General features: G+C 44.4%; 1 protein-coding gene and 1 long non-coding RNA gene across 2 annotated transcripts; one reads left to right on the top strand and one right to left on the bottom strand.

Moving 5' to 3' along the window:
* Positions 1 to 36,801: 36,801 nt before the first annotated feature.
* Positions 36,802 to 42,080, bottom strand: LOC140916197 (uncharacterized). The gene is made up of 3 exons (XR_012160454.2): positions 41,912 to 42,080; positions 41,040 to 41,242; positions 36,802 to 40,169 (listed from the first exon to the last, which is right to left on the bottom strand). It is a non-coding gene; the product is annotated as an uncharacterized LOC140916197 (long non-coding RNA).
* Positions 42,081 to 52,606: 10,526 nt separating this feature from the next.
* Positions 52,607 to 98,288, top strand: AK4 (adenylate kinase 4). Its single transcript, XM_073357432.2, has 6 exons — positions 52,607 to 52,806; positions 53,303 to 53,484; positions 80,802 to 80,921; positions 92,460 to 92,632; positions 93,331 to 93,449; positions 96,194 to 98,288. Exons 2-6 carry the CDS (start codon positions 53,340 to 53,342, stop codon positions 96,306 to 96,308), a joined length of 672 nt encoding a protein of 223 aa, XP_073213533.1. The 5' UTR covers positions 52,607 to 52,806; positions 53,303 to 53,339; the 3' UTR covers positions 96,309 to 98,288.
* Positions 98,289 to 101,047: the final 2,759 nt, after the last annotated feature.

Genomic DNA, 101,047 nt, shown 5'->3' with positions numbered 1-101,047 from the left:
GGTGCTCGGCGCTGAGCACAGCACGGGAAGCGATATGGGAGCTGCCCTGGTGGGCTTTGCAATGGAAGGCTGGCCCCCCAGAGACCAAAGAGCCTTGCATAGCAGCGCACACGAGGAGCAGGGAGATTTCTGAGCTCTAGGGTTGCGTATTTCCGGCACAGGAGGTTGGTTTATCAGGTGCACCAATTGAGTCACTAATGCCCAAGAAGTCACTCCATACAATTCAGCCTGAAATGCTCTGATAGGGGAGCCTTCCAGCGACATCCTACTTCAAGAAGGAAAGGTGGGAGATGGGGGAAATGGGGGTTGGTAAAGATCGGAAGGTAACAGGACAGAAAGATCTGACAAAGAGAGGTTGCTAAAGATAGCTTATTACAAAATAGCCTTAACTAATAACAATTATGGAAGCAGGGCTGGAAGGAACCTGGAGGGGTCATCTAGTCCAGCCACCTGCAGTTAGGCAGGACCAAATAAACCAGACCATCCCTGGCAGTTGTTTGTCCAACCTGTTCCTAAAAACCTTTAGCGATGGGGATTCCACACCCTTTCTTAGAAGCCTATTCCAGTGCTTAACTATCCTTTTAGTTAGATAGTTTTCCCCTAATATTTAACCTAAATCTCCCTTGCTGGCGCTGCAGAGTCAACTCCATTGCTTTCCCTTCAGTGGACATGGAGAGCCAGTGACCACAATCCTCTTTATAACAGCCCTAAACTTATTTTTATCATTTTTTTTTTTGCTTTCCTCTGGCCTCTTTCGAATTTATCCACATCTTTCCTAAAGTGTGGTGCCCAAAACTGGACACAATAATCCATCTGAGGCCTCACCAGTGCCAAGTAGAACACAGGAATATTACCTTCCAAATACAATACTCCTGTTAATACACCCCAAAGTACAATGAAAAGGTGCTCAATTGAATCGGTTTATAAGTTGCTCAGATTCCAGAGGGGTGGGTTTGATGTAAAGACCTAGATTGATAAGCTAAGATCCTACAAGTCATTCCATGCGGACAGATTCCCCACCAAAGTAATCAGGGCTCTCTGCAGACAAATGGGTCCACCCACCTGGAGCACCTTGCATGATCTGGGCCATAGCAAGAATTTGTTCAAGACAAAGTGTCATTTTTAAAATGGAAAATACAGCCAAAGTGGTGTTAATAAACTCAAACTCTGGCAAGTAAGATGGAAGATAAAGTGACATTTAAAAAATCAATATGCAAAGATACAAAGCAAAAAAGTAAATAAAAAAACAAGAAGCTCATAAGCAAGTCTGTGCATTTGCTAGACCACCAGGTGACACAGAGGACAACTGAGTATAAAGAGATTTTTCAGACAGTTGCATAAATCTTTACTACAGCCAATGATGAGGAAATGTTGCTGTTTTCACAATTACAGAAGTGTAGATACTAGTAGAGATAGATTTATCAAGGAGATCAAAGAGCATATTGAGAAATTAAATGGCCTAAAGCACCCAGGTTAGATGGAGTGATCCAAAAATTCTTGAAGGAACTGAAAAATGTAATATCTGAACTTCTGAAAAAAGCTCTTGAAGGAACTGAAGAATACAACATCTGAGCTTTTGAAAAAAACACACCCTATCATTAGGACCAGGACTGGGAAGGACCAACACACTGTACTCCTAACAATCCCCAAATCCTGAAAACTAAGCTGTTAAAGAAAATCAGAACAAATTAAACAAGCACAGAATTGTGTGTGACTTATTTTACAGTAGGGATTTGAACCAGCAGCAGAGAATTCTGTAGACCCAGCTCACTTTTGGAGCCCCATTTAAGTTAGTGGATACCCCCACAAGACTTTGCTACTGTGTGTGTGTGGGGGGGGGCTTATAGGAGAGATGGGCTGATCTTAAAAGACCACCCTCTTGCTTTTCATCTTGAAGGGAGAGGCTGAGACTAGGTGAGGTTCACACATCCCTTTTACTCTCACTTCACAGAAACTGGGGTAATTACTATACCCTCCATCTTCATTGAGGTAGGGACTGGGATCCCAAAGATCAGCTAGTGAGAAGTCCCTAGTTAGATTAGGGAGAGAGGATGAGACTAGGCTACAAGAAAACACACGTTTTGCTCCCTCCTTTGGAGATGGGGCAAAAGATGCCTCTCAGAACCATGGAGGGAGTAGGGCAGATGGCAACGCTTAGGAAGAATGCATAGGATTGGGAACTATACTGATGGGTGAAGTGAACATCTCAGAAATGGGCACAGCAAACTTTTGCATGGAGAGGGTAGTTTTGGATGAGGAGAAGGTGTCTATATTTTGGGGGAAAGCTCATGGAGGTGGAATACTAGGATTTCTAAGTAGAAGATAGGGCCACCATTATCTTCTGCTCTCCAGAGAGGAATATAGGAAATGGCCATTAGTAGTCCCCTCTTATGTATCCCCCCAAAGTAGAGCTGGATGGTCCATGCTTCTTTTGATGTACCTTATAAATAAGTAGCTGTAAGCAGTTCTTCAGTTCTCACCTTACTGACAGTGAGAGATTTCAGAGTAACAGCCATGTTAGTCTGTATTTGCAAAAAGAAAAGGAGTACTTGTGGCACCTTAGAGACTAACCAATTTATTTGAGCATGTGCTTTCGTGAGCTACAGCTCACTTCATCGGAGTGAGAGAGTCACTCAATTAATATAATCTTTACAACTCCATATTTAACATATTTTTAGCGCACACAGAATGATAGTTTTGCATCCTCTTTTAGGAGTATTATTTCATCTCTCATTACACAAGAGTTAGGCAAGTAGGTTTCATTAACATTAGTGGGAGTTGTGTGTTCATTTGTGTCCCAAAGAGAGAATTTAGTATACCTCTTAATCTTAATTTAGTTAATCTCTTCATTGGAGGTTCAAACTATCTCATACTCAGGTGAAACGCATGAATGGAAGTAATACATTTAAATTAGGAAAAACTTGAAGCCCCAGTTTAATCAAATGGGGTTTTTGTTGGTTTTTGTTTTTTGCTTTTGCTAGTCTTGCATAAAGCCACAAATTGCTGTTTATTTTTGTGTTGGTTTCTTTGGTTCATACACCTGACATTTTGAAATATCTGCCCAAAGCAGATGCCATGATAAAACTGATTTCTTTGAAATGTGATGAATCTCCACAGCAGGAGACTAAAACTCCCAGCACTCCACTGTACATCCCCTTTCTCTTGGCTAAACAGGAACTACATTTCCCCTTAGCCATGTCCCTTGCCAGGAAAGGGGAAAGGTCCTGATTCTGAACCAAGAAGTAGCTGGGCTCTATTTGGAAGTGGGAGCAGTATGCAGCAGGGAGCTGGAGAGAAGCCCCGGGAACTGTGGACAGAGCTGCATGTGGAATGGGCTGTGACTGCTGGACATCACAGCTGGGTGCAGATCTGTGTGAGATTTATGGGGGAACAACAGTGTATGGACAGGAAACCAGTACTCCAGGGTCCCAATGAGAACCACTAACTGAGCCTGGATTGGAAACCTGCAAATGCTTATTTGCTGGAATAGAGACTGTACTGAAGAGGAAATCCCGGGCACTAGGACTGAAGAGCCTTGGCTCTCAATTAGACTGCCCCAGAGACCCAAACAGAACCACTATTGCTCTCTTGAACTGTAACTGTTTAAGCCTCTCTACCTAGGGCATTTGCAACTTTTCCTCTTTCCTACCAGCCCTAGTAAAAACCTTTTCCTTAGCCATGTATCTGAGTGGGTATTGAGACCCACCAATATCCTGCTGAAACATCTATTGGGCATGCTACTGGCACCTAGGGGTTTGGGCTACAGTAACAATTTATTTTACTTTAACCAGACTAGTGATAAAATATCTTTGTCAAGGTCTTCTCATGTTAAAGAGAGCAGTTTTATGTACTAGTATTTCAACAGAGCATGCTTTAGTGGCAAAGATTCACTACTCTAAACTGGATGCCAAATATATCTGACTGATAATAAATGTAACTTATCTTTCTCATGCCTCAGCTTTCTCTCCTTGATTCTGATCTGTTACTTTTGTAAATGACCCAAAGTCCTTAATCTACCAAAGGGTATACTCTGTAGAATAGTCTTCTTTTATATAACTGTATTGCAGAAGAATTACTGGAAGATTACTCAGTATAAGGGAAACATCACTGCACTGTCATTGGAGCAGTCATATTTTATATTCCAGTAATTAATTTTTTTTCCATTGGAACCATACTATTCATGAACTAAGAAGCACTTAATTCTGACATTCCTAGTTGTCTTTTATTGCAATCTTAAAAAAACCCCAGACAAACTAATTGTGACTGCATGTTTTAAATGCCCAAATTAGGGGGAAATTTGTATTGGTATCTGTATCAGGGGTCTAATTCTGTTTGTCCTCTCTTTTTAATCAGTTATGCTAAATAAATTTAATATCAAGTCTTCTCATAACATCCTTGTTTATTTCGCAACAAAAGGAGGAAAAGGTTTTAACATCTGACTGACATCAGCTTAAGGTGGATTCAAAATCTACCCTGCGTATTGTTTTTTTCCGATCTCAGACATTACCGATTGACTTGCATGTATTTTTTCTTCTCCACAAAGATTCTGAATCTCGGGTGCATTGAAGTATGGCGATAACTTTGAAAATGTAAGTCTACATTTCCACATATTGTAGATCACACCTTAACTTCTGTAAAGAAAATTGTGATGTGTAATAAGTTTGGCCTTTGCTGTACAAGACAAACACTTCTATCTTTCAGTAAACCAAGTCACCCTTTCAGATATCCCTAATTCTGATGGATGTTTCTACACAAATTTGGTGAAATAAACAATTATGAAGGTGACTTTCCAGAAGAGTTGTTCACAGGACAATACATTCTCCAGCAGTTGAAGTTCCCTGCAGGAATTTTATTTCATTTTTATTTTTATTTTTTTGCCCTAGCACGGTGAGAGGAAGCAACCTCCAGCGCCCACCGCCCGACTTCTGTTGTGTTGGATCCAGAATTGTAGACGTGCCCCCCTCTCTGGGCTAACCAGCCAATACTATTCTGGTGGTATAAAAATCCCAGCTCCAGGAGTGAACCCTTTGAACAATAGGACCCAGCGGCTGCAGCAGTCCCATCACCAGGCGGTTCCCGGCTGTCGTGAGCAGTAGTCTGTGTTAAAAGGCTACGTAACTGCCAGAAAGTGTGCGTGGGGGCAGCTGCAGGGAAGGACGGGGCTTTACCGAAAGTGGAATCCTGCTCGCTGCGTTCTGACCTAAGAGCTTGGAGTTCCCATCAAGTATCGATTTGGTTCAGACGAATAGATCAGGTTTCATACGTGCCGCGGACTTCGCTCTTTGCTCGGCGCTTTGCGGGGTGACAGAAGTTCAAACAAGAACTATAAAGAACGGGAGGGCTGGTGGCACCGCAGAGAGGAGCACGTTTATTTGAGCGTAAGCTTTCGTGAGCTAGAGCGCACTTCATCGGGTGCTGTAGCTCGCGAAAGCTCACGCTCAAATAAACGTGCTCCTCTCTGCGGTGCCACCAGCCCTCCTGTTCTTTCGGCGAATACAGACTAACAGGGCTGCTACTCTGACCCCTGGAACTAAATGTCACACGGAGAAGTGAACGCCTGACCCCCCTTCCCCGCGAAGTCCCAGCAACATTTACCCGTCTCTGCCACCGCTCGGGGGCTTAAAGACGAACGCCTCAAAACTAACTGTGAAGAAGTCTGTAGGTGAAGCTGTTTACATCCCCTAACGTGCTAATTCATCCCCCCTGAACTCTGTGCTCCCTGGGCTCACCAGCTGTGTAGCGCCCTGCTATCCCACGTCCGAGCTGAGTGACCGGCGGGGCGTTGCATGCCCACTGTTTGCAGAGCCGCAGTTTCGGGGACGAACCCTGTGACTAGTAGTCTCAGCAGCAGTAGCAGGTTCTTTGCCTGGTAGTAAGGGTTTGCAGCACAGGAATGGATCTTCAATTAGTAATCACGGTGTGATTCTTCATGGTAAATGGCACCGGGGGATGTAAGAATAATTTAAATTAACTCTTTATATTGTGGGTTATCCAGTGGCACCTTAAAGCCTAACAGATTTATTTGGGCAGAAGCTTCTGCCCAAATATACCTGTTAGGCTTTAAGGTGCCACCGGACTCCTCGTTGTTTTTGTGCGTACAGATTAACATAGCTACCCCTCTGATTCTTTATATTGTGCCTCAGATGGCTTATCTCATTTTTAGGATTGCTAATTTTCTACATGATGATTAATTTGACCTGGATGGGGGGAAAAATAGTAGTTTTGCGGGAGAGAATCTGGAAATTTCAACAAATCTGAAAGTGCTTTTCATCCTGTTGTGTTTTGCAGTGGCCTGGTTTTAATTTTCTGCATTTCTGAACATGGAATTTTGTTCATCTAAAAATACTTATTTTAAATGAATGAACCATTTAAAAAAATAAATAAACCTACCATGTGGCTAAGCTGACCAGTCAGGTGTTTTATGGGGGCAATATAGTGAAACACAAATGGAAGACAACATTTCTTAGAAATACCAATGGGTTACTTTTTTTCTTTTTTCATTAAACAAATTTCTAATGGAAAAATTTAGCAACTGAAAAATTTGAAAGATTTTTCCAAAAAATTTGCTTTTGAAAAAAGGCCAAATTTTGATTTGAAAAAATGTATTTAAAAAATTCTGACCAGGTCTGGGAATAATAATGAATCCAATTATAGAAAATGTATATTTTAAAATAAATTATTCCCACTCTGACTTCCTGGATCTTTGTTCCATACTTGATCCACTAAGAACTTCATGTATTTGCCACTGTAAAATACCAAATAGAAACTGAATCTAATACTCCAATTACGCACATCACTTCTCTATTGGCTTTACTACTTGTATGTCTCCTGCTGCAAACAATGGCAGTCACCTCTCCATATCTATCACAAAGTAAGGTTTCAATTCAGTGTTCCTTTTTCAGTCAAAATGCCAATTGGTTTCAATATAAGCTTGCATGTGCAAGACCAGGCATGGAAGAATTGGCCCAAAAACTCACTTCCATAGTAAAAAACCAGAAATATGTATGCTCTTATCCAGTGCTCATTTATTCTTATGAAAATAATGAATACTTATTAAAAACTACCCTTCCTCTCACCTCTGAGAATGAGCCAGAAAATGTCACTTTGTGCCTTTTAAAAGTATTATTGATATTTTTCTTAGCTATATAGCAATATTGTAGTTTGATCACTTTTCTTTATTGCTGTGTTGGAACTGTACAATTGATAAATTTAAAGGGCCAGAGTCTCCACCCATTTAAATGGGCATGACAGTATTGACTTCAATCACTGATGTGTTTGAGGGGACTCCTGATCCTCCAGTTCAAGAGGAGATTGAATAATGTCACTGCCCTGATGGAGTTTATCCCTTCTTTGATACTGATTGCTCGTTACTGCCAGAAATGAATTATGAAAACATTTTTGATAACTTGTTTTTAACCTTCAGAATAATCTAGATTGCACAAAGCAGGCATTTTCAAAAAGTTCCCCCTCTCTCCTGGGATCTTCTCCAGCCTCCATCTTCAGGTTATACCAGCTGAACGACATTCTGTGCTATGCTATTAATATGTTGTTGATGGAATAATTTTCAGGTACAAAGTATAAATACTGCTAGCGTCATCGGAGCATGTTTCCTCATTTCCTGATTTATGGCCATTAGAAATAGGTTTTGTTTTCAACAAGAGATGCCCCACATTAATCCCTTGTGTGTGGAGTTTAATCACTGGCAAAGAGGGAAATCTTTTGCTTGGTACACATGTTAAATATCAGCCTGACATCACTGGGGCTGAAACTTTTAAATCAGTGATACTCAGCCTGTGCTCTTTAAAAAATGTGTGATTCCTCAAGGCCTTGCTTGTAGCTCTTATGGTGACCTTTGATCCAACTAGGGTTTCTATATCTTTGTTACATGTGAGAGGAAAATTGTTGAGCTCCTGGGATTAATCCCCATCTCTCCCAGAAGCTAGGAAGGGATAGGGAAAAGGGGGGAGTGGAACATTTTCAACACAGGCACACCTTACTAAACACAATCTTACAGGGTTTGCAGCCCAAGGATTGCTACCTCATGAAAAAGGCCCAGATAGTAAAACTGACTAGTCTACCTCCATTTTCTAAGATGAGTAAAATACAAAGTATAGAAAATAGTATAAATAATAATAGTATTTGTATAGTGCTTTTCATGTTGAAAGCACTTTCCAAATATTATGTAATTAATGCTCACAGCACCACTGTGGAGCAGGTCAGAAATATTATTCCAATTTTATTAGTAGCGAAACTGAGGTAGAGATATTATGACACACAAATCCACAGATGTTCTGTAAGGTTTAGGATTAGAACTCAGTTCCTGTGTCCAGTTAAGGCCATGACACCACATCTCTTTAGCTCTCTTCCTGTATTCAGACTCCCCCTTGCATTATCTGACTGCACTGCTTTCACTGCTCATCCTTTTGTTCCTGCCAATCTTACCCACTACTTTTCATGTTGGTGATGAGACCAGTCTTCCAAGGTTGCCTTCTGTGCTCACTAACATTTGGACTTATTATTCACGCTTTGCAATCAGTGGTTGTTTCCAGTACACAACAAATGAAGCTGGAAATATTTCTATCTGCCCATGAACTCTGAAGGTACAAAGAAAGGAGCTTTGAATGCCAAATGGAAGGTGAACAGCTGACAAAAACAGAATATTATTCCAGGGGAAAGAATGCATAATGTGCTTCGGCTAGAATTTATTTGTATAGCTAGTGCCCGAGAGACCAGGTGTAACAATACCTAGAGGTCTAGGGTAAAATTATCAAAAGCATCTAAGAGATGTAGGATCCTAAATCTATTTTAAAAAGTGACTTAGGAGCCCAAGTCTTTCAATTAAACTTAGGCCCAGATCCTCAAAGCCCTTTAAGAGTGATTTCAATGGGAGTTAGGCCCAGATTACAAGGGCCTAAGTGCCTAAATCATCTTTGAAAATAGGACTCGTGCTTCTAAATTACTTAGGTGCTTTTGAAAACATTATCCATAGGCTCTCTCTTTGGCCTTGTATGTGGTGAGAAATTCTTTTGTTCAGGTATTTGGTGCCTTCTGGATTTGTATCTTACTCTATGGAATACAATTGGATTGAAACCAATTGGATTTTATAGAAGTTATTCTAAAAACCTACAGAATTTAATAGAAAATGTTATTCTTTCTATATGTTTATAATCATGTATAGAATTCAGGGATATTACAATCTTACAGGATTTTCTGTAAGAGTATCACAACATATAATTGCAGTGAAGCATACTTTTGTGTTTATAGTGTAGAATGGCCTATAAACAGCTGGAAGAAAAGCTCCTTTGTTTAGAACACATTCTCCTTCCCCAATCCTCCAGGAAGACCTCTGACAAAATAGGGAAAACCAGATTTGACATTCCTGATATTTCTAAGTTAAAAATCAAGCAGGAATTTTAAAGGAGGCAAATTATTTCTCCCAGGCTTCCTTAAAGGAGGAAAAGCAATACAAAATCCATGCTCCCTGCCTCCTTTGCAAGTCATCTTTAAGGTTGTCAGAAGCCAAATTGTACCACCTTCATCACTGTTCATCTCAAAATAAGGCTGTCTTCAGGCTGTTCAGAGCAATATACATGTTTAGAATGTTTCCTTTTATAGCACTGCAAATTAGGGTAGGGTGAGTGGTCCTGTATGCCCTAAGTGCTTTAAATCACTGATACCATCAGTTTAGAATTGGTTGGGCTTTTACATAAATATAATTGAAGACTAGTTAAATGGTTGACATTTGTAATTGATTTGTAACCAACTAGATTTCTGGACCCTGATTCTGATCTCTGGTGTAAATCAGGAGTGTCTCTGAAAGTCAGTGAAGTTGCATCCGAATAAAAATTAAAATAAATCTCTGTGCTCTTATTACCTTTTCATCTCATGAAGAAGTAGATAAGTGGAAGGTTATTAGAGCGCTGTCAGCATGTGTTCAGTGCTGATCAAATCAGAGATGGTAGAAAATTTTTGTACAATTTTGTGAACATTTTTATTCTGCTCAAAAACCCATTTTTCATTCAAAAAACATTTTTGGTCAACTTGTTTAGTTTTAATAAGAAAAACCCTTTTCTTCCTACTTTCCCCCTTTTGTTCCCCTGCAATAAAAGGATGGGAGTTAAAAAGTGAGAGAAAATGTGTGTACGAGGGGTGGTGGCTCTCACTGGAATTTCTTGAAAAATTCATTTTGAATGTTTTTTGCCAGAAAGTGAAATATTTAACACCCCACCCCCCTTGTAGTTAGTTTAATTAATTAAATACATTTTATTTCGCAAAATACACTGTTTTTGACCATGCCTGTTTGCCTATGATCAGAGCTTTCCAGCTCATAGGCAAACAGGTGTATAATGGGCCAAACCCATCTGTGATGTAATACCATTAATTTCAGTGGTGTTACACCAGAGTGAATTTGGCCCAGTGAGTTTTTAACTGTGTCCCTGTTCATCCAGCCCTGTCTCTCCTCCTAAAAAAAATTATAATGCAAAAAGCAAGAGGGGGGTATCCTGGGGTAATCTGCCCCTTGAGGGTGGTGGTGCCTAGGGTCAGCCCACCTCCATCACGTGGCATAGCCCTTTAAGATTTTGGGAGGTTTAATGTATGCAAAGACCTAGAAAATAAGATATATGGGAGGGTAAAAGCAGTCCTGGCAATATGCACTGTTTGGGAGAAAGTCAGTTACTATTTCTTTAAGAGTCTGGGACCAGGAGTGTTGCAGAGTGGGTGGGACAAGGATCCCCTCTCGCCCAGCCAATTGGTGATGAGCTGGGAGAAGGGGAACTAGCATATGTGCTGCCTCCTCCCTCATATCAGGGAAACCTCTGGCAGGAGAAGATTTACTTGCTAAATTTGAGAGTGATTGTGGAAAAGGGACCAGCTGAGGAAGAATCTGGTTAAACCCCTGCAGCTGGTTTAAGTTACATCCCAGTTCAGGGAGGAGAGCTGGGGACTGCTGACTTAAGAGATACAAAGTTATGCCTTGCAGTATTGAGGAGAACTAGGAACTCCAGGAACACTTAAAAAAGAGCAGCTGTATAAAATATAACCCTAGCTCTAGAAATGGGGCTCTGAGGGCCTCCTGAATAGGGTAAAGGAAGCTGTCCAGGACTCTCATATGGACCCAGAGTGGGGTGAACTGGGGTAACTAATGAAGTTAGTTGCATTCCATAGAAAGTATTTAAATTAGACTCTAGGAAAGGTTTGTGTGTGTTTTTAAACCAGTCTGGTTGGGGTAATTGATTGAAACAACCCAACGGGGATGCTAAGGGTAGGGCCCCTGCTGGGCTACCAAGAAGGGCCCCAAGTGGGTATGCTGGAAGGCAGTGCCCCATTAAGGGATGGAAGATAGGATCACCAGTAAACTTACTGGGACAAATTAATCTCTGGTGTAACTCCACTGAAGGAGAGGAAAGACCATACAACGGTTAGGGCGCTAGCATAGGAAGGAGACTTAGTTTCAAGTCCTTCCTCTGCCATGGGTTTCCTGGATGACTTTGGGCAAGTCACCTAGCCTCTCTGTGCTTCAGTTCCCCATCTGTGGAATTGGGATGTGAGGGTAAAGACACTAAAAATAGCCAGGTGCTCAAGTATTATGGAGCCATGTGAGTAGCATATGTAGAAAAGTCAGTGTGTAACTGCTTCAATAACGTGTTGATACATTTATTTTAGGGCTCCTGTGTATGTTTATGTGGGAATATGAGAGATTATAGTTACAAATATATTATCTTAGCCGCATTTGGGTCTTACTGAGGATAAAGAAACTCAAAAGTCCTGTGTCTGGAAGATCCATTGAGAACTTTGAGAAGTTGTAGAATAACTTTATATATATATATATATATATATATTAGAACTTTGAAACTTCTGGAATTTACAAATCTCTTCAGAGCTGAAAGTTTCTAAGTATTGCTTTTTGGAATCTAACAAATATAACAAGATAGCAAAGATAACAAAAGTTTCTCCAAATCCAGGTTCAACAGGGAGAAAGAAAACTGACTCTGCACTTTATTATTATTTAAACTAGACTAAACTTTTTTTTTGTTTAAAGGCTGTTTCACAGTGCCATATGGGGCTATTGCTTTGTTATGAAAATTGTTGAAGATAAAGGCCAAGATGGTGGATTAGCTCCCTGATCCAGAGAGGTGTATTATAGAACTGCATGTGAGGGAAGTAAGTCAAGGGGTTACATTTCTTTCCCCTAAATTCCTTTGTGTCCTGAGCATGAAAGTTCACCTATTTCACTCAGGTTTAGGAGCCCAGAGATGCTGTTGCATTGTATCAGATCTGATCTGAAAGCATTACTCTGCGTTGCTGCTTCAGTGCCACGATTGATTTACACAAGTCAGGGTTCCCACCAGGGGGGAAAGCAATGCATATTTTTCAGTGGAGAAAGTCAGAAATTGCTCATTCTCCTTTCTGGGTGTGCAAAGAGGACAGTAAAAAGGCAGACAGCAATAAAGCAATTTGGCACCACTGAAATGACCAGTTTGCATGGGCTGAGGATCTGACTCCCATATCTTTGTATTTACAATAAGGCTACATATGTCCCATTTCTCTTCTCCAGCATCTGCTATTCTGAATATTCTTTTAGGGTTTTAGCTTAGTAGTATGGTATTTTCAGTAGCTATCTTTATGTCCCACTCAAAGGATATCCACAGACTATTTCTGTCATTGTTGTTTTCTTGGGTGTCTGCATCAAGTGGCCTAACAAAATATGTTGCAGTATGTCACATTCTCCCGTACTTTCAGAGGTGTTCTTCCAACAGACCTGCCTTTCAGCTGCTAGCATACCCCAGGTGATGTGTTAGAAATTAGGGGGACTATTTCTGCCTTATAGCTATTCTGCAGACCATCTGTATCTGTAGAACTCAACAATATGTTGAAGATCAACTTTCTCTGCTGAGTGGGGGAAAATATATTGGTGTCTGTGTCAACTGGTGTATACCATAAGCTCAGCCAGCTAGTAAGTACAGAGCAAACAGGTGAAGTTGGTATTTCCTATTCAGTACAGTTTCACTTACCATTGGGTACTTTCCAGTCTTAGCAGCTCCGTCGTGATGTAGTGAAAACTTGTCCTACCTCTGCACAGATCTGTTTGCAGAGTGAGCACAGGGCTCTCTTTCTGAATGCATCCTAGAGGGGTATGTACTGATGCTCCCTGGTGCACTGTCTAGTGTGGTGCAAGGGTGATGAGGAATTTAATGCTTGTGTGGTCTTGGGGTGTGTGTGTGTTACTTCTCGGATCCGTCACCCCCAAAACACTGAAACAGCAGCTCAACCCCTAGTAAGTAGAGATAGTAAGCACTGAACAATTGTTCACTGATTTAAAAATAAAACCAAGAAGATCACATGGGAGTAAATCCTGCTTGCCTCCAGTTAGGCAATGGAACCAAGAAAGAGAGGATGTGGCTAATTTGCATTCTGAGCCACAGACCACTATGGGGATGAATTGTAAATGAGGATGCCCTCGGCTTAAAATCAGGCCAGTTGAATCATCTCGTTCCTTTTTTTTTTCTTTTTCTTCCCTCACTTCCTCTGCAGTCCGACTTTTATTTGCTGGTATCATCACGAAGCCCCAGCGTTATAGTACTGCTTTAGATTAATGGTTGAAAATTCAGATGAGTGCTCTGAGATGGTGCAGAATGTTGGTTCTAGCTCTAACAGCTCTTCCAATCAAGTGGGAACTGAAGGGTGCATTGTGTGGAAAGGCAGAATAATGATCCAAATAATAAGCCATCAGGACTAGGAATATCTGAGGTAATTGCTAATGCTAACCCTTGTTTTGGACAAATTCCAAAGCAGGTAGGTTCTGCTTACTGATGTTATGCCTGCAGTTTAAACTACAAGATGTTTTCTATCCTTAGTCACAAATTATAACGTAACATTAACAGTTTAATCATGCACAGCACCAGGGCTGGATTTACACCTTGCGTGCCCCTAGGCACCCCCGGTGGCTGGACAGCTGCGGGGACCCTGGCTCCAAGCTTGCCCCCCCACCCATGCCCACAGGGGTTCTGTGCTCCAGGATCCCCTGACACCTGTGGCGGCTTGGAGCCCCAGGGGGCCCTGCTGCCCAGGAGCTGCAGGGTCTGCCTGCGGTGGCTCAGAGCCCCCGAGATGGCCGTAACCTGTGGGGTACCCCCAATACCTGTGGCAGCTCAGATCTCCAAACCACAGTGGGCAGCAGGGGTAACCCACCACTTTTTTTTTTTTTTTTAACTTTTAGGTGCCCCGCCACACAGTCCCAGCACCACAACTGCCCCCTGCCCTGTCTGGACCTTCCCCATTGCCCAGAGCCCCCACCACCACCTCCTCAGAGACCCCCTCTCCCACACCCTGTCCCCCGGCTGCACTCACTGGCCCCACTGGGGATGTGACTGTGTCTGCCAAGCAGCACATGGGATCTTTATAGGGGAGAAGGCAGCACGCTGCATTTATTGAGAATACAACAGTTAGCATATGCTTTTCAATCTCTCTCTCTCTCACACACACACACACCCTGCCAGTCAATGTTTATAGTTACCAGTTCAGAGTCTGGATCAATGTAGTGGCCAGCCAGATTGGCTGCAGAGGGGAGCAGGGCTCCATCAGTCGCGATTTGATGCTCCTGGAGTGTGGCAAGACGAAAGTCCCATGGCCAAGCACCCTGTTCTTATAGTCGTTTTTTTTCCTCTGTTAAGTTCTATGGATTTGGCTGTGTCAGTTTGTGACTGGTTACTTCTTAATTTGTGCATCTTTTGATGTAAACATTCCAATACACCTCCGAGAGGGTCATCCTGTCCTGGTTCTGATGTAATCAATTGTGCTGTCTTTAGGGGTGCCAGCCTTCACCTCAGGTTGTCAATCTGCCCTTCCTTCGTTATGGATGCACGTTGATGGTTCTTTGATGATGTTTAGTATCTTCACTTCTTCCTTGGCCATGTGGCTATAACAATTGCCTTCACACCTTATCTTTTCCTGATGCATACATTCCTCATTCACACAAACAGTCTTTTACAGAGACCTTTGAGAATACAAATAGTGTCAGTTTATTTTGAATCTCCTTACATAGACACAAGACAAGATCCTGTCTCTTACTTACTAAACTTAAAACAAATAAATTTATATTTAACTAGAGTGCCTAATTTGTGAAACATATAGAAAACTATAGTAGATATTATAACTTATCCTAAAACAAAAGGGTGACCATAATCAATCATAAGGATTGTTCTGGTCTGTCCCTGCCTTAACATCAGTACAGACACTGGCAGTCTGTCAGGATGAAATCAAATAATCCATTAATTCTCATAGTACAATTATAAAATCCTGCTCCTACACCTGTCGGCGATTGCTCTGGCCCCTTGGGAATAGCATGATCAGCCAGGCTGGAGCAGGAGTGGGGCTTGCCTAGGCCAGGCTCCCTCACGACCCACTTGCCTGGCAGAGCCCCCTGCATTGGACTGCTGAGCTCTTTCCCTGCCACAGGGGGCTGCCTCACCTTCCCTGGTGGTAGGAGTGCTCCAGCAGGGCTGCATGGCACTGTCCTCTGCTGGGAGCTGCAAACTTTGAATTTTTAGGTGCCCCTAGTGTAGGATTCATACAAGGTTTATGCGTTTGGCAACATTCAGGGCACACCCGGAGTGTTGTGCTGGACCTGTGCACACACAGCTCCTTTCAAGGGCATCAACCTTGGAATCTCGCCCAGATGACATGAACCGTGGGAAGCCTCCCAGGACTGGGTTCAAGGCCCGAGAGCAAGGAATGTGGTAGATAGAAACTGGTAAATAAGAATGTTAAACAAAGCCAGTGTATTCCTTTTATCTGTTGGAGAATGTAATGCGCGGGGGGAGAGAAAGAATAAAGGGGAAGGTGGAAAGCTGACAGGCAGAAGCCCGTTAGCAGACCAGCCGCTTGCTTGCTAAAAGCTCTGTGCTGTCTTGTCATTGAACCGCCACAACTGGCACCCAAACGTGGGGCCCTCAGCACTCACCTCGCCCGGCAAGGGTTTCAGACGCGTCACTCATCCGCTTCGTGGATCCCGGTGAGTATTTTTCATTGTGGTAAGTATGGGAAGCTCCCTCTCTGCTTTGCAAGTGCAACACCGCAATGAGCTACAGTATTTGCTGCGTAAGGCTCAGCATGACTGCCCGGCTCGAGAACTCACTCTCCTGCTACAGGAGGTGAGTGCCCAATGCCCGTGGTACCCTGAAGCCGGAACCCTTAAGCTAGTGGACTGGGAGCGGTTGGGCCAGACATTGCACGAGGAGCCTCGGGCGCCCGTGCAGGCTTTACATGCCTGGCACCTCTGCCGCGACGCGATACAGCGTGTCGCCTCGGACAGGCCCTCCCTCGCGAGGCTGGTGATCTCGCCACGCCCGTCCACTCCTGCAGCCATCCCTCCCCCTGCTTTGCCCCCAGTGCCTCTATTACCACCGCCTCCCTGGCCTTCCCCACCGGAGCCGGTGTGTTATCACCATCCCACCGTGGTGCCCCATGTTCCGGGGCCCCCCGGAGGGTCGTCCGCGTCTGCTCAGCGGCTTTCGCTGGTGCAACAAATGGTTCACGCAGCGAAGACTCGCTCAGATCTTACAGCAGAGGAGCTTGCTGATCTGGTCTCAGTTTGTCCGGTGACCTGGCAGGATGATGGCCAGGGCAACCAGGTTGCAAACTGGATCAGTTTGCCTTACTCGGTGATCAGAGAGGTAAAGAAAGCGATTCGCGAGTTCGGCCTCAGTAGCACGTATGTAAGTGGTCTCATTGAAGGGCTAGGTACTGGGTACACCCTAATCCCTGAAGATTGGAAGGCACTGTTGCGCATGATGCTGACGCCCAGTCAGTATGTTATTTGGCTTAGTGAGTATCGGCAGATGGCGGAATGTCAAGCCCAGGTATATAGAGAGCAAGGTGTCATTTATGAGCATTTGGCAGGGGAGGGCCTGTTTGCTACTGTTCAGATGCAGTCTCAACTCCCTCAGGCCGTCTTCCCCATTATTTCCACCTGTGCCCAGCATGCTTTCCGGAAGGTCCCGGATTCAGGCAAGCCTACCAAAAGCTTTGCCAGTATCCGTCAGGGTGCATCAGAGTCCTTTATGGATTTTACCAACAGATTGTAGGAGGCTATCCTCCGACAGGTGGATAACCCTGCGGCAGCTCAGGAGATTCTGTTAAAAATGGCGGTTGAAAATGCGAATGAGGATTGCCGCTGTGCTCTCCAGGCGGCACAAGCTGCTGGCGTTCTAGAGCTGTCGGACATGCTGTGGGCGTGCCAAAACATCGGCACACAAGCACATAAAGCTGGGGTTCTGGCCGCCGCCCTGCGGAAAAGCGGGAAGCAGGGGAAGCGTTGTTATCGCTGTGGTAAGGAGGGTCACTTTCAGCGGGAGTGCCGCTCATCGACGGCGCCTGCCCGCCCCTCAAAGAAGTGCCCCAAGTGTCGGAAGGGCTATCACTGGGCTAATCAGTGTCGTAGCGGGTCGGGAAACCGCACGATGGGTTCCCCCCTAACCCAGGGCCAAACAGGGGTGTTTCCCACTCAGACAACTGTTCCTCTGCATTAAAACCCATAGACTCCATGAAGGCAGCGACTGCCAGAAGTGCAGGGCTTGATTTGATTATGCAGGAGGACGCTGATTTTCAGTTGCCGGGGGGAGGTTTGCGCCATACCTACCCAGGTGACGGGACCTCTCCCTGCCGGATTTGTGGGTCTGGTTCTCCCTTGCTCACATGCTGGGAAACAGGGCTTTTTTGTCATCCCAGGGGTCATTGACGCCGATTACAACGGCGTTATTAAGGTTCAGGTGTGGACCCATCTTCCGCAGTCGCTCCCGCGTGGACGGTCAATTGTGCAATTGATTTTAGTCCCCTATCAGGTGCCAGCTGCAGAGGATCGAGCCCGGGGCGGAGGCGGCTTTGGATTGACTCTGGCTCAGTCGCCATCTCACAACACGTCCTCTCCACTTGTTGCTCTAACAATGTCGGTCCGCCCCTCGAAACCTCAGTTAACACTTCTCTTAAATAATGTTCCTTTTACAGGGCTGGTGGACACTGGAGCTGACATTACAGTGATTCGTGATTCGGAGTGGCGGGTCGGTTGGCCAACAGTTCCTTCTAAAGAGTTGTGGGGGATCGGGGGTAGCAAACCCGGGCGCCAAAGTTTGTCTTGGGTCACGGTCTCCAAACCAGGAGGCCATGCCCTTGCTACAATCCGCCTTTTTGTACTCCCTGTCCACCTCAATATTTGGGGCCGTGACTTACTTACAAAGCTGGACACCACCCTCGATATTAATATATAATGGCCCGAAATCCTCCCTCACCCACCTTGCCATCCACATTACCATTAGTATGGCAATCCTTAGAGCCTGTATGGATTGACCAGTGGCCCCTCCCCCTAGAAAAGCTGAAAGCGCTTCATTCACTTGTACAATAATATTTGCATGCACAGCGCTTGGAGAGCTTTACTAGTCCTTGGAATTAGCTGCTGTTATTTTGGCCTTTTAACCTTTTGCTGATTGTCCCTTTAATTTGATCGTGGACACGCATTATGTTTATCAGGTAATTGATCATTTACCCCTTGCCCTTATTACCCCTCAGGTTGATGCGGACCTCCTCCGCCTGTTTTTGTCCTTACAGTATCTCCTCACCACTCGTAATTTCCCTTATTTTGTTGCTCATATTCGCAGTCATACCCCTCTGCCTGGGCTTACTTACTGAAGGCAATGTGCACACCAATCGCGCGTTACGTGGTCAGGTAAATTCCCTTTTTTCTGACCCCATCGAAAGCCATTCCTTTTTTCATCAGTCTGCCTCTGTTTTGGCCCGACAGTTTCATATTCCTGCTGATCATGCACATTCTATTGTTCGTTCTTGCCCCCACCGTGCCGCTGCTGCCCCTACCTTTTTTTATGCCGTTAACCCCAGAGGTACCGCAGCGAATCAGCTGTGGCAAATGGATGTCACCCCCGTGCCACAATTCTGCCCCTATTCGTTTTTACATGTTTCCATTGATACCTATTCAGGATTCCTCTGGGCAACCCCACAGTATGGGGAAGCCACTCCCAAAGTTGTTCACCATTTGCTAGCCTGTTTTGCTGTTATGGGTCGCCCGAGCCAGATAAAAATAGATAATGCCCCAGCCTACTGCTCCACAGCCCTTTCCACCTTTTGTGTCCAATGGGATGTCCGTCTCACACACAGGATCCCTTATAATTCCATGGGCCAAGCCATTGTTGAACGTGCAAATCGCATGCTAAAAACCTTGCTCGACAAACAATTAAAACAAGGGGAGCTGCGTCTCCGAACCTTAGGAGACATTCAGCAACAATTGCATGTCCTTTTGTTCACTTTAAATAATTTAACGCTGAACGCAGATCAGCAGACCCCCACGGATCAGCATTTTCACAAATCCGAGGTACTGGAAAGACCGCGTGTCTATTACCATCAGCTGCCTGATCCGCAATGGTTGGGCCCAGTGCCTCTAATTACTTGGGGTTGGGGATATGCTGCTGTGTCTCTCCCTACAGGACCGTTGTGGGTTCCTGGCACTGAAACAGCATGGCGTGGCACCAGGGGCTGTCAAACCCCATACCGGAGTTTCAGCTGACCTTGGAAGAGAACGCGGTGCCTCCCGGGTCGACAACGGCAGGATGGAAACGGAGGAGGCGTAGCGTCCCAAGCCAGCCCGTGACATGGGGAGCAGTAAAAGCATTGGTCGCCGCGGCTCAACGAAGACTGGCAGCAAACCAACAGCCAGAGACTTCTGAGACTTTGTGGCAATTCTTGCCCAAATTACTGCTAATTCTGTATTGATTGTATGCCTTTTGTGCCTGCTATTTCCTGTAGGGGTTGGCTCAGGAGCGCTTCCCCCGTTACGAGCCCGAATGACATATAACCTATGGGAAAGATTGGCTTCAATAGCAAATGTTACCCACTTTTGTTTGTTTGATTTTGTAACAGCTGAAGAATTGTTAGGTACGTGCCTTATTCCAGTATGTCATCACCCTGAGGAAATCGGAAATGAGATGATGCTCGCTGCTTACGCGAACCTCTCTTCCCAGTACTCTAGCATGGCTAATTGGGGCCTGGCCAATGACACTTTACCTTCTTGAGCTTATTTTTTGCTGTTGCTGTGTGCAATGTATTTCCTTTTTGTTAAGGCTTTGTCGAGACCCGCCCTGGCAGGCTCCACGAGTTATGACCTTGTCTGTCCGGGAGTTAATTGGCTTGCAAAAGCAAATTGGTGGCTACCATGAGATGGCCGAGCACAAATAAACAAAAAAGGAGGGGATGTAGGATTCATACAAGGTTTATGCGCTTGGCAACATTCAGGGCACACCCGGAGTGTTGTGCTGGACCTGTGCACGCACAACTCCTTTCAAGGGCATCAACCTTGGAATCTCGCCCAGATGACATGAACCGTGGGAAGCCTCCCAGGACTGGGTTCAAGGCCCGAGAGCAAGGAATGTGGTAGATAGAAACTGGTAAATAAGAATGTTAAACAAAGCCAGTGTATTTCTTTTATCTGTTGGAGAATGTAATGCACGGGGGGAGAGAAAGAATAAAGGGGAAGGTGGAAAGCTGACAGGCAGAAGCCTGTTAGCAGACCAGCTGCTTGCTTGCTAAAAGCTCTGTGCTGTCTTGTCATTGAACCGCCACACCCTAGAATGCTGATGCCCCTAGGCACATGTCTACTGTGCCCAATTAGAAAGCCGAACCTGCACAGCACTATATTCCACCCCAGTGCAGTATGGAAGTGGGAAGAGACCAGGTTTCAGGAAGGCTTTGTGGATAATGCAGAGTGCAAGTTGGGCCCAGGTTGCCAGTACATGAGACTTTAGCATGTACTGGTCACCCAGCATACCCAATAAAGATCTCTTGCCTGCGACTCTACCTGCCTGCTGAATCCCTTATTGCTCATGAAACATCCTGAAGCTGTGGGATGGTAGTAGTAGACAAAAGGGATCTCTGTTTATTTTAGTTTAAGGGGTTGATCCAGCATGGTTCTGAAGCACTGTCTATTTCTCCAAGCCCGCTGAAGTAAGTTGGAAGTCCTATTTGGGTCTTCCCATTGATTTCAGAGTGGGAGCTGTGTTAGTCTGTATCAGCAAAAAGAGCGAGGAGTACTTGTGGCACCTTAGAGTAACATTTATTTGAGCATAAGCTTTTGTGGGCTAAAGCCCACTTCATCAGATGCATGCAGTGGGAAGAGAGAGATATAACAGTAGGGGGAAAATTAGCATGAGGAAATAATTTTTAGTTTGTGTAATGACTCATCCACTCCCAGTCTTTATTCAAGCCTAATTTAATGGTGTCCAGTTTGCAAATTAATTCCAGTTCTACAGTTTCTCGTTGGAGTCAGTTTTTGGTTTTTGAAGGTTTTTTTTTTTTTTTTTTTAAGAATTGCCACTTTTAGGTCTGTAATTGAGTGTCCAGGGAGGTTGAAGTGTTCTCTGACTGGTTTTTGAAAGTCCATACCAGACAGTCTCTACGCGAAAGAATAAATGGACACAAATCAGACATCAAGAATTATAACATTCAGAAACCAGTCCTCATGCTAATTTTTCCCTACTGTTCCTCACACCTTCTTGTCAGCTGTTTGAAATGGGCCATCCTGATTATCACTACAAAAGTTTTTTTTCTCCTGCTGATAAGAGCCCACCTTAATCAATTAGTCTTGTTAGAGTTGGTACGGCAACACCCATTTTTTTCATGTTCTCTGTATGTATATATTCTTCCTACTGTATTTTCCACGATATGCATCTAATGAAGTGGGCTTTAGCCCACAAAAGCTTATGCTCAAATAAATTTTAGTCTCTAAGGTACCACAAGTACTCCTCTTTCTTTTTTCCATTGATTTCAGTGAGCCTTGTATTACTACTTATGGGAGTAGAAGAAACTCCCAAACTTTATGGGTTTAGACACTGAGGCCCGGATCCTGCAAGTACTTACAGGCTTGCTTAACTTTACTGATGTGAGTAGTTGTAATGAAATCAATGGGAGTACTCACTTGTTAAAACTAAGTAGGTGCATGTATATTTCCACGATCAGGGTGGTAAGACTAGAGGATACTCTGGAGTATAAGGTGCTGTGTAAATGTAAGATCACTTCTTATGCTATGACTTATCAAGTATTAATTAGTATTACTAGCACTTGCAAGAGAATCAAATTTTTAACCTTCCAAAGCATTTTGTGAAGGCCTTCTAGAGATCTGATTATAGTATGAGATACTGTAGTTGAGGATTATTTACTAATGAAGGAGCTGGGCAGTCTGTACACAAAGGAAAAACAAAAAAAACCAAAACCCCAAACCTGTCTCCAAGTTTGCATTGAGAGTGAGGATTAAAATTAAACTTGACAAAGTTCATAGAGAACTCAGTCAAAGTTCAGAGCATCTGCACCTGTATTTCCCTTTAGTGATTGAGTGAAGACGCTAGCTTTCAGGCTTCTAGCTCCCTAGTCTTTGTCTTTCTTGGGTGGAGACCTATGTCACGCACTCTCCTGACTGGAATATTCCCAAGATGAACAGTTCCCTGTCTTCATTGCAGTGTTCTCACCAAAAGATAGTCTGCCTAAGCAGACCTGCTTGCTTTGTCTCTTCAGAGACTGATAACTGCAACAACCACAGCTATCCGTTAGCACACAGCACTTTCTATGCAAGCCTTTTTATTCTTAGGGTATGAGCATTACAGAGAAAACATTTTAAAAACAACAAAAGAACCTACACATATGCTAACGATCTTACCAGAGATTGCCCCCTTTCCCTAACTGTCTCCAACATGGGTTCTGGCAGGGGGTCCGTCAGACCCTCCCCCCTCCAAGGGCATCTCTCTTGTCACAAGTTCATAAAAGCATCAGCTCAGAACTAGCATCCTCATGAACATTTAGCCCAGCCTTTGTACGGTGGGAGTCTTCAATCTGAAGTTTTCAGGAGCTGGTAATTAGGAGACAGTGGGTCTCTTCCCAGGGCGTAGCTTCAAAAGGTTGGCTTTGGAGGAGAGAATTACTAGGAAATCCATTTCAGACATGTTGTCCGCAAAAGTTCTTTGATGTTCTTAATGTTCTCTTGGAGACTAACTAATGCAGTCTCTGGAGGAAGTTACATACACTTCCACAAAAAACACATACACAACTGCTTTCAGAGTAACAGCTGTGTTAGTCTGTATTCGCAAAAAGAAAAGGAGTACTTGTGGCACCTTAGAGATTAACCAATTTATTTGAGCATAAGCTTTCGTGAGCTACAGCTCACTTCATCGGATACATGTCTTCTGCAGTTTCCACAGTATGCATCCGATGAAGTGAGCTGTAGCTCACGAAAGCTTATGCTCAAATAAATTGGTTAGTCTCTAAGGTGCCACAAGTACTCCTTTTCTTTATACACAACTGCATTTTTATACAATCGACCCCAAAGATATTAAACTTAATTCAGTAACTTTAATTCTGTAAGGTTTGTACAGGATATTGTCAATCTGGCACACACTCTGTTCTGATAACCTAGGCAAAAGTCCAGAACCATCCCAAAGAATAATGCCATGACTTCTAAGGTTTAATGGTGTAGAGAAGGAAAAGTGAATAGAGTCCAGTTTATATAATATGTATTGACCCACTTTTATATGTGGCTTTGTCATAAATATAAAGGGAAGGGTAAACCCCTTTAAAATCCCTCCTAGCCAGAGGAAAAACATCCTCTCACCTAGATAAAAGGTTAGAAGCATTCTCCTTCCCTTTGCCACACACAAGTTCAGGTTTCAGAGTAACAGCCGTGTTAGTCTGTATTCGCAAAAAGAAAAGGAGTACTTGTGGCACCTTAGAGACTAACCAATTTATTAGAGCATAAGCTTTCGTGAGCTACAGCTGAAGTGAGCTGTAGCTCACGAAAGCTTATGCTCTAATAAATTGGTTAGTCTCTAAGGTGCCACAAGTACTCCTTTTCTTTTTACACAAGTTCAGGAATCTTTTCCTTCTTGCTACAGGTTTCCACATCCTCAGTCAGTAACACAATCAAATCACTTTCATGCTCTCCTTGTGCCCTGGCTAGTGAGCTGTAGCTCACGAAAGCTCATGCTCTAATAAATTGGTTAGTCTCTAAGGTGCCACAAGTACTCCTTTTCTTTTTACACAAGTTCAGGAATCTTTTCCTTCTTGCTACAGGTTTCCACATCCTCAGTCAGTAACACAATCAAATCACTTTCATGCTCTCCTTGTGCCCTGGCTAGTGAGCTGTAGCTCACGAAAGCTTATGCTCAAATAAATTGGTTAGTCTCTAAGGTGCCACAAGTACTCCTTTTCTTTTTGCGAATACAGACTAACACGGCTGTTACTCTGAAACCTGATTAGACAGAGTTGCTACACCCTTTCCCAGCCACACACTAGCAACAGGCAAAATACAAGCACCAGAATTGTCTGGGATTTTACATGGTCGCCTCCAGTTAGTGTCTTAGTTACAGGGCCATTCTCCCTAGCAGACACAAACTTAGGACCATTCCCTTCCTGGGCTTTAGCTGAATCTAGAACCAACTCTGAGACAACTGCACTATTCTCAACCATCACAGGCTCAAAGGCCCCTTCTGTCTGCTCCACAGACAAAGACGAGCTGGAGACACTTTCTCCTTTCCCAGACACAAAGCTTGGGATCTCATTCCCCTGGTCCCAGCACACAGGGCTGTTCACAGACAACAGCTTGGAGACCGAGGTAGCTCCCTCCATAGGCAAGTTAATACCCCTGACAGACACAGGCACATTTCCTTCACTGTCACAATTCTCCACCCAGCTAACAGGTAAGGTATAGGGACACTCATCTTCCACTATCCTTGCCTTCCCACACTGCTGACTAGACAAAGCCATCAGCTCACAAGGCTGCCTAGGCTCCTCCAGAGGAGACTTCCCCAGAGTCCTGCCTGGCTTCATAGGGAGCAGTTCCAGAGCATCGCCCAGGGACTCCGTGACAACTGGTGGCAGTGGTGGGATGTACTGCATCCTGCGGATGGCGCTTCCTGCAGTAAGTGACTGTGGAGCTGTAAAACGAAGGGGGATTGACGAGGACCAGGCATGCTGAAGGCTCAGAGAGGAGTGGTTTCAGGGGACGGTTAACCCCTGGGAGTGTGTGACCAGCGAGAAGGACTGTGCAGTAATGGGGTCCCCGTGGGGACTGCGGTGAGCAGTCTCAGGGGCGGAGGAGCCTGCGGCTTGACCCTGGCAAAGAGGTGGTGACCTCGAGAAGGGCTGGCACACTAGGGGTTCTCCCTGGAAACCGTAGGGAGCTGAGAGCACACAGGCCTGTGAGTCCACAACAACTTGGGAACAGTGGAGTGATGGCCTGTCACCATCTCCTTAAGAAGGACACTGTAACCCTGTGCAAAAAGAGAGGGTTGCACATTGGAAAGTTCACCAAAGCACAGTTAATCGTGCAGCTGGAGGAGGATGACTGCCCTAAGGAACAGATTCCTGACCCAAATAGGGCTACAGCAGGATCTGGGAGCAGCTGGAGTGGTAGCCAGACATCCCCAAGACTCCTGTCCCCGACCAGACGGGGATCTTCACGATCGGATTCCCCATCGGGGGATCGGAAATGGACTGGATTGGAGCTGAGTCCGAGAGAGCAAGAGGACTGTGAGAGACAGCGAGAGTCCAAGAAAGAGCTGCAGAAACAGCAGCAGCATGAACTGGCGATGATGGAGCAGAGAGGCATAGGGGACCTCCCAGGGGTGAGTGGGGATAGACCCGGGGTGCCAGTTCCTCAGGGAACCTGGAGAGTAAATTGCTGCCCCTCGTTAAGGAGGGGTGGGATGTGGATGCCCACCTCACTGCCTTTGAGCAAGCTGGCGATTTGAACCAGGGGAACCCTGCGGAAAAGCCCCGGTGTCTAGCTCCCTTGCTGGGTCCCAAGGCCATAGACTCCATCAGCCAGATGGGTGGGGAGGTGGACAGGCTCCCACTCCTGACCCCAACCTATATGTCTGTGTGGAGTTTCCTGGGGCCAGGCCCCTTGGACCTCCAGTGGGAGCGGAAGGTGATGATCAGTGGGGAGACATTCCTGGGGTGGCGAGATCCTGGGACAGAGAGAACTGTTGTCAGGCCCTGGGTGGTGCAGCCTCAGATGCTGAGGGGCTGTGTGAGGGTCCCAAAGATGAAGCCCCTCACCCTCCCTATGGCCCAGATCCCTGTGCAGACCCAGGAGGGGTGGGGCTGGCTGGTCATTGGGGTTCTCCAGGATACCAGCTGCAAGACCCTGCTGTGGGGTGACTGTGTCTCTTTGGGACAGGATCCAGGCCCTGCTCCTGTAACTGCCGTGGGTTTGAATTTGAATCCAGGGAACCAATCGGTGGAGAGGGAAATGGTCAGTGAAAATGCATATGACCTGGCTGGCAGTAGGGAGGAGCTACTAGGCTCAGGATACCTGCCTGCCTGTAACTAGACCCCTTGGGCTGGGTGGGACAGAGAGATGCACCCTGCCCCCTTGCACACCGGAGGGGGGCTCATGCTGGCTCTGATGCAGTGAAGAAAGCAGCGAGCTCGCTGACTACCCCCACGGGGACAGCAAGGGCAGTGCTGAGCACAGTGGGAGCTGAGACCCCAGCTGAGGGGGGGGAGACACAGGCAAAGCAGGGGATCTGTTGGGAGTGGCAAGGTGCTTGGTAAGGAAAGTCTGGATGAGCCTAGGCAGCTTGTAAGCTGATGGCTTTGTCTAGTCAGCAGTGTGGGAAGGCGAGGAGAGTGGAAGATGAGTGTCCCTATACCTTACCTGTTAGCTGGGTGGAGAATTGTGACAGTGAAGGAAATGTGCCCGTGTCTGTCAGGGGTATTAACTTGCCTATGGAGGGAGCTACCCCGGTCTTCAAGCAGTTGTCTGTGAACAGCCCTATGTGTTGGGACCAGGGGAATGAGATCCCAAGCTGTGTGTCTGGGAAAGGAGAAAGTGTCTCCAGCTCGTCTTTGTCTGTGGAGCAGACAGAAGGGGCCTTTGAGCCTGTGATGGTTGGTGCAGTTGTCTCAGAGTTGGTTCTGGATTCAGCTAAAGCCCAGGAAGGGAATGGTCCTAAGTTTGTGTCTGCTAGGGAGAATGGCCCTGTAACTAAGACACTTACTGGAGGCGACCATGTAAAATCCCAGTGCCCAGACAATTCTGGTGCTTGTATTTTGCCTGTTGCTAGTGTGTGGCTGGGAAAGGGTGTAGCAACTCTGTCTAATCAGGGTGAGATCCTAGCCAGGGCACAAGGAGAGCATGAAGGTGATTTGATTGTGTTACCGACTGAGGGTGTGGAAACCTGTAGCAAGAAGGAAAAGATTCCTGACCTTGTGTGTGGCAAAGGGAAGAAGAATGCTTCTAACCTTTTATCTAGGTGAGAGGATTTTTTTCCTCAGGCCAGGAGGGATTTTAAAGGGGTTTACCTTTCCCTTTATATTTATTACAGGCTTAAATTGGGTTAATGACACTCGGGTAATAGTCTAAATTCCTATGGAAATAGGTAACCTTGCTGGTTTTGTTCCACAGAATTTATAAAGAGCAAAACAAACTATTGGGTTCTTCAGTTAATGAAAACTACAAAAAAATCTCTGTTTGCAGAGGGGAGGTGGAATGAGGAGCCAATTGTATTCTACATGCTTATTTTAAAAGACGGCGGCACATCGCACTTGCTTTCACCCAGATCAAGGAGTGAAAGAGATCCTGAAAGTTCCCTTATACTAAGGAAGAAACCATGTAGAAAATGTGCTCCTGTAATCTTTATCTTGAGTAGAATGTCAGTTGTGGACTGTAATTAAGCTGGGATTTCATCCTCTTAATGAAGGATGTAAATGGCTCAGCAGCAGTATGTCAATTTTCCATCAAAAAGTGAATTTGGTAAAATGAGATTTCCTTAACAATTGGCCTGTGGATAGTTTTAATTTCTAAATCAAGTTCCCCAGAGCATTGTACTTCCTAATAGAACTCAGCAAGTTGGCAAGGATTGGAGTGCAGGAAAAGTATGGTATCTCCAGAGTAAATCTTGCACATCATGTAAATTCTGCCAACAAATGTGTTCTGCGTTACTTTCGGGAAAGCGAAGTCATTAAGGCTAAGGGAAGTCGCTACATAAAGAAATAATTATACTTAATATCTGAAGGCACTGGGGTGTGGCCAGGGACCTGAGTGGATAACAAATAGTAATATGGAGCCTTTCACATCTTGCTTACTAGTCCATATCCAGTCTAGATCAGTACAGCCTCTACTCTGCGGTACATGTGAAGTACCCTCCCAGTGGTAGTTGGCAAGGCCACTAACCTCTTTGTTCAAATCTCTCCTTACGGACCACTTCTGTTGTCATTTTTTGTAAGCATCAACCCAAAATGGTACTTGCATTTATCTTATTGATATTTAATTTTAATTTTAAAAATGTTCACCATTATCCCTTGCTAAGTAGCTGCATAGGGCCAGATTCTCAAATGATGATATGACTTCAACTGAGCTTTGCTGACTTATGCGCCGTGATTTTCCAGCCCCTTACTTGATTGATCTTGTCCCATTATTCCTCCACCAACCCTCCTCCCATTTGTTGTGTGAAATTGAATAGTAAATTCCTTAGGACAAGGGGCACTGTTGTATCCTCTATGATAAAGTGACTAACGTGGTTGGGTGCAGAAAGCTAAATGATGATAAAATAGAGAGGAATGTTGTTGGCATCTGACAGCTGTTTGATGGCTTAAATGAAACAAGTTGGTGACTCAGTCCAGTTCCTACTGAACATGTGTTGTCACTGTCCTATTAAAAACCACCTCAGTTGTTACTTGGCCAAGAACTAAATACGTAGTACATGTGGGCCTTGGCTTGTTTCTCTAAAACTTCCCCGTTGTTGCCACCAGCTCAGCCCTGCTGTTGGTAGTAGTGATGGGAATGCTAGGGTAGATAAGATCTGAGCCTGATCATCTCAGCACTGTCATGCTGGCATACAGGGTTAGACATGGTGCTTATAATGATAAGGAAGGGGGTCAGCAGGCACCTTGTCCATAGGAGCATACCCCCACCAGTGGTAGTGACAGCAGGGAAACCTTTGGGATAAAAAGTCTAACGTAGACACCAAGGCTGAACTCCTCCCAGAGGTGGTGCCTTCTGGGTCAGGGCTGAAGTCAGTGGTGGATTTAGAGTTAGTGGGGCCCTGTGCACAGCTTCATTTTTATGCCCCCCGTTCCTCTTGGGACCCAGCCAAGAAAAAGAACATGCTTTCATTTCTTCCCTGCTCCCCTCCCGTTTTTCACTCTTTTTTTCTTCCTCCACCTCCTATATTATAAGTAATAGGAAGTAAATGAAAATAAAGTGAAGTACCTTGATTGGGGCAGGGGGTTGGGGTGGGGGGGGTGCAGAGGTTGCGCTCTGGGAGGGAGTTTCGGTGCGGGCTCTGGGCTGGGGCAGTGGGGTGGGGTATGGGAGGGATCAGGGGGACGATGCTTACCTTGGGTGGTGCGGCTCCCAATGCAAACAGCACACCCCTCTGGCACCGGCTCCTAGGCACGGGAGGGGAGAAGGGGGGGGGTCTCTGCATGCTGCTGCCCACAGGCTCTGCCCTGCAGCTCCCATTGGCTGCAGTTCCTAGCCAATGGGAGCTGCAGAGTCGGCGCTTGGGGTGGGGGGCAACGTGCGGAGACACTCCCCCCGGCCTGCCCCAGGGGCCACAGGGACATGCTGGCTGCTTCTGGAAGTGGCTTGGAGGGAGGGAGGCAACGTTGGCAGGGAGCCGCCTTAGCTCTGCTGTGCTGCTGCTGGTATGTCTCTGCGCGCCCCTTGGGGGGCAGCAGGTCTCTGTGCACTGCCTGGGGTGGGGGCAGTGCATGGAGCTGCCTCCCCCACACTAGGGGCACGCAGAGATGTGCCAGCAGCTGGCCGCTTCTGGGAGCGGCGTGGGGCCACCAGCCATGGCAAGCAGGCAACCTGCCTGCCTGAGCCCTGCTGCACCACTGGCCAGGACTTGGGGGCAGGTTATCTGAGATTTGTCCTGCATTTTGCGGCGGGGGGCCTGTCATTGGTTTGTTTCGTGGTAAATCTGCCTCTGGGTGAAGCACATGCAAGGGATGAGCTAGTGGTCCCTGCCAGTGCTGTACCTCTTATGGATAAACTGGGGACTTGAGTTTCTCTTGCTGCTGTTGTGGCATTCTTCTTAAGCACTAGACTCACTTTAAGCAGGTGGTCTGAATGAATACAAATTCTTCAAGCTCCCCCTGTTTCTGAAGGCCATGATATATGCAAGGTAAGCTGCCGTGAATCATTTACTTTTGTGCTGACTTGTTTTAAATAGGAGGATCTGAAGTGTGTGTAAATGTTTGAACATACATTCTTTTTGAATTATTCAGTATATTCTGCCTGCTTCTATACTTAGTTAAAACAGAGGGCATGAGCTTTCATCCTAGGGAAGGGATGAGTTCTAGCAAGGGAGACAACTGAAAACCACCTGACCGTTTTTGTTCTTCTAGAAATGCTGTAAGTTTGATGGATTGTAATTGATGGGCTTCCTTAGTGGTGCTGACAAGCAGCTACAAAATAGAGGGATCATAACAAGCTTGTCTTAATGCAAGGAGACTGCTGTGTGTACACGGTGAAGAACTGACACATCCCAAGCTAATTTTCCTCAAGAGGGTACATTTTGTAGACTAAAAGATGCAGCCAGTCATCACAAATACAAAATGTATTTCCCTGCTAAGAATATCAGCAGGCAGGGTAGCTACCTAATAAAGAAGTCCACAATCTTTGGAGACTGGGTGTTGAAAAAGTATGGGGACTCTACAAATCAAACTGAGCACTAAAGTGTGGCCTTGTGGAATAAGCCTGGGCCTAGAAGCACAGCACTTCTGAGTGCTAACCTTACTCTGACCCTCTGTCATAAATATAAAGGGAAGGGTAGACACCTTTTAAATCCCTCCTGGCCAGAGGAAAAAGCCTTTCACCTGTAAAGGGTTAAGAAGCTAGGATAACCTTGCTGTCACCTGACCAAAATGACCAATGAGGAGACAAGATACTTTAAAAAGCTGGAGGGGGTGAGAAACAAAGCCCCTCTCTCTCTGTCTGTGTGATGCTTTTGCTGGGGACAGAACAGGAACGGAGTCTTAGAACTTAGTAAGTAATCTAGCTAGAGATGCATTAGATTCTGTTTTCTTTAAATGGCTGAGAAAATAAGCTGTGCTGAATGGAATGTAGATTTTTGTTTTTGTGTCTTTTGTAACTTAAGGTTTTGCCTAGAGGGATTCTCTATGTTTTGAATCTGATTACCCTGTAAGGTATTTACCATCCTGATTTTACAGAGGTGATTCTTTTACTGAGGTTAAAATTCTTCTTTTAAGAATCTGATTGCTTTTTCATTGTTCTTAAGATCCAAGGGTTTGGGTCTGTGTTCACCCATGCAAATTGGTGAGGATTTTTTTCAAACTTTCCCCAGGAAAAGGGGGTGTAAGGTTTGGGAGGATTTTGGAGGGAAAGATGTTTCCAAATGGACTCTTTCCCAGTTATATATCTGTTAGACATTTGGTGGTGGCAGCGATAAAGTCTAAGGGCAAAAGGTAAAATAGTTTGTACCTTGTGGAAGTTTTAACCTAAGCTGGTAAAAGTAAGCTTAGGAGGTTTGCATGCAGGTCCGCATATCTGTACCCTAAAGTTCAGAGTGGGGAAGGAACCTTGACACTCTCACTCTAGGTATCCTCTTCAGCAAGTCACTTAGGATTCTGTGCTTACATATATCTTATTTTTTACAATCTGTTGGGTGGGGGGGAGCAGGAGAGCTGGATTCTAGTCCCAGCTCTGTCTGTGACTCTGTCTGTGGGTCAAGCTGCTTAACATTTCTGTCTCCATTTTCCCATCTGTCAAATGGGGATAGTGATACCTTAATTAACTTGTAAGTACTTAAATATCTGTGGATGAAATGTGCTATGTAAGTGCATGTTAATGTTTCGAACAGAATTTAAAAATTGGGGAGACACAATGAAAGGGTGAGACGTGGCACATGCAGAGCGCGGTAGACATATTGTGGCGTGACTTCTAATAGCATTGACAGTGCTCCCCGTTTTGCCAAGGATACCACATAAAGTTCATTCTTCTGTCAATAGAGTGTTTCCTCATTCTTTTTTATAGTTGCAGGAAGGGAGTGGCTTAGCTTTTTACAAACACAAGCTTGGCAGTGTTTATAATATGCTGCTTTAGAGCTTTGAGTCTAAAAACCAAAACACAATTCAAAGAGATTTAAAAATAGATCTTTGAACAAAATCCTGAGTGGTGCATATAGCTTGGGTAAGTGCAAAATGCAGGGATCAATGCTGGGTAGCTGAGCTTGGGTGCGGCAGGAGTTTAGGGGGAAAATCCTACCTCTTAGGCTGTGGCATGCTCCATGGATGCTTTGCTAGCTCAAAGGCTGAAATAGGACTCTGCACCCCTAATGTACCTTCCCCACATGTGGAGGAGGGCCAGGGCATTGAGGCAATGGCACATCCTCTAGCCCAGTGGTCTCCAACCATTTTATGCACAAGATCACTTTGAATTTAAGATCAACCCAGGATCTACCCTGCCTCTTCCCTGAGGACTCCCCCACTCACTCCATTCTCCCCTCCCTCTGTCGCTCACTCTTCCCAACCCGCACTCACTCTCTCCAGGCTGGGGCAGGCGGTTGGGATGTGGGGTGGTGGTGTAGAGTCTGGGGTGGGGCTGAGGGGTTTGGAGTGTGAGAGGGGGCTCTGGGCTGAGCCTGGGGCAGGGGATTGGGGTGCAGGAGTGTGGGGTGCAGGCTCTGAGATGGAGTTTGGTGCAGGAGGGGGCTCCAGGCTGGGGCAGGGGGTTGAGAGCTGCGGGGATGGGGTGGGGGCAGCATGCAGAGCTGCCTCCCCCAAGGGCCACAAAGACTTGCCAGCCACTTCTGCGAGTAGCATGGGGCAGTAGCAGGCAACCTGTCTGAGTCCCGCAGCGCCACTGGACTTGTAGCGGCCCAGAGATTGCGATTAACTAGCAGAGGCTCCAGGATCAACCAGTCAATCATGATTGATGGGTTGGTGACCACTGTTCTATCCCTTTCTACCCCCTATGCACTGTCCTAATGACAGCCACATTCAGCAATAATACCATTAACTCCTCCCAGCTTTCCTTAGTTCCTTGTATACTGGAACTGGACCTTTATCAATACCAAAAGGACCCTGGACCAACTTTATGCATCTGAAAATATTAGGTGAAATCCTGGTCCCATTGAAGTCAATGGGAGTTTTGCCACTGAATTAAATGGACTAGAATTCTACCCCGCTCATAGTATGAAAAGGAGAGTAAGAGTCCGATCCAAAGCCCATTCAAGTCAATAAGAATCTTTTTATTGGCTTCAATGGTGTTTGGAGCAGGCCTAGTATCAATAATTCCTCTTCTATCATGTATTGAGAGCATAATGTTATTGATTTGTAAATTTAACAATCTTTTGGTAACATTAAACCCCCACCAGGGACCAGGATTTCACCTAATAATGTAAAATCTATTTCTGAATTTTAAAGGTCAGTGCTAACAAACAGTAAATGTTCTATCACAATAACCAGAAATGGGCCAGGTGGCACATGATAGAAATGGCTCCTTCTGAAAGGGTAATTATGCAAATTAACCAATTGGAAGAGGAGTTCTCAACCTGGGCCTCATGGTTCTGAGCAGGTATAATGGGGAGGCGTGGCCCCGCTGTGGGGTGAGGGTAGAGGGGTGTCTTGGTTGGGAAAAAGGAGGCCCTAGTGGGGAAAGGGCTGAGAATCACTGGAGTAGAGCAACATGGAAAATGCGTCTGGACCTACAGCCAAACTGTGTGTCAGAAAGGCATGATTTTAACTTTAGATCAGGATCACAATGAGGTAAATAACCAGAATATTGGAGGTGCTGGAGGGCTTGTTTCTACATGGAAAATAAAGCGACATATCAGTGTGCATGTGGTGGTTTTTTGTTTCTTTTGCTGTGGCACATAGGAGGAAGGAAGTGTTTCTCTCCCTCTCCCCCCAAAAAACTTTTTTCTTGTGGTGTTTGTGTTTGGCAATATATACAGCAGTATAGATTTATTAAAATACTATCATCTGGTATGGGATCAATATTAAGATATGGGAGGAGGAGAATTTCTGAAGGCTAGTCCTTTCGAGCTAGAAGGAATACAACTGATCTGTTCGTTCTGACATTGCAAAGGGTTTTCAGGCCCATATAACGCTCTCAGTTCCTGCCCTGCCTTGGTAGCCTCCGCTCTGTCTAAACAGGAAATGAGAACCTGTGTCTGTGGAGGAGCCCCCACAGCCTCTGAGTTTAAACAGGCAGTTTTGCTGTGTCTTCATCCATACGTGAAATATGCAACACAACGTATCCTGAAGCTTTGATGACTAATTGTAGTTAGCTGGGTGTGATTACATAGTCTGGTAGATTGTAATAAAATGGATGCTTAAGCAGTGGTAGGGAAGTCCTTATCGGAGGCCTGATCTGAAGCTCATTGAAGTCTATGGGAGTCTTGTTCCACCCCCCGGAGCTTACTAACTTGGCTGGGGTGAGGGGGAAGGCGCTGGGAGGTAGGCGGAGGAGCGGGGATGTGGGGCGCTCGGGGGAGGTGGGGAGGTGTGAGGGGAGCTTGGCTGCTGGTGGGTGCAAAGCATCCACTAATTTTTTTACCTGTATGTGCTCCAGCCCCGGAGCACCCACAGAGTCGGCGCCTGTGGTAACAGGCTATGGGCATTCAGCCTATTTACCCTCCTGGGGAAGGTAATCTTTTTAGAAGTCCCCTTCAGTGTTTAGTGTGATTGTCTAAAATAACTCTCTGGACAGCAAAACTCTTCCTCATTGCAGAGACTTAAAATGCATGGCTGCATTTCCAACCTCAAAGGCCCTGCACGATCATGAGCGTTCCTTTGACCAAGGAACCTGGATGCATCTTCCACAAATATCTGTCAGCTCCCAAAATGGCCTCAGAAATAGCTGAAGAGATGCTCCCATCTCACAGGGGCTAAAGAGGCTGTTTTCTCAGCACCCCATCTTGTGCTAGCCTAATCTGGTAACAAAGGACTAATCCCATCTATGGTGACCCATTGATTGTTGGACTTGGAGGACTGTAATACAATATTTCTTTAAATAACACTTTGTATTATTTTTACATAGGATACTTACACACACAAATATCAAATCACTTCTACATCTACACTCACCTAGAAAAGGAAAGTTGACAGTTAATCTACTTACTTATTTATCTCTACTTAGAATGTAAACTCTTTGGGGGAGCAATGGTCTCTTTATTCTATGCCTGTACAACACCTAGCATGATGGGGTCCCAGTGCCTGAGGGGTGCTCCTAAGGTGTTACTTTAACAGTACTACACCACCACAACCTCCTTTAAGCAACGAAAACCAGCTAGCTGTTCAATAATAGCGATGTAGCATTAAGGTAAAGACAGACTCAAGTATGTCCAGCACCAGAGCTGTGGTGGTGCCTGTCTATATTAAAGGATTAGAGAAGTAAAACAAAGCAGGAAATGCCATACTGGGTAATAGCAGGGGTCCATCTAACCCACTGTCCTGTCTCAAACAATGGACAGTATCCAGTGCTTTGGAGGAAGGTGCAGGACACTTTACCTATATGGAAATATCATCTTACCCCCTGTCTGAGGTAGCAATAGCAGTACAGAGAACAAAGGGAGCTCACTGCTGATTGATCACCTGTCCAATGAAACCTTCACCGGTAACAAGAAGGGTGCTGCGTCACATGTGTATACTTCCTTAGGAAGTATGCAGAGCTGGGAATGGACACCATGTTGACACCACGGAGGGAGGGATAGCTCAGTGGTTTGAGCATTGGCCTGCTAAACCCAGGGTTGTGAGTTCAATCCTTGAGGGGGACCATTTAGGGATTGGGGCAAAAATTGGGGATTGGTCCTGCTTTGAGCAGGGGGTTAGACTAGATGACCTCCTGAGGTCCCTTCCAACCCTGAAATTCTATGATTCTATGATATGCAGGTGTCTGTTCCGGTTACTTTGAAACTTCGCCACTTCCAAAAGAGAACTGATCCAATGGTCCCCTCTGGTGTTAATTTTCCAGTACTGCAGCTTCATATCTAGAACAACCTTTGGACAGGACAGAGGCTCCACACAATAGTCTTTGCTGGGTAAACCACCAAAAGATGGAGTATTGAAAATCTCCGCTTTAAAAAAGGCCCAAACATATTTTAAAGTTAATGCTCATAAAAATACTCTGACTCTGGCTTCAATCAGGAACAGATACTCTACCACCTTCTCTCCAGTTCCTTTATAGTCCTTTTATCAAATCACCTAGTTGGGTGGAGTCTTTCAGTCTTAATCTCATTACATTTTGGAGAGGCAAGTATGAAATAGTGGATTGAGCATGAGCTGGGGGCCAGGAGCTCCTGAATCCTAACCCTAGCTTTGCCACCAGTTTGACAGGGGGCTTAGTGCACCCTCCTGAAGCTCTATGGTCTAGCTCCCAATCTGTGAAATGAGGATACTGGCCCACCACCACTTTACCTGAAAGGAAAGATGTTGAGTCTTTTCAACATAGGTAAATATCCGTAAGGGCGAAGCTACTGATGTTTCTTTTTAAACAGGAGGGATTAGATAGATCCACGAAGAAAGGAAGGTATGAATGTCTTAACTACTACTTGCATTAAGAACTTGCCTTGTTTCCTATTGATCCATCCGGGTACCTATGTGGTCCTCATCGCCACAGTACACAAACACTTTCCTTTACTTAAAATGTCTGTGTTTCTCTCTCCCTTCCCCGCCACCAAGAGGTGGGGTGGGGAAGGGGGTGGTCTTTAATTTGAGAGAGAGCCAGGGCGAAGAGGTGGGTTTTACATTTGGCTCTGAATCCATTCTTAATTCTTGTGGCAATGAGTTCCATAATGGAGAAAGACCTCCGTCTATTCTTACTTTATGAATAATCATCCTTCAAACTCTATAGCGTGCATCTTCAAGACCTAGAGTACTCTTTCAAAGCCTATGATTTTTGAAAGAACTTCCAAGTAGAAAAGGTCAGTCAATTAATAGGCAAACTCAACAGATACAAAGTGACTTTTTTTTATTCCAGTAGAACTGAAGGTTCTTTTTTTTTTTTTTTTTAAGCCGTTTATTTTTTTTCTTCAAGTGAGTCAAGATGTACCCTTACAACAAGCATCTTTCTGCTCTAGCATCTGGTCATTTTCATAAACAAAGCATGTCAGGTATCCAGAAAATAAGGACATCATCTTTGATTTCTGCTCGTTGGGTTCTTGTGAAGCTAAGATGGCTGCCATCCTTCAGTTATCACAGTACTGTACCTTTAGAATAGACAGCATCAGCACTGTGATAACTGAGCCAGGGCAGCCTGTCAGTCATTATGTCTGTTAGTATCTCATAGAGAATAGTGCTTGCTTTATTGTGTGCTTACATAGTGTTTCCTCTTGTGCATGTTTCAAAAATAAAGATCACATAAAATACTAATGTTCGTTCTTCGAGGACATGGATGATGGACTTAATGCATGTTTAATAAATACACGTGGAAATGAACGAAGTGTTCTGAAACTTCAGTTAATTTATCCACTCTTTGAAAATTACCTGGTTAACTGGTATCACTGCACTTAAATTCAAAGCAGCTTTAAAGTATTTTTCAGAGTTGCACAATCCAAGTCTACAGAACACCGTATTTAACTGGGGAAGGGGAGAAATAATTTACTCGTTCCATGGAGATAATCACTGATGGAATGAGGGTATTTTCCCTCTCATTATTTTTTTTCGGTTTCAATCAGCATTTGAAGTAGAGTGCTGTTCCCTCACATAAACTACATAGGCAAGATCCTCAACTGGTATAATTGGCATAGTTCCACTTAAGACAATGAAGCTGCACAAATTTAACCTGGACCCATTATCAATTAGTTTTGTTAATTATGTGGATATAATATCTTTGAAACTTAAGTATTATGTTCCACACTGAAAGTGCTAGGACCTTGACGCACAAAAAAACCCAAGGTTTCTGTCTTGTGGGATTCACAGTACCACCTCAGGCCTCCATTCAGCAAACACTTACAGATGTGCTAAAGTTCCTACAGGTATGTTTGCAGCACTGGGGTCCTTTGAGGCCCAATCCTACTCCCTTTGAAGTTTTGCCATTGATTTCAGTGGGAGCAGGATCAAATCCAAAATAGTAACAAGCTCTGGATGTGGAAATGATCCTGGAGTTTGAAGAAAAGAGTTGCTGTCTGATGGACTTGTTTGTTCAGGCTGTGTGATGGTTGATTTGGGCCATACACTGAGGTCTAAATGAAAACTGCTGAAATCAAGAATTACACTGCAAACAATGACAGAAGTTTATCAAAATATTTTCTCTGGTTCATGTTTGAAGTACTGCTTAAAAAGTCATGGTAGTTTTTCTCTTTGAATAAAGGCATCTAATCTAGTGAATCAGTTCTGTAATGATCAGCATATTAAAATAAATGTTTCATCAGGTTTCACAATGTAAAGAAATAGATAAATATATTTTACATTTCACATAATGTTCCATTTAAGAATTTGATGGACTTAATTGGTGTAAGTGGTACTTAAATATTTCTGATAGGGTAGAGCAAGAACTTTATGGATAACATAATAAATAACCAACTAAACTGATATGTATTTCCTTAAGTTAAATAAAATGCTTTTAAAATTCTGAAATGCTTAACATTCAACTGGGCCCAAGTACTACCAAAATGGTCTCTTACATATTTTTAACACAAGAGGGCAATACAGAGACAAATGTGAAAAACAGCTTCCTGGGAAAAATATTTGTGCATTTTTAAAACAAATTACAAAAATGTTACATAAACAAGGGACCAGTCAATATGTTATACAATATTGTTCCAGGAGGTAAATATGAATGGGCAAATATGTACAGAAATGTTAAGATATATATTTGCCATCAACTGCAAATTTATCAGCATCCTTAGAATAATCTGCCATTTTCTGAAAATAGTAACTGTAAGGTAACCTAGGAGCACACATTTATTAAAGATTTATATTAAAAAATAAGTATTTCCTGGCTTTCAAATATCTTAAAAATAAGATCAATATAAAGGTACAAAAACATCATTAGATCATTCTATTAGCATCACAAGGGCTGGACACTCTGGATGTATTTACAGTTTGCTGACGATAAGGTGATATATTTACTCTGCTGTCTCACTTTTTAACACTCACCTTCTTTTCTAGAATAAAAAGAGAGCTTTCCTCAGTAGTCGGGTAACATAGATCCTGATCCTGAAAACATTCAGGAGTAGTCCCTCTGATCTCAATGTGGTACACATGAATTTACTCAAGTGCATTTTTTGGTGTGTATTTTTGTTCAGTTTATTTCTAAAGCATTGCAAGTACTTTAACTTGATTTTAAATTTTTCAATTCCATGTTCTATTTTTTGCTGTCAGATTTTGCTTTTGAAAAAAATTCTATTCACATTTGTTTTTATTTTGCTTGTCCGGCCCGTCCCCCCCCCCCCCATTTCCACTACTCTCTTCTTTTGGGGTCAGTAACTTACCACGTTTCTTGCGCGTTCTGAATTAAACAACACTCCTTTTGATTAGAGTCTAAAAACTAAATTGGCTATTTACCCTCTCCTGATTAATTCAACTTTTCTTTCTTTTCTCCTACCACGTAGCTTGGAATTATAGCTCTGATTTTTACAGGCCAACTCTGACACTGAATATGAAGAGGTGTGTGTCTTATCCAAAGCTAGGAAAAATGGGGGGGGAAAACCACCTTTATTACAAATATTTTACTGTGTGTGTGTGTGTGATCTTAAGAACAGAAAACTGCAGTTACAGGGATATAATTGATCTTTTGGCTACTGGGTAGGTGACTTTCCTCCTTACGGAAGTTACTGGAATTTTAATATGGCAGGAGGTCCTGCCTACAGTGCAGTTTACAGCACCTAGAAGTGAAAGACTCTAGTGTGCCAGGACAGTTATTAAAGCAATATTTTCTATGGCTTTAAATTCTTCTTTATTAGTTTTTAAAGATTTGCTTCTTCACTTGTAAGTGAGGTAGGAGACAGGTACGTTCAACAATATGAGACTCTCCCGTCAATGAAACTTCAGTAATGGGGAATTGTTTATAAAATCGTCTCCATTCTTTTTCTACATTCTGCTTGATTCCTTCCACCAATACTTACCTTTTAGTCTTTTCAACTCCTTTCCCCTCTTAAACTTCTATTAGCGGCTGAGTTAACAGTCTGATAGATGAATTCTAACTGCTGCTGTTGGTGCACAAAATGTATGAATAATTAAATAAAAAAATCTCAAACATTATTAATCATTCATCAGCTACAGTCTATGGGAAAGTATTCAGTCACTTTTCTGGAAACAAGAGCTCCTAGAGGCCCCTTCCTGAAAAATACATGAAAATATTCAAACAAATTTAACACCAGCAACCTGCCTGGGTCCCCCAGCATTCTCTTTCTCATAACCCCACCAGCACAGCTCTAGATGGACCAACATCTCCCACGGAAGGGGAGCTCAATATCGGGGGGGGGGGCACAGGAGAAGGGATGCTCTTTGTTTTCAGCTCAGGCTGCACTGAAAACATCTGCTAATAATCACAGAAGCTGACATGGCTGGAACTAGGGCTATGGACTTGGCCCTTGTCACTTATTAGCCAACAGGGGAAAAATGTCCCAATGCTTTGTTAAAAAATAACTTCCTAGGTCAGGAAACAAGGTGGTGATCTAGGATCTGGCCCTGTACCCGCCCCAGTTGTCCAGCTGAACTTGCCCTGCCAAGCCCTCTCTTTGCAATAAATAAGTAAATACCCTGCTATGTAAGTGAAAGGTAGAGGGAACTGGAGGTGTGGCTCCACAGGGGGGGAGGTGGGTGGGCAGGAGCAGAGAGAATAGGAAAAGCCCCTCTGGCGTTCTCCCTTGCTGATCTCAGCCAGCGAGGAAGTGCCAATGCCCGCGGCTGTGGGAACAAAAGCACCATCAGACAAGTTTTTGCGGCGTGTCTGGGAGGGGAGGGAGCACCGCCGTCCTGCAGCCATAGCTTGGTACCCAGCTCCCCAGGGCTGCTGATGGGAAGCTCTGCCCGGCCAGGGCCGGGGGAGTGAGTCTGAAAGTGACACGCGCACGTACCAGGCACCTTCCAGGCTGCTTGAGCGAGACTCCAGCCCCGCCTTGGCTCCTCCTTCCCCTTTGGGAAGCTCACCCCAGCGAGCCGTGGAGACTCCTCCATCTTCCTCCTCCTCCTCCCAGGCTCCTCCTGCTGGATGCTTCATGTAAACAAGATCCAGGCTATATTTACAATCGCTGGACGGAAAGGAACCAGTGCCAGGATCCTGAAGGAAAATAACAGTGCGCAACATTAAAAACCGCGCGCGCACACACACACACACACACACACACACACACAGATAGCCCGAAAGGCCAGGGGCTGGGAGACCCACAGGGCTTCAACCCTGCTCCCCATCAGCGCGCAAAACAACCCCGCAAAGGCAATCGGACAGCGGTGCGCCGGCACCCCACCCTGCCTCCATAACCGTCCCCACCGAAATGAGCCCCCCGGGCCGCGGAGCGGCTGCCAGCCGGCGAGGCAGAGCCGGAGACAACGCACCCAGCTGTTGGGAGCAGCACAACGCGTGCGAGGAAAAACGAGCCTGGCTCGAGGCAGCTGCCTGCGATCCAGGGAGAGCGCTGTGAAGAAAACACACATTCCCAACCCAGACTCCTCTTCCCCTCTCACCCGCCCGCAGCAAGATAACGCCTGCCTTTCCCCCATCCCGATCGCACCCGCAAAAAACAGGCCCCCTCCCCCCGGACATAAACAAACCTCTGGCTTGCGTTTCCAGCGCTGCCTAAAGGTGAATTATGAGAGGACAGCACAGGACGTGTGATGCCAAGATTGCAACGCCCTGCAATACACTCCCCCACCCATCCCTGAACTGCAAAAGGGTGCGCTTGCTCCCGATCGCAGCCCGTGCACCCCCTATTCCCTGCCCTCTGCTCACCCAGCTTTGCGGCCGGGGCTCCTTTCCCCTCTTCTCTTTGTTCTAAGCGATCTTTGCATGAAGATTATCTAATGACGCAGCACAGACTCGCCACAACGTGACTGTCGCCATTTTTCTGTTTTTATTATATCTCTCTGCCATGTGATTTAAAAAAAAAAAAAAAACTTCCGGGTCTCATGACCAGAAAAGAGCAAAACAAAAACGGAGACAAGACACAACTTCACACACACACACACACATATGCAAGTGTCTCGTCTCTCCGTGTATCCAGCGATGCGTCCCAACTGTCAGAGTGACAAGCAACCAGAGGGCACCCCTTCTTGCATTGTGGGATTTAACCGTCTCGTAGAGAAAGTCACCCCTCACTCACATTCTGCCCCAGATTTACAATCAGGAGACCAGAAGCAGTTAAGATGAGACCAGACCCTGTTCTGCTTGATCAAATGCCTCCAATGTCCACGCCGCTTTCTGCTGAGCTATACCAACTTTGAGCTCTGTTCATTCGTCATAATAATAAAAAAAAGTTGAGATGTTAAAGCATTTTTAATCATTCTTAAAATGACTTGTCTGCTCCATGTTGATATGAAAGATTTGGACCTGTGAAACTGAAATCTGTTTTCTCCCTGAATTGATCCTCTTCACACAAACACCCACGGGTTTGTTATGTTGGGTTATTTATAAGTTGCTGGCAGAAGTTGATATGACTGGAAAAAAGGTTAAAGCATTTAAAAAAAATAGTTTCACATGTGAAGCATTATGCAGACTGCAAATGGCTGTAAGAGCAAAGGTAGATAAAACTGTAGGTCTACCAACCAGCCATGACAGTATCCCAGGCGGACATTTACAAAATAGAAACAATGGGCAACACCATGTTGTCTTTTGTCTGGCAAATCTCCCATTGAAGTCAAGAAACCACATTACTAAAAAACCTGTTAGGTCTTTTACTAACACCACCTTAGATTAGTAAAACCAGGAGTTTTAAGAGTGGGGAGGAGCAGGACCAGCCCTCAAGCAAACGGCACCCCCCATTTGTTAAACTTTTGAACACTTTATTTTTATTGCATTTGTAGCTCATTTCACGACTTTGATGCATGATCTGCATGCATGATTTATCCCTGTCATATAAGATGATACATTTGCACGCTAGAACCTGTATTTATTCATGCATATATAAGCAAATAAGAATAATTTCCTCTAAGCATATAGAAACTTTTTAATTTTAAGAATAACTGAAATGTACTAACATCAAGAAATTGAACTGTGCACCAACACTGCGTGGACCAGTATTACCTAGTGTTACAGTAAGTGACAACCTTAGAATGTTAACCTTAAGTCCTTTAGTTCAAAAGGTCACTTTTCTTGCCTTTGCCCTCCTGAATTGAAGCACAGCATCAGAGAGATCCAAAGACTGGCCAATGGCATTTTCAAGCAATAAAATAGCAAGCGATGTCAGTCTCTTGTCGGCCATCGTCGATCAAAGATATGTTTTAATGAGCCTGAGCTTCGAAAAACTGCGCTCACCACTTGCGACTGTGATTGGCAGCATCAATTCTTCAAAGCTTTCCAGGAATTAGGAAAAGTGTCCTTCAGCTCTGCATCATGAAATAATTGGAGAACTTGGAGTGGAAAGTGTTTCCTGTGTTGCAAAATGTGCTGGATGTTGTCCATTTTGACATAGAGGTCTTTATCATTGACGTCTGAATGTTCCCCTTGAGACAGCGTCAGGTGAAGGTCTGTACAATTGTTCTAGAGTGTTTTCCTGTCAGCTGGCAGCTTACTAAGGTCATACAAAACCCCCAGGTCTTTTTGTGGTGCTTCATTTGTCCTAATATTTCTTTGATGGACACTCAAACAGTGTCAACCAGCGAGCAAAAAAGTTCCCCCTTGAATTTTTCTTCAAAGCTTCCCATCACCTCATCTCTGCCCTCATAACCAAACTGTTGCTTCTTCCAATGAATACGAGTTTTCTTGAAGACAGGCTCAACTCCTAAGTTTTTTCCACCATTTCTTTGGCAGCATCTTCAAATCCGTTGTCTCTGTAGGCCACAACAAAATCAAGCAGCTTCTCATCAAAGCAGTAGCAACCGCAATGTCCATTGACTGAGTTTGTAATGCCTTACTTACAATATTTACATGGAACAGGATATCATGCCAAACCATAACTGAGACCAGACATTTGAAGTCAGTGATCTGGTTTGCCAGGCTTTGCAGTCGGATTCCAGCCTCGGCTTTACTCAGCCGTACCAGTTCCATCAGGGTGTCATAAACCTCAGTCACTTGGTACCTCACTGGCCTTACGCTGTCAATGCGGCTCTCCCAGCTAGTGTCCCTTAATGGCTTCACTGTCAGATGTGTAACATTGTCTGTGAGGATCTTCCATGTTCTACCTGATAGTTGATGCTGAAAACAGGATATACATCCTTTGCAGTACTCCAAAGAGAGATACTGAATCTAAAGAAGATGACACGGCATCTGACACAACCACATTGAGGGAACGGCAGCACGAAGAAAGCACTTGGATTCAGCGCAAGAATCCTTGCCTGGACATCACTGTTGTCGTAGCCTTGGCCATGGCAGTCCCAAAGGTTTATTTTATTCTCATTCAAAACATTCATAAACAGTTCTGTTAGGCTTTTTCCAGTAGAGTCACCCACAGATCGGAAACAGATGAAGTGTTCCTTTACTTGGATACAGCCATCCTTGTTGTCAACAAATCTTACTGTCAATGACATCTTTTCACTGGGACTTATGTCGGTTAGTGCAGTCCATTATTATGGCATAGTACTTCACTTTGTGAAGCTGCGTCAATATGTTATCAAGCACCTTCCTTGACATAAGGTCAATCAATTTGTTTTGAATTGTTCTGCTACAGTAATGGTCCATTTAGCTTCTTTACAAACTACTCAGCATAGGTGCTCACGCAAGACACTGTCGTATTTCCCAAGGAACTCTACCAAACCAAGGAAATGACTGTTCTGTTCAGTGAACAACTTATCCGTCAAACCCTGGAAAGCCAAATTATTCTTTGCAAGGAAGAGGGTAATTCAGATCAGATGCTCGTGCACATCCTCCAATGCTAGGTTTCTACATTAATAATGCCCTGGTTTTCTGCGTCTATGCATTTATTCATCTTGAGTCTGGACTCAAGATCCATCCATTCAGAGTAGGACATAAAATGGCCACGTAACTTTTCATGTTGCTTCAGAGCATCAGCTAAGTTATGCCAGTGTAACCCTTCTGCCAGGCCAAGTTGATAGCAGCAAGGGCCGGGTTCAGTACACAGGGGTTCCTTCTCATCAAAGCAAATGCAAAACTGGCTCGAGCCCCCACCCAGTGACCTGGGAAAATCTTACACACCCCCGGGCGCCTCAAAGAGGCAATACTTCCCCTCTGGCAAGCACAGAGTCTCGGTGTAGTAGAGAATCTTTAATAACATGAGGTAAACAACATCAGCATTAAATTGGGGAAACACCACAACTAGTGTTCATTAACCAAACCATGAGCAAAGACCCACCCCAGAAAATTGAGCCACATCCTTTCCCTCCGGTTCTTGAGTCCCAGAACCCAAACGTCTCTTGAGTCCAGCAATCCACAAATCACCCAAAGTCCAAAAAGTCCAGCCCCAGAGTTCAAAAGTTCATCGGCAGAGTGTTACTCCCCAGTCTGGCTAAAATGTGCCTGTGTGGGGGGGAAAGAGGTAAGGGGCACCTCACGTGTCCTGAAGCTGACTGCCCCACAGGGCTCTGCTCCACCATGACTGGCTCCACTCTGCACAGCTCACCATCTCATGGACACACCGCTGTCTCTCGAACGGCTCCGCTCTACCACGACTGGCTCCGCTCAGCTCAGCTCGCTGTCTCACGAACAGCTCCGCTCCACCACGACCAGCTCCGCTCTGCACAGCTCGCCGTCTCACGAACAGCTCTGCTCAGCTCGCCGTCTCACGAACACTCCGACAGCCTATCCACGAACAGCACCGCTGCATTCTAGATCTTCCGGCTCCCCACGACTTGACACAGTGCTCAGTGATTTCAGCTCTCGGTGATTTCAGCTCATAGTAGTGGGAGCCTTAGTGCTGGTGCACCATAAGGCCAAAGTGAATGCAGCACAGTACCTGTAGCAAGACTCTTAATGGACCCAAAATTAGCTCTGACATTCCACAGTGGAGAGAGACAGAGGTGCAATTGGTGCTTCAGGCCCTCACAAAGGGGCCCACACCACCAGGTACTAATACCTGTCTCAAGTCTCTCTCAATTCACGGTTTTGGAACCCATGTCCCTTGCCTAGCGAGTGCTACTTAGTTGATGGCGAGTCCCTCCATCGTAACAAAAGGCCAAGTACAGTTCCAAGCACAGTTCCCATAATCAGGGTAATAACAATTTATTCTTCCCGCCCCAATAACAGAGACACTGGGGATCTCACAACAGCCAAAGTGACCATTTGGGCAGTTATGGCCTCATTCTAGGCAGGGTGGGTGTGCCTATGCAAATGAGATCAGCCCCTGAAGTTCTTTTCCACAACTTGCGACACCTCACCACCAGATGTCAGGGTGGAGCCCATCCTGACTCTGCTTACACCAGTAATTGTACTCAGAAAGCGCAAGCAACAATTTGGCATTCTTGTGAAATATTTTACAACAAAACCCGAACACTTTGTCAGTTGATTTTGAGTAAACTAGCCAATGCCAATTTAGTTTCTCACTATTCTTGCATACTCTTTTGCAGTATGACCTTGAGAAGAGTCAAGGGAAACATCTGCTCATTTACGTGAAACATCATATCCTTGATTTTGCCTGGCCCATTCAAAATTGATCAATATCAGCAGAGTTTAGGATCGCTGGCCATAAAGTGGGATCTGATGTATAGATCTGTGGTGTGCAATTTTTGTCACTGCTGTTTCTGTCATCATGCGAGACTGATTCTTCTTGCTCATTTCTCTTCCCTTCACATAAACCAGATTTTTTTGTCATCACTCTCCTTTTCATGGGAGCCACATTCTTCTCTATTATCACTCTCCTTCACACCACCAGGAAAACTGGACGATTCTCCATCACTTTTTCCTCACATTTCCATTCCTTATCTTCAGGTAAATCTGCTAATTCCTTAGTAATAGGACTTCCATCATTTATGCTTTGCTCCTCTATTTCTTCTGCACTGGGATGATTGCTACTGCCCTAAAGCCCAGTCTGTGTTGTTCTGTTCCAGATATTTCCCCATCAAATGTGCCCTTTGCTGCAAACTAGACTGCAACTGAGCTTTTTGCTTCCTATACTGGGCTCCTGAAAGCTTCTTCAGAGGCATCTTTTATTTTCTACGGGGGAAAACAGACAGTATTAGGGAAAAGTGTATGTTCCACAGTCTTAGAAAGTCATCAAACATTACGTGTTAAGCATGGCAAAAGAAATAACAGTATTTCTTTTATATTGTTGAGTAGACAGGGATTTGATAGATATCTCTGGCATCTCATTAAGTATGTCCTTTATTAGTTGCTACTTACACTCTTCAAGGCTTAAAACACAAATACACTTTCACAGTTACACAATTAAAACAAGGTTCACAATACTGCAGCTGTGCTCTCACTTCTTCTGATACCTTGCTGGCGATGCCCCGCTACTTATATACCTACAAGGGCATGGCTGACAATATTCTAAGAGGTTCAAGGAAAATGTAGTTCTCAGAAAGTCGGGAAGGTTCTACGAGATTCTGCGAAGGTCCAGAACATTCTAGGAGGTAAGTGGAAAAATGAATCCATATATGGAATACCTGAAACATTTTTACTTCAAACATTCTATCAACAACAAAAACACCACTCCAAGGCTGGCACCCCAGGTGGTCTCCTGCCCCTAGATTCGGCCCTGGGGAGGAGGCAGGGAGAACACAGCTCCCCCTTTTCTGCTAAAAGCCAAGAGCTCCCCCTCCTTTCTTTCTAGTCAGTGAGAGATCACTCCTCCCTTTCAATTTACTTTAACCACTGATTCAAAATTGAAAATGTTAAATATCTGATTGACTTCTCACCTTTTATGTTATTTATTAGCTTGGATAGACACCTTTTTGGCTCTCATGTACAAGCACAATGTTCTTTGAGTTTCCATCCATTGAATGAAAGGTTAAACTTTAATAAACCTGTTTTGCAGTTATTAATTTGCTAAAAATCATGCAATATTAAATTCATTGGAGGATTTCCAAAACTTTAGACAAAATCAAGTAATTTTGGTCACAATTTTAAGATTGAGTCGGTTAACATTTGAGACTTACCCTCCTACAGCAGATGCTAATTCATGACAGCAAAGCCATTATTACTCATCCGAAGGCATCAGATGCACTAAGAAACACGGTTAGTAGCCAGTGGAGGAAAGCATAAACCAGCAGTCAGAGTGGCAAGGGGATTGAACTAGCTATGTAAAACCCTCATGGCAAAGTCATGTTTCCAATTCCATGGAAACCTGTTCATCCCAACATAATAGGGGGCTAAGTGATGGGGGGAATATAAAGCTGTTAACCATGGGCATGTCTGCATTCCTTTCTCATTCCATTAGGGGACCTGCTACCACCAACATTTTCATGACACCATTTGAAAAACCGGTAGTTTCCCCAGTATACGCTGTATTTATTGTTCTTGGGGACAGCCACTTTTATAAGGCAAATAAACAAACAAAACACCCTACTAGGATCCCTACCAGATTTTATCTGTGCTGTTCAACCCAAACTATTGTTAGACATTGTGTACTGGCAAAAAAAGGACCTGCAGGAAATGCTTTATCATAATATACATACGTAATCATTTCACAACAGCATGCCACCTGGAATCTACCTTTCCCACTGTGAAAGGCATGAGTTTAGCGCTCCTGTGTGGTCAGACAGAATTCTGGGTAAGGCAGAATTCTATGCTCACATAGGAATACAAAGGAGACAGGAATGAACCTTTTCCTATGTATAACTATGATGACATCCCTTACTTAAACTTCCTAGAAGCCTGCTTGAGTTACCCCCTAAAGCCAGCCTTGCTTTAGTTGGCTGCCCCTGGGTGTGAAGGAAGAGATGCTTCTTGTTTTCTTTAGTAAAAGAGGAAAGCAATGCAGTGCACTCTCTTGATAAAGCCAAGCATTTTTATTCCTATGCATGCTGGGAATTGACAACAGAATTAAATAGAGCTGAAGCCAGAATGCAGGAGCTCTGTACTATTGTGTTTCCTTGTGTGATGAACTTTATATATACTTTCTTGCTTTGGACTCTAGTCACAAGTAGCTGAAAGAAGAAAATGAGACTCCTTTCTGAGGAGTAGGCACCAGCTAAGGACAATTAATCCTTTACTGCTTCTGCTTCATTTAGTCTGGATTCTTGGTTTGTCCCACAGACCAGAACATCTCCTTTTCCTAATCTTTGCCATGAAATCTCACACTGGACCTTGTCAGCTATGGGTGAATAGCTTTTATTATTCCGCATCTTGTTAGCATTCAGTGCTATTGTAGTGCTTTCTGTATCTCTCATCACCTAGCAATAGAGGGGAGCTTTTAAATAAAGAGACCACACAGGTCAAGGATTCAGCAGTTTGTAGATTTCAATACTTTCTGCTCCCTCTGGAGATGGGCTCTTGGTGGGTAGATAGGAGCTTTAGGCTGGGCATCTCACCGGCTCCAACTATGTGCCCTGGGAGATGGGCTCATTGCAAGCATGGGGATTTCAGGCCCATATCACTTTTCCATTTGTAGGCCTCCAAGCACTTTACAAAGGTGAGTAAGTATTAATTTCCCATTTACAAATGGGAAAACTAAGGTCCCAGGTCACAGAGCAAGTCCATGACAAAGCTAGGGATAGAAGCCAGATCCCATGATTCCCAGAAAGGAGGGGACACTGGGAGAGCTAGGGAGATATAAACATTTTCACTCTCGTGTTAGGATTTATCCACACTTTGAACAATAGTAGTAGTTAATTCATTAGAACTCAGACACTATTTCCCTGATTCATTGAGCCTGCAAAATAAATCCCCATTAATACATATTAAAATCAAAAGCTGCATGTGCAGCATTATTTGTACAGGTAAGTGGCTTGTCCTCCATGCAGAAAGTAGACCAGACATGCCACCTAAGCATTGACCAGTGCACTATGGGACAGTAGTGGGAAGACTATTTGTGCTCTTGGGATTATTACACTAATGATTCCTGTCTTCAGTGGCACTGTAATGGTGGAGATTGGCAGAGTGAAGAACCACATGATGGTTAGCCTGGCTTGAAGGAAATCTACTACCGATATTTATAACACTTGCACAATGTTGGGATCGCTTCTGTGTGTGAACATGAAGCATGTTACCAGATATTGCAGCATTATGCTAGTGCATCTGTCATAAATATAAAGGGAAGGGTAACCACCTTTCTGTATACAGTGCTATAAAATCCCTCCTGGCCAGAGGCAACATCCTGTTACCTGTAAAGGGTTAAGAAGCTCAGCTAACCTGGCTGGCACCTGACCCAAAGGAGCAAAAAGGGGACAAGATACTTTCAAATCTTGGGGGTGGGGGGTGGGTAAAGGCTTTTGTTGGTGCTCTTTGTTTACGTGGTTATTCTCTCTTGGGACTGAGAGAGGCCAGACAGAAATCCGTCTTCTCCAACGCATCCTAATCCAAGTCTCCAGTATTGCAACCAGTATAGGTAAGCCAAGCAAGGCGGATTAGTTTATCTTTTGCTTTATGTGAATTTTCCCTGTGTTAAGAGGGAGGTTTATTCCTGTTTTCTGTAACTTTAAGGTTTTGTCCTGAGTTTGTGTTTTGAATCTGAATACCCTGTAAAGTATTTTCCATCCTGATTTTACAGAGATTATTTTTACCTTTCTTTTTTCTTTTTAATAAAATCCTTCTTTAAAGAACCTGACTGATTTTTCCATTGTTCCAAGATCCAGGGGTTTGGGTCTTTGATGATTTTGTAACAAATTGTTTAGGATATTATTCTCAAGCCTCCCCAGGAAAGGGGGTGTATAGGGCTTGGGGGGATATTTTTGGGGAAGATGTCTCCAAGTGGTCTCTTTCCCTGTTCTTTGTTTAAAATGCTTGGTGGTGGCAGCATACTGTTTAAGGACAAGGCAAAGTTTGTACCTTGGGGAAGTTTTTAACCTAAACTGGTAAGAATAAGCTTAGGGAGTCTTTCATGCGGATCCCCACATCTGTACCCGAGAGCTCAGACTGGGGAAAGAACCCTGACAGCATCAAACCAGAAAGTCACCTGACTAGTCGGTTTTCATTGTCCAGGCAGAAGGAGGAATCAACAAGCAGCAAAGGTGGGAAAGGTGATATTTAAAAATATCCTTCCATTTTAATTATACAGTTATTAGTAACACTAGTAAGATATTTGCTTTTAAAAAAGTGTAATTTTGGATCTTGTCAGTTTCCTTTTATAAACAATTCAAAACAAGGGAGGCTCCCAACTGAATGAGACTTGGCAAGTCTGCTACATTATAAATATTTTGTGTGTGCACACATTCTACACACACAATAACCGTAGTCTGAAAAATCATTTTTATAACAGCTATTTTCATAATAACCCATACGGTAACACGCTGTTCCAGTGCAACATATCTACTAGCTTTCAGTGATGAAGTATGTGAATGAATCCTCTCTTTCGAGTTTTGTACTTTAAGAGACATCCCCTAATTCGGTGCCTAATGTCTCATGCCCTGGAGTTGCTAAAAAGCATTTCATTGAGAAAAAAATTATGTTTTGAAAGACTAACCATGAAAATTACACATTGTAAGGCAAATGAATGATTTTGGGCCACTTACACAACATTATGGGAGTAGTACCCTTTAAAAATTGCTTTTAAATGTAGGTTCCCCCCACCCCAGACTCCTCCTCTGAGTTTCTATGGGTTAATGACTACCCCAGGGGTACCCAATTAAGAGTTATTAAATAGCCAGCAGGTTTAAAACAAAGGTAAGAAAATATTTCTTCACACAACACATAATCAACCTGTGCAACTCATTGCCAGGAGATGGTGTGAAGGGCAAAAGTGAGTTAAAAAAAGAAATAGGTAAATTTGTGGAGGGCAGGTCCATCAGTGGTTATTAGCCAAGATGGTCAAGATGCAAACCTCATGCTCCGGTATCCCAAAGCCTCTGAGGGTCAGAAGCTGGGATTGGACATCAGGGGATGGGGGTTAGTCAGTAAATTGCCCTGTTTTCTTCATTCCCTTTGAAGCATCTGGCACTGGCCACTGTCAGAAGACAGGACAGATGGACCATTATTGGTCTGATCCAGCATGGCTGTTCTTATGGTCTTAAGTGTTGCCCCTAGACCAGTGGTTCTCAAACTTTTGTACTGGTGACCCCTTTCACAGAGCAAGCCTCTGAGTGTGACACCCGCCCCCCAATTAAAAACACTTTTAAATATATTTAGCACCATTATAAATGCCAAAGGCAAAGTGGGGTTTATGGGGGAGGCTCACAGCTCCTGACCCTCCCCTCCCCATGTAATAACCTCAGGACCCCCTGAGGGGTCCCAACCCCCCGCTGGAGAGCCCCTGCCCTGGACCCAAGACATTCCTCGAGGGAGCTGGGAGGGAAGCCGGCTGGCTGGTGTGGTCGGCTGGGATTTGTAGTCCTTGTGGGCGGTTCAGTTTGCTGGTGGGCGTGGGAGAGACGCACCAATAGGACTACAGATCCCATTGCGCCGGGCCCTCCGGGGGCGGGGCTGGGTTTGTGACAGCTCGCCACTGGCCGTCTTCTTCCCTGCCGCTGTGCGGGCCGGGGCCGGCGAGTGCGAGCGCTCGGAGCTAGCTAGCGCGCGCGGCTGCTCCCGCTCCCGCGGCTGGGGCTTGCCTTTGCAAAGGGGCGCCGCCGCCACGCTCTCCCTTAAAGGCACAGGCGGGGGCGAGGCGAGGCGGAGCGGCAGCCTGCTGTGTGCTGTGCTGGGTCAGTAGTAGCGTGTCAACCCCTCGCACATTTTTTAAACGCCATATTGCAGGAGTTTCCCCCCCTTTCCTCCCCCGCCCCCAATCCCTTTAAAAATTAGCGAGTTGAGCTTCCCTCCCGGAGAAGGTGGCTCTTTGGAAGTGCCGTGGGTACAATCCGGGTAGGGGGTGGGTGGGAAGGAGGACGCCCCCCCCCCTCCCCTTGCAAGTGGCACCGACGTCGGTGGGGGTCCCTAAGGAGCCCCAGGAACTCAGTTACTCGGCGGCTTGGAGGCTACAGCCCGCAGGGGAGAATTGCCCACGTGTAAAGAACCCCCCCCCCCCGCGCGATTTGCAGGCGCCTCCGCTGTAACTTCGGGGCCGCTGGGTGGAGATGTAGCAGGGCCTGGCGCTGGCGGGGTCCGGCGGGCTCTGCCCCAGCCCGCTCTGATCGGGAGGGGCTGCTCCTGCCCAGGCCACTGCTCTGTAACTTTGCTGGGGTCGCTGTCGCTCCGCAGGGATCAGCGGGGAGCTCTGAGCGCGTGAGCGGCGGCGATGGCTTCCAAGCTCCTGCGGGCCGTCGTGCTGGGCCCCCCCGGCTCTGGCAAAGGGACCGTGTGCCAGAGAATTGCCGAGAGCTTCGGGCTCCAGCACCTTTCCAGCGGGCACTTCTTGCGGGAGAACATCAGGGCAAAGAGCGGTAAGTGGGGGGGGGGGGGAGTGCCCAGCTGTGGAGGATCTGCTCACCCAGAAGCGCCTACATGTTTCCTTGCATGCAGGAGGCGCCCTGTGTTGTAGACCAACCGGGCTGGCGAAGCGGCTCGGGGATCCATCGGGGCAGATGATCCTAAACGCTGTTTGTCCCGAGAGGGGAATTGTGCCATGAAATCGGGCCCTTTGCAAAATGATCTCGCCGCTGGCTAGCAACCGTCGCTCAAGGAGCCAGTCGACAGGCTTGTGTGTGTTGCTCAGTGTATTGCACAACCCGCTTTTACAGTGTAATCGGGGGCGAAGAGAAGCAGCACCTTCCAACAGATTCTTTACATTTTTGTTATGTTGTAATTCAGTCTTTGTCCACTGATGTGGTGCGTAATGAGGCTGACCAGTCTTTAGAGAGGTTGGCGTCCTAACCAGATTAACCTTATGGATCTCGTTTTTAGAAAAAACAAAACAAAACAAAAAACCCTACAGAAGCAATAGAGTTCTTGGTTAATGAAAACGGCAACAAGTTATCCGAAACAGGAGACAATTGTGCCTCTCTGCACGATTTGCAATACACAGGGGTTAAGTTCACTCACTGTTTTCTGCTGCTGTAGTAGGTTTTTTCCTGTGTGCAGTTTAAAGGGATGGTTTTCTTATCAGAGTTATTAATATCAATGAATACAATTACAACTTTTTAAATGTACTATTCACCTTGTATGCTGCTTGTTTGTTTTTTTCATTGTGTGAAAAATTGTAACTCCCTGGTTTTCTTGTCTAAATCCACACAGTTAATTTTTTTTAAATAGTTTTCTCTGAAAAGTTTACAGTGATTCTTTCATACATAGTAATTGAGGTTCAGAAGAAGCCTGTATAAATAATTAGTGTGTGCCCATTCATCCACTGGTAGCTGTGGTTTTGGGGAAATATAGCACACTTAACTTTGAGTAAAAATATTACAAAATGGTAAATGGCTTCTGGTGTAAATATGTGTACATGCTGTGAATTTGTGATACCCTAACTATTGTGTATCCTCAATTCATAATTCATTGTGAAAAATAGCTCCCTACTTATATAGTGTTACAAATATCTCAGTGGGGTTGTCTGCTTAGTTTTAAATGCTAAAGCTTTAAATCTCATCCCCTCTACAGGCACATATGGCTCGAAAGGCAGTGGAACCAGTTTCAGAGTAACAGCCGTGTTAGTCTGTATTCACAAAAAGAAAAGGAGGACTTGTGGCACCTTAGAGACTAACCAATTTATTTGAGCATGAGCTTTCGTGAGCTACAGCTCACTTCGAAGTTATTCTAATTCTGGGTAAGGCAGAATTCTATGCTCTATTCTATGAAGTGAGCTGTAGCTCACGAAAGCTCATGCTCAAATAAATTGGTTAGTTTCTAAGGTGCCACAAGTCCTCCTTTTCTTTTAGTGGAACCAGTGCAGTTCTGCTGCATGTGGGCAGGTTATGGCACATCTGTGCCGTGAAGTGTACTGTACTGTGGAGCTGTGCTGTAGGGGGGCTCCATCTGTGGCAGCAGAGACTTCTCTCTGGTTCTTTTTTCAGGGTGGAGGGTGGTGCCGGGGCACGGCCATGGGCCTGTCCGCTTATCTCCTGTGTAGTGTAGTGAGTTAGGTCATACTAACAGAAAAGTCTGCAGTGACACATGGGCTGCAGGGCAACTAGAGGCATGGGAAAAGATCTTGACAGTCCCATGCCCCTCATAGTTCTCCCAGCTCTGGGTAGGGGAAATAATTTGGGCTTCTTAGAGCTAGGCGTTATGAAACTGGCTCAAACTTGGTTGCTTCTGGAAATATTTTTATTTTTTCTAAAATAAAAACTTGTGCCATTTCTTCCTCTAACATATAAATGGTAAATTGGCATTGTAACTTAGAAACGAAAATATTCACTTTAGGAATTTAAGCCTTTTATACGCCAAGTTTCATCTCGGAGCCAGTGTTTATGGCCAAGTTATAAACTCGTCAGAAACAGGCTTCGTAATGAAAAGACTAACAGAGCCAGCGGTTGAATTTCAGTGGTATCTGTTTGGGGGAGTTCATTCCCCCTCATTAACAGAGCATTGGCGTGTGCTCCATATGCAAGCTAGGGTCTAGCCTTGTCTACTTATCACCCTGGTATAGAATTTCAGTGAGGATCCCAGAATCTATTTCCTTTGTGTATTAATATTAGCTATTCACTTTCAGGTGTGAAGGTGGGTAGTTATGTAAATACCACCTGAATTAGCAAATAGCAGTCTCTTATTCCCTCTGTTTTCTTTCTCTTGTCTCTCTTCTCTAGGGCTAGACCTACACTAGAAGAAGTTTTCTGGTACCTGTGCAAGCAAACCCTCCTAGCATTAACACTGCTTATACTGGCAAAAATACTTTTACTGATTATAGCTTAGTTGTACCGGTTTCCTGAGCATAATTATCTATACTGGCACAAGCATCTTTATGCCGCTATAATTTGCCTCTGCACCAGGGCTTCGGTGGTATAGAAATGTTACAGAAAACACAGCAGACCTAACCAACATTGATATACTAGCAAAAGTTGCTACTGTAGGCCTTGCCTAGATCTCAGTATTTTTCCTCTTATGGTAGACTGTTCACATCCCTTTTCCACGTCTCCTTATTTTTGCCTATCTTTCCCTCTACCACCTTATTCTTCCCCACTTCCCATTTTGAGTTTCTGTTCCTTCTTCAGTCCAGTCTCGTTTCCTTCTTCCTTTGTCGCACTCCTTCCCTTTCAATGTGAGTTTCTTCTCCTCCCTCAAGAGGTTCACACTGGAGTTCCTGCACAACAGCACAGACCATGTGGTGCCCAGGAACAGTTTGGAATGGATAAGTGTGCAGCAGTTCTTGTTGGGTTTCAACCTGGAACTGCTGGCCTCACTGGAGATGTAATTCTGTGCAGGAGCAGAGGTGTGAGTTTCCTCTGAAGTATTCTTACTGAGGTAACTAAAAATTAGAGGGACAGGAAGATGTGGAATGCCTGCAGTTTCCATGTCCAGTTTACATTCCTGAGAGCTTTGACTTTATTGGCATTAGAAGAGGTCTTGTGCTAGTTGTAATTTAAATGGATGCAGTCAACTTAGGCATTTTATATGCTAAGACTGCTGCCTGTTACACTAATTTGTATTGTCTTACTGTTTCCTTGTACTTCCCTGGCCCGTTGCATCCATGTGTTGTGTTATAAGTAGACCGAGTCTAATCTCTTTGGAGCATGGCCAGCGTTTTGGTTCTGTGTTTTGTACAGCCCCTAGCACAGTGGGGCCCTGGTCCATAGCTGGTGCTGTGACAATACAACTAACTTTAAGAAGTGAATTGAAAAATATCTTACACTGGCCCCCAAATTCTCTGTTGACTTTTATGGTTAGGCAATCAGTTCTCTTTTTCCCCAAAATGCTGTTTTCTCCTCTGTTACACTGAAAGTCCTACACAGAGAGGAAACTGACTCACTGTACGGGGGAACAGTGAAACCGAATATACACAACCATTAATTGCACAAAATAAACTGAAACAGAGAAATGTTTTGCCCCTCATCTTTCAATTCTTTTGTAACAAAAGTAGATATAACATTCAGACAGCAGTGTGAACTTTTTTCAGTTGAGTATTTTTTTTAATATGTGACCTACAGGCAGTGCTGTAGTCGTTAGATAATATGTGCTGTCCCTTACATTGATGGCGGGATTAATTCCTTAAGTTGGAGAAATACTCACATAGTTGGATTGTCATCAAAGTATTATTTTAAAGATGGCTAGATTTCAAAACCAGGAAAATCCAGGTCAGATAAACCTATTGTTGCAACACTAAGGGAGGGTGTGTGTGAGGGGAACTCCAAGTGCGTGAGGGTAGGGAGGAAAGAGTAAAGGGGGAGATTTTAAAAATTATGAATCACTAATGGCTTGTCCACTTGACGGGGTGAGTGTTCAGCAAGCCAGGATGTGACTCAGTGTGCCATCTTGCTGTGTGCTAACTGGCCATGTGGACCCTGCTGCCACATACTAAAAGTTCCATAACTCAAAAGTTCTGTGGAACTCTTAGTGCGCATAGCAGGGTCTGCGTGGTCTGTTAGTGTGCGGAATTCTGGCGTGCTGTAGGTTCACAGTCTAGCTTGCTGTGCAGATAAACCCTAATTGTCATAAATATAAAGGGAAGGGTAAACCCCTTTGAAATCCCTCCTGGCCAGGGGAAAGCTCCTCTCACCTGTAAAGGGTTAAGAAGCTAAAGGTAACCTCGCTGGCACCTGACCAAAATGACCAATGAGGAGACAAGATACTTTCAAAAGCTGGGAGGAGGGAGAGAAACAAAGGGTCTGTGTCTGTCTGTATGCTGCGCTTGCCAGGGACAGAACAGGAATGGAGTCTTAGAACTTTTAGTAAGTAATCTAGCTAGGTATGTGTTAGATTATGATTTCTTTAAATGGCTGAGAAAAGAATTGTGCTGAATAGAATAACTATTTCTGTCTGTGTATCTTTTTTGTAACTTAAGGTTTTGCCTAGAGGGGTTCTCTATGTTTTTGAATCTAATTACCCTGTAAGATATATACCATCCTGATTTTACAGGGGGAATTTCTTTATTTCTATTTACTTCTATTTTTTATTAAAAGTCTTCTTGTAAAACACTGAATGCTTTTTCATTGTTCTCAGATCCAAGGGTTTGGGTTTGTGGTCACCTATGCAAATTGGTGAGGCTTTTTATCCAACATTTCCCAGGAAAGGGGGGGTGCAAGTGTTGGGAGGATTGTTCATTGTTCTTAAGATCCAAGGGTCTGGGTCTGTAGTCACCTAGACAAATTGGTGAGGCTTTTTACCAAACCTTGTCCAGGAAGTGGGGTGCAAGGTTTTGGGAAGTATTTTGGGGGGAAGGACGCGTCCAAACAGCTCTTCCCCAGTAACCAGTATTAGTTTGGTGGTGGTAGCGGCCTGTCCAAGGTGTAATATTTTGTACCTTGGGGAAGTTTTGACCTAAGCTTGTAAAGATAAGCTTAGGAGGTTTTTCATGCAGGTCCCCACATCTGTACCCTAGAGTTCAGAGTGGGGGAGGAACCTTGACACTAATGCACAAGAAGTCGTGGCCTGTGATAAACAAGAGGCCTGCCTACATGATCTAATTGTTCATTCTAGTCTTAAACTCTATGAAGAAATACAATTTGCCTGTAGTTGGGCCTTTTAAGGCCACATTCTTAATCACTTTAGTCCAGCAAAGCCAAATTGTCTATTTTTAAAGTTTAATTGCATTTTTTTTAAAAAGGATGCGTGCAAACAAACCCCTTCTGTGGAGGCTTACAAAAAGGGGTGGGACAATACTACAGCAAACAAAAAGCACTGCTGCTCTGTGCATTACTAGTTCAATGGGACTACTCATTTGCATAAATCTTGGCAGGATTGGGGCCTAAATTATTAGCCTTTCTTGAATTCTATTTCAGTTCTCACCTTTTCCTTTACAAGTATACCATGTGCTAGCTAAAGCTAGCCCTACAGTAAACTAGTCCAAACTTGGCCCTGTGTATTCCCATTCTGAATCTATATTATGCACTACTTGGTTAACGTTTTAGATGGTGACAATCTTTCTTGCTTCAAAGAAACCTTTCAATGTTATGCTCCAATAGGAATTTTAATCCAAGGATCTCCTACAAATACTATGCAGTGCAGGTAAGGTGCATATAAAATTGATTGTTCCACCTACTGTTGAAATGCAGCCACTTCTGGGTGTCAAGCAGCAGCTGTTGAAAAGTTCATGACAGTATACAGTTCAGGAAATGAAGACTAATACAACAGCCAGGGGCAGCTTGACCAGCACACGGGAGATGGCACTCCTGTTTTTACCCAAAGTACCGTGATTATATTTTACTTCTCCACAAGAGGAGCTAGGTCTTGTGTCTCAATCAAAAGGCTGAGTACACTGTTGCATCAGAACTCCATGGTGTTGAATTTGAGCTATAACATCTCTGATCGTACCTGCTTACTAAATGGCTGTGCTATTGAAAGAAAACTCAGCTTTAAGAGTAAACAGACTCTTAAATTTGTTCTGTCCTATATGTTGAGAGGACTGACGGGCAACGCAGCACCCTATCTTGTTGTGTATTACCTTATTCTTGCTTGATCTGGATGAAAACTCTTTCCAAACAGCAACATGATTGTACATTTTTAGTCTTGCTTTTAAAACTGGAGGGGATGGTTATACCCATGCTAATAATCTGATACCATCTGGACTTCTAACTGTTCAAATATATGTCCAATAAAGAAGCTGCAGTGCAAGGAGATGAAGCTCAGCTGGAACCATCCTGTGTTCTGAAGTAGCTATAGAAGAAAGCCAGAATATTTTTTATATCTGTAATGTTTACTGGCCACTCTGTTAGTCATCTTTAAGGCCTTCATATCTTCAATTAGTCAATAAAGATCAGATCCTGCAAAGTGCTGAACATAATGAATGTTGAGAGTGAAAATGCATCTGTATTGAAGAGGACATCCTTACAACAGCAAGGAGCTGGGTGAGTAGAGACATGGTTACAAGTGGTTCCATCTGTGGTGCTGATCACCCTCCATTCCTCTTGACTTCAGATGGTACTTAATAATGCAGGATTAAGCCCAATCAATCAACTTTCCATCCAGTGAAAGTTTTGAACATTGTAATAGACAACCGTCTGTGGAAGAATGCAGAATCATGAGTCCTTAAAAGGATTCACAGGTTATTTGTAGTAATGGGATCATTAAAACTCAAGTTTAACTTTCTGCCAAAAGGCTGTGTGTTTCTGAATTTTTCTGGCTTGTGTGAGTCAAATATCCTCCAAGTGAGTGGCTTGTCTCTGCCTCTTGCTTTAATTGCATCATTCAACTCACTGCTTCTGCTTTCTATGTCTAGCTATGCATGATCTCTTTAAAATGTTATTTGTCTTAAAAGGTAACAAGCTTAATGAAAATAGACAGTATTAATGAACATGCTTCTGTCAGCTATTGCTGTTCAGGTGCTTGGTTAAACAGGGTAGAGCCCAGGTTCTGTCATAAAGATACATTACAAAGCTGCTGGGATTGTTTCTTTAAACAGTACTGAACTAACAGTCAAGTTAGCAACAGTACAACATGAGAAGTTGGAGTATATTGTCTGAGTATGTTGGAGAACAATAAATCTTGACATTAAAAGAGGAGCCTGAGTCATCCAGTTTGGGTTTGAGGCAGTTTAGTCAGAATCCGTTCCAGAGTTCACAGGGTGAGGTTTATACCTGCTCTTCAGGTTTGGGGCCCATCTCCAATTAGGGATGGGAAAAATATACTCAAATAGTTACTAGTGACCTGAGCCACACTCGGGAGTACGGGCTGCTGATTCTTTCATCAGTCACTGGTTTTGAATGTGGCTCAAATTATTTAGCTCTTCTCATTCTCAAAGCTCTCCATGATCCTTAATCCTTTCTACCCTCCTGTGAGGTAGATAGTGACTTGCCATGGAACAGGTGTGCTTAGAGTAGGAGTCCTTTACTCCCAATTCTGTCCACTGGCTGCATGGCCCCTCTGAAGGGGAAGAAAAGATCGGGCCTCAGCCAAAACACCTGGTCCAGATCTTTATTTCATCTTGGTATGACTGGGTAAACCAATGTAGAGATTCAAAATCCAAATTTCAGGCAGTTAGGAATCAGTGTCTGACTTTCTCCCATTTAGGGTGGGAGATTTGAGCTGCAAGCTCTCTGAGCCTGGAGCTTTGCCTTGTCTTAGACTTTCCTCTTGAAGGGACTGAAAGTAGTAAGCTGACAGTGGTGTTTTGGCCTGTGTGACATAAATTGGTTTCAGCCCAATGCCTAATATGTGGATGGCTACTTTGCAAGCCCCTCGTATGTGGTCTCATCAGGGAAGTTAAGGTTTTAATGAGCATGGATCCCAAATTACTGTCTTGCATCTAGAGGTGATCATAACCCCAGTGCTGAGCCACACTGGCATGGCAGTTCAGGAGAAATGTTTCACTATTACTGCCCACGCTTTGCTTGTTTCGTGGAATTAATCTTCCAGGGCAGTCAAGCTGGTACCTCTCACCACTGTAAATTCAACTGTTTTGCCCTTTACAAACAACCCTTGTGTAGGTGTAAATAACCAGCTGCTAATACTTCTCTGGCTCTTTTGAACTCTTTCGAACTCTTTCAGTCTCCTCATAATTAACTTTACCTGTTGGTGCTTGGATCCTGATGGACTCTTGAAACTTCAGATAAGTTCGCCAGTTAAGTGAAATAATGTGACTTGCCATATCCATTCCATTATTTAGGTAGCTAACAGCTTGATAATAAGGGCTGCCACGCAAAGGAGCGACTGGCTCACATCCCTTCAAAAGAGCATTTCTCTAACGATCTATTGTAATGACTATTTTGTCATAGAGTGGGCAGAAATCTGTTTATACTCATGTAAATCAGGAGTGGGGAGGGTGGTCAGAGGCCACTTGTTAAAACCTACCACCATACTGAGGGGAAGTTTGGGATGATCTTTCCTGTCTCTGATGGAGCTTGTGTTCTGCTCCAGATGTTTATGGATTATCTCTGCAAGTCATGAGTTATTCTTTTTACATAGAAAAGATTGTGCCAAGTGTAGGTGAAACTGGCTGTATAAGGAAGCCACCCTGAGAGCCACAAGTTTGAGGTCAGAGAATGTAATCTGGTAATTTTGTTCTCTTAAAGATAGCAAGTATTATAGACTCATAGACTTTAAGGCCAAAAGGAGCCATTATGATAATCTAATCTGACCACCTGCACATCGCAGGCCACAGAACCTTGCCCACCCGCTCCTGAAAATAGACCTACAATCTCTGGCTGTGTTACTGAAGTCTTTAAATCATGATTTGAGAGTAAACGGTTTTATATAAACCTTATTGGTCTGACTGTTGTACTAGATAGCACTTATTAACCCAGAAAATGTGTAACTACTTGTTCTCTGGCTTGTAAACTTGTTTATAAAGTCCACTTACGAGTTTAGAAAATGTCCTCTGTATGAAAGAGGATATGCTTCCTGCATCATGAATCTGGTTAACTGTCTTTAGGCTGTGAATCTGCAATAGTTCATAAACCTCAGTTAAGTTGGTAATACTTTGCTTGTGGTATTTTCTGGAGAAATTAATGACCATAGAGCCAAGATTTTTAAAAATACAAACTGACAGTTTGGCTCCTAAAATAAGTGGCCCGACTTTTTGGAAGTGCTGAGCACTCATCCGCTTCAGGGGGACTGTTCATGTGTTTAAAGTTAAGCACGTGTTTTGCTAGACTACAGCGGTCATCTGTCTCCTCAAATCTGGGGTGCTGTTGAATGACTTTCCCACTGTCTTGATGAGAACAAGTAGGCTGAGGATTAATCTAGATAAAGCTGAAATGACTATGGTGAGATGAGGGCGGTAGCTAGGGCATTTAATTGAGATATTTGCCACTACCAAGGCTTTCAATTTGGGCAGTAGAAGAAGGGGTTGCTTGGTTTGGTTCTGAGTTCACGCAGCTATGTCAATAAACCCACATCTGATGTTGCTGCAGGAGAGATCAGCAGAGGCACCTGTGTCCCGCTCCCTACAGAAGAGGGACCTGGTGACAGGACATGCTCTGTGAGGGCCCCTCAAATACAGAATTCACTTCCCTGGTCTGAAATAGCTGGAACTTGTTGACCTTCACGTGTGGTCCAAAGTCTCCTCTAGTTGACCAGGCTTTGGGTGGAGGGCTGAGAGGGCTGGGGGTGGGATTTGCTTTAGGAATCGGAGAGGGGAGATCTTGAGTTGCTCAGGTAACTCCAGGCAGCAAAACCTGTCCTAGAGGTGGGAATGTGCTACAAATGTAACTTTAACTTGTGGCAAGGACACCTGAAAGGGCACAGGCATTACTTGATCTGTGTCATTTTAAATCTGAAGAGATACAATGTTGTACAACCGAAGTCCTCATCACCTCCTGGGAAGATGGTAAATAAATACTTTCATTCTACTAATCTCTGACTCAGGGATGAAGATGTTGTGGATTTCGTAACTTGACATTGGTTTAGTCAGTTCCCATCTCCATGTTTTTTTGTTTTACTGGTATTAAAAAAAACAAACAAGCAGTATCCAAACTGTGTGAAGTGCCCGACTCTGTATCTCAATATCAAAGTTAGAAACTCTGGGCTAGAGTCTCGGCTCAGGCTGAGCTGTATTTGGCACAGGAGCTGGAGGGGGTGGGTGGCTCTATACCACCTTTGTGTTTTCTTAATCCCTGGGGGTCATAGACCTCTTACTTAGGGAGCTGGAGACTACAGCAGGTAGGAGCAGAGCAGCCAAAGCAGAGACATTTGGAGAACTTTCTACAGCCTTGACTGGACTTGGACTTTCTCTGCCCTGTACTGATTGGCTGTCTGCCCAGCCCTCGACCATCTTCCCTTACAGTTTCTTCACTTTGACTGCACTCCACACCTGCCCCTCTTACCCTCTTCTATCCTGTCCCCATAAACCCTTCCCTTTAATGTCCCCACTCCCTTCGCTTTTCTTTCCATTTAGCTTATCCCCCCTCCACACTAAACCCATGACTGAGACTACTTAGTGGATCATCTGTGTGGAGCTTTCTGGGGGTTTAGAACAATCTAGTAGCCTGCTATGGCAGTGATTCCAGAACACACAAGTCTGTGACTTTCTCCATGCCCATAAGAGGTGGGGAGCATAGGCCCTTGGGGTAGATGACTTCAGGTGTCTTTAAAATCCTAAGCACGACTTCTGGCCTCAGAAAGTTGGCCATCATTGTTATAACTTAACCGTCTTAGTACACAGTTAACTGTTGCTAGTGTTGAATTAACTCTTTTCTTCATTAACGTTAGATAATTTAGATGAAGTATAAACAAGAAATCATGTAAAAGGTTACTTTGTGCAGGGGAAAGTATGAGCTTATCTTGAGAAATCTGGCCATGGGAAGATAACTGGAGGGCCGTTGAAAAATTAAAACCCTTCCCATTTTGGCTTTTCCTTGAGGACTTCTGTGCTGCATTTTTTTTTCATCCATGCCAGTTTCCTAGCAGCTGGGCACTCCAGAACTTTGCAGCAGCTGTGCCGTGAAGATCACACTTTCTCAGAGTCTGTGTGTTTGGAAATATATTCTCCATGAGCCAATACAGCAGTGACTTTCTCACTCTCTTGTCTTGTTTTCATTTCAATACCAGCAGCCTTGGCTGGAAACCCAAGATCTATTGGCAAGAAATGTTGCAGGTTTGCTACCACAGCCCTGGTTTTGACAAATGTGTGATCTGGTTGGGGGAGGGGGAAGAGGGTGCCTTGTGACTGGAGGAGGGAGATGGGGCAATGACATTGAGGATGTTGTGAGGGAATAATCTTAATTTGTATGCACTGCTTAGGTTTTGTTAATCCTCTTAATGATGGGCTGTTCCTCTGGAAGGTTAGTGTGGTCAGGGACGCCAGCAGCATGCTACTGCTCCCGTCGCCTTCCCTTTTAAGGCCGTCTGACCAATGACTGCAAACCGGGTTGCATGAGTCACTTCTGAACATATGAATGTAAATGTTGCACATTATTACAGGCCACAGCTTCTCTATCAAGGGCAAATCCCAAATTGTCACATTGGAGGTTCGGTTATTGAGCCTGGACTCTTTTTTTCAGTGCATGCCAACTGACAGGTGCTGGGGAAGGGATTCTCTTCCATTGTTTAAAACATCCCTGAAGGTGAGCCTCGCTGCCAGGCAGCTAAGGAGCTGTACTGAGGGTTACCGCTTTCAAGGCCAAAGATTACTTTAACATGCTGCCATTACTTGAAAGCATCACGGGAGTCTCTGGCTACATCTACAGTGCAAGTTAAGGTGTAATTGCAGTGTAGGAAGGTATACCCATGGTAGCTTTAATGTGGTTAGTGCGGGTAACAGTAGTAAGTGAAGATCCCAGCCTTATTAATCTCTGCTCATGGGCTACCAACCTGAGTATGTACCTAGGGTCCCTGGCTGGCTTGTATTGGGGTGGCTTGCCTGGCAAAGCCAACATAGTCCTTGCTGCTACTGTTACCCATGCTAGCTAGAGTGCTAAAGTTAGCACAGGTGTGCCTACCTGCATTACAATTCGATCTTAATTTATGATATAGATGTACCCTGTAGCAACCAAATGAATGGAGAGAAAAACATAGGAGAATGGTATTTTCTATTTCCTCCTTTTGGAACATGAAATCTGCATTTCTGTGTACTTGCTAAGGATGAGTTGTTTATGTGGGCAGTGTGACACTTACAATGTCCTTCACTATTCATTTCAAGAGCTTGGGTTTTGTAAATCCGATATTGGGTAATTACATTGTTCTCATGCTGCCTTAAGCTTTTGAAACACTTTTTTGGTTTTGGATTAGTACTGAACCATTAGATCAGTATTCGCAGCAGCTGTATAGTCCAGAGTCAAATGATAAGAACATAAGAACGGCCATACTGGGTCAGACCAAAGGTCCATCTAGCCCAGTATTCTGTCTTAGACGGTGGCCAATGCCAGGTGCCCCAGAGGGAATGAACAGAACAGGTAATCATCAAGTGATCCTTTCCCTGTTGCTCGTTCCCAGCTTCTGGCAAACAGAGGCTAGGGACACCATCCCTGCCCATCCTGGCTAATACCCATTGATGGACCTATCCTCCATGAATTTATCCGGTTCTTTTTTTAACCTGTTTTGGTCTTCGCAACAGCCTCTGGCAAGGAGTTCCAGAGGTTGACTGCGTTGTGTGAAGAAATACTTCCTTTTGTGTTAAACCTGCTGCCTATTAATTTCATTTGGTGACCCCTAGTTCTTGTGTTATGAGAAGGAGTAAATAACACTTCCTTATTTACTTTCTCCACACCAGTCATGATTTGTTAGACCTCAATCATATCCCCTCTTAGTCATCTCTTTTCCAAGATGGAAAAATCCCAGCCTTATTAATCTCTCCTCATATAGAAGCTGTTCCCTGCCTCTAATTTAGTTGCCCTTTTCTGAACCTTTTCCAATTCCAATATATCTTTTTTGAGATGGGGTGACCACATCTGCACGCGGTATTCAAGATGTGGGCATAGCATGGATTTATATAGAGGCAATATGATATTTTCTGTCTTCTTATCTATCCCTTTCTTAATGATGCCCAACATTCTGTTTGCTTTTTTGACAGCCACTGCACATTAAGTGGATGTTTTCAGAGAACTATCCACAATGACTCCAAGATCTTTCTTGAGTGGTAACAGATAATTTAGAGCCCATCATTTTATATGGATAGTTGGGATTATGTTTTCCAGTGTGCATTACTTTGCATTTATCAACATTGAATTTCATCTGCCATTTTGTTGCTCAGTCACCCAGTTTTGAGAGATCTTTTTGTAGCTCTTCACAGTCTGCCTTGGACTTAGCTATCTTGAGTAGTTTTGTATCATCTGAAAGTTTTGCCACCTCACTGTTTACCCCTTTTTCCAGATCATTTATTAATATGTTGAGTAGGACTGGTCCCAGTACAGACCCATGGGGAACACCACTATTTACCTCTCTCCATTCTGAAAACTGACCATTTATTCCTACCTTTTAACCAGTTACCTGTCCATGAGAGGACCTTTCCTCTTATCCCATGACAGCTTACTTTGCAGAAGAGCCTTCGGTGAGGGACCTTATCAAAGGCTTTCTGAAAATCTAAGTACACTATATCCACTGGAATCCCCTTGTCCACATGCTTGTTGACCCCCTTCAGTGAATTCTAGTAGATTGGTGAGGCATGATTTCCCTTAACAAAAAACATGTTGACTCTTCCCCAACAATTATGTTCATCTATGTGCCTGACAATTTTGTTCTTAACTATAGTTTCAACCAGTTTGCCCGGTACTGAAGTCAGGCTTATTGGCCTGTAATTGCTGGGATCACCTCTTGAGCCCTTTTTAAAAATTGGTGTCACATTAGCTATCTTCCAGTCATTTGGTACAGAGGCAATTTTAAATGATAGGTTACAGACTACAGTTAATTGTTCTGCAGTTTCACATTTGAGTTCCTTCAGAAGTCTGGGGAGAATACCATCTGGTCCTGGTAACTTATTGCTGTTTAGTTTATCAATTTGTTCCAAAACCTTTTCTAATAACACCTCAATCTGGGACAGTTCCTCAGATTTGTCACCTGAAAAGAATGGCTCAGGTTTGGGAATCTCCCTTACATCCTCAGCAATGAAGACTGATGTGAAGAATTCATTTAGTTTCTCTGCAATGGCTTTCTCGTCCATGAGTACTCCTTTAGCATCTCAATTGTCCAGTGGCCCTATTGCTAATTTAGCAGGCTTCAAGTTTCTGATGTACTTATTTTTTTGCTATTACTTTTTGAATCTTTGGCTAGCTGTTCTTCAAATTCTTTTTTGGCCTTCCTAGTTATATTTTTATACTTCATTTGCTAGTTTGTTCCTTTTTATTTTCCTCACTAGGATTTAACTTCCACTTTTTTAAGGATGTCTTTTTGCCTCTCCGTGCTTTTTACTTTGTTTAGCCATGGTGGCACTTTTTTTAGATCTCTTATTATGTTTTTTAATTTGGGGTATACATTTAAATTGAGCCTCTATTATGGTGTCTTTAAAAAGATTCCATGAAGCTTTCAGGGATTTCACTCTTTGCTCTGTACCTTTTTAATTTCTGTTTAACTAACTTCCTCATTTTTGTGTGTAGTCCCCCTTTCTGAAATTAAATGCTACAGCGGTGGGCTGCTGTGATGGTTTCCCCACCACAGGGATGTTAAATTTAATTATATTGTAGTCACTATTACCAAGTGGTCCAGCTATATTCACCTCTTGGACCAGATCCTGTGCTCCACTTTGGACTAAATCAAGAATTGCCTCTCCTCTTGTGGGTTCCAGGACTAGTTGCTCCAAGAAGCAGTCATTTAAGGTGTCAAGAAACTTTATCTCTGCATCCCGTTCTGAGGTGACATGTACCCAGTCAATATGGGGATAGTTGAAACCCCCCATTATTATTATTTTAGTAGCCTCTCTAATCTCCCTGAGCATTTCACAGTCACTATCACCGTCCTGGTCAGATGGTCGGTAATATATCCCTACTGCTATATTCTTCTTCTTAGAGCATGATTATCAGTATACAAGCAGGGATCGTCTTTTTGTTCTATGTTTGTACAGCACCTATTACAATGGGGTCCTGATCAGTTGATGCTCTCGTAATACAAATAATTAATAAGTTGCATTTTAGATATTTAGAGCAGGGGGAAAGTGGTTTGAAATGAGAAACTTCACTTTGAAACTTTCTCAGTGGGAGCATAAAGCTGACATGTCAGGCAATATATTGTATCGAAGGGCTGTATTTACACTTGTGTCTTCAATCAGGAGAGCTCTGTATGCTGTAACAAATCTAGAAAAGCTCTATATAAACTGGAAAAGGAGAGGAGGTTACTGGCTCTTTCCAGGGATCTGTCCTTGGAGGTGGAGTTTGTGGACTTTCAGAGATCAGACCAGCCAGTTCCTTACAGATGTATTCATCAGTTATGTGAGATGTGGTTTTGTAAGTCATTGGGGTTTGGGGGCAGGGAGTAGGAAGGAGGAGAAGAGGAAGGTTCAGGCACTGGACTGGGACTCTGGAGACCTGAATTCAGTTCCTAGCTCTGCTACAGACTCCTTGTGTGACCTTGGCTAAGTCACTTAATTACTGTGCTTCCGTTTTCCCCATCTGTAAAATAGAGTAAATAAAGCTCCATTTCTCCAGTCATTGTCTGCTTAGATTATAAACTCTTTAGGGATTGGACTCTTACTATGTATTTGTACAACACCTAACACAGTGGGGTCTCAATCTCAGGTGCTACTGTAATGCAAATAATACAAATATTACAGAGGTGGGGGAATCCCATAAATACCTCATAGGAGGTCTTAGCACTTCAGGATTAGGTTTGTTCTGTGACAGCCTCTGTCAGGTGAAGGTTCAGTTACTGCAACAGTTTTGCCTGGGCTAACCTTGAAGATCACTATGGGAATATATTCGTTTTTCCTTTTTTAAAGAAAAATGCTTTCTCATGACCTAGAAGGGAGAGAACACTACTTGGCAAATTAACCTCATATTAAGTGAACTTCCCTGGAGATGTATAAACTTCATTCCTGAAAAACGGGCCGCTTTTTAGAGCGAGGACAGAGAATAATCAATTGACATAATTCAGAGGAGGCTGGGATGAAGACTTTGTAGAGAAGTCGATATACAATACCTAACACCCAACACAATTTGGGTTCATTCCAAAGGTAAAAAGTTTTGCTTTTCAGAAGAAGTTTTATGAATGCCAGGGGCAAGCCCTATCTGGTAGGGATGACTTAGCAGTGTCCAGAGAGGAAGAGCAGTCCATTAGTGGCAAGGAAATCATCCTAACCATCCTTTCACAGAGGTAATGGTGGCAATGGAATTTTAACAAGGGGCCTCCAGCATTTCTCTAGATTGTTAATCAGCTGCAGTATGTTGCAGTGTCTTCTAGGTCCCCGTATGTGCTCCAGGTACAAGAATGTGACCACGGCTTCAGTGTTGAGTGAAGGATGTCCAGGGACTTCAGGTTTTGCATGTCTGATCTGGCCTATTTTTGAGAAACTGACATAGACCCCAGTCCAGCAACTGCTTCTGTGGTGGTAGATTGCAACTGAAGTCAGTGGGGTTCTGTACAGAAAACTTCCCCTTGTGGCTAAGTAAATAAACTTAGCCCTGGTCTACACTAGGACTTTAGGTCGAATTTAGCAGCATTAAATCGATGTAAACCTGCACCCGTCCACACAATGAAGCCCTTTATTTCGACTTAAAGGGCTCTTAAAATCGATTTCCTTACTCCACCCCTGACAAGTGGATTAGCGCTTAAATCGACGTTGCCGGCTCGAATTTGGGGTACTGTGGACACAATTCGATGGTATTGGCCTCCGGGAGCTATCCCAGAGTGCTCCATTATGACCGCTCTGGACAGCACTCTCAACTCAGATGCACTGGCCAGGTAGACAGGAAAAGAACCGCGAACTTTTGAATCTCATTTCCTGTTTGGCCAGCGTGGCAAGCTGCAGGTGACCATGCAGAGCTCATCAGCACAGGTGACCATGATGGAGTCCCAGAATCGCAAAAGAGCTCCAGCATGGACCGAACGGGAGGTACGGGATCTGATCGCTGTATGGGGAGAGGAATCCGTGCTATCAGAACTCCGTTCCAGTTTTCGAAATGCCAAAACCTTTGTCAAAATCTCCCAGGGCATGAAGGACAGAGGCCATAACAGGGACCCGAAGCAGTGCCGCCTGAAACTGAAGGAGCTGAGGCAAGCCTACCAGAAAACCAGAGAGGCGAACAGCCGCTCTGGGTCAGAGCCCCAAACATGCCGCTTCTATGATGAGCTGCATGCCATTTTAGGGGGTTCAGCCACCACTACCCCAGCCGTGTTGTTTGACTCCTTCAATGGAGATGGAGGCAATACGGAAGCAGGTTTTGGGGACGAAGAAGATGATGATGAGGAGGAGGTTGTACATAGCTCACAGCAAGCAAGCGGAGAAACCGGTTTTCCCGACAGCCAAGAACTGTTTCTCACCCTAGACCTGGAGCCAGTACCCCCCGAACCCACCCAAGGCTGCCTCCTGGACCCAGCAGGCGGAGAAGGGACCTCTGGTGAGTGTACCTTTTAAAATACTATACATGGTTTAAAAGCAAGCATGTGAAAGGATTACTTTGCCCTGGCATTTGCGGTTCTCCTAGATGTAGTCCTAAAGCCTTTGCAAAAGGTTTTTGGGGAGGGCAGCCTTATTGCGTCCTTCATGGTAGGACACTTTACCACTCCAGGCCAGTAACACGTACTCGGGAATCATTGTAGAACAAAGCATTGCAGTGTATGTTTGCTGGCATTCAAACAACATCCGTTCTTTATCTCTCTGTGTTATCCTCAGGAGAGTGAGAGATAATTCATGGTCACCTGGTTGAAATAGAGTGCTTTTCTTCAGGGGACACTCAGAGGAGCCCATTCCTGCTGGGCTGTTTGCCTGTGGCTAAACAGAAATGTTCCCCGCTGTTAGCCACAGGGAGGGGGGAAGGTTGAGGGGGTAGTCACGCGGTGGGAGGAGGCAAAATGCGACCTTGTAACGAAAGCACATGTGCTATGTATGTAATGTTAACAGCAAGGTTTACCCTGAAAGAGTATAGCCACTGTTTTATAAAATGTGTCTTTTTAAATACCGCTGTCCCTTTTTTTTTCTCCACCAGCTGCATGTTTCAATGATCACAGGATCTTCTCCTTCCCAGAGGCTAGTGAAGCTTAGAAAGAAAAAAAAACGCACTCGCGATGAAATGTTCTCCGAGCTCATGCTGTCCTCCCACACTGACAGAGCACAGACGAATGCGTGGAGGCAAATAATGTCAGAGTGCAGTAAAGCACAAAATGACCGGGAGAAGAGGTGGCGGGCTGAAGAGAGTAAGTGGCGGGCTGAAGACAGGGCTGAAGCTCAAATGTGGCGGCAGCGTGATGAGAGGAGGCAGGATTCAATGCTGAGGCTGCTGCAGGACCAAAGCAGTATGCTCTAGTGTATGGTTGAGCTGCAGCAAAGGCAGCTGGAGCACAGACTGCCACTGCAGCCCCTCTGTAACCAACCGCCCTCCTCCCCAAGTTCCATAGCCTCCACACCCAGACGCCCAAGAACGCGGTGGGGGGGCCACCAGCCACTCCACCACAGAGGATTGCCCAAAAAAAAGAAGGCTGTCATTCAATACATTTTAAAGTTGTAAACTTTTAAAGTGCTGTGCTTAAAGTGCTGTGTGTCATTTTCCTTCCCTCCTCCACCACCCCTCCTGGGCTACCTTGGTAGTCATCCCCCTATTTGTGTGATTGAATGAATAAAGAATGCATGAATGTGAAGCAACAATGACTTTATTGCCTCTGCAAGCGGTGATTGAAGGGAGGAGGGGCGGGTGGTTAGCTTACAGGGAAGTAGAGTGAACCAAGGGGCGGGGGGTTTCATCAAGGAGAAACAAACAGAACTTTCATACCGTAGCCTGGCCAGTCATGAAACTGGTTTTCAAAGCTTCTCTGATGCGTACCGCGCCCTCCTGTGCTCTTCTAACCGCCCTGGTGGCTGGCTGCGCGTAACCAGCAGCCAGGCGATTTGCCTCAACCTCCCACCCCACCATAAATGTCTCCCCCTTACTCTCACAGATATTGTGGAGCACACAGCAAGCAGTAATAACAGTGGGAATATTGGTTTCGCTGAGGTCTAAGCGAGTCAGTAAACTGCGCCAGCGCACCTTTAAACGTCCAAATGCACATTCTACCACCATTCTGCACTTGCTCAGCCTGTAGTTGAACAGCTCCTGACTACTGTCCAGGCTGCCTGTGTACGGCTTCATGAGCCATGGCATTAAGGGGTAGGCTGGGTCCCCAAGGATACATATAGGCATTTCAACATCCCCAACAGTTATTTTCTGGTCTGGGAATAAAGTCCCTTCCTGCAGCTTTTGAAACAGACCAGAGTTCCTGAAGATGCGAGCATCATGCACCTTTCCCGGCCATCCCACGTTGATGTTGGTGAAACGTCCCTTGTGATCCACCAGAGCTTGCAGCACTATCGAAAAGTACCCCTTGCGGTTTATGTACTCGGCGGATTGGTGCTCCGGTGCCAAGATAGGGATATGGGTTCCGTCTATAGCCCCACCACAGTTAGGGAATCCCAACCACAGTTAGGGAATCCCATTGCAGCAAAGCCATCCACTATGACCTGCACATTTCCCAGGGTCACTACCCTTGATATCAGCAGATCTTTGATTGCATGGGCTATTTGCATCACAGCAGCCCCCACAGTAGATTTGCCCACTCCAGATTGATTCCCAACTGACCGGTAGCTGTCTGGCGTTGCAAGCTTCCACAGGGCTATCGCCACTCGCTTCTCAACTGTGAGGGCTGCTCTCATCTTGGTATTCATGCGCCTCAGGGCAGGGGAAAGCAAGTCACAAAGTTCCATGGAAGTGCCCTTACGCATGCGAAAGTTTTGCAGCCACTGGGAATCGTCCCAGACCCGCAACACTATGCGGTCCCACCAGTCTGTGCTTGTTTCCCGAGCCCAGAATCGGCGTTCCACAGCATGAACCTGCCCCATTAGCACCATGATGCATGCATTGGCAGGGCCCATGCTTTCAGAGAAATCTGTGTCCATGTCCTGATCACTCACGTGACCGCCCTGACGTCGCCTCCTCGCCCGGTATCGCTTTGCCATGTTCTGGTGCTGCATATACTGCTGGATAATGCGTGTGGTGTTTAATGTGCTCCTAATTGCCAAAGTGAGCTGAGCGGCCTCCATGCTTGCCTTGGTATGGCGTCCGCACAGAAAAAAGGCGCGGAATGATTGTCTGCCGTTGCTCTGACGGAGGGAGGGGCGACTGACGACACGGCTTACAGGGTTGGCTTCAGGGAACTAAAATCAACAAAGGGGGTGCCTGTACATCAAGGAGTATTTCAGGCAGGACTTCACGGAGGGTTCCAATAAGAAATGGTGCACCTAAGTTATCGTTCTTATTGGAACAAGGAGGTTAGCCTGGCCTCTGATTGATACATGGCTAGATTTACCTCGCTGCACCTTCTCTGTGAGTGACTGCAGTGTGACCTAGAGGAATGAGTCCCCTAGACAGGGGAGGAGGCAAATGAGTACAAAACAAATCTGGTCTATTTCTTGTTTTGACCCACTCCATCTATCTTTTACATCTTTGGCTGGCAGCAGACGGTGCAGAAGGACTGCATGCCATCCACATCTCATGGCTGCTCGGCAGAAGATGGTACAGTACGACTGCTAGCCATCCTCATCTCTTGGCTGCCTGGCAGAAGATGGTACAATACGACTGCTAGCAATCCTCATCTCTTGCCTGCCTGGCAGAAGATGGTACAGTACGACTGCTAGCAGTCCGTATCGCCTGCCCGCTCACCATAAGACGGTTCAATAGGACTGACTGCAGGACTAAAGAGAATGACCTGGTCAAGTCACTCCAAATTTAGTCCCTGCGCCCATGTCTGCCCAGGCGCTCCCAGCCGACGTGGCCAGGAGCACCTCGGACACGACGAGGACGACTACCAGTTGTATTGCACCGTCTGCTGCCAGAAGGCAATGGGTTGCTGCTACTGTGCAGCAAAGCCGTACCGCGTCTGCCAGCACCCAGGAGACATAGGGTGATGGTTACCTGAGCGGGCTCCATGCTTGCCGTGGTATGGCGTCTGCATAGGTAACTCAGGAAAAAAGGCGTGAAATGATTGTCTGCCCTTGCTTTCACGGAGGGAGGGAGGGAACGGGGGCCTGACGATATGTACCCAGAACCTCCCGCGACAATGTTTTAGCCCCATCAGGCATTGGGATCTCAACCCAGAATTCCAATGGGCAGCGGAGACTGCGGGAACTGTGGGATAGCTACCCACAGTGCAACGCTCCGGAAGTCGACTCTAGCCTCGGTACTGTGGAAGCGCTCCGCCGAGTTAATGCACTTAATGCACTTAGAGCATTTTCTGTGGGGACACACGCACTCGAATATATAAAACCAATTTCTAAAAAACCGATTTCTATAAATTCGACCTTATTCCGTAGTGTAGACATACCCATAGTTATGAATACCAGTTCATATTAGGAACTTCAGTGCTTTGAATCTGGGAGTGTCTCTCCCTAGCAACAAGTGCATTCTTGCCAAGCCCTTGGCTTAGTGCAGACCATGTGAACAGGTAACACAAAATGTGCTTGCAGAAGGGTGTGATAAAAGTTCATGCCCAAGGGGTGCCTGTGCACAGGTTGAATAAGACAGACGTTTTCCCCTCTGATGTGTTTAGAGACCTTGGGAGCAGGAGAAAAGTGAACGACAGTGCAGTAATGGTGGCAATATGCATTCATTACAGCTGGTGACTATTCCAGTACAGAAGTGGATTGCCTTCAATGGTAAAAGTCACTCCTGGTCATCTGTATCTACACAGGCTCACCCTGTTACTACAACAACAGGCAAATAGCTGACTTCCCCATGCTATTTTAAACTTCAGCATAGAAAGAGAAGTACCCTAGGTATCACAGTCCAGTGACTCATCTTTGCAGTCTACTGAGTGAACTTTTTGCCTTACAGTGTTCCCAAGTGTTTCTTTTAAGACTACATTCTCACATGCCAGAATTGGACATCCTTGTAGTCTTCTCATGTTCCTTGGCAGCAATAATCTCAATTCTAGGATATTTCTAGGACCCAATCTTATTTGGTTTTATTTATAGAAAGATCCCATTAGCAATTCTTGATCAACCTGTGGCTTCCACATTTCTGAAGGAAAGTTTCTGACCACTTTCTTCATTGAAAGTGTTGAACTACTGGACTTGTCTGTTTTTGCTTTATGATTTCTTTAAAGGTTCCTCTCGAGGAGCCAAATCATGAATGCTGCTGTGCACCTGTGAAGAGTCCACTTACTCTGCTGTGCTGGCTACCTGCACCGCTGGGCACAGGTGGATAGGACAGCTGCTGCCAGAGTGGTACTCCCCCTACTATATAGGTCAGTGGGGAGTTCACTGGAACCAGATTGTATCAAGGTGGAAGTAGGGATCCCAGAGTTGCAGTCTTTCCTATCCTGCTCCCTGGGGTGGTAAAGCTGTGCTCTGATTCTTACTCATTCTGGGTTTTAACCATACAATTGATCCTAATTAACTAGTTGTTCTTTGGAGGGCTTTTAAGGCTTGTTTGTTTAAAAAATAATAAAAATTAGGGCTGTCAATTAATCCTAGTTAACTCCAGGAATTAATGAAAAAAAATAAACTAGATTTTAAAAAAAGTAGTGATTAATCACACTGTTACATTTAAATTGGTATTCTATTATTGTTTGTTATAAATACTTTCGGATTTTTTTCATTTTCAAATATATTGATTTCTATTACAACACAGAATATAAAGTGTTCAGTGCTCACTTCGTATTTATTTTTGATGACAAATATTTGTATTGTAAAAGTAAATGAAAGAAATAGTATTTTTCAGTTCACCTTATTCAAGTTCTGAGATGCAGTCTCTTTATCATGAAAGTGCAATTTACAAATGTAGAATTATTATGCTTTATTTCTGAGTGCAGTTATGTGAAAAAAATATAAAACTTTAGCGCCTACAAGTCCACTTGAGCCTACTTCTTGTTCAATCAATCATTAAGACAAACAAGCTTGCTTAGATTTATGGGAGATGATGCTGCTGGCGTATTTACGTCACCAGAAAGTGAGACTGGACGGTTGCATGGCACTGTTGTAGCTAGCATTGCAAGGTATTTACATGCCAGATATGCTAAACATTCACATACTTCTTCATGCTTCAATTTGTAGATTTTTATCTTTTTTACAGTGCAAATATTTGTAATCAAAAATAGTATCACGTGAGCACTGTACACTTTTTGTATTGTGTTGTAATTGAAATCAATATATTTGAAAATGTAGAAAAACATCCAAAATATTGTAATTTAAATTGGCATTCTTTTATTCCTTAATGCTGCAATTAAAATTGTGATTAATTACATCTTGTTTTAATCTCATGATTAAATGTGATTTTTTTTAATTGTTTGACGGTTCTCATAAAAATACACCATTTGTGCATAAATGAAATCCAAGAAAATTTTTTTTTATTCTGTTTCTTTTTTTAAAATTCTGTTTTTAAACTGGCATTCAATCACTGTTTGTTTCATAAAGCTGATTTTTAAACAATGGTATCTGATAAAGTATTAGTCACAAGCCAATTGGTAAGAAACTTCCCACTGACTAATAAAGAGGGGGAATGCCCATTTTTAACACACTGCTATCCTATGGGGGTAAGAATATTGAGGCAAAATGAGTGAATTGCTTTACTCTGTGTACCAGACATAGTGTTTAGGTTTTAATAATGTTTCAGCTAGTTAAGGGGAAAACACATTCTGTCTGAATAAACTTTTTGGTAAAAGCTACAGAAGACTAAAAGATGAAGAGACTTGGTAAAAAGACGGAAGGAAACTGGTGAAGCAATTCATTCATACCTTGGCTCGGTCAGGGGTGAGTGTGCATGTGAGACACTGCCCTCTAGAGGTTGGCTGAAAGATAGGATATAGGGCTTGCTGATGCTACCACCATCAGCTGAAGAAGTGGAGTTTTCTCTCTTCCTCTCCACCCCCCCATTAGTTCTGAGTCCTGTGTAAATGGAACGGAAGGAGCAGAATTCTAGTCCCAGCTCTGTTGCGAGATTTATAGATGGACTGACTGCAGCACATCGGTTTGCTCCAGCAGTCGATGAGAGCAACCTTCTCCATAATAAGAAAAGGAGGACTTGTGGCACCTTAGAGACTAAGAAATTTATTTGAGCATAAGCTTTCATGAGCTGTAGCTCACAAAAGCTTACGCTCAAATAAATTTCTTAGTCTCTAAGGTGCCACAAGTCCTCCTTTCTTTTTGCGGATACAGACTAACACGGCTGCTACTCTGAAACTTCTCCATAATGAGCCCATTCCCTACAAGTGCAGGACATAGTTCCCAATGGAGGTCTTATTGGACAGTATTAAATACATTTGCATTAGCCAAATATGTCTTCATCCACCCAAGCCTGTGTATGCTACCCAAAGCAAGTGATAAAAATGATAGATTATTGTATTCACTGGTTAAAAATCTTTAAACTGTTCCCTATTTCAGATCACAAGATCATGTTGTGTGTGTGTGTGTGTATGTATGTATATACACTTTCCACTGCATGCATCCGATGAAGTGGGTTTTAGCCCATGAAAGCTTATGCTCGAATAAATTTTAGTCTCTAAGGTGCCACAAGTACTCCGTTCTTTTTGCTGATACAGAGTAACATGGCTACCACTCTGAAAGGTGAAATGTGTTGCTGTTTGAGAGATTAATCTATCTGTTTTAAATATATCAGGTTTTTAGCTCTCTAAGTGCATAGGATTTAAAAAATTATGGTGCTCTTCAGATGATTGCTCTTAATTCTCAGTAAGATTCAATCTGTGTTTGAGCTTGTGTGTGGTTGGTTTGGGGGCATAGCATTTTGCCACAGTTAGGAAAATGAAGGTTCTGGAGAATCTCTGTTTCTGGGTTGGTGGAATCTGGTGGAGATGACTTGTGTTTCCAGAGGCCGCTGTTTGCAGATGTATTAATTCTGCAACCCCTCCGTGATAGAGAACTGTGTGGTATACTCATTTTCCTACCCAGTAAAAGGTAAAAACTTCATAGGTCCAAACTCATGCAAGGCTACAGTGTTGCAACTCCAGGCTGGTAAGGGAACCTCCTTTAAAAGGAACACTTGAATTGTGATAGTTAACACTAGTACTGAAGTTTAGGGATAGCTTTCCAACTTGCATGTACTTCATGCCATTTAAAAAAAAACTAGTTAAGGACATTTGAACATGGTTATTGTATGCACTTGCTTCACTGGAAAATTTATGAGTTGATCAAAAGTTGGTAGAAGTTCCAGAAAATATTAGTTTAAGGTGGCAACTGTTGCTTAGGCATTTCAAGCCTATGAAATATGGGTTAGGAGGAGATGCACTTTTATTCTAATTGTGAAATTCCTATTCCAAGAAGTGATACTTTTTACTGTTCTTAATGTTCTATAACTTCCAGCACCCTGTGACTTAAGGGATATTATCCACATGGGGAACTGAATCCGAGAAATTAGGTGACTAGGCCAAGGCTGCTCAGGAAGTCTGTAGCAGAGCTAGTGTTAAACTTAGGCATTTGGGGTCCCACTCTGGTGCCTTAACCACCCTCTGTTCCACCTCATGCTGACGTTTCCTATGAGGCTGTGATACTTAGTTGAAAAAACAGCATTCCCTTTTGAAGCAGAAAATGTTATACTCAAATTTGCAATGACAACAGTAATAAAAAGTTCTTGTTCTAGATCTAATTGTATGTTGGTGATGGCTGTTTGAGTGACTTTGGCTATTGCAAGACTCTTTTCAGATTTAATTATCCTAACTACACTGAGTTTTGCACTGGTACAACAATGGACTTTGAAAATGAACACTGGATTTAAAAAAAATGGAGCTAGCTCTTGAGATTTCTGAAGCTTATAACAGTCAGGTTGCAAAAGTATTTAAAATTATTCATTCCTGGGTGTATATATATTCAAACAGAGAAGATACACATTCCAAATTCAAGCTCTTGGTCTAGAAAAACTTGGCTAGAAAGCAATGTTCTGAATTCAGTAACAATAACAAAATGCTTTGTGTAAAAGCTTAAGTGTGGGTTCAGATTTTTGATGAACCATGTTTAACTTTGTTAGGCATTCCCATAAAGTCTGCACACAAAACACTATTTCTAAGTCCTATGTAAGAGATGGTGCACATTTTTAATACCACTTTAATCCTTAATTTTTGGGGGTGGGGGAAGCGAGAAGAATAGGATTAAGGAAACTCTCAGACAGGTTTAACCCTACTAAAATGTCTGTGCAGTGTTCCAGTACTCTAATTATTTTTCAAACTCATGGGAGCCTCTGCTATTGTCCCTGTAGTACTCGGCTGGAAATCCATTCTCTGAGGGATTGCAATGGTTATGCATAAACTTGTACATATAGGAAAAAGGTTTAAATCTGTAGTCTACTTATACAGCACCTAGCACAATAGGGCCCTGATCTGGTTAGCTTCTAAGCACCACCACAATGTAAATGTTTAATAGTAATTTTTAAATGTCCCTATCTATGTTAATAATAACTTTACATTATTAAAAGAGAGTTTTAAAAATATTAGTCTTATTTTTGGCTTATTATTAGTCTTATTTCACTGAGCCTTGATGACTCAACAGAATCATTAAACTTATGGCCACTTTTGTTTCCTGGTTCTTACATGTAGGCTGCAGATGCAGTGGGAAGGATATTATTCCTTCAAAAAAAAAAAAAACCAACCACCCCACTTTCAGGGAGGGGGCAATTTGTAAAGTAAAATAAAATAAATATATAATATTTAAGTTTTTGGGGTCAACATTGGCAGGGTGTCACTCTTAAAATTCTGCATATACATCCAGCATTGCAAAAGTTTAGCACAAATGCACTTCTGTGTTCTACTGTCCACTAATCAAGAAATCCATACAGCATCCTTTCACCCAATCAATTGAAGAAAAGACTGCCAACAATCACTTGGCATTTTCTTGGCCTTCTTTGTCCCTCAAGGCAGCCTCACTCTTTTATTCCCTAGCCTACAACTTCACAGCTGGTAAATTAGGTTTTCCCACAGCACTGTTAAGTGTCCCTGGTCACCAATAACAAGGAAGTGTTCCCAACAAAGCTAATGAGCAAAAAGGAGGCTAGAGAGGGGTTTCTGGATTAATGTTATCAAGGGGAAATTTTAAGGTAGGTGTGTGTGTTGGGTGGGGGTGTGTCAGTTTTTTTTTGTTGTTGTTGGTTTGTTTTTTTTATTGAAACGTGTTTTGTTTCTTTAATAGAAGTTGGTGTCTTGGCAAAGCAGTATTTAGAGCAAGGCCTTTTGGTACCGGATCACGTCATCACCAGTGTCATGATGATGGAGCTGGAGAAAAAGCAGTCTCAGCATTGGCTACTTGACGGTCAGTAAACTGATGTGCATAATTTGGTATCATGGGTGCAATAATCTTGTATCCCTCTGTGCTGGTGGCTCGTTGGGGATTGAAAATCCCAGTCCTCGTCAACCTCTTGAAGTCTATTTCTTTGAATAAGACATTACTTTCCCAGGAACGATTTCACAGGAAAACAAATAAAACCAACCACAGCTTTTCAATATTTTTAGCAGCGAGGGAGGGATGGAGGAGAAAGCAAAAACACTTCTGAGAGCTTTTAAGGACAGAGCTGTTCAGCTGGTCTCCTCTTAAAGACTCATGCTTCTGAAAATGAAACTCAGATCCTATTTGCATGAGATCACAGGTACTGAGGAAAGATTTTGTTAATTTAAGCAAGAGGTCAGAAGCTCCACTCAAGGTACTGTCACTCTAATGGAAGGGGTTTTACATCACCATCATGGTAGTCAGACAGCAGGGAACAGTGCCTAGTACAGAGCAAACTGCTACAGAGCATGTCTGCAGTCACCATTCACCCTACAGCTCCCTTCTCCCCTGTGGGTTCTTCATGTCCTTAACGGTCAGGTCTCTGTACCCAGTGTCCGCAGTTTTCAAACTATGGGCTATGGCCACCAGAAATTCTGTGAACCTTGAGGGACTCTGTGTCACAGTTGTCTCTTAGCTCATGGGGGTGGGGAGGGACGAGAAGTCACTGCTGGTGACCCTCTGTGCAGAGAAAAGGCAGGGAGGGGTGAAGGGAAGATATACAAGCCCCTAGCTTGTTCCCCTTCCCTTCCGCTCCTGTGAGGAGTAGTGCGTGTGTGTCTGGCCAGTCTCCCATGGGAAGGTATGTCGGAATCCTTGACTTAGATCAGCTTTATGCAGCAAACAGTCTCTCACACTGCTGTTCCAAATCATGACATGGAGCAACTGGTACATGGGAGTGACTGGACACAAGCCAAGATAAATCACTTGCTGTTTCTTGTTCATAGACATGTGAAGTATCAACCATGCATCATGTATGCTAATCAGAACCCTTAAAAACACTTTGAACACGATTGCCTTTGTGTGGTTTTTTTTGTTTTAAAAGCCTTCTTGGTTGTGAAGATGAATTTTTGTTCCTGCAAATAGTTGAGCCCCAAATTTTACACCCAGAATCAATTGTGGGAGCACTCAAGTAGCGGGATGTCTAAATGCAACAAAACTAGAGGCCTTTTGTAAATATCAGGCCTAAAATATGAATTTTTATCAGAGTGAGTGTAGTTTTAAAATCTGAGGTGCCCCTAGTCTCCACTGTTGCTTGCATTTAGTCTTTTATATGTTGCTCTAAAGATTTGATTTTACTTACTAGTAGAGCAGTGGGCTTGAGTTTATGTGGATGTAAGGGGGTAAAATGAACGTTTTTTTTTTCAAAAGTTCCATTTCTTTCAATGAATCTTAGAAGAAACATTTCTGAGCATCTCTAACTTAAATGTAAAAAATGACTAATGGAGAGGCATTCAGACACCATGATAACGAGCACAGTATAAGCAATCACTTATTCATTTACATTATAATTAGGTGTTTATAAATGCATATGCTCGAGATTAGGGTCCACACTAGAACTGAACTCTGTTCAGAGCATTCCCTAGAGCAGGGATCGGCAACCTTTGGCCCACAGCCCACCAGGGTAAGCCCCCTGGCACACCGGGCCGGTTTGTTTACCTGCCGCGTCCACAGGTTCGGTTGGTCGCTGCTCCCACTGGCTGCGGTTCACCACTCCAGGCCAATGGGGGCCGCAGGAAGCGGCGCGGCCCGAGGGATATGCTGGCCGCAGCTTCCCACAGCCCCCATTGGCCTGGGACCGCGAACCGCAGCCAGTGGGAGCCGCGATCGGTTGAACCTTCGGACGCAGCAGGTAAACGAACCTTCGGACGTGGCAGGTAAACAAACCTTCCCGGCCTGCCGTGGGGCTTGCCCTGGCAGGCTGCGTGCCAAAGGCTGTCGATCTCTGCCCTAGAGAGATGACCTTTTCCGGTGGGCATAATCATTCAAACCCTATGATAGTTCCTTAATCTGGGAATCCCAGAATTTGGCCATCATTAAACTAGAACTCAGACCTACGTCTCATTAATACAAGGGCACTGGAAGTTTATCATTTCTGTATTGAAATGTTGCTGTTCATGGAAAAGCAAATAAAGCATTGCCAGAACTCTCTGGGTTTTGATGCGCTCCTGTCTCTCCAAATAAACCAACCAGTGTTAGCCCATGTTGCCATGAGGTGACTGGAATGGTTTGTGGTGCTTGTGTAAATGATCATCTTGTTTCCTTATGAAGGACACCAACGCTCTGAACTGCAGGCTCTTGTTTCTCTTGCAGTGGCTTTTGTTGACACTTAGAGAATTTATGGACCCAGTCAAAGCTGCCGTACAAACATAAATTTAACTTTTTAAAATGCATATTGTGAGTCTCTCCTAGCTTCCTTCGGTGTCTTTCCTCTGCAGCTACCTTGTCTCTGCTGCTTCCCTTTCTTTTGCTCCTTCTCTGCTTGCATTAGCTGCACCCCAGAGGTTGATTTCAATCTCAAGTTCTTGTGCATCAGCTCCAGGCACTGAAATCCTGCTAGTCTATTTTGTTGTGTTGCTGGTGCAAACAAGTGACTGGAGGACAGATACGAGAGTGATGAAATCAATAAGAAAAGGAGTACTTGTGGCACCGTAGAGACTAACCAGTTTATTTGAGCATAAGCTTTCGTGAGCTACAGCTCATCGAATACAGACTAACATGGCTACTACTCTGAAACAAATCAATAAGAATACCTGGATGGCTAGATCAAGCAACGCTGCTGCAAATGGAGGTGCAAAACTGTCCTATGGCCAGGTCCAGGCAGGAAAGAATGGGGGATGTATGTCTCCAGTATCCCATGTTGCCTCTGGCCTGGGGGATGCTAGAAAGTCCTGAGGCCCCTTCACAAAATCCATATGTTCCCAGTCTCTCCTTCCTTTTCTCTACTTTCTGCCTTTGTTGCTTTTTCACTTCTTCCACTAAAACACACACCCCTACCTGTGTGGCACCCACTTGCACAAGTCAGAAAAGAGAGCATTTAAAGAGTCCGCTGTTCCCCTGGAGGGAGTAAATACATTGCCAAGTGCACAGGTCTTCCTGGGGTTTTAACTACCAATATAGCTTCCCGGGGAAGTGGGGACCAAGAGCAGTCATGCCATTAGTATGAGTATTGTGCTCACAAGGAGACGCCTCCTGAATGATTAAGTTCAGGCAGTAAGCTTTACAAAGACTGCAGTACGCTGTGCAGCATATGGCTAGCCTGTGGAACCCCTCGCCACAGGAACTAGTGGAGGCAAAATAATGAGAAGAATTAAAGGGCTTAAACATATACATGACTTAATATAACTGAGGCAGCTCAGCCTATGACATCACAAAGGCCTTCAAGCAGCAGGGCTGAGATCCTAGCTTCCCTCCTTTCCCAGTCTATCCTTGGCACAAGTGCATCCTGGGGAGTGGACTCTCCTTGCCCTGTAGCATAAGTCACTGTACTCTAGATAATCTGTCCTACTGGTGTTCTAGAATCGTCACAGCTCCTGGCTTTAAACACAGGTGTAGAGAGTAAGGGTGTGCACACAATATTTATGACTGTGTACGTTTAGGGTATTTCTGGGCTTCTGACTTTCACCACTTTGCCACAATGCAACATTTTGACTTCCCTAGTCTGTGCTGTTGTGAGGGACCAAACAGCTGACTGGACTGTTTGACTCAAAATGCCATCCTGGAGCAAATCACAAAACCAGACTTCCTTTTGGACTTCATGGGCTCTGCTGCTGCAAAACAGCCCTTAAGGTCTGAATGACCTTGGCCCTGGGATTTAACATGCCCTGTCTCTTTCTCTCTGCCCCCCTCCCCCAAAAAAGAAAGGAGCTCGCAGTGAAAATGTGCTCTGCAGAGCAGAAAAAACAGTTGGCGTTAGAGCAGGTGCAGGGAGCCGTTCTACAATTCGCTTTGTTTGGCATAAAGGTGCCCTATTTTGTGTGTGTGTGTTCAATAAAAACTGACCGGAGTAAATGTCACTCTGTACCTGGAGAATACAAGCTCTGGTATGACATGTGGTGGTGCAGATTTGTTGCAGATCTGAGGTGCCCAGGGAGATAGATATTTGTAATCGTTTTTTACTGCAGCATATCATTACTGCTTGGTGGTCAGAGTAACAGGCTTTAGCATTCCCTCAGGCTGGGAGGGATAGCACTACACAGTATTCCTTTGGGTTACAGGCAGAGATCCAAGATGAGGGGGCAGCTGACTTCTTGTACATGTGGGAAGGTTTCTAGATCTGATGCATCCAGGTTCGGGTGTCAATGGCTGACCTCTCTGTAAATGTCAGGCATGGCTGGGGTTTATAATCTCAGATCATCCAGTGCTTGGTAACTGCTGGAGCATGGCACATAACTGTTTTTTTTTGGAGGTACTTAGACTCTTGCCCTGCCATGGGGCAGTGTGTGTCTGTGGTGGTACTGAGCTTGGAGAAAACAATAAGAGGTTGTCCCTGTATGAGCAGGTGGGTGAAAGCCTGGCCAAGAATGACTGGGCTTAGTGACCCCAACAATGGAGGTAATTTTTCATTATACACAGTTTGCCCTCACTAGGTACCATTATCCTGGACAGTTGATTATTCTAAGCAAAATATGGCACCCCACGCTGCTCATCCTAAACTGATTGAAAGGCCCCATCTGCCCTCCAGAAATGTTTTCTCGCTGTTGGTGTCTGATACCTGCCCCCTCCTTTGTGATATCTTTTGTAAGAATATGGGATGGGAGTTGGGATTTCAGGGAGTTGGTGATGGCTGTAGAAACCATCTCACTACAGTATCCTCCACACCCCTGGTTTTTAAAATATACATGCTGCTTAGTTTTGTACACTTGATTTAAGCCCTGAAGCATGGGATCTGATGGCTTCTCAACATGCTTCCTGGCTTTGCTTTTCAGTTAAGGATTTGTTTCATAATTCCAACCTTGTTTTTCCCACAGCCACATTACCATCCATTCCATCTTGCTCTGGGCAAGTCTCACACTCATACACCTGTTAGTGCTTGGAGAAACTCTTCCTTTTTTCCCCTTCAGAATGATGGTGCCAAATTTACTCTAGTTTGGGTGAGAATCTCTACAGCAGTTGGTGGGTGATACCGAAAAAGCAATTTGCTGTGTATAATGCATGCTTTGCACAGATCCCTAATCCTCTGTACTAAATCCTATATTATTATTTACTAGCCCAGTCTTCTACATAGGAAGCTACAAGGGTGTGTAACAGGGCATGCTCCGTCCCTGTCCTCTGATACCCCAGGGTATGTCTGTGCTCCAGTTACACTCCTGTGGCTGGTCCGTGTCTGCTGACTCTGGCTCAGGGGTTGTTTAATTGCAGGATAGATGTTCAGGTTTGGCCCCGGGGGGTCCCAGAGCTTGGGCTCTAGCCCAACCATGAACATTTACCCAACAATTAAATATCCCCTTAGCCCAAGTCAGCTGACTTGGGCTAGCCACAGGTGTCTAATTGCACCGTAGACCTATCCCCAGGCACCTCTCAGGCTGTCCAGTAAGTGGCAAATGTGTGTGATTTATTTACATCGCTTTATGAGACTGGATTGGTGTTGGTGATAACAAAGTGTTTACAGTGCTTCTCTACCTTCAGCTCTTTCCCACAGGACCAGAGAAGAACAGAGGCCTCCCTTAGGTGAGATCTCTGGGCTCATTTAGCCCAGGTCCTCTTCCCCCAGTAACTCCTTCCTGTGGCCTCCCGACATCTCTCAGCTAATGGACTAATTGGCTCATTCAGCGTGATCAGCCTGTTAGCCTTCACATCCACAAACAGCCTCCTCTAGGCAGGGGACCTGACTGATGCTCAAGGGATCAGAGTGCTGGCTCCGGTCAGCTTCCAGCACTCATCACAGGATGGGATTTCAGAAATACAGTCTACTTTGAGGAAGAGTGAATTAGCAGTATATCCTTAACTGCTATATTAAACCCTATAGCTGTACTTGCTACCAATACGTTATACGTGCTGTCAGATGAACTGTTTTTTATAGAACTCAGCTCCTACAGGGACTCTTCCCCCCCTGCCCCCCCTTCCCCCCAAAACCCTCTGAATGCTTACATGTGCTTCTGGATTTTGTATCTTCCTGTGACAGTGGCATTTCTGTAGATGGAAGAATGCATCTACACTAACACACAATACACTAGAGGCGAGAGACTTTTTTTTTATTCTCTGTGGCTTTCAGTTCTAGGAGATATGAACTGCAATAAAATACATGACATGTGCCTCAGAATGTGTTCATACACTCCTGCAATCAAGGTGGAATTATAACACAGCCAGCCCTGAACTGCATCTTGCTCACCCCTGGATCCTGCATTCTTCCAGGAGTGGCCGGTCTTGGAAGTGCTTATACATGCATAATCCCAGCTAGAGTAGTCTGACTCAAAACCCGAGATCTGACTGCCCCTAAAACTTGGAAAATATCTGCTCTAGGTCTTACCAATGCAATTTGGACCCATCTCTAATCACAGCATCACATGGCTAAGTAGATAATTGCTGCCTGTGGAACTTCTCTCTTAATACATGCAGTTTAGCACAATCTGTTGCCATCATACCTATGACAGGTTGCCCCCTTCAAGATGCCACCTGATGTGCTGAGATACCACTGAGCCCACCAGTTTTGCCAGCATGGGACCCCCTTAACCTGTCTTGCTGAGCCAGGCTCTTAAGCCTCCTCTAGTGCGTGTGCACAGACACACACCCCGCCTCCCAAAGACACAGACACTGAGATCAGCTGTGGGAAGACTCAGCTTAAGGGACTTGCCCCAGCACTCAGGTGTCCACCTCCCTTGGAGTGTAGACCCAAAGGTTCGTCTTGCGCTGTAGAGAAATCTGTACAACGTAAGCTCGTACATTCGGCCCCTCCTTCAGTATGGAGGAAGATATGCGCAACTACTCTCCCTCCCCCCTTAGAAATTACAGAATCTGGGTTTAATAACAAACAAAACAAACGTTATTAACTATAAAAGGCAGGTTTTAAGTGGTTAAAAGGGTAGCAAACAGAATAAAGCAGATTACTGAGCAAATAAAACAAAACACGCAACAAGACAGACTAACTTGCCTGCTACTCTGAAACCTGTCAAAACACGCAAAAAGAAAAGGAGTACTTGTGGCACCTTAGAGACTAACCAATTTATTTGAGCATGAGCTTTCGTGAGCTACAGCTCACTTCATCGGATGCATACTGTGGAAACTGCAGAAGACATTATATACACAGAGACCATGAAGCAATACCTCCTCCCACCCCACCCTCCTGCTGGTAATAGCTTATCTAAAGTGATCATCAAGTTGGGCCATTTCCAGCAGAAATCCAGGTTTTCTCACCCTCCGCCCCCCCCCCCCAACTCACTCTCCTGCTGGTAATAGCCCATCCAAAATGACCACTCTCTTTAAAATGTGTATGATAATCAAGTTGGGCCATTTCCAGCACAAATCCAGGTTTTCTCACCCCCCCACCCCCCTCCAAAAACCACACACACAAACTCACTCTCCTGCTGGTAATAGCTTATCCAAAGTGATCATGCACATTGTAGGGAGAGTGGTCACTTTGGATGAGCTATTACCAGCAGGAGAGTGAGTTTGTGTGTGTGGTTTTTGGAGGGGGGTGGGGGGGGGTGAGAAAACCTGGATTTGTGCTGGAAATGGCCCACCTTGATTATCATACACATTTTAAAGAGAGTGGTCATTTTGGATGGGCTATTACCAGCAGGAGAGTGAGTTTGGGGGGGGGGGGCGGAGGGTGAGAGAACCTGGATTTGTGCTGGAAATGGCCCAACTTGATGATCACTTTAGATAAGCTATTACCAGCAGGAGAGTGGGATGGGAGGAGGTATTGTTTCATGGTCTCTGTGTATATAATGTCTTCTGCAGTTTCCACAGTATGCATCTGATGAAGTGAGCTGTAGCTCACGAAAGCTCATGCTCAAATAAATTGGTTAGTCTCTAAGGTGTATTTCTTTTTGCGAATACAGACTAACACGGCTGTTATTCTAAAACACGCAAAGTAATTTCTCACCCTAAATGTTGAATTAGGCAGGATGCAGAGTTTCTGTAGCTCAGAGTTTATTTCTTCTTACAGACTGTACCCCGTCTCAGTCTGGACTCTCCTGCCTTTCCATTCAGGTTAGTCTCTTTTGTCCCTTCAGGTTCTTTCAGCAGTCCTCCTTCTTGGGTAGGCCATGGAGGGGAAAGTCCGGAATGCCTTCTCTCCCAGCTTTAAATAGAATTTACATCAGGTGGGAAGCCTTTTGTTTCCCAAACTTGACCTCCCCATCCTGTCAGTGGAAAATTACTAGAAGTCCAAGATCATGTTTAGTACCATGTGGCAGGACCACCTGACCTAGTAGTGTTACAGCTAGTCCCAAGACAAGTCTCAGGAAGGAGAGAGATTAGTATCTTCACAGCCTTGTTGTTTGTTCCTAATGGGCCATCAGGGCTGTGATGGTGGGTTGTCTGGTGGGTGTCTCTCAAATACACACACACACACACAGCTGTAATTGTTACATAGTCAATATTCCTAATTTCAGATACAGAAATGATAAACACACAAATTGGATAATCACATTCAGTAAATCATAATCTTTCCAGTGATGTCTTACATGAGCCATCTTGCATCAAGTATATCTCAATTATGCCATATCCGTATCCTAAGCATATTTTCATAAAGAATATGGAGTGTAATGTCTCAATGCCCATAACTGGGAATGAGTTTTGCACTAGGGAACTCTGATTGGGGGAGGGGATGAAGCATGTACATTTAGTTGTGTGGTTTGTTTTTAAAGTAGCTAGGCTATATGACTAGGAAAGAAGGTTCTCAATTACTGTAGTACTCTTGGATGAATAGGTATTAGTTACTCAGAATTCGGCTTTAGTAGTGCAAGGGGAAGGTGCATATGGAATGAGAATTGTGGTAGCAATAAGTACCAACTCCTCTGGTATTAGGAATCCCAATTGGTGTGGTTAAATGAAATTGTTGCTAGGGACCAAGTATGATTGAAGCCAGGACATTTTGTGTGAAGAAAACTTCTCCCATGGGGGTGAGGAGGCAGGCACGCCAGGCTGAAAGGTTTCCTTTGAACATGTCCGTTCCTTGGAACTTCAAAATATTTTTCCTCTCAGACCACGGCAATTAAAATTAGGACTGTGCTGCATCTGTCTGATTATACATGAGGGAGGAAGAGATTTGCAAAGGAATGGAAATATCCTGTAGCCTGCAAAAATCGAGCTGTATAGCACCGGCAGTGTACTTACTAGACATATAGTAACATTGAAAGCAGAGGTGGGCAAAGTACGGCCCGCAGGCTACATCTGGCCCGTGGGACCGTCCTGCCTGGCTCTTGAGCTCCTGGCCAGGGAGGCTAGCCCCCAGCCCTGCCCCTGCCGTCCCCCCTCCTCCGCAGCCTCAGCTTGCTGCACTGCCCGCGCTCTGGCCCGCTGTTCCTGCTGGGCCGCGCAGTGGCGTGACTGGCTCCAGCTGGGTGACGGGGCTGCGAGCTCCTGCCGCTCTGAGCGGCATGGTAAGGGAGCGCGGGGGGTGGTTGGATAAGGGGCAGGAGGTTCCGGGGGAGCTGGGGTGTGGATAGGGGGCGGGGCAATCAAGGGATAGGGAGCAGGGCGGGTTGGATAGGGGGTGGGGTCCTTGGGGGTGGTTAGGGGCGGAAAGTCCTGGGAGGGGGTGGTCGGGGACAAGGAGCAGGGGGGGTTCGATGGTTCTGGGGTGGGCAGTTGGATAGGCGTGGGAGTCCCAGGGGGCCAGTCGGGGGGTGGATAGGCGTTGGGGCAGTCAGGGGACGGGGGGGGGGGCTGGATAGGGGGTGGTGTCCCGGGGGGGGTGGTTAGGGTTGGGGGTCCGGGGAGGGGGCGGTCCGAGGACAAGGAGCAGGGGGGGTTGGATGGGTCGGAGGTTCTGAGGGGGGCAGTTGGGGGCGGGAAGTGGGAGGGGTGGATAGGGAGTGGGGGCCTGGCTGGGGATGCACAGCCTTATCACCACTGCTTAAATGGCCAGATAAGTCACTGCTGAGTTACCTGAGGGAAGTCCCCTTTCTTCTTCTTCTTCTTCAGAGGTCCCTCTGCAACACGCTCAACCCCAAGTAAAACGGAGCTCGAGATAAAGACTTAGAACCCCAGTAATTTTTCCATGGAGTGCCCTTCATCTATAGGTCTCCTTAGTATTCCCTTTCTCAGAAAAACGGTGTGCTCCACTGATTAATAATCCATAAGTCCTATACCGTGGCAATTAAGTTATGTGGCCTAATCATCCCATTACTTAATTTCTTGGCCCGGGGGACCTGTCGCTGATCTCCATTCTTGTCAAGTCCAATAGATGTGTAACTTGCTGATTAAGTTGCATAGTTTTTACACTATTAGGGGTTGATCCTGTGAAGTGCGGTGCATCCTCAATTCCTGTTGATTCCAGTGGCAGTTCAGTATCCTCAGCACTCCAGTGGGTGCCAGATTAAGACCCAACAGTTTGATTCTTGAAATCAATGGCAAAGCTTCCATTAAGTTTGATTATGCAAGATCAACACCTTCATGAATAAGCAAAGCCAGGCCCTGAGAGCTGCATGCTTCACGCATCTCTGATGTGGTACCGCATGCTTTGTACATTAAGCTGCATGCGTCACTAGTTGAATTGCACAGCTCAAGATTGACAAAACTTTCATGATGGAAATAGGTTTGTTTCGTCAGTATTGTTCTTGGGACTATAGACTGACCCTAAAGGTGGGGCCGTTTCTTCCCTTGAGCAATTAATATCTACAAGAGCCAAGACTCCCTCCAGCCCTTCCTCCCTCCCTCCCTCCCTCTTCACATGGCTTGGAGAATAGGACATGCAATATCCAGGGCGTCTTCCCTTCCCTCCCCCTCCTGGAGATCTTGCTGCCTCTGGTATACTTGGCATTGGCGTGTCTCAGTACTTATACAGCTTGCTTTCCCTTCACAAATATTGAATGTGTTTACCCTTGTAACATCCTTCTGAAGTAGGGAAGTATTATCCCAGTTTTACAGATGGGAATCTGAAGCACAGAGATTAGGTGACTTGGCCGAAAAGTCATCGATGCAGTGCTGGGAATTGATCCCAGATCTGAGTCCCAGCATTCTGATGATTGTACTTCAGAGCTATTTGCAGGTAGTCAGTCAAGTCAACAGTTAAGAACTTGGGTACACAGGGTGGTCATATGAAGCTTTAAAGGTGAACATACCTTGTATCGACTTGAATTCAGCAATTAATAGATACTATGCATGCAACAAAGTGGCCTGTCTAAGGCATGGAGTGTAAATTCTTGTGTTTGTGTTAATTTGTTTTAAGTGTACATCTATTCAAAGCCTCGGATACTTATTGCTTTTGCTGTAACAGAGGACTGGCGGTTTTCAACACCAGCACGGATATTGTGAAACTGTTCTTCACCATCCAATAAATATTAGTTGCCTTTGTTAGTTCATATGACATGAGTTTGTTTGTTTGTTTTTCCTTTCTTTTCCCCTCCATCCCCTGTTCAGGTTTTCCTAGGACACTGGTGCAAGCTGAAGCACTTGACAGAATCTGTGACCTGGATCTAGTGATCAATTTAAACATCCCATTCGAGACGCTAAAAGATCGTCTAAGCGCTCGCTGGATTCACCCAGCTAGTGGAAGAGTGTATAATATGGAGTTCAACCCACCTGATGTACATGTAAGAGAATTTACTACATTAAAGACTAATTTAGCTGGAGAAAATTTAAATCTACTTCTAGATCAGTAAAGATGTCTCCACTTGAGAATGCCTTATTCGTCTTTTTAAAAATATTAAGGGGAGAAATCCTATTATACTCTAATAAGTACTGAATGCATGGGAGTTGAATTCTTCTTGCTAGATAAGTTTTAGAAAACTAGTTAGGTTTTTCATGCTCGGGGGCCTTAAGGGGGCACCTGAAAGATTGTGTGCAAGGCAGTTTCCAATCAGACAATATTTATTTAGGAAAATGAGATTTATTTTAATCATGGGGTAAGAAAATGTCCTACTATAATTTACTGTGGTCCAGAATACCACAGTGTTTTATTGTGCAGTCATGGCACAATGATTATCCTGGGAGTTATGCAAGCTAGCACACAGATGCCATTGTTATCAAGGGAGAATACAAGGTGTCTTACAGTAACTAGTACTAGTGTCATAGATCAACGTTAATTATCCCTTTAACTCAGATTTTTATCTACTATATATATTGTAGTAAGTAAAGTGTCTTGCAGTGATATCATCTGACATGAATGCAAGTTCTTTATAGCTGGCCAAATTCTATCCTCAGTTACACCCATATAACCCCCATGGCTCACTGTGTGGCACTGGTTTAATCTGGCACAGTGTTCATGATGTATTGTTTGTCTTGTACACAGGGGATCGATGACATCACGGGTGAACCATTAATTCAACGGGAAGATGATAAACCTGATGCTGTTGCTGCTCGGCTAAGAAAATACAAAGAAGCTGCAAAGCCAGTAATAGAATTATATAAGTGAGTTTGAACGCACTCAAGTAATACAGACCCTGCCTGTAAAAATAAGTGATAAGTTTTCATCTCCACAAATCTGTTCTTGGCTTGCTCAGGGATATCTTGATGTGGCCTCTCCCAAGCAAAATTGCGTATGTGTTAAGATTTTTGGCCTGGCCATAATCAGCAGCCATATGCTATACCTTTTGGGGCTGGATTCAGGGCCCCACTCGAGTGGCATATGGGAGGTGTAAAGGCTGCAGTGGACCAAAGAACTCTCCCAGGACAGGAGCAGTGTAGCAGTAGTGGAAGGGGTGAGTCTAGGAGCAGGAGTCTGCCTGTTCTGCTCTGTGCTATGGGGCTTCCTGGCTGCAGAGCAGCCCTGGAAAAGCTGCCTTAAATTAGGACAAACCCCAGGGCTGCTGTACCTTATGCCAGAGCCTGTTTCAAGCCCTATAGTACATAAGAATGGCTATACTGGGTCAGACGAAAGGTCTGTCCAGCCCAGTATCCTGTCTACCGACAGTGGCCAATGCCAGGTGCCCCAGAGGGAGTGAACTTAACAGGCAATGATCAGGTGATCTCTCTCCTGCCAGAACTCCGGCAGTGAGATGTGATTCCTTTGCCTTTCTTTCTCCTCTGCTGCCGCTGGCTAGCTAGATTCTGTGCTCTTTCTTTTCAGCCAAAAGCAGAGCCTGCCTTGGGTTCAGTTTAGAGGATGAGGCTAATTTTGCTGTTAAATTTAATTATAGGGAAATTCACCATTTCTCTGTTTTATGTTTAATCTGCTGCGTAAGAACAGTTGACCCTTCAGCGTACATAGTGTTGTGCTTAGAACGTGGCTAACACATTTTTGGATGCAGTCTAAATGATAAAGAATACAAATTATTACACATGTCTCTGAGAGAAAAGAATTGTATGTATGGTTTTTAATCTAGATTTATTTATTTATTTAAAGGAGCTTTCTGTCTAGCTCCCTTTTTCCCCCCTCTCCTTTGATCACTCCAGCTGTCAGCTTTAGATTGTGCCGGTGGAATCGCATGATTGCAATAGCTGTGTATCTGTAAGCAGATGTTTGAGAGGAATTGTGATCTATTGATTGGAGGATAGAGATGAAGCCGTCTGTAAAATGGAACGATCCCTACCTGTCTCTTAGGGATGCTGTGTATTTGATTGAAGCTGGAAGATTTTAAAATTTAACATTTCTGATTCTTTTAACTTCTTTAGGTAGAGCCTCTCAAGCACTGGACAATGAGAAAGAAAAAGTTTAGAGACACAACAAAAGAAAACCTGTGCATAAAGTGTAGCAAAAAATCAGTTTTAAGACTCCAGATAAATGGAGGTTAGTTACTTACTGAGAGTGGCAGCATGTTCTAGGCACAAAGACCACACCAGCTTTCTTTAAGAGCTAAAACAGAGTCATGGATTATTTGTATTGTTATAGTGCCTCGGAGCCCCAGTCATGAGCCAAGACCCCCTTGTGCTAGGCGCTGTACAAACACAACAAAGATGGTCCATTGCCCCAAAGAGCTTACAATCTAAGTATAAGATGAGAGACAACAGATGGGTATGGTGTCAGCGTGCTACGCGGTGTTCTCAGCACACCAGCTGCCTTCAAATGCAGTTTTATCTCATGAACAACGGGGGAAAGTGGAAAGGACTATCTCAACCCTCCATAGTTATATGTACACTAGCAAACCAGACATTGGTATACAGTGTACTAAAAAAAGTCTCAAGAAGTTTGGAAGAACTTATCCCACTAAAATTTTGAATGTGACTCACCAGCTACAGCTTCCTTCCCTGTAATTTTTTCATTTTATTGTTGTTTACCAGTACACATTTGGAGCCTGATGTAATAGGTCTAATCACATGAGTAAGATTATTCACATGCTTAAATATTTGTAGGACTGGCTCTTAAGAGCATGTGTTAATGTTCTTGCCTATGCTGTGATTATTTTGGGGCATGTTTTGTCATACTTGCCTTGCCTTGCCTTCAGCTCTGTGCTAATGATCTAGTGATTGAGACTGAAAATTTGAAAGCAATGCAGCATTCAGTAACATTTTAAAAGTTGAAATAGTCATATGGAATGAAAGGGACATGAAATACAAGGGACTGAGGCCCTAAGACACCCAGGACCTTAAGCATGTGAGTAGTCCCACTGAAGCTTGTAAAATATTTAAAGTTCAGCGCATACTTTGATAAGTCTGAGTCTAAGGCTTTTACCTTGCAGTTGTTCTTCTGATGACACATCCATTGTAATGCGCTAGGAAATATACTGTAATGAGCAAACCTGCACTGCAGAGGGACAGACTAGATAAGTCTCTTGTATATAAAATGTAGTACACCCCTGCCCAAGATCCTAGGGACATCCTGGGGCAGGTAGCCCAAGCTGCCACCCTTCCCGCTGCAGCCACACTGCTATTTGTAGCACATGTACATCTACCTGAGCTGGGAATTACGCTTCCCAGCTGCAATGTAGACATACCCTAAGTAGTGAAGAATCAATGAGTAGATTAGATGAACATTAAGCATAATCAGCTTTTTGTTTCTACTATAAATTACACAGAGCTTACCAAAAATTTGACCCAAAACTTGACCTGCAATCTAGAATGGTTATTCAAGAGCTTAGGCTACATTCATTTTCATTGGTCATGCTCCTTTGCATGTGAAGGCATCTGTTCTTGATCATAGACACTGCATAGTCCTAATGTGTTCCAGAATTGTCAATCAAATTATACTAATTTCTAATCTTAATTATATTTTTCAGGAGCAGAGGTGTCCTACACTCATTTTCTGGGACAGAGACCAACAAAATCTGGCCTTATGTTTACACTCTGGTTTCCAGCAAGGTCCGGCCTGTCCATTCCAAAGAAGCTAATTAACCATCTTGTGTAAAGGATCAAGAATTTAATATGGTTGTTCATTTTGTTTCTCTGTGCCGTATTGGTGCTGTGCCCAGTTAGAGGATAGTACAATGTCTGGAACAACTTCTTGGCTTTACTGGAGTTTACAGTTCTGGAAATGCAGTTACAGCCAGCGTCAGGGTGGAAAAGAACCCTTTCTGTAAAAGATGAAGTCTGCTGGAATAAATTCTAGTTTTCATGCTACAAAGTATTGCTGATGTGATCCGGGAACCCTAACCAATGATTCAGACTTAGACAGACTTAGAGTATATCTAACCTATCATGGTTCCCTCCCTGAATCCATGTACATATGCAATGTGCTGCTCCATTGCTCCACAACACCCTTTGCCTTGAGCTAGCTCTACATGGCAACTTCTTTATTTCCTCTGAGAAATAAAAACCCTAAATGCAGACTTTGACCCCATGGGGAATCAGTGAGTAACATGGAAAATATTTACATTGCAAAGCTCAAATGTGAACACAACATTTCCAGTATTAATAAACATAGAAGGAAAAAAAGTCCTGGGGGTTAAATACATTCTTGTGCTGTCCTCCAAAAAAATAAAAATAAATGCTGCTATATGATCTAGTTTTCACTAAGTGGTATGATGCATGCCAACCAATAGACCAGGAAACTGAGTAAGCCTAAGTTTGTCCATGAGAAATGAGTTGCACTAGTTTGTGCTTTGGTTGTTTATAGCTTTAACACTACAAGATATGGGCATAGTGTATTAGTTTATCCCAAAGATTTATTCTCATGTGTTTTTTGTAATTTTATCTGGAAAAAGTTCATTGTATCTATCTATTCTGCCTTCTAATTGAGGTTCTTTCTTCTCTCGGTATACAGGGACCATTCTGGGGGGAAATACCTTTTGCAGGGGATTACTTTTTCTCATAATAATGGAACACTTTAGGGTCTGGTCCTTCAGGTCTTACACAGACACACTTCTCATTGACATCTGTGAGTTATGCACATGTGTTGGATGGCAAGAGTCGCAACCAGTTGGTGGTATTTAAGCACTTTGTGAATCAAAAGCAATTGTTCTTGTACATTCCTTGATGGTCAGGCAAAACTGACTGGTACTTTCTGTACACATTGTTGTTGCAGCTGTGTTGGTCTCAGGAGATTAGAGAGACAAGGTGGGTGAGGTAATATCTTTTATTGAAAGTTGGTCCACTAAAAGACAATCCTTCACCCGCCACCTTGTTTCTGTTGTTTTATGCTCAGTCTAGTCTTGTGCTTGAGGTTATGTACAGTTAAGCATGCAGCTCATCTAAAAACACTTGCCATAAACATTTCCAAGCACTGAACAAAACACTGCATTTTTCTAGAGGTGTCTCGAGTTTTACATAGGCTTTTTTCCCTGTTCAGATTTTTAGTTTCTGGTTACAGCTAATGGAATGGGAAAGCTTTACTGTAATATTTTTTTTTTTTGGTCCTCTGTAGACATTAATTTCCAGTTTACAGCTACAGCTGCAGTGATCTGAAACACTGTGAACTAACTACTAGTGATTCTTGTGGGGAGGAAATATAAGTGTTCCTGGATTGACAATGTTACATGTGAATGAATTGTTGTAAACAAACACCTTTTAAGGTGTATGAAATCTCTTCCTCAGTTTCCTTTGTTCCTATTTTCATGTGTTGAGTCATGAAGCTAGATGTAGTGGTGGCTTTTCTAAACTGGAATTACTGTAAATTTGTTTGACTTGATCTTTAATACTTACAGTACCTAATTAACGGGGGGTGTGATTTACCTCGTAAGGCCATGTCTCCTTAAGTTGCCTTATTTTATAAGCTATTTAAGAAAAACCAAGATTGTGTATTTTTGAGAAATAAGCTGAATTTTACAGAATAGCTTTTAGAGAACTTTATACCAAGCTGTTTCAGTTGCATAGCTTGCTACAGTCCACAGTAACCAACTAGAAGGGCTACCTCCATATTACAATAGATCAGTGGTTTTCAAACTTTTTTCCCCGTGGACCATTTGAAAATTGCTGAGGTGTCTCAGCGGACCACTTAATGATCTTTCCAAATGTTTTTTGTACCGTTAGCTACCTATTGTAAAGTGCTTCGGATAAAAGCACTATATTAAAAAAAAAACTTAATAATTAACATTTTTTATTCTACAAATAAAAGCACACAACTCATATTTTAATATCAGTAGTCTTACCTTCCCACCCCCGCCCCCCGCTGTGGCAGCCCCCGAGATGGGCTGGGAAGGAGGGGGGTCACTCCCTCTCTTCTTCGCTGTGGCAGGCCTCTCTTCTCCGCTGTGGCAGCCCCCGAGCTGAGGCTGGGAAGGAGGACTGCCTCTCCCCAGCAGCCGCAGCCCTGGACCTGGGGAAAGTTGCCTCTTTCTCTGGCCACAACAGCCTTGCACGTCACAAATTCCGCCCACCCCTTCTTCTTACCCCATTGCCCCCTCCCACCTACTCCCTATTCCCCCCAGGGCCACCACCTCTCCTTACATGTGCGTCTTCTCCAGGGTTCAGGCACCTAATTAGTGGAGCCACGCAGTAGCGTAGCCAGGAGGGGAGTGGGGGGAGCGGCTGCTCCCCCTCTGAGCACAAGTGGTGACTTTTTTAATTTTTACTCACCCGCCGCTGCTCCAGGTCTTTGACAGCGGGGGCCTTCACGTGCTCCGGCTCGGCAGGGGCCTTCATTTGCTCCAGGTCCTCGGCGGCATTTCAGCAGCGAGGGCCTTCAGTGCCACCGAGGACCCGGAGCGCCGTCTGGTGAGTACAAGTGGGCGGCACCTTTTCGTTTATGTCCGGTGCCTCTGTTCGCTCCACCTAGCTACGCCACTGGAGCCATGCCTGCGCGGCTCCACTAATTAGGTGGCTGGCCCATCAGTCTCTCGTGTGCGTCCGCCCAGGCGTGTACCTTAGGGAACTATCCGCAGACCACCTGAATGGAGTTCGCGGGCCACAGTTTGAGAACCTCTGCAATAGACAACTTGATTAATTACAACGGTTAACAAGCAGGGCAAGTGTCTGCTGCTGAAATGTCGTCATTCCTGCTTTTGGATCTTGAAAATACACTCCTGAAGAGTGGCTATAAGTTTGTAGGGGGAGGATTCTTAGGTGGAACTTACTTTGGCTTTCTGAGGCCTGGGGAGATTTGTTTGAGTAGAAGTCATCTTTACTTAATTTTTTTTTTGTCATCGTACATTAATGCTTTTTCCCAGCCAGGAAGATGCTAATTTTTGTCTTGGCATTCTTTTGTGATGGGAAGACATGAGTTATCGGTATGTTCGCATCCTCCCTTCTTTCGTACCACTCACATGACATTGGCCCAGCAGTGCACTAGATTTCCACCAGCCTTATCCTGGATTCCATTTTCTTCTCTATAAATCATGGCCCCCTCCTGCTCCTGGCAGTAGAAGGCACACTCTGGCAGTCCCAGAGTATTGCAGCCAGTCGGCCATTGTCATCACTAGCCCATCAGACAGGCTGGCATCCTGTGACCATTTGCGTGTTAGCCATGATGATACCGAGCAGTATTGCACAGTACGATCTCTTACTGGGGACTGTGACTGTTGCATTCACAGTAGTATAAGTAGGAAGTTGGACCCTATTTTGATTTTAGAACCACTGTGCAATGTGGTGCGGTCAGTGCCTTCCTAGTTGGAATGCATGGCTTTGGACTGGGATCAGACAGCTTTCGAAATGTCATTACTATCCCTTTCTAAGTGAGACAAAGCAGAACTGCACTGATGTGGTATGAAAAGGCTGAGTGGAAAAACCCTAATGGCCTGAACTGATCTCTCCACTTGTGTATGGGGCAGGGTTTTGAGGTGCGTGGAGGGAACAACCTAGAGGACATGAAGACATGTGTGCAACCCTGCCTGGGAACCCATGTTATGCACCAGGGTGCATATCAATCCATAGGGTTTTGGGGGCGGGGCCAAGAATGGGAGATGTAGCACCAGTTATGGATCTGCCGGGTTGGGAGGCCTGGTTCTCAGCTGCCTATCCATTCTCCCCTAGTTGCCTTCCACTGAAAGTAATGGTCTAAAGGAGGCACTAAGGAGTTCTAAGGTCTGCTCTCAATGGGAGACTTCCCACTGATTCGAGCGGAGCAGAACTGAATTACAGGGCTAACCAGGTTCTCTCATGGTGTGGGAGGACAGGGAGCAGCCGCAGAGCACGTGGGAGATCTGTGTTAACTGTATGGGTGGGGAGGTCCTTGAAGGGATCTACCATCCATCTAGTTAAAACATACTTCTAATGGTTGGTTCTTTCCACTAACAGGACTGTACTCTGAACAAAAGAAATGGCTCAAATTCTTAATATATGTTAGCAACAAAAGGGGTTATTTGAAAGTAAAACTGCTGCTTGAAGAAACAAATGAGGCTCCTGGAAAACCTCTTCTTTCACAGAGGGGTTAGCTAAAGGGTATTTAAATTATTTTAAAATATGCTAATATAGGGACAGTGGGAGTTGCTTGTGTGCACATCTGACTTTTAATGCTGGTGTGCTCCACTCACTGCATGAGACAGACCACTGCTGGACTCCTAGCCATGTTAGGAATCGCATATGCCGTAGTAGTCCCTGTTTGTTGCCATGAGTGTCCTCTCTCTGGGATGAGGACCGCCAGAAGGGAAGGTGCTAGGGCAGGAGTCTTCTGAGCACTAACATTCCCACATGCTACTGAGAAGTGTGATGGAGGGAATGCTGGGTCTGCGAGATTTATGGATGGAGCCCTTGAAAAGCAG

Source organism: Lepidochelys kempii, chromosome 8, assembly GCF_965140285.1.
Source record: "Lepidochelys kempii isolate rLepKem1 chromosome 8, rLepKem1.hap1, whole genome shotgun sequence".
Lineage (NCBI taxonomy): Eukaryota > Metazoa > Chordata > Testudines > Cheloniidae > Lepidochelys > Lepidochelys kempii.
Note: the sequence above shows the minus strand (reverse complement) of the source record. Positions and strands in the feature narration are given on the sequence as shown.

What these genes read in the sequence shown, in the direction of transcription:
- AK4 (XM_073357432.2), top strand. Translation starts at nt 53,340, where the DNA reads ATGGCTTCCAAGCTCCTGCGGGCCGTCGTGCTGGGCCCCCCCGGCTCT. An exon ending in GAACATCAGGGCAAAGAGCG is followed by an intron (nt 53,485 to 80,801) that starts GTAAGTGGGGGG and finishes TTTCTTTAATAG; the next exon opens with AAGTTGGTGTCTTGGCAAAG. An exon ending in CCAGTAATAGAATTATATAA is followed by an intron (nt 93,450 to 96,193) that starts GTGAGTTTGAAC and finishes TATATTTTTCAG; the next exon opens with GAGCAGAGGTGTCCTACACT.